Raw genomic sequence first — 137,609 nt, 5'->3', positions numbered from 1 at the left:
CAAACCCGGGGCACACGGGCCATGCTCTCGGGCTCTCTGGGCTGAGGCTCGGAGCGAGGCCCACGCCCACCTCCCACCGGCTTCCTGGCCGCGCGGCCCTGGAGGGCTGAGGTTTTGGCCCAGACTTTGCAAGAACAGGGGCACTTGGTGACATCGTCCTCTGCTTGGGGGGTCTGGGCGGGAGCGGGCGGCAGGGCTGAGGAGGCAGGGGTCCGAGTGGCATTTCCATTAGGGTCAGTTAGTCACCGGCGCGGTGACGGCCGGGAAGGGATGAGTCAGAGTCCAGGCGCAGGGTTCAGGCCCCTCAGAAGGCGGTGAGTCAGGCAGCCGGTGGGGGTGCCGGTTGGCGCGCCGGCTGGCAGTGGGAGGTCGGTTCTGAGCGTGCAGTTTGAGGCCATCCACGCAGGGGGAGCAGATGGCGAGGAGCAGGGACTTTGAAGTCCGGACGTTTGGGTTTCAATCCCAGCGTCACCACTTACCCACAGGGCCCCCCGGAGCCAGTGGCCCAGCCTCCGTCCCGGTTCTCCCGGCTGCCCCCCGGGAGGACTGATGCCACCGTCAAGCCAAGCCCTGGGTGCGGCTCAGAGCCTGGCGGGTGGGGCACGCAGTGGAGCAATCCCACGAGGACGGGACTGTCACCCTCATCCCCCATTGTACAGATGGGGAAACCGAGGCACGGCAGAGATAAACCATTTGCCCAGGCTCTCACACGGACAGACCGTCCGGCTCCAGGGACTGTGCCCTCGCCCACCGCGCCCTGCAGGGGGGACGTGGGCACGGTGGGGGTGACGGGATGGGGTCACACCTGCCTCTGCCCTGCAGGAGTGTTTGAGCCAGTGAGCTCCCTCTTCTGGGTCTCGGTCCTCTCATCTAGACATTGTGGGGCCTGCCCTCTCTGGCTGAGCGCTGAGTGAGCGAATCCTTGTAACGCGCACTCTGCACAGGCTGGCTATCCTTCCGAGGGTAATTCCGAGTTGGGAAGGGTCATCAGAGGAGGCCCTCTCTTCCATTTCACAGACGAGGATACAGAGGCCCAGAGAGGGTGGTGGGCTGGCCTGAGGTTACACAGCCGGCAGGTGCCTCCACTGTGTTTCCACTGAGCTGTCTCCCGGGAGGAAGGCACCGAGGATGGGTGCGCACAGCTGGGACACCCTGCCTGGGAGTTAGGGGAGCGGGCTGGATACTGGAAGAGGCCTCTCCTTACCCACTGCTGAGCTTGAGCTCCCTCCTCCCCCCCTTTCACAGCCAGCACCTTCAGCACCCCCCAAGCAGCCTGCCACCCGGCCCCCTTACTGCTAAGGCGCTCTGAGCCCCACATGGGCAAGTGACCCAGCAGCCTCAGACATGGCCCCCTGAACCCGGCCGGGGCCTCCTCTGGTGTCTGAGGTGGGACGGTAGGCACGCAGGTGGACGAGAAGTGGGGAGGGGTCAGGGCAGACAAGGCCAGCGAGCCTCCTGTAGGTCGCCCCTGCAGGGAAACTGAGCCCCAAGTGCCCACGGGGATTGCTGAGGGGACCTGTGAGAGGACGGTCATTTTAACGAGCCCCCGTGGGGGGCAGAGTCCACATTTGCCTGTTCCAGAGTGTGTCCCGTTTCCCGGCGCACAGATGAGAGCGTCAGTCCTCCCCAGAACCCCCTGAGACCGCCAGATCCGCCCAAGAGCGTGCTGCTCCTGCTGGGCCTTCAGACGGGCAGGCGAGGCCGGCAGGCGGAGGCCGGCAGGGTGCTCGCCTTTATGAGATCCGCTGCCACGGGCTCTGTCCCACTTTCCCCGGGGCCCCACCCCGTCTCTGCACGGACGCCTCCAGGCCCTCTGGCTCATAGAGGCGGAGGCCGGCGGCTGCCATTTAAACGGTGGCTCAGGTCTTTGTCATCCTTTGGAAAAGGCAGGAGAAACGGGCCTTTTGTTCTATTGAAGGTCACCCCCCTTGGAGGGACCGGAGGGAGATCTGTTCCCTTCGAGCTCCCGCTCTGATGTGCTGGGCGCCTCCGGGTGGCCGTCCATCGGCGTGTTCACATCCCTCCGGAGGCTTCAGAGGCTGGGGGGGGAGCGAGGTGCAGGGGAAAGAGGGGCCTGGGCTGCTGGAGGGTCTGCTCTTCAGTTATCCTTTTGTTTTTTGGGTTTTTAACTTAATTCTACACGATCCACAATACCAATGTCTTTTTAAAAAATATATATTTTATTGATTTTTTTTTTTTTTTACAGAGAGGAAGGGAGAGGGATAGAGAGCTAGGAACATCAATGAGAGAGAAACATCCATCAGCTCCTCCTGCACACGTCTTGCCGGGGATGTGCACGCCACCGAGGTACATGCCTTTGACTGGAATCGAACCCAGGACCCTTGAGTCTGCAGGCCGACGCTCTATCCACTGAGCCAAGCCAGTCAGGGTGATGCCAACTTCTTGAAATTTATTGGGACTTGCGTTTTGTCCTTCCACGTGACGTACATGATAAGTTTTGGACATCACCATGTGCTGGAGAATAACGAGACGGGGCAGGATGCTATAGATACTGTTCGTGGCTCAGCTGTTTGTGCCTTGAGGGTTTATGTTTTGGAATTTTAGACTGCGAGCTCATGCTTCCAAGAGTTTTATCGGTGAGAATCTCCTGTGGCCTTGACGGTGGGGCTGTCCCTCCAGAGAGACTTGCATTTGGTTCTGCCACATGCTCTATGGGTGCCTTTTTAAAAATATATATATATTTTATTGATTTTTTACAGAGAGGAAGGGAGAGGGATAGAGAATTAGAAACATCGATGAGAGAGAATCATTGATCAGCTGCCTCTTGCCCATCCCCTATATCGATTGTGTTACATCTGGAAATCTGACCATCACTCATGAGCATCTTTTTTTATTTTTATTTAAAGATATATTTTATTGATTTTTCACAGAGAGGAAGGGAGAGGGAATAGAGAGCTAGAAACATTGATGACAGAGAAACATTGACCAGCTGCCTCCTGCACACCCCCCAACGGGGATGTGCCCACAACCAAGGCACTTGCCCTTGGCCGGAATCGAACCTGGCCGACGCTCTACCCACTGAGCCACACTGGTTTCGGCATGTGGGTGCCTTTTATATTAATTTCCTGATTTGGGAGTCCTAAGACCATGTAGTTAATGAAAATTCAAACCTGAAACCTGTGTCAGGGTTTACACTTTCCTAAACGAGACTCTTCAGCTTTCCAACGGAGCTGAGAAATGACTGACAGCTTCTCCCTCTTTTTGTAAAAGGGCCATTTCCCATCGTTTGCTCTTTCAACGAGGACACGGGTTCCCCTTTATTCAGTGTCTTGGTTCCGAATCTCCTCTGGCAAGGGCCCAGGCCTGGTCTCCCACCCTGCAGAGGCATAAGAGCCGAACTCCTGGCCCTGGGGTCCGCAGAGACCACAGCACCCACGCTTGTCCCGGCGCTACCCCCACCCCACCCCCTCCCCCATTCCCACCCCACCCCCACCCCCCTCTCCCCCTCCCCATTCCCACCCCTCACCCCACTCCCTATCCACCCCTATTTCCACCCCCCTCCCCATCCCCATTCCACCACACCCCTACCCATCCCCATTCCCACTCCCCATTCCCACCCCCACCCCCACCCCCCTCCCCATTCCCACCCCAACCCCACCCCCACCCCACCCCCTCCCCTATTCCCACCCCATCCCCACCCCACCCCCTCCCCCATCCCCATCCCCTCCCCCATCCCCACCCCCACCACACCCCCTACCCCCACCCCCATCCCCATCCTCACCCCACCCCCACCCAGCCGGCATCAGCCTCTGGTGTCACTGGGTGTGGCCTCCCTGGGTGCTGGGTGCCGGGTGTCTGTCCTGTCTGGGAGCTCAGTGGTGTTGGGAGAGTCTGCCATCGTTTACCCCGTGTCCGAACCCGGCTCCACTCCTGCCTCCGAGACACCTCGGGCAGGTGAGCGGCCACCGTGCCCTTCTGACAGCAGCCAGGCCTCTTCCCCCTGCACCTCTCCCTCCCCAGCTTCTGAGTCTCCGGAACAATGGGCTTCCAGGAGGGATGTGAACACAATGGCTGGCGGACACAGGGAGGTGCCCAGCACACCAGGGCAGAAGCTCGACGGGAACAGATCTCCCGCCGGTGCCTCCTCAGGGGAGGTGACCTTCTGACACGGCTCCTACTCCGGCCTCACTGCTGCGGAGGGAGGAGCGGCCAGATGCTCCGCCTCAGAAGCCCCCAGTGAGGGTGTGGAGGACGCCGCCGGGCAGGGGGGCCGGGGGGGGGGGGGGCCGGGGAGGCAGGGGGCGGGGACCGGGGCAGGCGCCATAGGAGGGCTGGCCCTGACCTCACGGTGGGACTCAGCCCCTCGCCGCCTTCCCACCCGCCGGCTGGATCTCGGGCCTGAGTCCAGGACCAGTTGCAGACACGGGGCAGGGAGGGACCACAGGGCGGGGAGGGACACCCGAGAGCGCCTGGGGCAGGGAGGGGCAGGCACCCCGAGCGGCTGCCAGGCTGAGGGGGGCAGGACCTGAGGTGGGGGCTCTGAGGTTGAGGCAGGGCGGGTGCAGGAGGCTGGAGCTGGCAGACGAGGCTGAGGCAGGAGGGCGGGAGGGGAGAGATGGGGAAGCCAGAAGGGGGATGGTGGTGAGGGGGCACTGGACAGGACACCCAATCAAGGCCTGGCAAGCGGCTAGAGGGGCAGTCCTGGCAGAGCGCAGGCCTGGTGCTGCCTGTAAAGCAGGGGCACCTGCAGAGAAAGGGCTCCTCCAATTAGAGGCACACGAGGGCCGGAGACAGTCTCTCCCAGCCTCCTCGTTAGCGAAGCATCGTGCCAGCTGGAGCCGCTCCGGGCAGCCATGCCCCACGCTGGGTGCTCCCCGGGCTCTCGGGCGATAAGCTGGCCAGGGACCCAGCCCACAGCCCCTGTGGGTGATGCGATTCCAATGGGGGCAGGCCATGGCGGACCCTCCCCGTGCGGGCCTTGTTGGCATTCTCCAGGACCTGTCCGAGAAACGAGACAGACACCCCCGGGCCTCAGCTGGAATGTGACAATTTATTTGGGGAGCGAGAAGCTTTCCCCCCTTCCTGGCATCGATACAATATCAAAGAGCAGCAGAACAAAACGTACAAGACGAGTATCAGCACGACCCCCCCTCCCCGACCCAGAAACAACCGAATCCGAACAGAACCAAGCCCCACCCGAACCAGGCTGCCTTCTCCCGCAGCCTCGGGGCGGGGGCGGGGGCCGGGACCCCTCTCGCAGGGCCTGCTCCTCTCTAACCGCTGAGGCAAAGTTTAGCCAGCTGGGAGCTGGATGGTTGAACCACAGACAAAGGCAACAACACTTCATTTTTAAAACGAGAGAGAAGAGTGCCCTCCCCAAATATAGAGCTATATACGTATACTTTATATATATAGAATTCATCCGTGCACAACTCCTTAAATGAGCTTTTCAAAAATTAAAAAAAAAAATTAAAAGATACATTTCTTTAGGCCTTTGCGTTCTTAAATTAAAACCAAAGGTCTCCATCTCCGCTCTGGCCAAAGCCGGGGCGGCCCCAGGACCCTTCCTTCTCGCTGGCCTCTGGTGAGGGTCCCCCATTGCACCGTCACCCCCTTTGCCCGGCGGGAGCATTGCACACAGTAGGGGCACTCAGTGGAGTGAGGCGCTGACTCCTTGGGGGGTGGGGTTCTCAGTCCCCATCCAGCTGCCCCATCTGGCATCCTGGTGACTGCCAGCAAGCTGGGGCAGGCTGGGAACCTCCTGCAGTTTGAGGCCGTGATTCTGGGCTTTCTGAATCTGAGAGGAGATGCAGATAAAAAACAAAAACCTTTAAACACTTTCTTTAAAAGTGATTCCTAAACCATAGGAGCCCCCAGGGCCGCCGTGGGCTAGTGCATCGCGGGGCTGACAGGGGCTCCGCTCCGGGGGCCAAGTGCAAAACCAATCAATCCCTAAGCCACGATGCCCCGAGGGCGGGAGACAGGGTGCTCGCCTGGTTCCGGGCCGGAAGGCTGACGGCGGCCCACCCGCTCCTGCCCGAGCTAACGCTTTCTGCTCTGGACAACCCTCACGCAGGACCCTGGCTCAGGGGCAGCCTGCTGGCTCTGCGGCAGCTCCAGGGCCCAGCAAGTAAAGGGGCTTTACAAATGCCAGAGGCATCTCTGCCTCTAGGAGCCGTTTCCATAAACGGGGTGATCCCTCCAACCCGGCCCAGCGCACAGCGAGGCTGGGAGCTTGATCCTCCTCTCCAGAGCAGAAAAAGGATGGAACTCATGTGACCCTGACCCCTTGTAGGGTGAGAAAAGGGGCTGCGAGAGACAACCTCAACCACCCCTCACCTAATCCTCAGCTGCTGCCTGGCCACCAGCAGCGCCCCACAGAGGCCTGGCTCCCACACACCCATTTCACAGATGGGCAAATGAGGGTCAGAGGGGAGCACAGGATGGTCCCAACTTCCCATCTCAAACCGGAGACACCAGACCTCACCCGTTTCCTATGACATGGGGGTGGGAAGGGGTGGCATTAGGGGACATCTCACATGTAAAAATAAAGCAAACCAGGCTGCCACCTCTGCTTGGTAATCAGGCAAGTGGGAAGGCAGCAAGGGGGGAGGGCCCTGGGGGCTGAGCCGTGCGGGAGTGGGTGCTTTCGGGCCGGCTCCCACCACCTGGGAGAGGAAAGGGCCGTTTGCTCGTGATGCCGCCCACACAGGCCACCAGGGAGCCGTCATCCAGAGCAGCTGCATGCGTGCCTCTGCCAGGAGAGGGGCCAGGCAGCAACCGTCACCAGTGGACAGAGAAGGGGTACGCATTCTCTTCTCTCCATGGTAACCCAACCCCTGAGGGGCACCACCTACGTCACCCGTCGTGCTCAGCTCCCGTCTCCCTGAAGCGTATCCTCTCCCTGGCCAGGGAAGTGCAGGGGGGCCTGGTCTTTGGGTGATGGGGAGACGTCCCCATGGGGGGGGGGGTGGTAGGGACCAGATGGCCCAACAAGTGAAGGACAGAGGAGAGCAAGCAACCCTATTCACCAGCCTTCACCAACGCTGTCCTGGCATAGCCTGCCCACTCCCCACATCTCAGCTCCATGTGCTGGGCCCCTGCAGCTTAGAACCAGCCGTCACCCTTTCCCTGGAGGGTCAGGCCGGGGTGGAGGGCTCACTCTGCCCCACCTCGAAGGCAGGCGGTGGCCACGGCCGCCCTCCGTTCCTGCCCTCCATTGCCACTCACCTGTGCAATCACTGCGTTACCAGTTTTCCTTAAATATCTTTGTCCCCTCCCTCCCCATCCCCATAGGAATCCCACAATATTTTTTTCTATTTCTTTTTTTTCCTCTTTTTTGTTTTTTGCAAAACTAATTCTTTCACTTTCCCGTCATAAAATCACCTCTGAAAACACAACTTCTTTACAAAAAGTCACGAATGACAGACTCTCAGGAAAACACATTTCTATGGTCTCGGAGACACCTGGAACTGACGCCAGGTGGTTGCTCACCTGGGGTGAGGGGTCGGGGGTCACCTCCGAGGACAGAGGAGAAACCAGCCCTTATTTGGGGGGCAGCCCATTGGCACTTGGACAGCCATGGAGCCAACACCAAGGGCCGGTGGGAGGGTCCGGGAGTGCCAGCCCCCCAAACCCTCCGAGGCCCTCGCTCTGCACCCTGGGGTGGGGGGCCAGAGGCCTGGTTGCAGCCCCTGGTGGGGGATGCGAGTCCTCCCACACTTCCTGTTCCCCAATCAGATTCCCTTTCTGCCTCCTGCTCCGAGTGGACCCTGTCACCCATGTACCAGGGCTACACCGAGCCCTGGCAGGACCCAGGGCTGCTCCTCATGCCAACCTGGCAGCCAGTGGCCCAGGCTGCCTCCCCAGCGCACCAGACCCCGGCCCCTCTTCGCGCCCCCCCTCGGCCTGCCTGTCCTCCCAGGTCTGGACTGGAACGGGGCTTTGGTCTCTGCCGCTGGCACGGATGCCTCAGCTCCTGGCAGCAGAGGGAGCGCTGAGACAGCCTCCGCAGTCAGAAGCAGGCGAGGGGGGCGAGGAGCTGGAGCCCCGGAGCTCAGAGCCCGGCTTCCCCCTCCCCACAGCACCCAGGAGGAAGGGACGCTCGGACGGTCTCCCTTCACCGCCTCAGGCCCCCCCCCACCCCACCCCCCCGTGCCGTGTGCGCAGCCAGAGGCTCCGGTCAGGCTGCACGCCCAGCACACGGGCCAGGGGGTAGGCCTGGGGGCCCCACAGGCCCAGCCAACGGCAGGGGAAGGTCCAGGCCTCGGGCGGCCCCGTCCTGAGGAACCCTGGGGTGCCGCCCGTAAGCTGGACCAGGGCCGGTGCACACACGGCAGCACACGCACAGCAAGTGGCTGCACACGCACACACACAGGGCTGGAAGTGTCCGCGGCAGGTTCCGGAAGCACCTTTGGTCGTGAACTGAGGGGCCCTTAGCTGCTGGGAGCCCGACAGGTGAAGTCCTGCCAGCTCCCACCTGCCAGTCAGGGGTTAGAGAGGGGGGTGGGGCCGAAAGGAGTGCTCGAGTCTCCTCCAGAAGTGGGCAGACCCGTGCTCTGGGCACCGCCACCCTCACTGGGCTCCTCAACCTGGCTGGGCTCTGCCATCCCTGCCCTTCTGCCCTGGCACCCGGAGGAAGGAAAGGAAGGGTGCCCATGCTGGGAGGGGTCTCCTAAGGCCCCTCGGCTGCCGGGTAGCACCGAGAAATCAGATGCCGTGCGTGCGCGAGCTGGAAGCAAGCTGGGGAGACAGGGCAGGGCTGGAGGCGGCAGCTGAACCCCAGGTTCTGGGACTCCCTAGGAGTCGCCCAGTGGGCCTCCCGTGCATGGCGAGAGAGGGTGCCGAATGACAAGAGGACTTGCCAGTGCCTCTGCCCAACTCCAGCCCTAATCTGGTCCAGGTCGGACCCCCACTGGGCTGGAGGGGTTCCCACTGCCCATCCCATCCCGGGGTAACACTGAGCCACTGGAAAGAAGCAAAGCACAGGCAGGTGTCTGAGGGGGTGGGAGAAAGCGCGACCTTCGGCAGGAGGCCCCCCCAAAGCCTCCTCCTGGCTGGAGCCCCTCACTTGCTCAGCCCGCCGCTGCCGCCCCCACCGGCAGAGCCTGCCACCCCGGCAGCCACCTTCTCGAAATCCTCGGGGTTGCAGAACTCCTTGATGGTGACGGTCAGGAGGTTGCTAGTGACGTCGGTGACGACCACGTTGGAGCAGGGCGACATCTCGGGGCGCCAGTCCCCGGCCTCCGGCTCGGCGGCGCCCGCGGGCTCGGGGGCGGGGGGCGGCTCCTGGCCCGCGGACGGAGGGGCGCTGGGGGGTGCCCGCTTGCCGGCGGCCGCCGCCTCGGGAGAGATGGACAGGTCGAGCACCTCGGGCTCCTGCCAGTCGGGGGCAGATGGGCTCATGGTCTCGAGGAGCAGTTTGGGGGGCGCGTCGTCGGGGTCGGAGGAGGACTGTGGTGCGGGCGAGGGGCAGCCGGAGGAGCTGGAGCTGCGGGCATCGTAGGAGGCGGCGGGGGCCGCCAGGGGCAGCCCCGGGGCGGGGGCGGCCGGGTCGGCCTTGCCGGGCGGGGCGGGCAGGGCGCCGGGCGCGGGCGGCTTGTACAGCGCCAGGGCGCCCAGCTTCATGTGGCGGATCTGCGTGCGCAGGATGCTCTCACTGAACTTCTTGCTCTTGCCGATGACGCGGTTCCGGGAGGGGACCTTGGGGCGGGCCAGGTTGCCGGCCCCCTGCCCGGCGCCCCCCGCACCGGCGCCCTTGTCGATGACCTTCAGGTTCAGGATGATGCGGTTCCGCTTGGGCTCCCGCGGCTTCACCTTGCGGTTGATGATGCGCACGGTCTCGGAGAAGGGCGAGATGGGCGGGCGCAGGCCCGGGCTGCCGCCCTGGGGGTCGGGGCGGGCCAGCGGCCGGCGGGACATGCGGTGGCAGCGGCGGATGTCCTTCTTGAGCCGGTGCACGGCGGCGCTGGAGTGCAGCTTGGGCGAGGAGGCGCTGGCGCTCGGCTTGACGGGGAAGTGCACATCGCTGATGCGGAGGGCCTCGGCCTGGGCCCGCGCCTGTGGGTACAGGGCGGGTGGTGCGGGCTCAGCCCGAGTAGGGGCGCCCTGGTCCTGAGTCTGACTGGGCCCGGTGGTTGCAGCGGCCCCAGAGGCTGCTGAAGGGGCGCTGAGACAGTGGAGGCAGAGTGGCCAAGGGACTGAGCAATGGCTGCAGAGAGGGTGGAGGTGGCTGACTGGTCTGCATCCTACAGGCACCTACTTCCTGGTGGGGCAGGGGGCTCTTTCAGGGGTACACCCCAGCTCCAGTGGGACAGGGACTTTGGGGGTAACTGCATTCACCTGGGTGGGGGATGGTGATGGCCAAGAAAAGGCCACATTTCCATAGTCTGAGCTCCCTGGGAGCGGGATCTGTGGTCTGGGGTCCCTTCACCCCACCCCATACCACCACTGGATGCTTAACCAGTACCTGGAGGTAGCTGCACCGCCCTTACACAGACTAGGTCGTATCTGACCACAACCCCCAGAACAGGTGTTTTCTGACTCACTTGCTGAGTAAGTAAAGATGCTTTTCATTGAAATGTGGGCGTACACTTTAATGCCAGGCCCTCCCAGCATAGCCGCTTTCAGCCTCTAGGTGGCAGCCCGCGGAGCCTGGCCTGCCCTGCCAGGGCTCCCAGCAGTTTGCTCCCAGGCGGTACCTGGTTCCCTTCCAGCCTTTCCCAAAGGCAGGGGAAGGCAGGTAGGGCCTTTTGCAGGTTCAACCCCGCTGGCGCTTGGGGGACCCTGGTTCTGGCTGCTCCCCCAGGGCGGGGTGGTTCCCTCTGATGGCCTGGGCCCTTGGTCCTCTGTAACAATGGTTCTCAGAGTCCAGCAGGGATGGACAGCCCCTGGGGAGCGGCCAAGGGTGTGGGCAAACATCGGCTCCAGGATGAACTCCCAGCTCAGGGGGTCCCCGGGTCTCTTTCCCTATCTGTGCAGTCAGAGCAGGGCCCACCACCGCGGCTCCTGTGGCCATCACTTGTTACCTGCTTAGCACAGTGTGTGGCATGCAGCTAGCAATCAATACCAACTTATCTATGCTGATGGGCAGCAAGGTTTTTCTAAGGTATGGTGCCTAAACTTTCTGCGAGAAACGTTTCTTTCCTTTAATTCCTAAATACAGGATGGGGCAAAAGTGGGCTTAGAGTTGTGACTAATATGAAAATTTATTTCTGTATTATTTTCCATATGAACAACTATAAATCTACTTTTGCCCCACCAAGTACAATTTTCTTTTTTAAAAATGGCAACCACAGCCGACGGCCCGGGTTGATAGTATTCTGACCCGGTGACAGGCATGGCTCGGAGGAGCCCCCTCGCCTGTTTTTTAAGTGTAAACGGGGATAATGTGATCTATTTCCCGGCTCCTGTTCCCTTCAAAATAGTTCCCAGCGGAAGGTGCAGGCTTACTGTGCACATTGCCCCTCGGTGACTCACAGGGCATTGGGTTCAGATCAAGCTGATCTCTCCCACCCAGGCAAGGCCTTCTCACTTGCTTCTGCACCCCGTCCCTTCATGGTTTCCCGCGTGTGCTTCCCACCTTGTCCCTTCCTCGATGTGTACTCTCTGAAGGACAGGGTGAAGGGAAGGACAGGGTGAAGTTATGAAGTTGGGTGATGGGATCTCAGGTAAGTCAATTCCCCTGCGTGGGCCTTGACTTTCTCATCTGTGAAATGGAGATAATACTCCCCACTTCATAGAGTGTTGAGAGAATAATCCATATGGGGACTCAGCATTGCACTAGGCCCATAGCCAGCTCAGGAACTAAAACTATTAAAAAAAAAAAAAAAAAGGCATTTTGTGAATAAAAATTTTAGTCATTACTCGCTTCGCCGCTAGAGGGTGCTCCAGCAGCGCTGAGGGCGTCATACCAGCCCTTTAGCTGCTCTGCACAATTGCTCCTAAGAAGCATCAAGGGTTAAGGCTGCTTCATGGACCCCCTGAGACATGTGTAGATCAGGGCCCAGGGTTACAGGAACATGTCATGCTGGAAACCAACATTTCCTTCACTTCTGCTTTAACCCCAAAGCAAGTCCCCAAACAAGTCCTACTGGGTGGGGAGGTGAGGCTGGAGGCGCCCACCCAACTCGGGCTGGGCTGGGAGCCTTTCGGATGGATGGGCGATTCTGAGCTTCTGCACCCCGCACAGCCTCTTCTCTGCAGAGTCCTCACTGCCCTCTCTGTACCAATCGCCACGAAGGCGCAGGCTGTCGGGGTGGGAAGGGGCCCTGGGACAAGCTTGGCGCTAACACGGAGACCGTCACTTACAGCCTTGCCTGGTGCCATCTTGCCTTCCCCTTTCCAGACTCTGTTCTTTCTCACCAACAAAATGACATAAAATAAAATATCCCCGAACTAAGATGCCTTCCTCGGGAGCTAGGTCTCCCTCCCCTGCCAAGGCTTAAGGGCTCTGCTTGCCCTGCCCTCCTCTCAGTCCTCATTAGGGCCTCTGGAAACAGCCAGAGGCAGGAAGGAACTGAGGCTCAGGGCCCCGGAGCCAGCGGTCCGCCCTGGGTGATGAACTCAAAGTGAAGTGCCTTGAGGTCAAATTCAAGCGGAATCCCTCCGTGAGGGAGGAGGGAAGGCATGCAGAACAAATCCTGGGAGCGAGGGAAGCTGGGGCCAGGTGGCCTCTCCCTGCTCCCTGCCATGAGGCAGCCCACATCCATTCCCCCCCTGGGGTCTCATTCCAGGCGGATCACAACGAGATGGCTCAGGGCTGGGGAAGAGGAGGGCTTCCAGGTGCAGAAGCCACCTCCCTGCCACCCCCTTCCCGGCGCCCTGCTGGCCTCCCCAAACCTGATGTTGCCAGCGAGGATGACCCCCCTCGGGGCTCCCCACTTCCACACTCTCTCGCTGAAGCCAGAGAAGGCCGGGCTGCTGCCAGGGGCTCACAGCCACCCCCCTGCCCGGCTGGGGCCGCCTGGAGAGGCCCGCCCGCCTGGCGGCCGCCGACCCCTCCCTCCCTCCCCGCCTCCCCCCCTCGCAGGCCCCGCGCTGCGCCGCCGGCGCTGGAGGCCCGAGCAGGGGCCGCTGGGGCCGGGCCAGGTTACCTTCAGGAGGAAAGTTTTGGGCTTGGGTCCCCTCTTCTTGGGCCCGTACAGCTCACGCTCCCTCTCCCTGCGGCGGGGAAACGCGGAAGGTTAAGAAAGAGCCCCTTCCCCGGGCCCCCGCGGCGCTGCCCGCCCGCGCGGCTCCCCGCGCCCCCGCCGGCCTCCGGCCTCCCGAACTCACTTCTGCTCGAAGGCGGCGATGAGCCTCGCGTCCAGGATGTTCTCCTCGGGCTCCCAGGTGCTGTACCTGCCGGGCGCACAGGCGGGGCGTGCCCATGGGGACCGAGGCCGCGGCACCGGCCAGGGCGCAAACGTGGGCGCCGCCCCCGCCCCCCGCCCGTCCCCCCGGAAAAAAGGCCCGGCGCCCCCGGCCTCCCCTCCCCCGGCCCCCGCACCCCGCGGCACTCACTTGATGGCCCACCCCTTCCATTTCACCAGGTACTCGATGCGCCCCTGAAAAACAGAGGGGGGGGGGTAAGGAAAAAGGGGGGAGTGGGGGTGGGGAGGATGCGGGCACCCGCGGAGGCGCCGGCGTGGGGGTGGGCGCGGAGCCCGGGCGAGCGGGGCCGCAGCGCCGCGAGGCCCCCGCGGGCCGGCCAGCGGCGGGGGGACGCGGCGTCCCGCCCCGGGGAGGCGGCTCACCTTCCTGATCCGCCGCTTGATGATGGATTCGGCCGCGAAGACCCGCTCGCCCACGGCAGACAGCTCCATCTTGCTCCGCGGCGGCGCCCACAGCCCATAATACTCCCGGCTCCCGCGGCCGGTGCGGCACCGCTCGCTCGCGCACGCGCCGCAGCAGCGCTCAGGCCCCGGCGCGCGCCCGCGCTCCAGCTGCGCGCCGTCACGTGACCGCTCGCCGGGGGCGGGCGCGCCGTTGCCAGGACGTCCCCCTCCCCCGGGGCCGTTGCTATGGAAAGTGGGAGCACGCGGGGCGGGGGCGCGCGCCGGCTCTTAAAGGGGCCTCGCCGGCCGGCGGGGAGCCCCGGCGCAGAGGGAGGCGGGCGGATGCTGGCTGGGCTCGTGGGGAGCTGGGCTTTGGCAGTCTTTGCATCCCCCACTCCCCTCGCCATCTTCCCGGCCCCGGGGAGCTGACAACGCCTCCCTCCTCTGGACCCTACTCCCCCCGATGCAGGTCTCCGCGGGCCCCGAACAAACGGAGGCGGGCGGCCGAGGCTGCAGCCGCGGCGCATCCTCCCGGCACCGGTTTGCAAACGGTTAAATGTGATGCAGCAGAAATGCAGTTGCTGCTGCCGTGCCAGGCCCTGCGGGGTTTTCTTTAAAACATTGCCGTCCCCCTCACACACACACACACACACACACACACACACACACACACGCGCGCGCACACCTTATCCATTATGTATGCGTCCGTGGGAGTGTGGTTTTGTAAACGGCCCCGGTGAATTAAAACAAACACGCCGCTGCAGGGAAGGGGCGGGGCGGGTGGACCAGGCCCAGGCGGCCGGGTGGTCCTGGGCCTCGTCCGCCGCAGGCCCAGGTCCCCGGCGGCACCTGCCTCGCCCGTCCGGCCGGCGGAGACCGCGGGAGGGCGATGCGGCGCCCGGGGAGGGGCAGAGAGGGCTCCCACCCTCCACACGGAGCCCCACGCAGGCCATCCTCGGAAGGTTCGGTAGAAAGCACCCTGCTGACCATGTCTCCGTGCCTCCTGATGCCCAGGCCCCGGGCCACGCCATTCTCCCGCCTCCCGCAGTTTTCCTACCGAGCCCGCCGGGACTCAGGGGACCCAGCTTCCCACGGCGGGGGGGGGGGGGGGGGGGCAGAGAGACCTGGGTGCCCGGAAGGGGACTCGGAGTAGCCCCGCCACGCAAACGCTCCGTTTCTTTTATTTTGAATGATTTAAACTTTATTACATCAGCAGTCTTGTTCTTTGTAAATTAAATTAAAATAAGAAAAATAAAAACCAGCTGTCGCTAATCTCCGTCAAAATGTGTTCCCATCTTCCTGCATCTTCTTCTGGCCTCTGTTCTATGCCCGCGCGCGCGCGCGCGCGCGCACACACACACACACACACACACACACACACGTATATGTTTGACTTCGTTCTTTTTAACAAAACCACCCTGTCTGGCATCTGCTTCCCTCCCTCAATGTTATCTCTAAATGCAGATGTCACCGTTGCCTCGGTGGCTGAGAGGGGGCTGAGGTGGAGGTGGGAGGGATGAGGAAGTGGTGAGGATCAGGGCTGCCTCTGGCTGCCATTGCTTGTTTATCAGAGAAGATGGTTTTTACATTTCTGTGATGCAACCCCAGTTCTTATGATTTTTCAAATCAGCCATGTTAAAATGTCCGCTTCTCGTCCCTGCATCTCTGTGGATGTGTCCGATTATCACCTTGGAAGAGATTACCCTCCCCCCTGAATATCAACAGGGTGTGGATCGTGCGGTCCCATTTTGTTCAAAAGAACGAAGTTAAATATATACGTGTGTTTAGGCGGGCATAGAACAGAGGCCAGAAGAAGAGTCGTGAAATAGCTGTTTGCTGGGCAGCTTCATGTGGGCTCGGGTGTAAGATCAGAGCTGCCCTCCTGGGGGTTGGAGGGGGAGTGGTCAGATGAGCTGTGTAGGGGTGTGTGTGTGTGTAGCTGTGTGTGTAGCTGTGTGTGTGTAGCTGTGTGTGTGTGTATAGCGTGTGTAGCTGTGTGTGTAGCTCTGTGTGTGTGTGTGTAGCTGTGTGTGTGTGTAGCTGTGTGTGTGTGTGTGTGTGTAGCTGTGTGTGTGTATAGCGTGTGTATGTGTGTAGCTGTGTGTGTTAGCTGTGTGTGTGTGTAGCTTTGTGTAGCTGTGTGTGTAGCTGTGTGTGTGTGTGTGTGTAGCTGTGTGTGTGTAGCTGTGTGTGTGTAGCTGTGTGTGTGTGTATAGCGTGTGTAGCTCTGTGTGTAGCTCTGTGTGTGTGTGTGTAGCTGTGTGTGTGTGTAGCTGTGTGTGTGTGTGTGTAGCTGTGTGTGTGTGTGTTTTCAGGCTTGGGGGGGGTGGAGACAGGCAGCTGAATGAAGTGGATGAGCATTAATCCACTCGGCAGTTCATTCAGCGGCGTCTGTGAGCCCCTGTGAAGGCTCTGTGCTACGTCTTCGGAAACAGAGGGGCCCGGGCTTGAGGTCCTGGTGCTGGAATAAAGGTGCATTAATTCCCTACGACGACCGTAACACATCGCCACACATTCAGGGGCTTATCACAGCACAAACGTGCCACCTTCCAGAGGTCCCACGTCAGTGTCCCTGTGCTCACGTCAAGCTGCCCGAGGGCTGGGTCCTTCCGGAAGCTCTAAGGCAGCAGTTCTCAACCTTCCTAACGCCGTGGCCCTTTAATCCAGTTCCTCGTGTGGAGGTGACCCCAACCATAACCTTATTTTCCTTGCTACTTCATAACTGCAATTTTACTACTGTTAGTGAATCGTAATGTAAATGTCTGTGTTTTCCGATGGTCTTAGGCGACCCTGCTAGCGGTTCTCAACCTGTGGGTCCCAACTAAGTAGAGCCTAAGACCATCGGAAAACACAGATGTCTACATTATGATTCGTTAACAGCAAAATTACAGTTATGAAGTAGCAACGAAAATAATGTTATGGTTGGGAGTCACCACAATGTGAGGAACTGTATTAAAGGGTCGCGGCATCAGGAAGGTTGAGAACCGCTGCTCTAGGAGAACCTGCTCCTTGCCTCACCCAGCCTCTAAGCTGCAGGCACTCCTGGGCACGTGGCTGCAGCTCTCCCGTCCTTCTGCCGCCCCTGACAGACCTCCTGTGTGTGTGTTACAGGCTGTTTCATTAGGGAAGTCGAAATCCATCGCCTAGCTGGTCTTCCTCTTTTCCTGCTGCCTTCTATTTTTTTCCAGCATGATTATTCTTTCCAAAGAACCCTGCTTCTCAGGATGTGCCCGAAATAGGAGAGCTTCCGTCCTGCCATTTTTGCCTCCAGCGATGGTTCAGGCTTCATTTGCTCTGCAGTCCACTTGTTTGTCTTCTGGTGATCAAGGGTATCTGTAGAGCTCTTCTCCAGCAGCACGTTTCACATGCATCTCCTTGTTTCCATCAGCCTTCTTCACTGTGATATGGAAGTGTATGTGTGTATGCATATGTCCCCTGCAGCTCACAGCTAAAGAGAGGTAGACATACGCACACAGTATATATCTACATGTTTTTCTTCCACTAAAACTCTGGTTTAATTGTAGAAATGGAAAGTGGGTTGGTCAGCCCAGCCGGTGTGGCTCAGAGTGTTGACCCATGAACCAGGAGGCCAGGGTTTGATTCCCAGTCAAGGCACATGCCCGGGTTGTGGGCCCAATCCCCAGTGGAGGGTGTGCAGGAGGCAGCTAATGGATGTGTCTCTCTCATCATTGATATTTCTCTTTCTACTTCTCCCTTCCTCTCTCTGAAGTCAATAAAAATATATTTTTAAAAACAAGAAAAAGAAAGGCACAATTCCTTTTTTTTTTTTTTTTTTAAGAAAAAGCATTGGCCAAAAATAACACCCAACACTTTCATAGCACTCGTCATGTTTCTGAGTCTTCCAGGTGCTTTACAGACCACATTCACCAACGTAATCCTCAGAACAACCCTACAGGCGGCCCTATTATCCCCCTCCACTGCTGAGACACTGGGCTTCTACCCAAACATGGCAGACGCTGAGATGACCACACGTTCTCTGTCCATCGGACCCCCTTCGTCTCCTCCCGCTGCCCGGCGACACCCGCCATGTGATGTCATTGGACTTGGGAAGCTGTGGACGAGAAAGCTGAAGGCGTGCAGTCCGGTGACTGGAGTCCCAAAGACACAGACCAAGCGGTGCTCCTTCTGAACCGCCGTGCTCTGGAATCAGGCGCCCCCGAGGGAAGGCTGACTATTTTTAGAGGGAGGGCAGTAGAGTCTTTTGGAAATAGGCCCGAACAGGGTCATAATTGGGCAAGGGACATGGGCGCTCCGATTCTGGCCGAGGGATCTTTTGGAAAGGCCGTTCCACCAGGTCATTCCTCTGTGTAAGACTGCAACGCGGGAAGGAGCCGACGTGTCAGCAGGCGGCGGCGAAGTCCCCTCTCAAGTTCATCGATGTCTCTAGGAGGAAGCCCAAGCTCCTCTCCCGGGAGGAGGGCTTCCTCACCGTCTCACTCCCTTCCCGCAACCCTTTGCATAGGTTTTTATTGATTTCTGAGAGGAAGGGACGGGGCGAGAGAAAAACATCAATGAAAGAGAGAACCTTTGCTCGGCGGCCTCCTGCACGCCCCTCACCGGGGATGGAGCCCACAACCCGCGCCTGTGCTCTGACTGGGAATTGAATCATGACCTTCTGGTTCATAGGTCGATGCTCAAACGCTGAGCCACACGAGTCTCCCCCATCCCACCACTCCTTCCTTGGGTCTCATGGACATGCCTGCTGTTTCCTGAATGGTCCCTGCTTTTTTAAAAAATTTTTTATTAATATATTTTTTATTGATTTCTTACAGAGAGGAAGGGAGAGGGTTAGAGAGTTAGAAACATCAGTGAGAGAGAAATATCGATCAGCTGCCTCCAGCACACCCCCTACCGGGGATGTGCCTGCAACCAAGGTACATGCCCTTGACCGGAATCGAACCTGGGACCTTCCAGTCTGCAGGCTGACGCTCTATCCACTGAGCCAAACTGGTTTCGAGTGGTCCCTGCTTTTTCACACCCTTGCCCCTTTGGTTGCTCTGGGAAACACCTGCATGCATTTCAAATCTCAGCACTGGGATGTCCTTCTGCATGAAGCCATGCCTGGCGCCCCCGCAGGACCAACCAGCCTTTGCACCTGCTGCTCTCCTCCCAGATCAGGCGACTGACTCCCGTTTCCTGGTGCAGGTCTCAACTCAGATGTGGCTCCTCAAACGACCTGCCCTGACCCAGCTGAGCGCCCATCCACAAGTTATGGGCCCCCTGCGGTGTCTGCAGAGCTCAGGGACACGGAGCCGCTGGCTGGTCGCTGGCCTCGTCTCCTGTATCGGGAGCTCCCTGCAGGCAGGGCCTCCGGTGCCGCTCAGCTCCCTGCCACTGGGAGCCAATCAGCTAAGCCTTCCTGGGTGCCAGCGTGATTCCAGACGCTGGGGACACGGCAGAGAAAGACACCCCCACGGCAGAACGAAGACAGACCCCAGTCCTCAGGAAGCTCTGATTCTTATGAGGACGCAGACAGAGAATGAACACAAAACAAAACTATGATTTTCAGGCCGGATGCGTGTTACAGAAAGACTAACTAGGGTTTTAATAACCTGTGAATGGGCACTCAGCTAGGTCAGGGCAGGTCGTTTGAGGAGCCACATCTGAGTTGAGACCTGCACCAGGAAACGGGAGTCAGCCGCCTGATCTGGGAGGAGAGCAGCAGGTGCAAAGGCCCTGGGCGTGCTGGGCAGGTCTGAGGGAGATGGGGGGCTGGGATGGAGGGAGGGGAGCCGGAGGTCTGCCGGGAGGGCAGGGGCCATGTGCAGGGCCTCACAGGCCATGAAGGAGGGCGGGGGCTCTGTGCTCGGCCCAGAAACGAAGCTCTGGGCGAGAACTTGGTCCAGAGCCAAAGCAGTGGGATGGTGGCGAGGTCCTGAGTGCTGAGCGGTGGCCCCTTTTCAAGTCCGCCACGGCCAAACCTCATCCATGGATGCCCAGGAGGCAGAAAGCTGCAAAGAAGAGTGGAAAGAACCCGGCCAGTGTGGGTCAATGGTTGAGCATCAACCTATGAACCAGGAGGTTGCGGTTCGATTCCTGGTCAGGTGAGGGCATATTCCCGGGTTGCAGGCTCCATCCCCACTAGGGGGCATGTAGGAGGCAGCCAGTCGTTGATTCTGTCTCATCATGGATGTTTCTATCTCTCCCTTCCTCTCTGAAATCAATAAAAATATGTATTTTAAAAATGTGTTAAGATAGTAGGGGAACAAAGGGACATATGTAACACCCTCAAGAATAAAGTGTTTTTTGTTTGTTTGTTTGTTTGTTTGTTTTTAAGTTGAAAGAGCTGTGTCTAGAATCTCCACGCCTGGGCCCCTCTCACAGAGAGGTGAACAGGGAGGAGGAAGACACCCCCACGCTCTGCGAGTTAGTTTGGGCAAATGCTAAGCTTCTGTACAAAGACACCCCAAAACACAGTGACTGTTTGTCTCTGATACCCTCTGGCTATGGAGGCTGGTGGCCCCAGCGAGGCCGGCAGGACTGATGGCGGGGGCAAGGCCCGGGCTGGGAGCACTGCCTGCTGAGCGATCACAGATGAACCAGGGCCGGCTCTGGCTCCTGTGGGCCCCTGGGCCCCGAGCCCGCCCCCCCAGCGAATGTGAAACAGATGAGAAGACACGCAGAGTTCCCGGCTGTTTGCTTTCATCTCCCCGCAGAGCAGAGCCAGCTCTGTGCGAACTTGTCCCCTTCCGGCTCTTCCTGTTTTGCTGGGAAGCTTTTCTTCTTCTTTCCAAATACTTTTCAGTTGTTCAGGGAGGAGTGGAGAGTGTTGATTTCTCCAGTCTCCCTCTCTCTCTCTCTCTCTCTTTCTCTCTCTCTCTCTGTCTCTCTCTCTCTCTCTCAGTTGATTTTATAGAGAAAGGGAGAGGGAGAGAGAGACAGGAACACAAGGATGACAGAGAATCACTGATTCTGCCTCCTGCACGCCTCCTACTGAGGACTGAGCTTGCACCCGGGCCTGTGCCCTGACCCCTGGTTCATACACAGGTCAGTGCTCAGCCACTGAGCCACACTTTGCGGCTCGCCTGACTCTTTTCTGCGAGGACAGGTGAGGGCAACTGGCAGGTGGGTGTTGGGAGGCTGCATCGGAGGAAGGGTGAACCGTGACTAGTCCCCCTTTGGTTCCCTCTGTCAGGCCATGGGCCCCAGAGGGACAGAGCAGGCTGCTGCTGACTGTCTGCTCCCCCCAGCGTGGCCTTGGTCCCTGCTCCTGTCCACAGTGGGGGCCAGTGCGCCTGGCCTGCCCGGGGCCAGCTGTCCCTCTGAGAAGGAGACACTCTCACTGTCACATCACCTTCCTTTCCCTCCCCATCTCCTTCCTCTGCAGGGAGCCCCTTCAGGTGAGTGGGAGTAAAGACCCGCATCCTACGTGACCCAGCCGTTCTGGGATGGCTTTAAGACAGACACTTCCGGCCCAGCCAGTGTGGCTCAGTGGTTGACCATCCACCCATGAATCAGGAGGTCAGAATTCGATTCCCAGTAGTGGGGGTGGGTGCAGGAGGCAACCAATCGATGATTCTCTCATCATTGATGTCTCTCTCTCTCTCTCTCTCTCTCTCTCTCTCTCTCTCTCTCTCCTCTCCCCCCCCCCTCCTTTTGTGTGACAGCATGGATGGATCTGGAGAACATTTTGCTACGTGAAATAAACCAGTCAAAGAAAGACAAGTTCCATATAATTTCACTCATATGCGGAATTTAATGAACAAACTGAACTACCAAGCAAAACAGAGACAGACTCAAAGACAGAGAGCAGGCAGCTGACTGGGGGGTGGGAGGGAGGAGGGGATTGAGCAAAAAAGGAAAAGAGAAAAAGAACGCATGGACATGGACAGCGGTGTGGTGGTGCGGTAGCAGTGGCTGGAGGTGGAAGGGGACACAGAGGGGATAAACGGCGATGGGAAAAATAAAGTAAAATAAAACAAATAAATAAAGGGTATTTCCGGGATTGTGTGTGTGACTGCGCGTCCCCTCTCCCACGGCTCCACAGGGCTTTCCTCCAGGTGGACAGCCCTGCTCTCTGGCCCCGGGCCTCCCGGAGGTGCCGTGAGGGTTCCGCTGGAGAGAACCCATCCTGCTGTCTGTGCTCTGAGCCCCGGAGGAGCAGGGGTCCAGGGCAGCCCAGCCTCAGACTGTGGGGCCTGCGGGCACCCCACGGCCTCTCACGCGGAGACGGGACATCCCTCGGGCACACCGTGAGCCACAACGTCAGTCCCGTTTGTCCTCAGGGTCCCGTGTGACCCGCAGCCCGTGATGGGCACGTCGGGCAGGAGAGAGGTGACCCAGGCACTTCCCGTGTGAATTTAAAGGGGCCCTGCTGGGAATTTGTATGTTCTTGGCTCCACACACGCAGGACTACGAGGTGACAAGACTGTCTCAGATAACCTCAAACCCGTACACACAGAGACACATTAATGTGACTGGGTTTTGGTGCCCTTAAAAGTCATTTTTGTGTGTGTGTGTGTAGAAAAGACTATTCAGATGTTTGCTTAGGTTTTAATAATACCCAATTAACGGATGCATAAAAGTAAAATGCCTAGTTTATCCTAAAGCTCTTTACTGTCAGCTTAAATAACTGATTTTAATTCTAGGTCTAGGAAGTTTTAGCCAACACTTTTAAGTCGGCTTTGATTAATTTTGGTCTCATTTACCAATTTAAAGTCCTTTAAACATTTCATATTCCATTATCCATTCCATATAGATTTGCTTAATTTCCCAAGTATCATTGGCCGACAAGCCTTCTCAGGTACTTAAGCAATTCTTTTTTTTTTTTAAGTTGAAATATTGCCATTTTTTCTTTTGTTTTTTAATATATATTTTATTGATTTTTCTTACAGAGAGGAAGGGAGAGAGATAGAAACGTCGATGAGAGAGAAACATCGACCAGCTGCCTCTTGCACACCCCCTACCGGGGATGTGCCCACAACCAATGTACATGCCCTTGACTGGAATCGAACCTGGGACCTTTTAGACCGCAGACCGATGCTCTACCGCTGAACCAAACTGGTTTCGGCTTAAGCAATTCTTATAAACCAAACATATTTAGTTTACAAATATGGTGACTTTAAGCTTGATGAGCTGTGTTCTATGTATAAAAGAGGAAAGCCCTGGCTGTGTGGCTCAGTCGGTTGGGCATTATCCTGTGCACCGAAAGGTTGCTGGTTCAATTCCTGGTCAGGGTACATACCCTGGCTTTGGGCTTCATCCCCAGTAGGGGGCATGCGGAACCATGTTATGCTCTCACATCAATGTTTCTCTTTTTCTCTCCCTCTCCCTTTCTCTCTCTCTAAAAATCAATAACCCATTCTTTAAAATAAATAAACAAATAAATAAATAAAAGAAAATTGACCATCCCACCAAAAAAAGCAATCTTAGGTTAATGTTAAAGAGCTGGACTGAACAAATAACATTCTCTGACCACCATGTAATTCAAGAAGAAGTCAATAACCAAAAAATAGAAATTGAAAGACCCCTTTAAATAATTCATGGATAAGGAAGAAAGTGTAATGGACTTGAGGATATGCTTAGAAGTGAACAATAATAATTCCACATATCAGGATATATAAGAGGCTTATATGAGGTTAAAAGGCTGAAGATCGGTAAATCAAACATTCAGTACAAGAAGTTATCAAGAGAACGGCTGAATAAAGTCAAAGAAAGTAGGAAAAAGGAAACGCAAAAGATAACAGCAGAAATACACGGAATGGAAAACGACCACAACATAGAGGTGACTAACAGAGCCACCTTCTGGGTCTTTGAAAAGACCCGTAAATGACAGGCCTCGAGCAAGACTGGCAGGAAACAGGCAGGTGGAACCATTTACTGTCGTGACTTCAGATGAAGAATAAATATAAAACATAGGAAGGGGATTTACTATATGAGCAGTTTGTATGTGTATGGTTGTTTTTATTTTTTGGTGTTGTTTTTTTTTTTGTCAGTAATACAAGTAAGCACTTGCACTTTGCAGATATATTGGTTCCCGATGGCTACTGTAACAAATTACCACACATTTAATGAGTGAAAACAACGTGCATTGCCGAAACCAGTTTGGCTCAGTGGATAGAGCGTCGGCCTGCGGACTGAAAGTTCCCAGGTTCGATTCCGGTCAAGGGCATGTACCTTGGTTGCGGGCACATCCCCAGTAAGGGGTGTGCAAGAGGCAGCTGGTCGGTGTTTCTAGCTCCCTATCCCTCTTCCTTCCTCTCTGTAAAAATCAATAAAATATATTTTTTTTAAAAAAAGAAAAGAAAACAATGTGCATTGATTACCTAGAAGTTCTGGAGGTCAGAAATCAAAGGTCAGTTTCCCTGGGCTGAAGCCAGGGGTCAGTAGGGCTGGTCCCCACATCCCTTGGCCCATGGCCCCATCCCCCATCATCACAGCACGCCACTCTGACCTTGGGGACCATTGTCACCCGCCCTTCCCCTCACTCTGATCTTCCTGCCTCCCTCTCCTAAGGAGCCTGTGATGACATCGACTAACCCAGGATACCCTCCTCATCTTAAAGCCCTGCGTTTTCTCACATCTGCAAAGTGCCTTTCGCTGTATAAGGTAGCATACGCACAGGTGCTGGGATTAGGGCCTGGGGGTGGGGCCATTTTTCAGCCTACCAGCCTGCTGGGACTCAAAGCTGAGCCTTGGGATCTTCTCCAGGGCAGGGGTCCAGCGAGAAGATCAGCAGAGTCTCACACCGTGTGCCGTGGTTCCAGGGTGGGGTCTGTCCGCCCCCCCACCTCTGGGAGATCGAGCCAGTGCAGGCACCCGGACCCGTGGATGGTCTCAGTCTCCAGCGTTAAGGTCTCTGTCGTACGGTTCTACAAGATTCCTCAGTCTGCAGTGACTTCACGTGCTGGCTTTCTTGCTTCCTTTCTTAGCATTCAATTTCGAGGCAGGCTGTGGGAACTTGGGTTTGCAGACCTATTTGGAGAGGAAATGGCCTTGGTTCTGTTTCTGTCTCCCTCTCACCCCATTGCCCTCCCTGGTCCAAAGTTTTCAGTTGCTGGGACTTCGGGGCCCCTGATCTCGATCCCATTTCCCAGCGGAAGCTCAGGTGGTGTCTGTTCTGCTGTCCCCTGGGCTGTGCCTGATCTGAGTGGGAGGTTGGCATTGCCCCTGGTCCCAGGTTTGTGTGTGCCCTCGGCCCCCACGCCTGAGCTTCCAGATCTTTTCGCAAGCAGGGGACGTCACACAGTGCCCTGGGCCCTGTCCTTCATCTCATGAGCCGTCCTGGGGGCAAGCCAGCTCCTTCCTTGGTTGGAGCTCCTTCCGGGCTTACTCTCAGCAGCATCCCTGGCCTCGTCTCCCTCTGCTTCCAGCCTTTCAGATTACGCTCCTCCTGCTGATTTCATTTCCGTTCTCTTCTTAATTATGGGTTTATTCCCCTGTTACTCTTTACTGTCATCCTGGAGGGGTCTACCTCGGGGGATGGGCTGATGCCTGTGGTCACCTCGTCGACTTAAGCATGTAATTAAAAGACCTGTTCCGGTGGCAGCACGAGGGACCTGGAGGGTGTTCTGCTCAGTGAAGTAAGTCAGACAGAGACAGAAACCATATGCCTTCACTGATCTGTGGAATATTAAAAAAACACAACAAATGAAGAAACACAATAAAGCAAAACAGAAACAGACCAGTAGATACAGAGAACAAACTGACAGTTGCCCGAGGGGAGAGGGTGGGTGGTGGGTGAAAAAGGTGAAGGGGGATAAAAGAGAAAAGCAAACAAACTCACCTTAGAGTTCAGGAAGAATATTTTAGGAGAGCAAAACAAGTAAGTGGGTTTTGTCTGTTCGTTGTTGTTGTTTTTGCTTCTACTTATGTTTTAGTAACAGAAATAAAAACAAGGCCGAAGCCGGTTTGGCTCAGTGGATAGAGCGTCGGCCTGCAGACTGAAGGGTCCCCGATTCCGGTCAAGGGCATGTACCTTGGTTGCAGGCACATCCCCAGTGGGGTGTGTGCAGGAGGCAGCTGATCGATGTCTCTCTCTCATCGATGTTTCTAGCTCTCTATCCCTCTCTTTTCCTCTCCGTAAAAAATCAATAAAATATTAATAAATAAATAAATAAATACAAGAATACAGATTAAATAAAGGAAACACATGAAATACAACTATATAGCATTCAGTCATATGGCAGGCTTAGTTATATGAAAAAGATAAGGCCCTATTCTTCAGCCTACATATATTTTGGTTCAGAAAATATTGGGTAACTAGCTGATTTAGAGACTTTTTTCTAATGAAAGCATAAAAAGTTTCATTAGCAGACTAGAGGCTCAGTGAAGGAATTAGTGCACGGCTGGGGTCCCTCGCCGTGGCCTGCGGAGATTGGGGCCCCAGCTCGCACCCCCAACCTCTCAGCCCCAGCTTGTGGCCCCAGCTTGGCACCCCGCCTTGGCCTGGTGCCGCCCCCTCATTTGCTCCACCATCCGCCTCTGCAGGGTGATCAGGCCCCCACCCCCCTGCTCACACCTGCCTTGACCTCACACCTGCTGCCCACTCACCTGCTCCACCATCCCACCACATCCGCTCTCCTTGGGGCCCATTTCGCTGCAGGCTGTGGGAACTTGGGCTTGCAGATTTATTTGGAAAGGAAACGGCCTTGATTTCCTCTACTTCCTCCCACTGCCAGTGCCCTGTCGCTGATGCTTACCATGTTCTGCGTCGCCCCCTGGTGGTCAGGACATGTAATAGCGAGTGATTGAACTTGTCCAAAGACCACTGGAGGGGGCAATTTGCATATTAGACTTTAATTATATAGGATTTAAGAGGGGAGGAGGGTCAGGAAGAACCGAAGGTGACTCCACTTCGCTAGCTTTAAGGAACTGGAGTTTAAGAATCCAGAATGGTGAAGCGGATTTTGGAGGCAAAGACAGGGAAGTGAAACCTGAGGCTTGAGACAGGAAAGGAGGACACAGGGGGAGCTAAATCAGAGTGGTCCAGACTTTGTTGTTCAAGGCCTTCAGTGAGGGGGTGGGTAGAAGGGAGGACTGTCAGTCAAGGAGTTTTGAGGTGAGGAGAATCACTTTAAAAGTGGAGTGCTGAGGAGGGAAGGGTCAATCGCGCCAGGTGTCACAGGCAGGCCAGCAAGGGGGGGTCAGCCATGCTTTCAGCTCCGCTCCCACCTTCCCCTGTTAGGGCGGTCTTGTGCCTGAAAGTCATCTACTGGCGTGAATAGGAGGCTTGAAGCAGAAAAGTACCGTGACTTGGCTTAGAACTTGCTCTTAGAAAAACCCATAAATGCCCCGTCCCTTTCCATCTGCTTACCCCAGAAACGGACAGCCGAACCTCCTGTTTTCCCATGCACGGGTCCAAATGGAGAGTGTTTCTGGGTATTTTTTGGTTTTCAGACCCTTCTCTCACTCTGAGGGGAGGGCTGTAATAGTTCATAGCTCTGGTGTCGGTCCAGGTACTCCCGCAGCAAAAACCAAACCTATGAGAGGCAGGAAGACTTCCGTCAGACTGACTCCGGTATAGGGCAGTAAGGCCCAGGGCCAAGAGGACTCACCTGTTCGGGCCAGGAGGCGCCCGTCTGGCGCTGTCCATGGTCCTGAACCGCACTTGCTGGTCTCTGTTGCACTGCTATTCCATTTTCCGTGGGGTCAGTGGTGATTCCTGCTCACCCCCTCCCAGGAGCTGGGAACCAAATGAACCAGAATAGGGGAGATAGAGAGAGGAGAGGAGAACACACGGAGTTCTTTGGAGAGCCCACCGCGGAGACATTTTCAGAGAGAAGAAAACGGGACCTTTTCTTGTGATCATTGTTTACACAGTTTTACAGTCACCAAGACCTCTGGGGAGCTGGGAAGCACAGGATCCCACCATTTCCCTCTGATGATAAGCTTATGGATGATGATGAAGGTATAAGACTCTGAATTTCTTGCCAGTGTACATGGGAGTTGTCAATAAGTGTAGGTTGAATTGATATAAATGTTGATTTTGAGAGAAAGAGCCTGAACGAGGTACTTGGAATAAATTTTGTTTCCATCCCTGCCCTGACAGAGGACAAAGGGGCTAACATTTGAGATCCAATGGTGTCAGCTGTTTGTCTTTAGATCTTTAAATTTCATCCTTAGGGGATTTTTATTACAAATTCCCCGGTCAACACTCTGGCTCATCGAGGCAAACCTCTGGGGTGATACCCTATTGCTCTGTGTGCTGAGTCTAGGGCTCAAACTCAGGTTCTGAGGATCCCAAAGGCCGTGTTTCCCTCATACCGCCAGCTAATTCCTTCCTATTCAGGAAAAGAGACACATATTCCATAAGGGAAACACGATCTTGTACTAAACATGCATCTTGTTTAACATCTGGAGATCACGTAAAAAGGTTAAAGGAAGGAGAAGCCAATTTTGTGACAGCAACTACTGCTGATCAGGGTCTGGAGCAGGAAGCTTAGGTCTAGGGTTGAAGAGAGGAAGAGACATGGGCAGAAACCCCAGCAAGGCTATGGTTTCCTGCCATCTCAACACCTCGTACTAGCTAGTAGATGCTCCAGCTTTGGACAGCAATGTTTAACTTCCAACGGCGGAAGAAGGCAGTAGGGTCGCCAATAAAGACAACAGCTCTGGCAGAGGAATGAGACATCACGCAGGTGGTGGGGAATGAGATTTGGCCTGGGCCACAGCCAGGTCGGGATGAATCAGCTCCGGGATGAATCAGCTTGGCTGCCACCCAGACCTGAGTCAGGTACAGAGGAGCAGCCAGCTCTGGACCCACGTCAAGCCAGTTCTCTCCGAGGGTCGCCAGGGAATGGGGTTTTCCTGGTCTGCTGGGTGCTTATCTTGACTCCGCTTGGTCTACTTCAGTGGTCGGCTAACTCATTAGTCAACAGAGCCAAATATCAACAGTACAATGATTGAAATTTCTTTTGGGAGCCGAAAACCGACTTCTGCGCATGGGCCACGAAGTTTCAGTCACATTGTATGTGTGCACCCGCACGTGATATTTTGTGGAAGAGCCACACTCAAGGGGCCAAAGAGCCGCAATTTGCCAACCACTGGTCTCTTTGAGTGATGCTCTTCACTGACGGGACAGCATAGTCTGTTTGCTATGATGAACCGTCCCTGAAAGGTACACTTAGAGGAGGACATGAGGCATCTTCCAAAGGATTTGTAGACACAGCTTGAAATAGGTGTGTCCCATTGGCTGCCATATTCTCTCCTCCCCACACTGATGGCCCCTCAGGTGCCCATGGCTGATTGGACCAGGTGTGGACACCTGATGCAAAGAGGCACCACTGAGATGGTCTCTTCTAGAGATTTTGAGATTTTTTTTAAATTTTTTTTTATATATATATTTTTATTGATTTTGTACAGAGAGGAAGGGAGAGAGATAGAGAGTTAGAAACATCGATGAGAGAGAGAGTCATCGATCAGCTGCCTCTTGCACACCCCCTACTGGGGATATGCCCGCAACCAAGGTACATGCCCTGGACCGGAATCGAACCCGGGACCCTTCAGTTCCCAAGCCGGCGCTCTATCCATTGAGCCAAACCGGTCTAGGCAGAGATTTTGAGATTTTTAATATATTTTTTTTATTTTATTGATTTTTCACAGAGAGGAAGAGAGAGGGATTGAGAGTTAGAAACATTGATGAGAGAGAATCATCAATCAGCTGCCTCTTGCACACCCCCTACTGGGGATGTGCCGGTAACCAAGGTACATGCCCTTGACCAGAATCAAACCCGGGACCTTTCAGTTCACAAGCGGACGTTCTATCCACTGAGCCAAACCGGTCCCGGCTCTTCTGGAGATTTTTAAATCACATCCTTTAACCCCAAACCAAGCTCTGGAGGCATTTGTTGACCTGAGAGGCCGTGATTCTTCTAGATTAGCTTTGGCTTTGGACCTGGCAGGTCAGGAAGGCCTGTTTGGGGACATGCACGATAGTCCTGTGCAAACAGAGAAACCGGAATGATAAGGGATGGACCGAGGGAACTGCAGAAGGAGCAGCAGAAAGAGAGAGGACGAACAGAGAGAGGCGCTGCCTGGGGGAGGTCACTCTGCAGGGCACACTGACATCGGGGGGGGGGGGGGGGCTGGTGCCTGGTCAGCACAGAGTCAGGGGCACCACTGAGAGGCTGGCTGGATGCTTCCAGCTCCCTCCCTGCCATTCACCGACCCCATCCCCCAAGAAATGAGAGGAGGAAGAAGAGTTTTATGAGGAGGCATGTATAACTGTTTTAAGCATTTGCTACAGAAGAACATTGATTTGCAAGGGGTATGCTTCAGGTGTTCGATCCTCGCAGCATCTTCTTAAAGCTCAATTCCTCCAAGTCTTCATATCACAGATCACCAATTTTTAGCAAAAAGGAAAAAGAAAAGAAAAAGGCAGGGTTTCCTGAATGATTTTTAAATCGCAAGATAGCGTTTTCAATGTTTAAATGCTAAGAATAGTTTCATATCAGTGGGATGTCCCTGCACCTGCCCTCCCTGTCTGTTTTGCAGAGTTTTTTTTGTTTTTTGTTTTGTTTTTGGGGTTTTTTTTTGCCATTATGGGAGGGTCGGGGCAATCAGTGGCGACATGCATAAATGGTTACCCAAGAATCCCTCTGTCCTGGAGTATACAGCCTCATATTTCATAGTTACACTGGAGAACTGTTCGTTCGCTTTGCTTACGGTGCCTTCTGAGGAGCTATGATGCTATTTTCATCACCATGTTTTGACGAACCTAGTTGCCACAATTGATCCACGTTTGTGAACTGGAGACAATGCAACATCACAGGAACCACAGAGCTTTAAAAATAACAAACAAAAACAACTTGTAAGCTCTGTCCATGTGATTCCTGCTCCTTTCTAGGCAATATATCTCGTCTAACTGGTAGCTTTAAGATTTTACTTTTGCTCTTGATGTTGAAGCTGTAGAAAGACAGTTTTTGGTGAGACAGACAGATACGGGGGGAGAGGTAAGAAGCAGATGGGTAAGAGTGGGCAAATCTTTGAAAAAAAATATAGTAGGATCATGAGACCTTGTACACTTAAGTCTTTTCCCTTCAGTCTCACCTTTATAGGAGCTTTCTGCTTTTTCATTGGCCGCAGGAGGCTGGAGGGGTGCACAGACTCACACCTGAGTGAGTGCTGAGCTGGGGCACAGAGGCCAGCTCCCGCCGGGTGAGACGCCTACCTGCTTAGGTGGAGCAGGACAGAAAACACCCTGAAACACTGCCCCACATGGCCTCTTCCCAATGGCCGCACCTCTTCCCTTTCCCGGCCTCACTGACTGGCTCTGACCCATACATCCTCAGGCGGGGATGGGTGATGGAGGGCAGAGGGCTGCTGTGGAACATTCTGGTTCTCCGTCCCCGGGGCCATGGTGGAGCCCCGCTCCCCAGCAGCGCTGGGGTCAGCTTTGGCCAATGAGACTTGACACCTCCCTCAGGCAGAGCTCTAAAAGCCCAGCACCGGTCCGCCGAGCTGCTGGGCCTGGTCCAGTGCCGGCTCCGGCCAGACCGCCCCGGCCCCACAGGGACAGTGAGCGTCAGCAGGAGGAAGGAGCCGTGGACGGAAGCCACGGAGGCCGGGGGACTGCTGGTTCTGCCCAGGAATGAGGAATACGGACCCCGGGGCCGGTTTTGCTTCCTGACAGCCTTCCTGCTCAGACCCAGAGAACCCGTAGGCCTGCCTGTCCCCATCCCCAGGCCCTCCTTCACCCTGAGGGGCGGTGCATTTTCAAGCTCTCCTCACCCTAGTCGCCATTCTTTCATTTTTGTGTGTTTGTTTGCCAATCACACACCAAAAATCGGGAGTATTCACAGGAAGCCCTTTCTTGGTGCGGATTTTCAACAAAAACAATCCCCAAAAGTATTTAAAAAACAAAAACACCTGCTGAAGCTAGTGTTGGGCCTAAGCCTCCCGAGGTGACAACACAAGAGTCTGTAATGCCCCGGGATGGCCGGGGCGCGGCGCTGCGGTGCAGTCCCTGAGTCCCGGCATCGCCGTGCGCGGGGCGCGGGCCTTGCTCCGTGCGGGCGGCCTGGAGGGGCCGCGGGCGGAAGGGGGAGTCTGCGGGGAGGGGCGGGGGGCTGCGGGGCGGGGGGAGCGGATGCAGGGACCACGGCTCGATGGAGAGAGCGAACGCCCCTGGACCCGCCTGGCCGCTCTCTGCGCATCGCTCGCGCCACGACTCGCCACCGCCCCCCTCGGGTGGCGGCCGGAACAGCAGCGAGAGAAGGACGGACCCTGGCCTGGGGCTGTGCGGGGCGGGCTGTGCGGTGCGGCTGGAGGGAGGGTGGAGGGAGGATGGGGCCTGGCTGTGCCCCAGGGCAGGTTCACCAGGCGACTGGCATCCAGAGAAAACCGGGAGCCGCCTGCGCAGAGCTGAGCAGAACCCAGGCCTTTACAAAACACGATTACTGCCCTCGCTGGTGTGGCCCAGTGGATAGAGCGTTGACCTGCGGACGGAAGGGTCCCCGGGTCTTCTCCGGCAGGGCCCTCCCCCCCCCGGGCTCCATCCCATCCCTCCGGGCCCAGTGCCCACACCGCTGAGACCCCCCCAAACGTGCCTCTCTGCGCCCCAGCCCGCGGGCTCCTGGCCTGGGCCTCCCACCGCCGCCGGGCTCCACTCCGCATGGGCTGCCACACCCGCTGGCCTCGGCTCTGCAGACGCTCCCCGGCCTGCGGCATCCCCGCCACCACCACGCGGGAGTGTGTCCCCTGATTCTGCTCGCGGCTGTCAGACAGCCCTGGGTGCGTTCACCTTCCGGAGCTGACAGCGTGCCAACGTGGGTGCAAGAGTCCACAGAACACACAGAGTATCCTGAGTTCGGATCTTGCCCCGGGTGCCCCTGGACAGTGCCCAGCCCCCTCCTCATCGCCAGCACACCCCGACAGGCCTGGTGTTCGCCACATTGCCCTCCGTGGCCCCTGGCTCCCCCTCTCTGCGGCACCCTGTGCCCTGCGTCTCCCCACTCAGGGGCCAGGCCCGGGGTGGGGCCCAGCTCGGACAGGCTAATGTGGAAATGCTCCCCGGAGGCCAGGCTCCACGCTGGGCTCCCTGAAGAGTCTCGGCCGGGACAATGACACCCTGACTTGTGGTCATTTGGCTCCGTTTCCAGGGCCCGTCTCCCACCGCCTCCCGGACCCCTTGCCTGGTGCCGTTTGGCTTCTCCCTCAGCCCGGCCTGGGGCGAGGCTGACCGCGTCTGTCCCCGGGGGAGGCAATGCTTCGGTGGCCACGTTCCCACGTAGGGCTCCGAGCCCCGGCTCGGGTTTGATGCCCACCTGGGCGTTGGCGCTGGCAGCGGAGCCTGCCTCTCCCGCCTTTGTACACTGGAGACCTCTCCCGCAGGGACTGCATTCCGGTTCAGCGACTCAGGAAGTATTTGTTTAATGACAAGTCAACTAACACCGAGGTGTCTCCTGGGAAAGCTAGGGTCTCTCTCTCAGCACCTCCCCTGCCCCCTCCTCCTAATCTCTTCTTCTGCCGAAAGAAAACTTAGCACACAAGGCACTTCCCGTCTCTTTATCGGTTCAGTTCTTGACTAATAGTAGTTGACCACCTACTGTGCGGAGGTTGGCTGCCAGGCACTGGGGGCACACATCTGAGGGAGGTGCCCGGGCCTCCACACCTCCGGGGGACCATGTCATGGGGAGGGGGGACAGAAAGGAAATAAGAAACCATGGGGGTGGGTAAGAGAACTTCAGATGGAGGTGATTGCTGGGAGGGAATAAACAGGATGCCCTCATGGAGACTGGCTGACGGGTAGTGGCAGCTATTTTATTTATTTTATTTTTATTTATTTATTTATTTATTTTAGATATATTTTAATGATTTTTTTACAGAGAGGAAGAGAGAGGGATAGAGAGTTAGAAACATCGATTGAGAGAGAATCATCCATCAGCTGCCTCCTGCACACCCCCTACTGGGGATGCGCCCGCAACCAAGGTACATGCCCTTGACCGGAATCGAACCAGAGACCTTTCAGTCTGCAGGCTGACGCTCTATCCACTGAGCCAAAGCGGTTTCTGCAGCTATTTTAAATAGAGGGTTCGGCGCCGGTTACTTCTTTGCTGCTGAGACGGAGAGAATGCGAAAAGGTGAGCCTGGGAGAACCGTGGACAGAGCGGACCCAGTGCCGAGGCCCTGAGGCGGGAGGGAGGCGGGAAGAGGAGTGCAGGGTGGGTGCGGGGAGGGGTGGGGGCTTGGTCGTAGGCAGGAGCTTAGAGGTGAGGATAAGCACAGGACCCCGGCTGGACGTCGAATGAGGGAGGAAGAGTGGAAGCCGGAAGGTCCTCCCGTCCTCCAGCGGGAGGTGATGGGGAGGCAGCGGGGACGGAGGCTAATGCAGGGATGGGAGTGGGTTTGGAAGTAACATGGGCGGAAAGGACGTGGGTACGAGTTGGATATGATGAGAAAGAGGAACCAAGGTAAGTCTTTGGGTCTGGGCTCAGGGTAAGTGGCAGTGCCCCCTGTGCAGCCGGGGAGATCTGAGAGAAATATGGTTCTTGGGGAAAGCACCCCACAAGGAGTTCCATTCTGGAAGGGAGGCGTGTGGTGCCCAGGGGCCGTCTGAGGGCAGGTGTCTCCGAGGAAGCTGGCCTCCAAGCCCAGGGCTCAGGGGAGTGTGCCCGGGGGATGGCGGGAGGAAGGCAGGCTGCGTTTAGGGAGGTGGTGGGGGTCACAGGGGAGGACCCAGCCCCAGGAGGACAGGAGGAGCCGGGGGTGAGCAGAAGCAGGAGGAAAGCCAGTGGACGAATCACACTCGGCACAGAGGAGCTCAACGCGACTGTGTGTTGAATGAATGAATGAATGAATGAATGAACGAATGAATGAATGAATGAATGAGAAATGTCGCCAACAACCGGGAGAGGACAGCAGCTGCAGGAGGTGGCTGTGCTCAGTTGTGTCACTTGCCGCTGGGCGAGGGGCAGGGCGAGGCCTGACAAAGACCCTTTCCCCCCAGCACAGCAGCGCGGGGGTGGAAACCAGCGGGAGGCAGGAGAGGAGGGCGGGACACGCAGACAGTTTGTACAAGTCTCATGGTCCAGAAAGTGGGGCTCTGCCTTTCTGGGAAGAGGATGGAGGGAGGAGCTGCTGAAAGGAGAGTTTTTGTTTGTGAAATCCCAGAGCACAGACTGCACAGCACCTGAACGGCACTGGAATCGCACCCGGCACAGGGGAGCTCAATGTGAGGTATGATGAATGAATGAATGAATGAATGCATGAATGTGAGTCTAAAAGGAGGCAAGCGGAGCCGGTTTGGCTCGGTGGATGGAGCATCAGTCTGCAGATTCTCCAGGTTCAATTTCGGTCAAGGACAAGTACCTTGGTTGAGGGCACATCCCCAGTCGGAGGTGTGCAGGAGGCAGCTAATCAATGTTTCTTTCTCATCGATGTTTCTAACTCTCTCTCCCTCTCTCTGGAAAAAATCAATAAAATACATAAAAAAATAAAAAATGAAAGGCGGCAGGTTTCAGATGGAGAGGTGAGGGTGAGGGTCCTTCCTGCTGAGGGGGTCACTGGCTGGAGAGAGTCCGGAGGGAGCAGCGGAGCAGGAGAGGGCCGTCTCGCTTCCCACGGAGATGACACATCTCACCCCCCAGTGGCAGCTCCACCGCTGTCATCAGCGAGGCTCCCAAACACACTCCCTGGCGTGGCTCAGTCCTGGCTCACACGCACGCCGACGACACTGGCTGTGACAGCTCTTGTCGTTGTCGTCATGTTGCAAGGACGGCTTCACTTCCTCCTCTTCCTCACGGTTCCACTTTCGACCTCGTCTGACCGGGCGTTTGGATTTCAGTGGCTGAAAATCTTAAATGTCCTTTCTCACCAAAACAGCAACCAAGCCAAGAGCAATCCTGGTGCGTCTGCGTGGATCTGACAGGCCTTCTCACCTGGGAACCCGTTTGGGACAGGATGCCCTCTGCCCTTTGGGGAAAGGCGTTCCTTCTTGGAAATGTGAGCTCCGCAGCCTGCTCTGTCCGTTCTCTGTTTCCTGGGGTATAACTGACAGCTAAGTGCAGGTCCTGGGATTCCAGGTGGCATAACCATCACCCAGACTGGGGGGGGGGGGGCTCTGTCCAGTATCCCCGATGGGAGTCCCTCGTGTCCCCTCCCAGCTGTCCCTCCCAGGGAACCCGGGTTAGCACGTCTAGGGCCACAGGCTGGTTTTTGCCTGACTTGGGATTTCACAGAAATGGGGACAGGATGCAGCTGTGGCACAAAGACCTTAGCGCAGTCATGACCTCACGTTTCCGTCTGCTGCTGGCAGAACCCACAATGTACCAGCATCAGAGTTGGCCCCAGACAGACAGCACACAAAGGTCCATTTGCCACATCCTTCTTCTGGATGAGACTGCACAAGTTTCCAAAGTCAGTAAACACGATTGGGGGCAGGTTCTGTTGGGTGTAGTCTTCAAACATCTCCATTTGACTGAGCGTGACTATTTTGGTTTACACTTGGCTGATGATTCCACAGATAAGCCAACGTGGCTGGATCCAAGCAAACCCGTAGGAAAGCAGCTAAAGAGAGGATCTCCTTACCATCTGAACTTCTAGGAAAGAGCAGGAGGAAGCAGGGCCCGCCTCAGGAAGGGGCCACGGCTCCTCCTCTGCACCCCCAGCCGCAAGGAACCGGGGAAGAAGGGGGACACTTTGTGTTCCAGGCTCCAGTGTGACCTGAGCCCAGCTGGTAGAGGCGGTCCCTGAGGGGCTGCCCCTCTGTCCCGCTGACTGTGCCCGCGGCTCCTCTCAGACCAGCCTGTGCCGGCCCCGCGCTGCCTCCCAGGGGCCGTGCCCAGCTCGGGGCGTGGGGCCCAGGCCGCCCGCAGGAGGAACCAGGCCGCTCCCTCTCAGCCGGCTCCTCACATCCTTCACACGGAACCTGTGATAAGGGTCCCCCTCTTTCTGGGGTGGGGGCGCCCCTGAACGTGCACAAACAGGTGTCCTCTGGGGGAGACTCCTCCCACCTGCCGTGTCCTCTCGACCTTGGCTGCCTGGGCCAGCCGTGCCGCCCTGCGGAGGCGCCTGGAGCACAGACACCGGGTGTGCCTGTGGGTTCTGCTAGTGTTGCTACTGCCTTTGTCACGATCTCCCCCCGCGACACACCGTCCACACCCAGGAGTCTCCGGGGACCAGGCCTGGGTCCCTGAGCATCTCCTGGGCGCTGTCTGCCCCCAGATCTTGCCCCAGGGAGGGAGGGAGGCATTCAGATCCATCCAGCTCTCCCCCTGGACCCCAAGCCTCCTCCTGTCCGCAGCCCACAAGCACTTTTGAGCCCCCCCCCCCTGCAATGGGGCGCCAGAGGACGGTCTCCTGGCACAAACCCTGTGCCAGACAGAGAGTGTGAGGTCCTAATGAGCACGGCCCTGTGCCCTGGGGTCCCAGGCCTACCCCGCCCTGCCTGGGTGCCCTGCAGCCGGAGGGCAGCCGCCCTGGGCCCAGTGCCACTTCGCTTGCCCGCCTGAGCTCACGAGGTTCCTCTGGGGAGTCTATGGGACCAAGGAGGGGCCATCTCGCAGGGACAGCGCTGTGCCCCCCACCCCACCCCGTCCCCGAGGCAGGTCTCACCGCCAGGCTGGCTCCTCGGCCAGCAGCTCTGAGGTCTCTGTGGCCTGTTCCCCAGGTCCCTCTCCCTCCCCGCCCCCTGTCCCCAGCCGGGCGTCCCGAGCTGCTCCCTGCTGACGCCTGGCTGCCCCTCTGCAATGGGCCAGCCCTGCCCGCTGGTCTTCACACCGGAGCCTGCTCTGCAGTGAGCGGCGGGTGAGGCGCCAGGAGAGGCTGTGAGGACCAGGCCGCCAGGAACACGGAGCCTCGGACCTCCTCCCAGAGGCTTCCTGTCTGTTATTTGTCCGGGGCCAACCTGGGAGGGGCCGGAGGAGGGGAGATGCCTGGGCGCCCTCCCCTCTCCATTTTTGTGGACCGTTCAGGGGTAGTAAAGGAATCCATGGCCCTGTATGAGAAAGACTACAGAAACGCAAGTGAGAGAAGGACGATCCCAATCCTGGTATGAGTCCTTATTCAACTGGTCCCCATGGTTGACTACCCTTGTCTCTGCTCTTGTCGGGCCCCTTGCAATCCTGCTGCTACTGCTGACCTTTGGCCCCTGCATCATCAATAGGCTGGTTCGGTTTATCAAGGAACGAATGGGGATTGTTCAGATGATGGTCCTAAGTACCCAGTACGGGCCTCAAGCAGCAGGAGATAAAGTAGAAATACAGACGGTCCCATGATTGGGCCTGTAAGTTCCAAGGCAAGGGGGGAATGAGAGGACAGGACAGGGTTAACTCCTGACTCCACTTTGTACTGTGGGGCAGGGCGGGGCCAACTCCTGACTCCATTTTGTATAACCACATCACTGTGTAACTGGACCCTGGCCCTCACCCGACCAATCGGGGTCAGCCAAAGCAGTGACCTCTCCACCCACACCCAGACCCCTACAAATCCTTTGTTCTGTAGAAGCCCGCTCTCTCTCTCCCTCGCTGCTGTGTCATGTACGTGGGATTGAGCTCGAGCTAGCTCAAAAAAAAAAAAAAAAAAAAAGGTGCTTTGCTTTTGCGTCGGACTCGGCTCTTGGTGGTCTTTGGGGATCATGAAATCTGGGCGTAACACCGACTCTTCTGATACGTGACTTTTCACTCAGCATCGTCTTTGTGGGCTCAGCTGACGCTCCCTGGAGGCCGATGGTGCTGTGAGGAGGAGAAAAAGCACACACAAAACATCTCCAGCAGCCTGTCCACCCACAAGGACAGATGTTATCAGCCAACAGGCCGCCCTCCCCACATCTGCACCTGGCTGGGGGCCCTCATCGAAACCCTTGTTTCCGGTTTAAGAAAGAAAAGAGCCACATGCCAACCTGACAAGCTCAGGGGATGCTGTGTGGCAGTCTTGCAAACTTAGAGACCTAAAGTAACCACAGAGGATGGTTAGAAAATTAAATATCTAACTACAAACAGGTTATAGTGGGTAGTCATGTGCTAGGCCGATATTTTCCCTGACAAAGATCAACTTAGATCTTCTTTACGGAGCCCATTTGCCTTTTTGCCTCTAAGATAAGGTATCTGTGAGATGTCTGGGTAACTTGTAACTTCCCTTTTTCTGGAGCCCCTGGGGCACAACCAAATGTGGTGGGCGCCAGGACAGATGCCTCAACTTCCTTTGTTATCATGTTAATTGTTCCTGCACTCACTTGAGTACACGTCCATCATTTTATATTTTATCCAAACCCAGGAGTTTCCCACCGCTTTGCTTTCTCCCGCCTCCTTACTCCATCACCAATGAATTTCATGTAACCCACCTATGTCCCTCTTTTGATTTCAGTGTATAAACAGAGAAATGTAACCCCGCCATTCTCCGGAGCGTTATCTCATTCCATTGAGGTTCTGCTTCCCGGCAAATGTCAACAGTTTGGCTGAAATAAACTCACAAAAATTCTTTACAGGTTTCAATGTGTTTTTTTTTTTTCATTAACAAAGTTGAGGGTCGCCGAAACCGGTTTGGCTCAGTGGTAGAGCATCGGTCTGTGCACTGAAAGGTCCCAGGTTTGATTCCAGTCAAGGGCATGTACATTGGTTGCGGGCACATCCCCAGTAGGGGGTGTGCAGGAGGTGGTGGTCAATGTTTCTCTCTCATCGACATTTCTGGCTCTCTATCTCTCTCCCTTCCTCTCTGTAAAAAATCAATTAAAAAAATGTATTTAAAAAAAAAAAAGTTGAGGGTCATGTACATGCTTCTCCGAATGCATGGCCAATTCAAATTGTCCTTGCACTCCCAAGTTCGTGTTTGTGTAGAGTCTGGAACGACAGGGGAAGGCCCAGACTTACTGCTCAGTGACCCATAGTGTATGCTGGTTAGACTGCAGTTTTTACTCACCCGATCTCGCACGTTTTCCGCAGTGAGCAGGGGGCACGGTTAAAATCACAGTCTTGGAGTGCTGGCTTTGCGAAGCCGCCATATTTGATTGCTATGCTGTGGTCTGCGAGATGGAGTGTGCTTGAGGGAGGAAGAGGAGGAGGAGGGACCGAGCTCCTCTCACCTTCGCACACACCAGCGCAGCCCCAGAGTACCCACCCGCTCACGCACTTTTCTGCTCCTCACAGCCCCCCATTGTTCTCCCTGGACTCCTCTCTCAAATCAATAATAATAATAAAAAAATACCTTTAAAGGAAGAAAAAAACAATTCATATGCTTTAAACTGCGTGTCTTTCAGAGTTGCGTGATGAAGTCTTTGGCCTTCCCTGAGTGCCATGCCCAGGTCACAGGTCACCCCTTGGCCCAGTGCTTCTGCCCTGTGCAGGCAGCCAGCCCCAAGGTCAGCACCTTATACCCATCACACAGATGGGGAGGCCGAGGCTCCAGGGCAAGGCCTTGCCTGACAGACACCTCCCAGCTGGTGGTGGCAGAGCCAGGTGCCAGGAATCTCACCAGGCCTGTGATGCTGCCCATCTCTCTCCAGGGTCACAGCCACTTTGCTCCAGGCCGCACAGCACTGGGACCGGGAAGAGCTGTGGGACAGGGACCCTCGTCTTTAAAGGCAGGAGCAGTGAGAACTGGTCCTTGGAATGGGCAGCAGGAGACGTCCTGGGGGAGACTCGACAAGAAGGGGCCCGAGGGCAGAGAAAGGGCCTCCCATGTACAGTCGGGAGCCTGGCTCGGGCTGTTTCCCAGCTGGGAGGCTCCTGGACAAGCCCCCCAGCTCCTCAGAGCCTCAGTTTCCCCATCTGTCAGATGACCCTCAGGCCTGCCTCCGGAGGTGACCAGAGGGACGGGGTGAGGAGACGGTCCGCACCGAACAGGTCAGGGTTTGGGGGAGCTGCAGGATGCGGCTGCCTGCTGGCAGGAGCTCAGTGCCTCTGGCCTCTCACAGCAGCGGGAATGGCTGGTGCTGCTCACAGGGCCCCACGCCAGCAGGAGGACATGCTGCCCAGGCTCCCCACTGAGAGCCCTCCTCCTGGGTGTGGGAGGAGCTGCCCGTCACTAACACCCTGGAGCTGAGGGGAGTGCTGGCAGATGTGGGGGACGGAGCCCTGGTGGCTTTGCCCAGGCCAGCAGCTAGGAGGGGGCAGAGTGGGAAGGACCAGAACCAGCTTCCCTGACTCCAAAGCCACCCACCAGACCCAGCCTTTCTTCTTTTAAAATATCTTTTTACTAGAGGTCTGGTGCAAGGATTCGTGCACCAGGGTCCCTCAGCTGGCCCGGGCCCTCTAGCAATCCGGGAGGCACCCGGCCAGGAAGGAACCACGCTAGGTCTCCAGCTAGAGTCCGGCCTTCTTGACCAGTCCCTATTGGCCAGACCCCAGCTGCAAACTACCTACTGGTCAGAGCATCTCCCCCATAGTGGTTAGTTCATGTCATAGCAATTGGTCAAAGGGTGGAACAGTCGGACACTTAGCATATTAGGCTTTTATATGTATAGATTGATTTCAGAGAGGAAGGGAGAGAGAGATAGAAATATCAATGGTGAGAGAGAATCATTGATCAGCTGCCTCCTGCACACCCCACACTGGGGATTGAGCCCACAGCCTGGGCATGTGCCCTTACTGGGAACTGAACCCTGACTTTCTGGTTCATAGGTTGATGCTCAACCACCAAGTCACACTGGCCAGACCCTAGCCTTAACAAGTTACCTCAAACTGGTGCTCATATGCTAGGGGAGGATAGGTTACTCTGAGGACAAGGTTCTTGTTTTCCCCGTTTTCCCCTTGCTAGGTATTAGGGTTTTGGCTGGTGATAATGCAGGCTGTGAAAGAATTCACAACTGGGCGAAGGAGATAGATACTGAGAGAAAGAGAGTTTATTTAACTTTTCCTGAAGGGAAAAAAGAAATGGTGCATTGCTAATCAAAACAAGGGCAGGTAATAAGCATTTGCCTGCTCTTTTAAAAGGCAATGGCTGCTGTTGTAGGTGACAAGGAAGCAGGGGGTTGGGGCTGGATTTGGGGCTGGGACAGTCTGGCAGCTATCTTATTAGTATTTTCCCCAAACCTGTGAAACATGCCTAGAGTAAAAGTTAGGAAAAGCTAAAATGAGGCTTGTTTGAAGAGGACAGGGGAAGGGAACTTTCTACTAACTAGTGACTTCCTGGTGCAGATTATCCTGGAGTTGTAAAAACAGCAGGGAGGAGGGGTATGCAAGAATGTAGCTTTGAAAGTAGCTTGTCTTATAGTTTGAGCAGAGGGGCTGTTTGAATGAGAGGAGCTAACAATCTTGGGTTTTGGTTACCAGGTGCTTCTCATTAATTGTGGAAGGCCACAGCAAGGGCAAAGAGGCCTTTTTCTTGTCCTCATATGCACACTAGGCACCCAGGGCTTTCTTCCCTGGTGTTTCCATACCCGGACCGTCATCTCTGCTCTGCTCATGCCTGTCTAACACCATCCCTAGGTGGCAGCTCCTCCAGAGCTACCCCTCTGGAGCGATTTGGGAATGGATAAGGGAGGAGCAGAGCGAGGGTGGGGTGCGATGAGGACAGGGTGAGAGGGGCTCCTGGGGAAGCAGTCTGGAATGGAAGAGGTGAGTCAGGACATAACCTGGGAGACAGACACACAGGACAAGGCTCCTGCTTTTCCTGCACCATTCACTCAGAAAGGTCCTTGGTCATTGTATGGACTGAATTGTGTCTCCTCACCCCAAATTGACATGCTGAAGTCCTCAGAAGGTGGCTATCTTGGAGTCAAGGCCTTTACAGAGGTGATTCAGTTTAAATGAGACACTTAGGGTGGGCCCTGACCCAATCTGACTGATGTTCTTACAAGAAGAGAAGTTGGAACACGAGGGACCTGAGGGACTCACCAAGGTCATGCTCTAAGGAAAGACCATGTGAGGACAGAACAAGGAGGCAGCCATCTGCAAGCCAGGGAGAGAAGCCCCAGGGGCAAGCAACCTGCTGACACCTCCATCTTGGCCTTCCAGCCTCCGGAACTGTGAGGGTCTAAGTGTCTGTTGCTAAGACCCTCCCCTGTGGAGTTGCTACTGAATCACCTCCCAAAATCCAGGTTTGTGTGTCCGATGAGGTCATAGCCAAAACACAGAGACACCGGTGCTTGAAGACAGAGGAAGGTTTATTGGGTTTGGCCAAAGAAGAGGACAGCGAGATCTCTCAAATGTGTCCTCCCCAAAAAGCTAAAATCAAGGGTTTTTATGCAGCGAGGGGCCTGGGGGAGGGGAGCTTCAGAGAAGCTGGAGAGAAATCCATGCTTTTTCAGTGTTAGATAGGGCTTCTCCATTTCAGCTCCAGGAGCCAGCCGCTTGGAGACATCTTTCCGTCCCAAAAATAAAGCCATGGATTCTCCTCAGTCCCTGAGGAGACAAAAAGACAGACACGTTAGCAACTTGTGAGGACCTTCCAGAGAACAAAGGGAGTTGAGCAGGAAGAGTTTTGCCACGTGAAGAAAAGCTTCAGTAAGCATAGCTGCTCAGCCCACCTCGTGTGGTTCAGTGGTTGAGCAGTGGACTCTGAACCAGGAGGTCACGGTTTGATTCCCCCTTCAGGCTCAATCCCTAGTGTGGGGAGTGCAGGAGGCAGCTGATCAATGGTTCTCTTTCATCATTGATGTTTCCATCTCTCCCTTCCTCTCTAAAATCAAATATATATATATATATATATATATATATATATATATATATATATATATATATATATATATATAATATTTATTATTTTATTTTTTTAATAGCTGCTTAAAAGACTAGGGGCATTAACACCACAGGGGCTGGGCTACAGTTTGTTACTAAGGAAGCCTTAGCAACCGAATGCAGTCATTCTCTTCTCCTCAGTCTTCTGATGGCCACACTCATACACATCATGACCACTTGTGTTTGGTTTAGTAACATATGATTAATGTGGCGAGATGGGAGGCCCATGGAAGGGGGAGCACCTTTCTCGGGGGAGAGAGAGGCATTGAGGGGTGGAGGGAGGAAGGCTTGGGTGGGAGGCACCTGAAGGAGCAGAGAGGTTCAGAACCCAAGTGAAGGTCTTGGGAGGTAAGTGGTGTCTGTGTTGGGGGGGGGGGGGGGGGGGGCGGGGGACTGATGAAACCCCTACCAGAGGATTTCATCAAGCTTCTGCTGCAGACTATAATAATTTCGACGCACATTCTTCCAGTACTTAAAAGGCCTTCCCCCGTGGTACACAAAATTATCCCAGCAGTATTCAAAATCTGCAGTAAAGAGGGGAGAAAGCAGGCAGGTCAGCCTAGGAGCCTTTCTCTCCTGGGCCTCCCCTGGGCAACCCCACTCAGGGCCCAGTTTCCTCCTTGCCAGGTGTCATCACTCCTGCCTCAGTTTCCCAAGTTCCCCTGCCACTCACTCTCCCTGGGGACTTCTACCTGCCCCCCCCCCCCTACACTCCCATTCCTGCCCAGATCCCTCGGCTCTCACCCTCTGGGGCCATCATGGCCACCTTGGCCCCTGCATCCACCAGATCTCGAAGCCCCTGGTCATCTTCGTTCTCGTAGTAGAGGCGGGCGGCGGAGAGGCTCAGGTCCACGTTCACGTTCCTCTTCAGGAACTGAGCCACCTGCTCTGCACACTCCAAGCAGGGGCTCCAGGATATGAACCAGGTGACACGGTATTGCACATGAGGAGAACTACAGAACCAATCCAGGAAGCAGAGTTCTGCATGGTCATGAAACAGCTGGGAGAGATGAAGAGAGAGGACCCTCGTGACATTAGCAGGCATGTGACAGAGGAGACATGTGACAGAGCAGGCATGTGACAGAGGAGACATGTGACAGAACAGACATGTGACAGAGGAGACGTGACAGAGCAGGCATGTGACAGAGCAGGCATGCGACAGAGCATGCATGTGACAGAGGAGGCATGTGATAGAGCAGGCATGTGACAGAACATACATGTGACAGAACAGACATTTGATAGAGCAGGCATGTGACAAAACAGGCATGTGTCATGACTGGGGGCTGGGCACCAGGGGACAGGAAGCAATAGTCTCAGGGTCATGTTGTTGATTATCTGCATTTTATTCTTTAAAAATACGTTTTTAACGATTTTTATTTTTTAAATATTTTTTTATTGATTTCAGAAAGGAAAGGAGAGGTAGAGATGAGAGAGAATCATTATTGGCTATCTCCTGCATGCCCCACACTGGGGATCAAGTCCACAACCTGGGCACATGCCCTTGACTGAAATCAAACCCAGAACCCTTCAGTCCACAGGCCTCTATCCACTGAGAAAACCAGTGAGGGCTATTTTCTTTTTAAATATATATATTTAATTTATATATATATATAAATTAAATATATATTTATTATATATATCAAATTATATAATATAATTTTTTATATATCAAATTTTATATCTATAAAATTTATAATATATAAAATTATATATATAATTTTTAATTGATTATTTTTTACAAAGAGGAAGAGAGAGGAATAGAGAGTTAGAAACATTGATGAGAGAGAATCATTGATCAGTTGCCTCTTGCACATCCCCTACTGGGGATGTGCCCACAACCAAGGTACATGCCCTTGACCGGAATTGTACCTGGGACCTTTCAGTCTGCAGACCGATGCTCCATCCACTGAGCCAAACCGGTTTCAGCAACTGAGGGCTATTTTTATTGATTTTTAGAGAGAAGAATGGAAAAGGGGAGATAGAAACGTTGATGAGAGAGAAGCATTGAACAGCTGCCTCCTGCATGCCCCTCACTGGAGATCAAATTTGCAGCCTGGGATTGTGTCCTGAATGGAATCTAACGGTGACCTCTTGGTGCAGGGGTCGATGCTCAGCCACTGAGCATCCCCACAGAGCAATTCACCCCTTTGGAAACCCCTCCCCGCCCCAGTGTTTTACTGACTCATCCCTTCCCACCTCATCCATGAACTCCGACACCCGCCCTCCCATTCTCTCATTCTACAAGCTTTGGGGGTGTCTGCTCCAGGCCAGGCCGCTGGGGCCAGGCTTGTTCCCGGGTGCTGCCTGCCGGAAGGGCCCGGGGCCGTGCTGCCCACAGGCAGCCACTGGCACAGGGTCTCCTGTGCTCTTGATGTGCTCGCCTGCATGGATGTGTGCGACAAACACGGGACACACACCTCGTCTCCGTGACGTAGTACGAACGAAGAATGCAAGCTATCTCGTGAACTATTATATGAACTGCTGGAGGTCTGATGCATGAAAATCCGTGCAAGAATAGGCCTTCCTTTCCCTGGCTGCTGCCACGGGCTTCCTCAGGCACCCAGGACCCGGGCTTCCCTCCTCCTCCGGCTGCTGGCAGGCACCTGGGACCTGGGCCCCAGCTTCGTCCGGAAGGACTTCTAGTCTAATTAGCATATTATCCTTTTATATTATAGATATGTTGAAACACTATCTTCGATATATTACTAAGTACGTTATCAACATTAAATGGATCGATTTCCCTGAACGTTTGCACACCGGGTACTAGAAAACATTAAATGGATCGATTTCCCTGAACGTTTGCACACCGGGTACTAGAAAACATTAAATGGATCGATTTCCCTGAACGTTTGCACACCGGGTACTAGAAAACATTAAATGGATCGATTTCCCTGAACGTTTGCACACCGGGTACTAGAAAACATTAAATGGATCGATTTCCCTGAACGTTTGCACACCGGGTACTAGAAAACATTAAATGGATCGATTTCTCTGAACGTTTGCACACCGGGTACTAGAAAACATTAAATGGCCTAAGTGACCCGATTACCTCCCATGGAGAAGTACTGCCCCAGGGACACCCCTCCATCCCATAAGCGCTCTGAATAGTCCGCAGTCCGGGTGGAGGAGGGAGGGCTGTGTGGTGGGCATTTCACAGGAGACATTGCTGCTTGCTGAGCGGGCTGGGGCACACAGGATGTGGGTGTGGGTGCTGCCCTGGGGATCCACATCCTGGGCCTGGAGGCGGCAGAAAGTAGCTGGGGGGGGGTGGGGGGAGGGGGCACAGCCAGCAGAGCACTTCCGAGGCCCCATAAGGCTCTGGTGCACAGCGGGCCCTGACTGTCCTAGACCCTCTTTCCTCTCTTTTCTCTTCTTTCAATCAACATTTTAATAGCAAAGATACCATTTCTAACATGGTCAAGTATACTTGGCTAAGCCCGGATTTTTAAAAACACAAGTATCTAGTCAAAGAGTATGACCGCCTAGCTTTGTACAGAACATCCCATAGGTCAACAGAAAATACATTTGAGCACCAAAATATTTGGACTCTCTAAAGAGACTCTCTAAGCAGCATTTTATTTCTGCAGAACAAACATATACCTTGTACTGATTTAAAAAGCACTGGTAGATAAGTACATATAGTCTTAGCAGACTAAGTCATTAACAATAACCTGGTAACCTTTCACTCCGATTTGGATGATTCATAAGCTAAATCTTACGACCACAACAAGATTTTTTTTATTGGCATTAAGATATTACCATGTTTGACAAAACAAAAAAACCAAAACACAAACAACTTAAAATATTTTCTATTTCAAAGGAAAATCAGCAACGCAGCTGTGCACCGTACTCTACGGTGGTTTTGTCTCACGTGAGGGCTACTCTACCGAACAGGGATGCTCCCCGGGGCTGCCCCACGGAGGGCGCAGCAGGCCCGGCTCCCTCACGGGCGCGTGTCCTGGAACACAGCTTCATAAGGACACGTAGGCCCCCACCCCGTTCTAAAACTCACAGCAAGGAAAACCGACCCCAAACAACGTGAGGCTGGTCCCACTACATTTCCAACCCCTGCTCCACTGGACCGACGGTGGATAAATAATCTGTTTGCTAACTCTACTGTTGCCGAGAAACATGTAATTTTCAGTTGCACTCAATTCGTTTCTTAGTCCACGGAGCTCTGGAAGATGGAAGAATACCAGACCTTCTAGGTGTGAAGACAATGAACATTGGAGAGCATTGCTGAGCAACTCTCAGAGCTGGCTCCTAGGAAAAGGGGATGACAGACACACAGACACCTCTAAAAGAGCATTGAAAATTAAATTATTTATGTGTAATTTCATAACTTTCCTGAAAAGGAAGTGCGCAAGCATTTTAAGTGTCTGAAAGCGCAGTTAAAGACAAAGAAGAAAACACATGATAAGTGACAACCACATTTCCCTGGGAAGAGAGTCACTTTTCAGTTATTGGGGAAATGCCATTGCTGTAGGAAAGCAATGGTGAAACCCCTGTGATGCGTATTTAAGGACATTTTAACACGCTTTCAAGCTCATGTTTTTCCATCAAAACTCTGCTGAATTAGGTCTGGCAAGTCAACTTAGCATTGGTTGGTCATTTTGTGCTTTCAAAGGGTTCAGAATATTTTTCAACCCTTTATACGTCTGGTCTGGCAGACAAGCTATGTTCCTTAGTGTGTGTGTGTGTGTGTATCTTCATTTATAAGTAGAGGCCTGGTGCATGAAATCATGCACGGGTGGTATCCGGCTGGCCTGCCACCAGTGGGGCTGATTGGGGCGGGACCAGCTGGAGGGAGGGGCCAATGGAGGTTGGCCACCCACACCCTCATTCAGGGTAGTGGGGGCTGATCAGGGCCGCAGTGTGCATCAAAGCAACTAGTTGTTCGGTGTTCTAGTCGCTCGGCTTTTATATATATATAGCCTAGAGGCCTGGTGCACATATTCATGCACCGTTGGGGGGCATGGCCTGCAGGGATCTGCCCACTGTGGGAGCAATGCTCATCCTGGTCAGCCAAGCTGTGCTCTCACTGTGGGAGCGCACTGACCACCAGGGGGCATCTACTGTGTTAGGTGTTTGCCCCCTGGTGGTCATTGTGCGTCATAGTGACTGGTCGACCAGGCGTTTTGGCCATTCGGTTCAGTTGCTGGGCTTTTATATGAGAGATTGCTATAATTCACGTTTTTATGGTTCTAATCCAGTTATTTAACGTTACGGCAAACACATTCATTTTTGCAATTCTCCTACAACCAACATCTTGAGTATCAAGCTTAGCCTGTGGGAAATTTCTTATGATAAGCCACAGCACATAACAGAGGCTGCTATACGGCCTATCAGAGAGACGTCAGGATGTGAGCGTTACCGCTGAGGCAGCCCACAGCTTGAGCTCCCAAGGAGAATGGGGTGAGAAGAGTGATCCCTTTGTTGGATATATGATCTCAGTCTGAGACCCATTTTGCTAACGTGGCTTACTGGCGGAGTTCCAATAACAAAAGAGCAATCACTGAGAAGCAGGACAGGGAGATGAAACAGGCCTTTATAAAAATTTTGCTTTTGAATATGGAAAAAGCATTTATGCATGTGAGTCCAGTCGAATGTACACTTTTCTACACAATAAGCCTGGCAGAACTTTTACCGGAGCTTAGGTGCTCTTTCCTCCAGACAGCTCAAGACGAGGGAGCCCTGAAGGCCAGCAGGCTCGCTAGAGGACGCCTCGTGGGTAAGTCAAAGGCCATCGTCTATGGCAGCACCACCCACCTTCAGACCTCACCCCCCCCATGCTCCATGGACCACCGGCTGGCAACTGCTGGTCTATGGCGATCAGGAGGGTCAGGCAGGGCATCCGGGGCAAAACGCAGGACAGAGTTGTGGGAAGAAGCTCTGGCATTTTACATATTGTCATCTCCCACCTCCTTCCCTGGCTGAGCTCCTGCCTCTGATGGTCACATCGTGGGGCACATACCTGGTTTCGAAAGACACCCTTCAGAGAGTTAAGAAATGAGCCATTCTTCCATCTTTCCACCTCGAAGCAGAGGAAGGTAGACTTCCGCCCGTAGGAATTTATGTTTTGGAAGTTGAAGTCGAAGATCTTGGGATACAGTCTTCTCATTCGATTGCAGGGGGCAAGAAAGAAAACCGAAAATTCAGTGCTCCCTCCAGTTTCTCCATCTGGTGACTCCTGAACACCATGGAGAGCCTGGGCACCTGCCTCCCAATAACCCCTTCCCTCCAGCATTTCCTGCTGCCTCCAGGCAGGAAGCTGGGAGAGAAGAGGCAGGGACAGTGGGCAGGGGGATGGGGTAGAAGCGGGGGCTCCTGTCCTCTCCCTTAGGGCCGGCTCTGCTGCTTCCAACAGCACATCCCCCCTCCCTCCCGCCATCATTTCAATTCAGAAATGAGGAATAGAATGGCTTCCCCCCCCAAACACTGGGTTTTCATGCTGAGGTGGAGCTCATGCCTGACCTTCACTTCTGCACATTTCTGATTATTTTTTAATGTCAGGCTCACACCTACACTCCCAGGTCTGGCTCCTGCTCTGAGTCCTGGAATCTGAGCTCCTCTGCTCCTCCCCGAATCCAGGGGCCTCACCCCATTTCACAGAGGAGGACACGGGGCACAAGGCTCAGGGCTGCTAAGTGACAGAGCCGGTCCCTGCCCAGGCAAAGCCATGCCCAGCCCTGGCATGAGGCCAGCTGGCCGTGCTGGCTCTCCTGGGTGAGCGGCTCTTCCTCCCTCGTTGTCAACGGCATTCCCCCACGGGGGTGACTGCCAGCGCCCGGCGGGCGAGTCTCTGGGACAGTCTGACCTGGCTCTCCTGCTCCCGGAGCCGGCACCTGGGGAGACAGGTCTTCCTCCTGCTCAGCGAGCTCCTCTCCCTCCGTGTGGATAACGGGACAGTAGCACAGAGAGTGAGTGGATCCCCGTGCTCCAAACCCCATGCCCAGTGCTCCCCTCATCCTTCAGGCAGTTCTGATGGCCAAGAGGGCCCGGGAAAGGCCACAGACCAGGGGCCCCACAGGCAGGGGGAGAGGGAAAGGAGTGCAGAGTGAGAGGAGGGCCAAGGGGACAGCAGGCCTGGGGGAGGGCCGGGAGGGCCATTCAGAAGCACCGGTGGGGGCAGCCCCAGGAGAGGGCACGGCCCCGGGGAGTGGGACCTGCAGAGAAGGAGCCCAGAGAGGGCGAGAGGCCAGGCTGGAGCAGGGGGACAAGGGTGAGGACAGAGACCCCTCAGGGCGCCCACGCAGAAAGGGCTGCAGGAAGGGCGGGGCGCGGGCAGTACCTGGGCCAGGGCACCGGAGTGGAGTCTTGGTTCCAGTGTTGCTGCGGCATTTCTGCTCTCAGGCCCAGGTTTCAGGAAAGTCCCTGGTAAAGAACCTTCCCGCCTTCTCAGCTGAGGCCCCAGCTGCTTCCTGTTTTGGCAGCAGGGTGGGCGGGCCCTGCGGTGTGGGCCTCCTCCCCTGCTGCTCTGGGGCCGCCCTCTGCACAGCGCTGACCTCTGCTGGAGATGGAGCCTCTGGGCAGCAGGACCAGGCTGCCTGCAGAGGGAAAGGGAAAGGGATGGTGGAGAGAGGGGATGGGCCTGCACCTGAGGGGCAGATGTGCCTTGAGTTCCTCCTGGGCTTGGTCTCTGCTTAGGCCCCTCCGCCCTCACAGCGTGGGGAGGACCCCGCTGGCAGCCCCTGTCCCTCCTGCTTTAGCAGAGCTTTCAGGCAAGCTGGATAGGGACCCATGGCAGATACTTTGCAAATGCTTTCTTTCAATGAGTAGCTAGGTTCTGGATTCCTGAAGTCTTTCCATGTATAGATGCCTTAATTTTTAATGTTTTCAAATGTGTTCGTTTTGTTATATATGTACATGACATGGCAGACATGACATTTTTATTTTGTATTCGATAGCCATTGCAGGGACAATTAATGAGTTTCCTTTCTTTCCATGTCATTTAGTCCTACTGATGTGCAATGCCACAACCCTAGTGTGTGTGTGTGTGTGTGTGTGTGTGTGTATGTGTGTGTATGGTTGTCTCTGACTCTCTCATGTGCTCCTTTGCCTCACCTGCCCATGCCTTGGCGACTACCATACTGCACTGCCAGGGCTTCAGGTAGGTCCAATATCTGCTATGCCGATCCACCTTAGCTTCACCTTTGAGGTTGTATTGGCCTTGCGCAGTTCTCCATGAATTTATGGACAAAATTTCCTTAAAAGATGTTTTTAAAATTAATTTTACAAAGAGGAAGTAAGGGGGAGAGAGAGAAAGAAACATCAGTGATAAGAGAAGCATTGGTTGGCTGCCTCCTGCATGGCCCTACTGGGAAAAGAGCCCCCACCTCAGGCGTGTGCCCCTGCATGAACCGCCTGGTTTGTGGGTCCATGTTCAACCATTGGCCCAACCAGATGAGAGATGGACAAACTTCTTCCTGTTTCATAAGATACCCTATTATCAATGTGTAGCTCAATCTTAGCAGGCATAGACATGGCAGAGGCACTGAGAATCTCCTTCCATGAACATGGTATATATATCTCCATTTTTACAGGCATTCTTTTATGCTCTCAGCGAGTTGAAGTCAACTTAAAGGGGAACCAGGAAGGGAAGGAAAGAGGCAGCCGTGAGGGCAAAGAAAAGGAAAGGGAGCACGGGGAGGAAGGAACAGGATCAAAAAGGAAGATATACCATCTGGGCAGATGGAGAGAAGTGAAGCAGCGTGGAGAGAGGAAAGAATGGAGGGAGGAAAGGGGCAGAAAGAGAGGGTGTGAATGCGGGTTTCGTCTTGTCCACCTGCAACCTTGGGAAAAGGGTAAAAGAACTTGGCCTCAGGGCACTATGGTGTTCAGTCTTCATTCCCTGCTCTGAGAATTGCCGATAAAAGGGACTTTGCCCAGGTCCCGGGACACGGTGAGTCTGCACCAAAAGGCAGGGGTTAATTTAAAGCAACAGAAATGGAGGCCCTCTCAGTAGGTCCTGCTTACACGGGCATGGTGCTGACAGTTCTGGGACTGGCATTCTCCCTGGCACACCTGCAGAAGGGACGGGAAGAGACAGGGATGAGGGCTGCAGCCCACAGGGCATGCTGGGAGTCCTGGGGAGAGGAGACAGGAGGAACACCCAGGGCCCAAGGAGGAGCTGGCAGAGGATAGGGAGAGAGTCACATCAGGGAAGACAGGAGGAGGGCTCAGGAGCAGGGCCCAGCCCTGTCCGGTGTCTCAGCCTTGACCACTGCTGAGGCCCCCAATGCTGCTGGTCACCACGTCTTCCCAACACCTGGCTGCACCTGGTGTGAGCAGACAGGGCTGCAGGACTGAAGGGTTATTTGTAAACAGACTGATTTATGAAGCCAGAGACTTCCCTCTTCCTTACAATAACCCCCTCCTCTGTTAAAGACCAACTATCTCAGACATCATCCCAGATGCCCGAGCTTTAACTGTCACCGCAGCCCCGCGGTCAGTCGCTGTTCCTCTCTGAGTGTTACAGGTGGGGAACCAGGAGGCAGTCCTGTTCCCTCTGCCACACCCACAAGGTCCCCAAAGGAGGGAAAGGCCGCTGGAAACAGATTGATGGGCCGCCCATCGGCTGGCCTTCATGGCGGGTCCCCGCTGTTGCCCATCGAAAGGATGTACAGGCTGAAACGTTCTGTGGTTGGTCCAGTCCCCTCTCTGCCTGCCCCCAAGGAAGGAGGCATGATAGTGGAGGTGGCCGCCACCTTGGACAAGACCAGCAAGAGAAGAACACCCCCCAGAGCTGAGTTGGGGCCAGAGGCTGGGCCGAATTCCAATAGCATCCCTGAGTGGCTGAGCCTGACCCACAATGTCCTCCTCCTCCCACAGGTCTTGTCCTGGGAAACAAGCTGACTCTCAGCCCCTCAATGGCGGCCACAGTCCCCTGACAACCCAGCCTTCTGCCCTGGATCTCCTTCCTGCCCCTGGTCTCCCCTCATTGGCCTCAGGACTGCTTTGTCCAGCCCCTCAGACCCCCACCCTCCCTGTCCTTCCCTTCCATCTCTTCAGGTCGCTGTGTCTGTCAAGTCTTCCCTCTGGCTTGTGTCCTCCTGACTCAGTCCCTTCCTACTGCTTTGGCCACGAGCATCACCACTGTCCTTATCCTCTGTCCCTCCAACGTCTCTCACACTGAAGGGTTCAGTCCCAGCCCCTCACACCCTGCGGGAGGCTGAGGGGGGTGGTCCGGACAAGGGAGCAGAAGCCTGTGGTGAGAGTCCTGGGAGCCCTCGTTGCCTGTAAGGCCTTGTGCGGGAAGCCAGCTGGCAGGGCCTCGCTCAGCATGGTTCAGGCTCCACAGAGACACGGAGGACAGTCAGCTTCTGCCGGCCTGCATCCTACGTGGCCAGGTTCTGGCAAGGGCAGAGGGATCCTCTCTGCAGGGAAGCCCCTCCCTCCAGCATCCTCTCCAGGGAGTGGAGCGGGAAGGGCCTGAGGACTGCAGTCCTCCCCAGCCCTGCCTCAGCCAAGCATCCACTTCAGTTGCTCTTCCCAATAGCGACCCGGAGTCTCTCTCTGGCCTTATTGCGTGGGCCATCATTTCAAGGCAGCCCTCCTCTCAGCATGTCCTGGTGGATGCCTCCAGGCTTTGGACTCTGAGATTCGCTCCTGTCAGTATCACTGACTTCACCTGACCAGGGGCAGTTACTGTGAGCCTGCCCTCCCTGGGGCACCCACAGAGAGAAAGGCGTTTTCACGTTTGCAAGGGCTCATGGGACTGTTTGGACTTCACGGAACACTTACAGAGGAAGAGACATTTTGTGGACGGGTCTTGAGCTTTCATGTTATTGCTCTGGATTTAAAATCAATGTAAATAATTAATCTTATAAATATGATTCTGATGGTAAGGAATAAAATGTTAATGGTGTGTATTTTAAATGAAGAGGTATTTTGTGGAAGGTTCTTAATCTTTCATGTTATTGCTCTGGATTTAAAATCAATGTAAAAAAATTAATCCTCTAAATATGATTCTGTTGGTAAGGAATAGAATGTTAACGGTGTGTATTTTAAATGAAATCACTGGTCTTAAATGAAAAAAAAATTAATCCGATTTTTAAAAAATTCCTTAGGAGCTCATTCATTGCCTTTTGCTGGTGTCTTTTGATCAATTTGGAGATGGTGGCAAATGATGAATTTTTATTTTAATTTTTTATTGATTTCAGAGAGGAAGGGAGAGGGAGAGAGAGAGATAAAACATCAATGATGAGGGAGAATCATTGACCGGCTGCCTCCCGCTCAGGTGTCGTGCCTGCACCCAGGCACCCTTGACTAGAATCCAACCCGGGACCCTTCAGTCCAAAGGCCGACGCTCTATCCATTGAGCCCAACCAGCTAGGGCCATTTTCACTTCTTGAAGAAATTGTTTTATTCGTCGTTCAGCAGAAGACCCCCTGCTGCTTAGAGAGAAGGAAATACATGCTTCAGTTTTCCGGATTCTGGATGGAGAAGGAGGAGGTAGAGGAAGCAGGATTGAGGTAGGTGGGAAGGTGAACAGAGCACAGTTTGGGACAGTCACAAAGGGGGGTGGGGAGAAAAAGGGGAGCAGGAGGGGAGAAAGCAGAGGGGAGGGATGGAGCTGGGGCCTAGGAGGGAGCAGGTAACCCAGAGGGAAAGAGAGCCCAGGGAGAAAAGGGGAGAAGGTGGGACAGGGGAAGCAGGAGGGAGGGATCTCACCCCAAGAATGTCCTCCAAACTCTTAGCTAGGCTGCAACTGTTTATGTATATTCCTTTCCAGTACCAGAATCGCTTTTTGTGGTCATCCACAAACATTTCCCAGCAGGAGGCAAAGTCTGAAAGGGACAGGGAGACCATGGTGGGCTTCCGGAGCCCTGAGGGGACTCAGCGCCTACTCCGAGGGACACCCTCTTCCCATCATGACCCCACACCCCTTCCCCTCTCCTTCCCGACTGCAGGTCACTCCAGGTCCTTCTCCCCAGGGAGCCAGGCCCGCCTCTCGTCCTTCTGGAAGCCTCCTTCTTGTACGTGTCCTCCTCCTCCCTCCCCAGCCTGGACCACCTCTCTCCCCTGACCTTCTTGTCCAGGAGGCTCCCCACCTCCCCGCCTCCCCGCCTCCAGCACCACCGCCACCTCCGCAGGCAGCTCAGGGGCTTCTCCTTCCTGCTGGGGATGCTAGGTCCTTCCTGCCTGGTCCTAGTCCCCCCCACCCCCAGCCCCCCAGTTCCTGTCTGGGTGCCTGGGCTCTCACCAGCTGGAGTCATTACTGCCACGTGGGCCCCTGCGCCCTGCAGGCTGCGCAGCCCCTGCTGGTACTGGGGGCGCCTGGGGTAGTAGAGGCGGGCGGCGAGGATGCTCAGCTGCACGGACGTGTGGTCCCTCAGGAACTTGGCCACCTGCCTGGCGCACTGGAAGCAGGGGCTCCAGGACATGAACCACGTGACCTGGTATTTCTCCTCAGGGGCCAGGCGCTGGGCCTGGAAGGCTGGCTGGGCCTTGAACCAATTCAAGAAGCAGATTTCTGCGTGGACGGGCTCCTTGGGATAGAACTGGGGGAGACGGAGAGAGGAGGGGGCCCTCTGGGCTGGCAGAGCAGGCAGGGGCAGGGCTGGAGGCGGTGGGAGGGTAGTGGGGGGGGGGCTGGGGACAGGGAGCCAGAGACTCAGAAGCATGTGATTGGTTGGTTGGTTGATTGATTGATTGATTGACTTCTCTCTAAATATCTCCCCTTCAGGCTATTTTAAGTTTAGTCATGCCCTCCCCCCTCATCCATGAACTCCAACACCCGCCCTCCCATTCTCTCATTCTACAAGCTTTGGGGGTGTCTGCTCCAGGCCAGGCCGCTGGGCCCAGGCTTGTTCCCAGGTGCTGCCTGCCGGGAGGGCCCGGGGCTGTGCTGCCACAGGCAGCCACTGGCACAGGGTCTCTGCGCTCTTGATGTGCTCGCCTGCATGGATGCGGGCGACAAACACAGAACACACACCTCGTCTCCCTGGGTAGTACGAAAGAAGGCAAACTATCTCGTGAAGAACTTCTATATTAACGAAATGCTGAAACACCATCTTCGATATATTACAAAGTACATTATCAACATTAAATTGGTCCATTTGTCAGAAAGTTTGAACACTGGGTACTGGAGAAGGTTACATGACCTAATCAGTGTTTCCCAAACTTTCGATATATGTGTACCCCTTCTATAATTTTCATAACGCTGAGTACCCCTCGTACTCATGAGAACGTAGAATTAGGCGCAGCTAAGCCCGGTGCAGTGCATATCCCCACCAAACTCCGGTGCAACGCGTACCCCCGCCAAACTCTTCCCGTACCCCTGGGGGTACGTGTACACACGTTGGGAAACACTGACTCAGTCACACCCATTACGCTACCCCGGGTAGGATGCCACAGGGACGCCCCGTCCAGCCCACAGGGGCTCTGAGTAGCCTGCGGTCCGGGTGGAGAGGGAGCACTGGAGTGGAGCAGCCTTCACAGGAGCCTCAGTGCGTGGCTGAGGGCGGGGGCTGGCCCTGTGTCTCTGAGGCTGCGTCCTCGCCTGGGTGTGCACCTGGCGATCGGGAGGGTCAGGCAGGGGCATCCGGGGTAAAACGCAGGACAGAGTTGTGGGAAGAAGCCTCTGGCATTTTACATATTTCATCTCCCACCTCCTTCCCTGGCTGAGCTCCTGCTTCCGACGGCAGCATCGTGGGGCACATACCTCATTCTCAAACACCCCGGAGCCCACCTCCGAGGACAAGCCCCCCTGTGTCCTTTCCACTCGGAAGCAGAGGTAGCAGCCTTTTCGATCTTCGGGGTAAGGCTGGTTCGTAAAGTGAAAGTAGAAATAATGACGACTGAACCTGCTCACTGGGTTGCTGGGGGCAGGAGAGAGAAGAGAAAATGCAGGGTTCCCTGGAGTTTCTCCCACCTGGTGGCCTGGGAGCCCTGCCTCCCAGCAGCCCTTCCCTTCAGCAATTCCTGCGGCCCCCCGGGCAGGAAGCTGGGAGAGAAGGAGGGCAGGGGCTGCAGGGACAGCGGGAGGGGGGGAGTGAGGGGAGGGGACAGCCAGCCCCACAAGTGCAGACTGAGAGGAGGACCAAGGGGACAGCAGGCCTGGGGGAGGGCCGGGAGGGCCATTCAGAAGCACCGGTGGGGGCAGCCCCAGGAGAGGGCACGGCCCCGGGGAGTGGGACCTGCAGAGAAGGTGCCCAGAGAGGGGGACAGGCCAGGTGGCCCAGGGGGACAAGGCTGAGGACAGAGACCCCTCAGGGCGCCCAGTAGAAAGGGCTGCAGGAAGGGCGGGGCGCGGGCAGTACCTGGGCCAGGGCACCGGAGCGGAGTGTCTCCTGGGCCTGGCTCTCAGTCCCCGGCGCTGGCGCGGCATTTCTGACTCAGGCCCAGGTTTCAGGAAAGTCCCTCAATGATAAAGAACCTTCCCGCCTTCTCAGCTGAGGCCCCACCTGCTTCCTGCTTTGGCAGCAGGGTGGGCGGGCCCTGGGGTGTGACCTTCCTCAGCCTCAGACCCCTCTCTCCTCCTGCTCTGGGGCTGCCCAGACATGGCCTCTGGGCAGCAGGACCAGGCTGCCTGCAGAGGGAAAGGGAAAGGGATGGTGGAGAGAGGGGATGGGTCTCTCCCCAATGGCCACACCTCTTCCCTTTCCCCGGCTCACTGACTGGCTCTGACCCATACATCCGCAGGCGGGGATGGTGACGGAGGGCAGAGGGCTGCTGTGGAACATTCTGGTTCTCTGTCCCCGGGCCATGGTGGAGCCCCGCTCCCCAGCAGCGCTGGGGTCAGCTTTGGCCAATGAGACGTGACACCTCCCTCAGGCAGAGCTCTAAAAGCCCAGCACCGGCCGCCGAGCTGCTGGGCCTGGTCCAGTGCCGGCTCCGGCCAGACCGCCCGGCCCCACAGGGACAGTGAGCGTCAGCAGGAAGAAGGAGCCGTGGACGGAAGCCACGGAGGCCGGGGGACTGCTGGTTCTGCCCAGGAATGAGGAATACGGACCCCGGGGCCAGTTTCGCTTCCTGACAGCCTCCCTGCTCAGACCCAGAGAACCCGTAGGCCTGCCTGTCCCCATCCCCAGGCCCTCCTTCACCCTGAGGGGCGGTGCATTTTCAAATTCTCCTCACCCTAGTCATCGCCCCTCCTCTCCCCTCCCCTCCCCTCCCCTCCCCTCCCTTCCCCTCCCCTCCCCTCCTCTCCTCTCCCCTCCTCTCCCCTCCCCTCCTCTCCTCTCCTCTCCTCTCCTCTCTCTCTCTCCCTTTCTTTCTTTCTTTCTTTCTTTCTTTCTTTCTTTCTTTCTTTCTTTCTTTCTTTCTTTCTTTCTTTCTTCTTCTCTCTCTCTCTCTCTCTCTCTCTCTCTCTCTCTCTCTTTGTTTGACAATCACACATCAAAAGTCAGAAGTATTCTCAGTAAGCCCTTTATTGGTACAGATTTTCAACAAAAATAATCCCAAACGTATTAAAACAAAACAAAACAAAACAAAACAAAACAAAACAAAACAAAACACGCCAACTGAAGCTAGTGTTGGGCCTAAGCCTCCATGGTGACAACACAAGGGTCTGTAATGTCCCGGGATCGCCAGGCGTGGCGCTGCGGTCGCTGAGTCTCCCGCACAGAGGAGCTCAATAGGAAGTGTGTTGAATGAATGGACGAATGAATGAAGGGGAGTGTGGCCAACAACCAGCAGAGGAGAGCAGCTCCTGTGCTCAGTTGTGTCACTTGCTGCTGGGCGAGGGGCAGGGCGAGGCCTGACAAAGACCCTTTCCCCCCAGCACAGCAGCGCGGGGGTGGAAACCAGCGGGAGGCAGGAGAGGAGGGCGGGACACGCAGACAGTTTGTACAAGTCTCATGGTCCAGAAAGGGGGGCTCTGCCTTTCTGGGAAGAGGATGGAGGGAGGAGCGGCTGAAAGGAGAGTTTTTGTTTGTGAAATCCCAGAGCACAGACTGCACAGCACCTGAACGGCCCTGGAATCGCACCCGGCACAGGGGAGCTCAATGTGAGGTGTGATGAATGAATGAATGGATGAATGAATGCGGGTCTAAAAAGAAGCAGGTGGAACCGGATTGGCTCAGTGGAAGAGCATCGGCCTGCGGAATGGAAGGTCCCCGTTTCGATTCTGGTCAAGGGCATGTACCTTGGTTGTGGGCACATCCCCAGTCGGAGGTGTGCAGGCGGCAGCTGGTCGATGATTCTCTCTCATCGATATTTCTAACTCTCTATCCCTCTCCCTTCCTCTCTGTGAAAAATCAATAAAATACATAAAAAAATAAAAAATAAAAGGCGGCAGGTTTCAGATGGAGAGGCGAGGGTGAGGGGTCCTTCCTGCTGAGGGGGGTCACTGGCTGGAGAGAGTCCGGAGGGAGCAGTGGAGCAGGAGAGGGCCGTCTCGCTTCCCCCGGAGATGACACATCTCACCCCCCAGTGGCAGCTCCACCGCTGTCATCAGCGAGGCTCCCAAACACACTCCCTGGCGTGGCTCAGTCCCTGGCTCACACGCACGCCGACGACACTGGTTGTGACAGCTCTTGTCGTTGCTGTCATGTTGCAAGGACGGCTTCACTTCCTCCTTCTTCCTCACGGTTCCACTTTTGACCACGTCTGACCGGGCGTTCGGATTTCAGTGGCTGAAAATCTTAAATGTCCTTTCTCACCAAGAGCAATCCTGGTGCGTCTGCGTGGATCTGACTGGCCTTCTCACCTGGGAACCCGTTTGGGACAGGACGCCCTCTGCCCTTTGGGGAAAGGCGTTCCTTCTTGGAAATGTGAGCTCTGCAGCCTCCTCTGTCCGTTCTCTGTTTCCTGGGGTATAACTGACAGTTAAGTGCAGGTCCTGGGATTCCAGGTGGCATAACCATCACCCAGACTGAGGGGAGGGGGGGGCTCTGTCCAGTATCCCAGATGGGAGTCCCTCCTGTCCCCTCCCAGCTGTCCCCCTCACAGGGAACCCGGGTTAGCATGTCTAGGACCACAGGCTGGTTTTTGCCTGACTTGGGACTTCATAGAAATGGGGACAAACAACATGATGAGAGGACAGGACAGGGTTAACTCCTGATTCCACTTTGTATAACCATGTCACTGTGTAACTGGACCCTAGTCCTCACCCGACCAATCAGGGCCAGCCAAAGCAATGACCTCACCAAGCACCCCAAACCCCTACAAATCCTTTGTTCTGTAGAAGCCTGCTCTCTCCCCCTCGCCATTGCATTGTGTACATGGGATTGAGCTCGGGCTAGCTCGAAATAAAAAGGCTCTTTGCTTTTGCGTCGGACTCGGCTCCCTGGTGGTCTTGGGGATCACAAAATCTGGGCATAACAATGACTCTACTGATATGTGACTTTTCACTCAGCATCGTTTTTATGGGCTCAGCTGACGCTCCCCGGAGGCCGATGGTCCTGTGAGGAGGAGGAAAAGCACACACAAAACATCTCCAGCAGCCTGTCCGGCCTCAGCCAGCTGTCCACCCACGAGGACAGATGTCACCAGCTGACAGGCCGCCCTCCCCACATCTGCACGTGGCTGTGGGCCCTCATCGAAACCCTTGTTTCCGGTTTGAGTTGAGGGTCATGCACAGGCTTCTCCGAATGCATGGCCAGTTCAAATTGTCCTTGCATCCCAGGTTCGTGTTTGTGCAGAGTCTGGAACGACAGGGGCAGGGCCAAACTTAATGCTCAGTGACCCATAGTGCACGCTGGTTAGACGGCAGTTTTTACTTACCCGATCTCGCACGTTTTCCGCAGTGAGGAGGGGGCACGGTTAAAATCACAGTCTTGTTAGCTACATCGAACGGGAGTGAATTGGCGAGGCCCACCTCGTCCCCTGCCCGGTGACACCAGGTCTCAGACTCACGGGGATTCGTGGCCTCCAGGGCTCTCAGAGAAACTGAGCTGCCCAGCCCGTGTGGCTCAGTGGTTGATGGTCTACGTATGAACCAGGAGGTCACGGTTCGATTCCCAGTCCAGGCACATGCCCAGGTTCCGGCTCCATCCCCATGTGGCGCCTGCAGGAGGCAGCCTATCCATGACTCTCAGCGTTGGAGTTTCTATCTCCCTCTCCCCCTTCATCGCTCTCTGAAATCAATAAAAGTGTGTTTTCAAAACCACCACAGACAGAGCAGGACAAGGCCGCCCGCTAAACGACACTCACCATGTATTGTCCTGGGTGACGGACACCCAGGCCGGGCAGGGAGATGCAGGACTGGAGCCGTGGCCAGCGCTCACGTGCAGGTCTACGCCCTCCTCCGGCCCCTTGTGCCGCCCCTCGCCCTGTTCCTGCCCCCGGCCAGCCTCATCCCCTCCCTGGGCGGCGAGGACAGGAAATGCCTTTAATGTCTGCGTAAGGGCTTTGGCTTCATGTCCCTCCAGACTCTCCTGTCCCCGGGGCAGGCCCCCGGAGTCTCCACAGGAGCCCCCGTAGAAACAGTGAATTTGTGGGTTCCCACCAGCCATCCTATCAGGGGGAGGACAGCCGCCCGCTGAAAGGGGCACAGGCTCAGCAGCTCCGGCTTTCCCATTGCCGCCCCCTCCCCCGGGAGACATGGCACCGGAGGGGAGCAGGCGCCTGAGGAGACCACAGACAGCGAGGGAGGCTGAGACGGGGGAGCCCTGGCCGGGGACTCTGCACAGAGAAGGAAGCGGGTGCCGCCTCCCCCAGGTTCCCCTCTTCTTCTAGAAACATCCAGGCCAGGGGGGCTCTGCTCTAGAGGAAGGGCAGGCAGGACCCAGGTGAGCCCAGCTCTCCTCAGGAGCCACCCCGTAAGGGGAAGGGCCTGGGCTCGGAGCCTGTGTCCCCATCATCCAGAGGAGAACAGAGAGGCTCCCTCAGGGGCGGCCAGGGTGGCCTGGGAGCAGGAGGAAGCTGGGCCCGCCTCAGGAAGGGGCCACGGCTCCTCCTCTGCACCCCCAGCCGCGAGGAACCGGGGGAGAAGGGCGACACTTTGTGTTCCAGGCTCCAGTGTGACCGGAGCCCAGCTGGTAGAGGCGGTCCCCGAGGGGCTGCCCCTCTGTCCCGCTGACTGTGCCCGCGGCTCCTCTCAGACCAGCCTGTGCCGGCCCCGCGCTGCCTCCCGGGGACCGTGCCCAGCTCGGGGCGTGGGGCCCAGGCCGCCCGCAGCGGGAACCAGGTCGCTCCCTCTCAGGCGGCTCCTCAGGTCCCACCAACAGTGTGGAGGTGGTTGAGCAGCCGGAATTCCTGAGACCACTGCCCCCCCCAGGGGGACCCACAAAAGAGAGAGCCTTTGCACTTTGCTGGTGTTTATTGAACTGTTTGGACTTCCTGCTGTACTTACAGATGAACAGACATTTTGTGGAAGATTCTTAATCATTCATGTTATCGCTCTAGATTTAAAATCAATAGAAAATCATTATTTCCCTAAAAAGTGATTCAGACAGTATGAAATAGAATGTTACCAGTGTGTGTTTGGAACACATCACAGGTCTTAAATGACAAGTAAATGGATCAGATTTTTAAAAATTCCTCAGCAGCCCATTGGCTGCCTCTGCTGGTCTCTGTGGGTCCAGGTGGAGATGCGTCATGTGATGCTTTTTCATTTCTTGAAGAAAATGTTTTATTCCTCGTTCAGCAGAAGACCTCCGGCCGCTCAGAGAGACGGACGTCCGTGCTTCAGTTTTCCGGATTCTGGATGGAGGAGGAGGAGATGCAGGAAGCGGGAGTGAGGCAGGTGGGAAGGTGAACAGAGCGGAGTCTGGGCGGTCACAAAGGGGGGGTGGGGAGGAAAAGGGGGGCAGGAGGGGAGAAAGCAGAGGGACTTGCGAGGCCTGAGGGGAGGGATGGAGCTGGGGCCCAGGAGGGAGCAGGTGACCCAGAGGGGAGACAGCCCAGGGAGAGAAGGGGAGGAGGTGGGGGCGGGGGAAGCAGGAGGGAGGGATCTCACCCTGAGAATGGTCTGCAGCTGCTGAGATTGTTCTTGTATTTGTTCTTCCATGTTAGGCCAGGGCTCGAACGGCTGGCCCTGGCTGTCCACGAAGGTGTCCCAGCAGTGCTGGAGCTCTGATGGGAACAGGGAGGGGACGGTGAGCGCCTTCCAGAGTGCAGGGAGGGCCCAGGTCTCTGACTCTGGGTACACACCCTCCACACCAGAATCTCCCGCCCCCTTCCCCTCTCCTCCCCAGGCACTGAGCTCACCCTCACATCCTTTCTTCCCACTGGGACTGGAATCTGAGGCAGCCCCAACCCTTCTACCAGGAAGGACCTGGTCCTTATGGCACAGGAACCCCCCTCCTCTCCCCAGAACCACTCTCTCCCCTGAACTCTCTCCTCCAAGAGACTCTGTCCTCTCCAGACCCAGCACCGCCCCCTGCAGGCAGCTGACAGGGGTCCCCACCCAGATTGTCCTCCTGCCCCCTCTGTGCAGCCTTTCCCCAGCCTCTCTGTCCGCCCACCTCCCCTACTCCCTCCCTGTCAGGAGTCTCCTGCTGACCATTGCGGGTCATGATGGCCAGTTGAGCCCCAGCGTTCCGCAGGTCACGCAGCCCATGGATGTAGGTATAGACGTGAGCAGCGAAGATGCACAGGCTCACGTGGCTGTTCTTCTTCAGGAATTCAACCAGCTTCCGGACACAGTCAGGGCAGGGGCTCCAGGAGATGTACCAGGTGAGTCTGTACTGCTTCTCCTGATCCAGGGGCCAAGAAGGGAACAGATCCAGGAAGCACAACTCTGCATGACAGCGGGGTAACCAGGGTGTGTCCGCACCCTGAGCACAGAGGGGGGAGAAGAGGGATCTGTCACGTCCTGTGAACCGGGAGGGGACCAGCCAGAGGCAGGCGAGGCCCTGGCCTCCAGCACAGAAAGAGGGGCACGGCTCAGCGTCAGGAGGAATGCTGTTTGGACGCAGGATGTACACGGTCAAAGGCAAGGCACTCAGGAATCACACATCAGCGTTCACAACGGGCACAGGGCAGAGAGGCCTCGTTCTGCACCCGCACACCATGGCTCCCGGGCTCTGAGACTGACCAGTCCCCACTGAGCTTGTTGCCATTTCACTCACCATGGGATTGCAGTAGCTTTGATTTTTAAATAAGTAAATAAATAGTGGGGGACAGAGGGAAGAGGCCACTGAACCCCAGGTCCTGGGCCTGATGCCTCACAGGGGGGTGCTTCCTGCAGGCAGGGGGCTCTGCGTCTGCTCCCCGACCTCCAGCTCCCTCCTGTGCACCCGCTGGTCCACAAGCTTCTACTCTGGGCTCCCCTCCCCCTCCCTGCCCCCTGCTGAGCCCAAGGGTGAGACAACTGTGCGGGGAAGAGGGAGAGGCACCGAGGCAGATGTGAGGACACACGGGGAGCGTCCTGTGGGGCTCACAGGTTGTGGAGACCAGGGGCTCAGGGAAGAGGAGGCAGTCAGCCCTGAGGGTTGGAGGGGGGGGGTTGGGGCCCGGGAGGAGTCCTGGGCTGCTTGCAGCTGGCAGTGCTCTTGTGGGACCACAGCCTGCCGGCTCTCCCAGGAGGCACTGGGGGGCGCAACAGGGCAGCTCGGGCTCTCTGGCCATGGCTGCTGGGCGGGGCCAGGGTAGAGCCCACTCTTGTCCAGGTGTCTTTCCCTCTGCCTGCCCCTCCTCAGCGGCACAGCAGGAGGGACAGGCTGAGCCTGGAGGCCCTGGGACCCTGTGCCTGCCTCCTCAGGTGTGGGGCAAAGCTGCCCATCACAGCAGCTGGGGGCCCAAGGGACATTGCTCAGAGGACACCCCGAGGCCATGGCAGCCTTCCCCCCGCATCCCAGGGGTCTGCCTGCTGGGCCCTCACCTGGTTGCGCAGGTAGCCCCAGTGCTCCAGCATTGGGGTCTAGGCGTCCCACTCCCGGTCCTCCACCTTGTAGCACAGGTATGTTTTCCTCTTTTTGTCACGGAAGTTTTCCTCGAAGGTGTTTATGTCCATCAGACGTCTGTGGACACAGGCAGGAGGAACCCAAGTCATGGGGCCCCTCTGGGGATCACCCCGTTCTCCTCCCCTCGCCACCCACATCCCAGCTAGGCCCACAGGATGGCCGTCCACTCACTGAGCTGGAGCCACCTGACCTCCCTCTCTGACCACTGCACCTGGGATGTCAGCCCAACCCTGTGGTCAGGGTTTCCCGGGGAGCAGGGCAGGGGCTCAGAGCTGTGACGGGGCCTCTCCTGGCATCACCGTCCTGCCCTCCTCCCACTGACCCAGCCCTGCCCGCTGCCGACCATGGCGCTCTTTCCTCACGTCCTCTGGGCTAACCCGAGCCCCACGGAGCATCAGGGACAGGTGGCCCCATCGGGGAAGAGAGATGCCAAACTTGTCTCTCCCGGTGTTTCCCTTCTCGTCATGAAAACAGTCATGTCCTTACAAAACACATAACCCTGAACCTGACCTCCTAGGGCCCCGGTTCAGGGCAGAGAGAATAGATTTCATGGGAGACGGAGGGAGAGGAGAAACAGGAACTCACAAGGGTGACCCCCAGATTCTAGCCGGGGGCCTAGGGAAGGGGGTAGGACAGGTCAGCTGGGCATCAGCTGAGGGGTCCTGGCTGGACATAGAAGGGCCATCAGGAGGGATGGGAGAAGCAGGGGGCCCCGGGGAGAAGGCAAGTCCCCTCCAGGGAGCCAGGAGGAGGGCTCAGAGGCAGGGCTGCTCAGGGGCCGGTGGTACCTGGCTCTGGGTGCTGGGTTGTCCGCCATGTCTCAGGTCCTTCCCCTTCTCTGTGGCCACGGTCCGTCCTCCTCCTGTGATGCTCCAAGGACTGAGGTGCCTTATATGCCATCGGAGCAGCTGGAACCTGCTGAGCGGGCACCGCTGAGCCCCACCCCTTCTCAAAACTCAAGACTCATGCCACCCGATGGAGTCACAGATGAGGAAACTTTTCTCCCCAAATGTCTCATCAGTGCCCTCAGGGCAAGTTAGGTTTTCATTTCTCTGTTCTGACAATGGCCTTCCCTGGACTGACCTTGGGCCGGTGAGGTCCCAGGAGGCTGGGCCACTGTGGGCAGCGCGGCACAGCCAGGCAGGAGGCGAGAGCGCAGGTGAGAGCACAGTGCTCCTGCCTGAGGGAGGTCCTACCCGGACACACAGCCCCACAGGACAGGCCCCGGCCCACCCTGCCTCTCCCACGGCCCCAGTGCAGGGCCTGGCAGGGGGGCGGGGGTGCAGTGCAGGGCCCTGGGGGCTGAGCCAGGGGGGGCTCTGCTCTAGAGGAAGGGCAGGCGGGACCCAGGTGAGCGCAGCTCTCCTCAGGAGCCACCCAGTAAGGGAAGGGCCTGGGCTCGGAGCCTGTGTCCGCCATCACCCTGAGGAGAACAGAGAGGCTCCCTCAGGCGCGGCCAGGATGGCCTGGGAGCAGGAGGAAGCAGGGCCCGCCTCAGGAAGGGGCCACGGCTCCTCCTCTGCACCCCGAGCCCCGAGGAACTGGGGGAGAAGGGGGACACTTTGTGTTCCAGGCTCCAGTGTGACCTGAGCCCAGCTGGTAGAGGCGGTCCCCGAGGGGCTGCCCCTCTGTCCCGCTGACTGTGCCCGCGGCTCCTCTCAGACCAGCCTGTGCCGGCCCCACGCTGCCTCCCAGGGCCGGGCCCACCACAGCCCGGTCTGTCCCTAGCGCACTCCGCGCTGCATGCTGGCTCTGAGGCTGTGGCTGATGGCCTTGCCACCAGAGGTGGTCCCACTGCAGGTGCCACAGACACGACAGAGATCGGGCTTGGCACACAGCTGGGCCTGGGCATCGGGCCGAAGTCTGCCCTGACTCACCAAACACAGACACACACACACACACACACACACACACACGCAAGCGGATGACAAGCAGGAATCTCCTAGGCTCCCCAGACACACCCACAAGGCTCCGTCGGTGGGGCAGGAAGCAGACAGGTGTGCAAGAGCCTCATCATCCAATCGGAAGACACCTTGTGGCATGTTTCTTTCGAACATATTTTTATTGATGTCAGAGAGGATGGGAGAGGGAGAGAAACCTAGGAACATCATTGGTGAGAGAATCATGGATCGGCTGCCTCCTGCACCCCCTCCTGGGGGATCGAGGCCACAACCCCGGCCACGTGCCCAGACGGGGGAATTGAACATCGACCTTCTGCTTCATAGGTCGATGCTCAAGCACTGGGCCACGCTGGCCGGGCAAGAGGCTGCTCCGTATGAGGCCCAGGTCTGCCTTCCGGTGGGGGCCCTCCCGGCGGGAGGACAGGCTGGCGTGGCCATCCCAGGGCTCGGCCGTGACCTCAGGCTGTGAGCCCCCCTCTCCGAGGTCTCAGGCCCCAAGTCGTGGGCAAAGCTCTGAGCTCTGAGCCCGCGGGCCCGGGCGACGGGGACTGGGAGCTGGGGGTCAGGTCTGCCGGGACCTGCATGTGCAGCGCAGGGAGTGGGGGCCCTGCTCTCATGTCAGACCACGCGTCCTCTGCCCGCTCCTCCGCTTTCCCAGCGTGACTGCGTCCTGGTCAGTTGCCTCCAGGCAGAGTGGGGGCTCTTGCCAGAGTCCACGGATCGAAACCCAAGGAGCTGATTCGATGATGAGGCTCTTTTTCTTCTTCTTTTTAAAAAAATATATTTTATTGATTTTTTACAGAGAGGAAAAGAGAAGGATAGAGAGTTAGAAATTCGATGAGAGAGAATCATCCCTCAGCTGCTGGGTACCTGCCCTTGACCGGAATCTAACCTGGGACCTTTCAGTCTGCAGGCTGATGCTCTATCCATGAGCCAAACCGGTTTCGGCCGATGATGAGGCCCTTGCACACCCGTCTGGGGAGTGGTGACGTCAGCTGCCTCCTTCCCTCTGACGGAGGCCTGTGGGTGTGTCTGGGGAACCTAGGAGATTCCTGCTTGTCATCTACTTGTGTGTGTGTGTGTGTGTGTGTGTGTGTGTGTGTGTGTGTGTTTGGTGAGTCAGGGCAGACTTCGGCCCGGTGCCCAGGCCCAGCTGTGTGCCAAGCCCGATCTCTGTCGTGTCTGTGGCACCTGCAGTGGGACCACCTCTGGAAGGAAGGCCATCAGCCACAGCCTCAGAGCCAGCAGGCAGCGAGGACAGCCAGCCCTGACCCCTCGGGCCCAGGCGCCGAGGTCTGTCTGCTCCGGAGCCTCTGCTCCAGGGCGGCCCTCCTCGGAGACTGGGGACAGCTCTGCTTCCTGGTGGCTGCTCTGCCCCCGCCCCTCTGTCTGGACGCTGCCCTGGGCACCTTCCCTTCTCCGTTCCTTCCCAGGAGCCGGCCCTGCCCTGGGTCTCAGCACCGCTGCTCTGTGAGGCCGCCCCGGGGCCTGGCCGCACGGGGTGAGTGCTGGTGGGTCATCTGTGGGTTGAGGGGTTTCCCCCTTTTCCTAAAGGAAAAACCATCGTTCGTTGGGGGATAACTGTCTCAGACTCTGCCCTAAGCCCCTGACGCTCACGCTGTCACTTAGCTGCCACACAGCCCCGCGGTCCCTCGCTGTCATTGTCCCCGTGTTGGAGGGGAGGAGCCCAAGGCCCAGAGGTGAGGTCAGGCCCAGGGTCCCCGATCACGGAGGAGGTGTGTCCAGAGTCCAGGCCGCGTACTTTGGACCCTAGAGAATCCCGGTAGAGACACATCACAGGACAGACTGACGCGGCTTCAGACACGGGGGAGGCCGGGACCGCGGGAGGAGCGACTGTGGAAGGAGGACCCGCTCAGGAGACGGAGGTGAGGAGTCTGGATGGGGAGCAGCGAGGAGAGGGGGCAGGCCCAGATGCAGAGAGAAGGGCCTGCAGAGAGGGGCGGGGGTGGGGGACAGGGCTGGGGACGCCCAGACGGAGGGGCAGGAGGGCCTCAAGGAGGACAAATGGGGTCTCAAGCCCCAGTTGAAACTGTGAACTGTGGGCTCCCAGGCCTGGGGTGGGTCCGAGGTGCTTCCCTTTTGCTGGGACCAGGGTAATGCCCGCCGGTGGGCAGCCACTGGGAGCCCGAGGACTCCAGCGGGGAAGACAGGCACTGAGTCCCCAGGCATCTCTTGACTTGATAAAATGGAATGTTCTGCCCTGGCCGGTGCGGCTCAGTGGATAGTTCAGTTCTGGGTCAGTTCTGGGTCAAGGGCACATGCCTCGGTTGCAGGCTCCTCTCCAGCCGAGGTCCTGGTTCAGGGCTCGTGCGGGAGGCACCCAATCAATGTGTTTCTCTCACATCGGCATTTCTCTCTGTCTTTCCCTCTCTCTAAAGATCAATGTAAAAATATCCTCGGGTGAGGCTAAAGAAGAAAAAAAGAAGGAATTGTGGGTAAAGGTCAATAAGGGCGTGTGAGAGAACCGGGCACGGGAACGCCCAGGTGCTGTGGCTGCTGAGCTGAAACCCTGGGTGGAAGCCAGGCTCCTCCTTCCCCCAAGCCCTGCCATCTCCCCCAGAGTCTGCAGGTCGTTGAGTGTGCACACACTGAGCACCTACTGTATACACGGCCGAGGGAGCTGAGAGGGACCAGACAAGGATCCGGGGCTCAGCCTCCTGCGGCCTCTGTCTCACCCCCAGGAGGGGGCGTTGGAGAGGAGAGAGCCACCCCCTCCCTGGCCCAGAGCCAATGACGGGGACAGGGGCAGACAGCTCCCCGGGCTGTCAGACCTGAGGACCGGAGCCAGCCTCCAGCGCTGTCCTCACAGAGCTCCGGGGAGACGGGGCCCAGGGGCTCCGGGAGCAGAAACACGGCGCCCTCTGCCCGCCTGCGGCTCCCTGGGGCGGCGGAGGCTGGTGAGGTGAAGAACAGCAGTGACAGACTCCCGCGTGGATTCTGTGCAGGGGTGGTGGGGGTCCCCTCGCCGAAGGGCCGGCTCCTGGCGGGCAGGATGCAGACCCAGAGAGGAGGAGCCTGGGGCCCGGGGCTGAAGCCCGAGGACCCCCAGGGAGAAGGGCCCCCACGCCCTCTCCTCGGGGCTGTGGGAGGCCGCACACCTCCAGGCTGTGACCCTGGGGTGCCGATACCGGCCAGCTCCTCCTCAGTGTCCCCAGGACTTTAAAAGCCACAAATATGCCAAGAGCAGGCCTCACCCCACTTGTGCTGGGCAAACCGGCCCGGCCCATCCCCGGCCCAGACCAAGAGGCACAAGCTTGCTCACTCGTGACAAAAAGGAACCTCGTCAGGGACCCCGGACACACCCGTGCCTACCTCCTTTCGGGCCAAAACAGGAAATGTGGACACTGCCCCAGTGTGCTTTACGGGAGGACCTCAGCCTCGCCTCTGCTCCTTCCCTTTTGATTTCTGGGCTCTGACTAACACCCCATCTCTGTTTCTGGGAATAAATGACCAAAATATCCACAGGGTGCCTAGTCTGGGTGGAGGGCACCCCGAGCGGGGACAGACAGGTGGTCTTACTGTGCTGCCCCAACCCCATCTCCCGGGCCCTCTCAGAGCTCTGCCGGGGCCCAGGGCCAGAGGCCTGGAGGGGGCGGGACAGCCCGGGCACGCTGCTGAGGCCAGGCTGGGTTGGGTCTGGGGGGCTGGGCTGGGTCTGGGGGCTGGGATGGGTCTGGGGGCTGGGCTGGGTCTGGGGGCTGGGCTGGGTCTGGGGAGCTGGGCTGGGTCTGGGGGCTGAGATGGGTCTGGGGAGCTGGGCTGGGTCTGGGGGCTGGGTTGGATCTGGGGGCTGGGTTGGGTCTGGGGGCTGGGCTGGGTCTCAGAGGGTGTGCTGGGTCTCAGGGGGTGGGCTGGGTCTCGGACAGCAGGCCTGAGGCCTCCTACAGAGCAGCCTGGCCCTGACTGCAGACACACCCTGGTCACCCATCCCGGGCCCAGAGCGACGGGGCAGTGGGCCCGCCTGGCTCTCTGCCCTCAGCCTGGGCTTCCCGGGGCACCGCCCGGTCCCCAGTCTCCCCGACGAGGGGGCCGCACCCGTCCCAGCACGGCCGGCTCCTGCTCAGGGGCCGCTCCTCCGGGACCTGGATCCTTCGTCCTCTGTTCAGAACATTGCACATGTCGGTGGAAAACTCCAGAAGGATGTAGGAACATCTTTACATGTCTCACTCAACGTTCCGGAGACAGACGTGGGGAGGGACTGTGCTTCCCCAGAAAAGACAGGATTCCATTTCCTCCTCCTTCTCCCGGAGTCTCCGTGGGCCAGGCCGCTTTGAGCCACTCCAGCACGAGGCTCTCCCGGCCCCCGTACCGCACCGGCTGCCGGCCTGGCTGAGGGAGCCCGGGAGGAAGAGCAGCCGCCCCGTCGCCTGCCCCAGAGGGCCGCCCAAGGGGAGCCGGGAGAGGATGGGTGGATGGGGGCCCCGGGGAGCGCAGGGGACCAGAGACGGAGAGGGGAGGGCGCCCAGGCAGCTCCCCTCCTCCGGCCCCTCCCAGGTTGGCCTCGGACAAATAACAGACAGGAAGCCTCTGGGAGGAGGTCCGAGCCTCCGTGTTCCTGGCGGCCTGGTCCTCACAGCCTCTCCTGGCGCCTCTGCCCGCCGCTCACTGCAGAGCAGGCTCCGGTGTGAAGACCGCGGGCAGGGCTGGCCGGCTTTGGGGAGGGGCAGCCAGGCGTCAGCAGGGAGCAGCTCGGGACGCCCGGCTGGGGGACGGGGGGCGGGGAGGGAGGGGGACCTGGGGAACAGGCCACAGAGACCTCAGAGCTGCTGGCCGAGGAGCCAGCCTGGCGGTGAGACCTGCCTCGGGGACGGGGTGGGGTGGGGGGCACAGCGCTGTCCCTGCGAGATGGCCCCTCCTTGGTCCCATAGACTCCCCAGAGGAACCTCATGAGCTCAGGCGGGCAAGCGAAGTGGCACTGGGCTCAGGGCGGCTGCCCTCAGGCTGCAGGGCACCCGGGCAGGGCGGGGTAGGCCTGGGACCCCAGGGCACAGGGCTGTGCCCATTAGGACCTCACACTCTCTGTCTGGCACAGGGTTTGTGCCAGGAGACCGCCCTCTGGCGCCCCATTGCAGGGGGGGGGGCTCAGAAGTGCTTGTGGGCTGCGGACAGGAGGAGGCTTGGGGTCCAGGGGGAGAGCTGGATGGATCTGAATGCCTTCCTCCCTCCCTGGGGCAAGATCTGGGGGCAGACAGCGCCCGGGAGATGCTCAGGGACCCAGGCCTGGTCCCCGGAGACTCCTGGGTGTGGACGGTGTGTCGCGGGGGGAGATCGTGACCAAGGCAGTAGCAACACTAGCAGAACCCACAGGCACACCGGGTGTCTGTGCTCCAGGCCTGCAAACCCGGCGCCTCCGCAGGGCGGCACGGCTGGCCCAGGCAGCCGAGGTCGAGAGGACACGGCAGGTGGGAGGAGTCTCCCCCGAGGACACCTGTTTGTGCACGTGCAGGGGCGCCCCCACCCCAGAAAGAGGGGGACCCTTATCACAGGCTCCGTGTGAAGGATGTGAGGAGCCGGCTGAGAGGGAGCGGCCTGGTTCCCCCTGCGGGCGGCCTGGGCCCCACGCCCCGAGCTGGGCACGGCCCCTGGGAGGCAGCGTGGGGCCGGCACAGGCTGGTCTGAGAGGAGCCGCGGGCACAGTCAGCGGGACAGAGGGGCAGCCCCTCGGGGACCGCCTCTACCAGCTGGGCTCAGGTCACACTGGAGCCTGGAACACAAAGTGTCCTCCTTCTCCCCCGGTTCCTCGCGGCTGGGGGTGCAGAGGAGGAGCCGTGGCCCCTTCCTGAGGTGGGCCCTGCTTCCTCCTGCTCCCAGGCCATCCTGGCCACGCCTGAGGGAGCCTCTCTGTTCTCCTCTGGGTGATGGGGACACAGGCTCCGAGCCCAGGCCCTTCCCTTACGGGGTGGCTCCTGAGGAGAGCTGCGCTCACCTGGGTCCCGCCTGCCCTTCCTCTAGAGCAGAGCCCCCCCTGGCTCAGCCCCCAGGGCCCTGCACTGCCCCCCCACCCCCCTGCCAGGCCCTGCACTGGGGCCGTGGGAGAGGCAGGGTGGGCCGGGGCCTGTCCTGTGGGGCTGTGTGTCCGGGTAGGACCTCCCTCAGGCAGGAGCACTGTGCTCTCACCTGCGCTCTCGCCTCCTGCCTGGCTGTGCCGCGCTGCCCACAGTGGCCCAGCCTCCTGGGACCTCACCGGCCCAAGGTCAGTCCAGGGAAGGCCATTGTCAGAAAAGAGAAATGGAAACCTAACTTGCCCCTGAGGGCACTGATGAGACATTTGGGGAGAAAAGTTTCCTCATCTGTGACTCCATCGGGTGGCATGAGTCTTGAGTTTTGAGAAGGGGTGGGGCTCAGCGGTGCCCGCTCAGCAGGTTCCAGCTGCTCCGATGGCATATAAGGCACCTCAGTCCTTGGAGCATCACAGGAGGAGGACGGACCGTGGCCACAGAGAAGGGGAAGGACCTGAGACATGGCGGACAACCCAGCACCCAGAGCCAGGTACCACCGGCCCCTGAGCAGCCCTGCCTCTGAGCCCTCCTCCTGGCTCCCTGTTGGGGACTTGCCTTCTCCCCGGGGGCCCCCTGCTTCTCCCATCCCTCCTGATGGCCCTTCTATGTCCAGCCAGGACCCCTCAGCTGATGCCCAGCTGACCTGTACTACCCCCTCCCCTAGGCCCCCGGCTATAATCTGGGGGTCACCCTTGTGAGTTCCTGTTTCTCCTCTCCCTCCGTCTCCCATGAAATCTATTCTCTCTGCCCTGAACCGGGGCCCTAGGAGGTCAGGTTCAGGGTTATGTGTTTTGTAAGGACATGATTGTTTTCATGACGAGAAGGGAAACACCGGGAGAGACCAGTTTGGCATCTCTCTTCCCCGATGGGGCCACCTGTCCCTGATGCTCCGTGGGGCTCGGGTTAGCCCAGAGGACGGGAGGAAAGAGCGCCATGGCCGGCAGCAGGCAGGGCTGGGTCAGCGGGAGGAGGGCAGGACGGTGATGCCAGGAGAGGCCCCGTCACAGCTCTGAGCCCCTGCCCTGCTTCCTGGGAAACCCTGACCACAGGGCTGGGCTGACATCCCAGGAGCCCCCGCAGGGGTCAGAGAGGGAGGTCAGGTGGCTCCAGCTCAGTGAGTGGACGGCCATCCTGTGGGCCTAGCTGGGATGTGGGTGGCGAGGGGAGGTGAAGGGGGTGATCCCCAGGGGGGCCCCATGACTTGGGTTCCTCCTGCCTGTGCCCACAGACGTCTGATGGACATAAACACCTTCGAGGAAAACTTCCGTGACAAAAAGAGGAAAACATACCTGTGCTACAAGGTGGAGGTCCGGGAGGGCGACCCCTGGACCCCAGTGCTGGAGCACTGGGACTACCTGCGCAACCAGGTGAGGGCCCAGCAGGCAGGCCCCCGGGACGCGGGGGGAAGGCTGCCATGGCCTTGGGGTGTCCTCTGAGCAATGTCCCTTGGGCCCTCAGCTGCTGTGATGGGCAGCTTTGACCCACACCTGAGGAGACAGGCACTGGGTCCAAGGGCCTCCAGGCTCAGCCTGTCCCTCCTGTTGTGCCGCTGAGGAGGGGCAGGCAGAGGGAAAGACCCCTGGACCAGGGTCGGCTCTCCCCTGGCCCCGCCCGGCAGCCATGGCCAAAAAGCCAGAGCTGTCCCAGTGCGCCCCCCAGTGCCTCCTGGGAGAGCCGGCAGGCTGTGGTTGCACAAGAGCACTGCCAGCTGCAAGCAGCCCAGGACGCCTCCCTGGCCCCCACCCACGGCCCCCAGTACTGACTGCCTCCTCTTCCCTGAGCCCCTGGTCTCCACAACCTGTGAGCCCCACACGATGCTCCCCGTGTGTCCTCACCTCTACCTCGGTGCCTCCCCGTCTTCCCCGCACAGTTGTCTCACCCTTGGACTCAGCACGGGGCAGGGAGGGGGGAGGGGCAGGTGCACAGGAGGGAGCTGGAGGTCGGGGAGCAGACGCAGAGCCCCCTGCCTGCAGGAAGCACCCCCCTGTGAGGCATCAGGCCCAGGACCTGGGGCTCAGCGGCCTCCTCCCTCTGTCCCCCGCTATTTATTTACTTATTTATTTAAAAATCAAAGCTACTGCAATCCCAAGGTGAGTGAAATGGCAACAAGCTCAGTGGGGACTGGTCAGTCTCAGAGCCCGGGAGCCATGGTGTGCGGGTGCAGAACGAGGCGTCTCTGCCCTGTGCCCATTGTGAACGCTGATGATGTGTGATTCCTGAGTGCCTTGCCTTTGACCGTGTACATCCTGCGTCCAAACAGCATTCCTCCTGACGCTGAGCCGTGCCCCTCTTTCTGTGCTGGAGGCCAGGGCCTCGCCTGCCTCTGGCTGGTCCCCTCCCGGTTCACAGGACGTGACAGATCCCTCTTCTCCCCCCTCTGTGCTCAGGGTGCAGACACACCCTGGTTACCCCGCCATCATGCAGAGTTGTGCTTCCTGGATCTGTTCCCTTCTTGGCCCCTGGATCAGGAGAAGCAGTACAGACTCACCTGGTACATCTCCTGGAGCCCCTGCCCTGACTGTGTCCCAGAGCTGGTTGAATTCCTGAAGAAGAACAGCCACGTGAGCCTGCGCATCTTCGCTGCTCACGTCTATACCTACATCCATGGGCTGCGTGACCTGCGGGACGCTGGGGCTCAACTGGCCATCATGACCCGCAATGGTCAGCAGGAGACTCCTGACGGGGAGGGGAGGGGGGGAGGTGGGCGGACAGAGAGGCTGGGGAAAGACTGCACAGAGGGGGCTGGAGGACAATCTGGGTGGGGACGCCTGTCAGCTGCCTGCAGGGGGCGTGCTGGGTCTGGAGAGGACAGTCTCTTGGAGGAGAGAGTTCAGGGGAGAGAGGGGTCCTGGGAAGAGGAGGGGGGTCCCTGTGCCATAAGGACCAGGTCCTTCCTGGTAGAAGGGTTGGGGCTGCCTCAGATTCCAGTCCCAGTGGGAAGAAAGGATGTGAGGGTGAGCTCAGTGCCTGGGGAGGGGTGGGGAAGGGGGCGGGAGATTCTGGTGGGGAGGGTGTGTCCCCAGAGTCAGAGACCTGGGTCCTCCCTGCACTCTGGAAGGCGCTCACCGTCCCCTCCCTGTTCCCATCAGAGCTCCAGGACTGCTGGGACACCTTCGTGGACAGCCAGGGCCAGCCGTTCGAGCCCTGGCCTAACATGGACGAACACATACAAGAAGAATCTCAGCAGCTGCAGACCATTCTCAGGGTGAGATCCCTCCCTCCTGCTTCCCCCGCCCCCACCTCCTCCCCTTCTCTCCCTGGGCTGTCTCCCCTCTGGGTCACCTGCTTCCTCCTGGGCACAGCTCCATCTCTCCCTCAGGCCTCACAAGTCCCTCTGCTTTCTCCCCTCCTGCCCCCCTTTTCCTCCCCACCCCCCCTTTGTGACCGCCCAGACTCCGCTCTGTTCACCTTCCCACCTGCCTCACTCCCGCTTCCTGCACCTCCTTCTCCTCCATCCAGAATCCGGAAAACTGAAGCACGGACGTCGTCTCTCTAAGCATGAACTTCCATCTCTAAGTTCTTCTGCTGAACGAGGAATAAAACACTGTCTTCAGGAAGTGAAAACGCACCATGAGCCGCATCTCCACCTGGACCCACAGAGACCAGCAGAGGCAGCCAACGGGCTGCTGAGGAATTTTTAAAAATCTGATCCATTTACTTGTCATTTAAGACCAGTGACGTGTTCCGAACACACACCGGTAGCATTCTATTTCATACTGTCTGAATCACTTTTTAGGGAAATAATGATTTTTTTTATTGATTTTAAATCCAGAGCGATAACATGAATGATTAAGAATCTTCCAAAAAATGTCTGTTTCTCTGTAAGTACAGCAGGAAGTCCAAACGGTTCAATAAACACCGGCAAAGTGCAAAGGGCTGTCTCTTTTGTGGGTCCCCCTGGGGGGGGCAGTGGTCTCAGGAATTCCTGCTGCTCAGCCACCTCCACACTGTTGGTGAGACCTGAGGAGCCGCCTGAGAGGGAGCGGCCTGGTTCCCCCTGCGGGCGGCCTGGGCCCCACGCCCCGAGCTGGGCACGGCCCCCGGGAGGCAGCGTGGGGCCGGCACAGGCTGGTCTGAGAGGAGCCGCGGGCACAGTCAGCAGGACAGAGGGGCAGCCCCTCGGGGACCGCCTCTACCAGCTGGGCTCAGGTCACACTGGAGCCTGGAACACAAAGTGTCCCCCTTCTGCCCCCGGTTCCTCGCGGCTGGGGGTGCAGAGGAGGAGCCGTGGCCCCTTCCTGAGGCGGGCCCTGCTTCCTCCTGCTCTTTCCTAGAAGTTCAGATGGTAAGGAGATCCTCTCTTTAGCTGCTTTCCTACGGGTTTGCTTGGATCCAGCCACGTTGGCTTATCTGTGGAATCATCAGCCAAGTGTAAACCAAAACAGTCATGCTCAGGCAAATGGAGATGTTTGAAGACTACACCCAACAGAACCTGCCCCCGATCGCGTTTACTGACTGGACACTTGTGCAGCGTCATCCAGAAGAAGGATGTGGCAAATGGACCTTTGTGTGCTGTCTGTCTGGGGCCAACTCTGATGCTGGTACATTGTGGGTTCTGCCAGCAGCAGACGGAAACGTGAGGTCATGACTGCGCTAAGGTCTTTGTGCCACAGCTGCATCCTGTCCCCATTTCTGTGAAGTCCCAAGTCAGGCAAAAACCAGCCTGTGGCCCTAGACGTGCTAACCCGGGTTCCCTGTGGAGGGGGAACAGCTGGGAGGGGACACGAGGGACTCCCATCGGGGATACTGGACAGAGCCCCCCCTCCCGCCCCACTCAGTCTGGGTGATGGTTATGCCTCCTGGAATCCCAGGACCTGCACTTAGCTGTCAGTTATACCCCAGGAAACAGAGAACGGACAGAGGAGGCTGCGGAGCTCACATTTCCAAGAAGGAACGCCTTTCCCCAAAGGGCAGAGGGCATCCTGTCCCAAACGCGTTCCCAGGTGAGAAGGCCAGTCAGATCCATGCAGACGCACCAGGATTGCTCTTGGCCTGGTCGCTGTTTTGGTGAGAAAGGACATTTAAGATTTTCAGCCATTGAAATCTGAACGCCCGGTCAGACGTGGTCAAAAGTGAAACCGTGAGGAAGAAGGAGGAAGGGAAGCCGTCCTTGCAACATGACGACAACGACAAGAGCTGTCACAGCCAGTGTCGTCGGCGTGCGTGTGAGCCAGGGACTGAGCCACGCCAGGGAGTGTGTTTGGGAGCCTCGCTGATGACAGCGGTGGAGCTGCCATTGGGGGGTGAGATGTGTCATCCCCGGGGGAAGCGAGACGGCCCTCTCCTGCTCCGCTGCTCCCTCCGGACTCTCTCCAGCCAGTGACCCCTCAGCAGGAAGGACCCTCACCCTCGCCTCTCCATCTGAAACCTGCCGCCTTTCATTTTTTATTTTTTTATGTATTTTATTGATTTTTCACAGAGAGGAAGGGAGAGGGATAGAGAGATAGAAACATCGATGAGAGAGAAACATTGATTAGCTGCCTCCTGCACACCTCCGACTGGGGATGTGCCCTCAACCAAGGTACTTGTCCTTGACCAGAATCGAACCTGGAGATTCTGCAGACTGATGCTCCATCCACCGAGCCAAACCGGCTCCGCTTGCCTCCTTTTAGACTCGCATTCATGTATTCATTCATTCATTCATTCATTCATCACACCTCACATTGAGCTCCCCTGTGCCGGGTGCGATTCCAGGGCCGTTCAGGTGCTGTGCAGTCTGTGCTCTGGGATTTCACAAACAAAAACTCTCCTTTCAGTCGCTCCTCCCTCCATCCTCTTCCCAGAAAGGCAGAGCCCCCCTTTCTGGACCATGAGACTTGTACAAACTGTCTGCGTGTCCCGCCCTCCTCTCCTGCCTCCCGCTGGTTTCCACCCCCGCGCTGCTGTGCTGGGGGGAAAGGGTCTTTGTCAGGCCTCGCTCTGCCCCTCGCCCAGCGGCAAGTGACACAACTGAGCACAGCCTCCTCCTGGAGCTGCTGTCCTCTCCCGGTTGTTGGCGACACTCCCCTTCATTCATTCATTCATTCATTCATTCATTCAACACACGTCGCGTTGAGCTCCTCTGTGCCGAGTGTGATTCGTCCACTGGCTTTCCTCCTGCTTCTGCTCACCCCCGGCTCCTCCTGTCCTCCTGGGGCTGGGTCCTCCCCTGTGACCCCCACCACCTCCCTAAAGGCAGCCTGCCTTCCTCCCGCCATCCCCCGGGCACACTCCCCTGAGCCCTGGGCTTGGAGGCCAGCTTCCTCGGAGACACCTGCCCTCAGACAGCCCCTGGGCACCGCACGCCTCCCTTCCAGAATGGAACTCCTTGTGGGGTGCTTTCCCCAAGAACCGTATTTCTCTCAGATCTCCCCGGCTGCACAGAGGGCACTGCCACTTACCCTGAGCCCAGACCCAAAGACTTACCTTGGTTCCTCATTCTCATCATATCCAACTCGTACCCACGTCCTTCCCGCCCATGTTACTTCCAAACCCACTCCCATCCCTGCATTAGCCTCCGTCCCCGCTGCCTCCCCATCACCTCCCGCTGGAGGACGGGAGAACCTTCCGGCTTCCACTCTTCCTCCCTCATTCGACGTCCACCCGGGGTCCTGTGCTTATCCTCACCTCTAAGCTCCTGCCAACGACCAAGCCACCACCCCTCCCCGCACCCACCCTGCACTCCTCTTCCCGCCTCCCTCCCGCCTCAGGGCCTCGGCACTGGGTCCGCTCTGTCCACGGTTCTCCCAGGCTCACCTTTTCGCATTCTCTCCGTCTCAGCACAGAAGTAACCGGCGCCGAACCCTCTATTTAAAATAGCTGCCGAAACCGCTTTGGCTCAGTGGATAGAGCGTCAGCCTGCAGACTGAAAGGTCTCGGGTTCGATTCCGGTCAAGGGCATGTACCTTGGTTGCGGGCGCATCCCCAGTAGGGGGTGTGCAGGAGGCAGCTGATGGATGATTCTCTCTCAATTGATGTTTCTTTCTTTTTAAAAAAAAATATATTTTATTGATTTTTTACAGAGAGGAAGGGAGAAAGACAGAGAGCCAGAAACATCGATGAGAGAGAGTCATCGATCAGCTTCCCCCTGCACACCCTCTACTGGGGATATGCCCGCAACCAAGGTACATGCCCTTGACCGGAATCGAACCCAGGACCCTTCAGTCCCCAAGCCAACGCTCTATCCATTGAGCCAAACTGGTCCCAGCTCAATTGATGTTTCTAACTCTCTATCCCTCTCTCTTCCTCTCTGTAAAAAAATCATTAAAATATATCTAAAATAAATAAATAAATAAATAAATAAATAAATAAAAATAAAATAAATAAAATAGCTGCCACTACCCGTCAGCCAGTCTCCATGAGGGTCATCCTGTTTATTCCCTCCCAGCAATCACCTCCATCTGAAGTTCTCTTACCCACCCCCATGGTTTCTTATTTCCTTTCTGTCCCCCCTCCCCCATGCCATGGTCCCCCGGAGGTGTGGAGGCCCGGGCACCTCCCTCAGATGTGTGCCCCCAGTGCCTGGCAGCCAGCCTCCGCACTGTAGGTGGTCAACTACTATTAGTCAAGAACTGAACCGATAAAGAGATGGGAAGTGCCTTGTGTGCTAAGTTTTCTTTCGGCAGAAGAAGAGATTAGGAGGAGGGGGCAGGGGAGGTGCTGAGAGAGAGACCCTAGCTTTCCCAGGAGACACCTCGGTGTTAGTTGACTTGTCATTAAACAAATACTTCCTGAGTCGCTGAACCAGAATGCAGTCCCTGCGGGAGAGGTCTCCGGTGGACAAAGGCGGGAGAGGCAGGCTCCGGCTGCCAGCGCCAATGCCCAGGTGGGCATCAAACCCGATCCGGGGCTCGGAGCCCTACGTAGGAACATGGCCACCGAAGCATTGCCTCCCCCGGGGACAGACGCGGTCAGCCTCGCCCCAGGCCGGGCTGAGGGAGAAGCCAAACGGCACCAGGCAAGGGGTCCGGGAGGCGGTGGGAGACGGGCCCTGGAAACGGAGCCAAATGACCACAAGTCAGGCTGTCACCGTCCCGGCCGAGGATCTTCAGGGAGCCCAGCGTGGAGCCTGGCCTCCGGGGAGCATTTCCACATTAGCCTGTCCGAGCTGGGCCCCACCCCGGGCCTGGCCCCTGAGTGGGGAGAGGCAGGGCGCAGGGTGCCGCAGAGAGGGGGAGCCAGGGGCCACGGAGGGCGATGTGGCGAACACCAGGCCTGTCGGGGTGTGCTGGCGATGAGGAGGGGGCTGGGCACTGTCCAGGGGCACCCGGGGCAAGATCCGAACTCAGGATACTCCGTGTGTTCTGTGGACTCTTGCACCCACGTTGGCACGCTGTCAGCTCCGGAAGGTGAACGCACCCAGGGCTGTCTGACAGCCGCGAGCAGAATCAGGGGACACACTCCCGTGTGGCGGTGGCGGGGATGCCGCAGGCCGGGGAGCGTCTGCAGAGCCGAGGCCGGCGGGTGTGGCGGCCCCTGCGGAGTGGAGCCCGGCGGCGGCGGTGGGAGGCCAGGGCCAGGAGCCCGCGGGCTGGGGCGCAGAGAGGCACGTTTGGGGGGTCTCAGCGGTGTGGGCACTGGGCTCGGAGGGATGGAGCCCAGAGAGGGGTGGGGGGCAGGGCCCTGCCAGAGAAGACCCCGGGACCCTTCCGTCCGCAGGTCAACGCTCTATCCACTGGGCCACACCGGCGAGGGCAGTAATCGTGTTTTGTAAAGGCCTGGGTTCTGCTCAGCTCTGCGCGGGCGCCTCCTGGTTTTCTCTGGATGCCAGTCGCCTGGTAAACCTGCCCTGGGGCACAGCCAGGCCCCATCCACCCTCCACCCTCCCTCCAGCCGCACCGCACAGACCGCCCCGCACAGCCCCAGGCCAGGGTCCTTCCTTCTCTCGCTGCTGTTCCGGCCGCCACCCGAGGGGGGCGGTGGCGAGTCGGGGCGCGAGCGATGCGCAGAGAGCGGCCCGGCGTGTCCAGGTGGCGTTCGCTCTCTCCATCGAGCCGTGGTCCCTGCATCCGCTCCCCCCGCCCCGCAGCCCCCCGCCCCTCCCCGCAGCCCCGATCCCCGCAGCCCCCCGCCCCTCCCCGCAGACTCCCCCTTCCGCCCGCGGCCCCTCCAGGCAGCCCGCACGGAGCAAGGCCCGCGCCCCGCGCACGGCGATGCCGGGACTCAGGGACTGCACCGCAGCGCCGCGCCCCGGCCATCCCGGGGCATTACAGACCCTTGTGTTGTCACCTCGGGAGGCTTAGGCCCAACACTAGCTTCAGCAGGTGTTTTTGTTTTTTAAATACTTTTGGGGATTGTTTTTGTTGAAAATCCGCACCAAGAAAGGGCTTCCTGTGATATGAAGACTTGGAGGAATTGTGCTTTAAGAAGATGCTGCGAGGATCGAACATCTGAAGCATACCCCTTGCAAATCAATGTTCTTCTGTAGCAAATGCTTAAAACAGTTATACATGCCTCCTCATAAAACTCTTCTTCCTCCTCTCATTTCTTGGGGGATGGGGTCGGTGAACGGCAGGGAGGGAGCTGGAAGCATCCAGCCAACCTCTCAGGGGTGCCCCTGACTCTGTGCTGACCAGGCACCAGCCCCCCAATGTCAGTGTGCCCTGCAGGCTGACCTCCCCCAGGCAGTGCCTCTCTCTGTTCGTCCTCTCTCTTTCTGCTGCTCCTTCTGAAGTTCCTTCGGTCCATCCCTCATCAATCCAGTTTCTCTGTTTGCACAGGACTATCGTGCATGTCCCCAAACAGGCCTTCCTGACCTGCCAGGTCCGAAGTCAACGCTAATCTAGAAGAACCACAGCCTCTCAGGTCAACAAATGCCTCCAGAGCTTGGTTTGGGGTTAAAGGACGTGATTTAAAAATCTCCAGAAGAGACCATCTCATTGGTGCCTCTTGCATCAGGTGTCCACACCTGGTCCAATCAGCCATGGGCGCCTGAGGGGCCATCAGTGTCGGGAGGAGAGAATATGGCAGCCAATGGGACACACCTATTTCAAGGTGTGTCTACAAATCCTTTGGAAGATGCCTCATGTCCTCCTCTAAGTGTACCTTTCAGGGACGGTTCATCATAGCAAACAGACTATGCTGTCCCGTCAGTGAAGAGCATCACTCCAGTAGGCCAAGTGGAGTCAGGATAAGTACCCAGGCGACCAGGAAAACCCCATTCCCTGGCGACCCTCGGAGAGAGCTGGCTTGACGTGGGTCCAGAGCTGGCTGCTCCTCTGTACCTGACTCAGGTCTGGGTGGCAGCCAAGCTGATTCATCCCGGAGCTGGAGGAGCAGACCTGGCTGTGGCCCAGGCCAAATCTCATTCCCCACCACCTGCGTGGTGTCTCATTCCTCTGCCAGAGCTGTTGTCTTTATTGGCGACCCTACTGCCTTCTTCCGCCGTTGGAAGTTAAACATTGCTGTCCAAAGCTGGAGCATCTACTAGCTAGTACGAGGTGTTGAGATGGCAGGAAACCATAGCCTTGCTGGGGTTTCTGCCCATGTCTCTTCCTCTCTTCAACCCTAGACCTAAGCTTCCGGCTCCAGACCCTGATCAGCAGTAGTTGCTGTCACAAAATTGGCTTCTCCTTCTTTCTAACCTTTTTACGTGATCTCCAGACGTTAAACAAGATGCATGTTTAGTACAAGATCGTGTTTCCCTTATGGAATATGTGTCTCTTTTCCTGAATAGGAAGGAATTAGCTGGCGGTATGAGGGAAACACGGCCTTTGGGATCCTCAGAACCTGAGTTTGAGCCCTAGACTCAGCACACAGAGCAATAGGGTATCACCCCAGAGGTTTGCCTTGATGAGCCAGAGTGTTGACCGGGGAATTTGTGATAAAAATCCCCTAAGGATGAAATTTAAAGATCTAAAGACAAACAGCTGACACCATTGGATCTCAAATGTTAGCCCCTTTGTCCTCTGTCAGGGCAGGGATGGAAACAAAATTTATTCCAAGTACCTCGTTCAAGCTCTTTCTCTCAAAATCAACATTTTTATCAATTCAACCCACACTTATTGACAACTCCCATGTACACTGGCAAGAAATTCAGAGTCTTATGCCTTCATCATCATCCATAAGCTTATCATCAGAGGGAAATGGTGGGATCCTGTGCTTCCCAGCTCCCCAGAGGTTTTGGTGACTGTAAAACTGTGTAAACAACGTTCACAAGAAAAGGTCCCGTTTTCTTCTCTCTGAAAATGTCTCCGCGGTGGGCTCTCCAAAGAACTCCGTGTGTTCTCCTCTCCTCTCTCTATCTCCCCTATTCTGGTTCATTTGGTTCCCAGCTCCTGGGAGGGGGTGAGCAGGAATCACCACTGACCCCACGGAAAATGGAATAGCAGTGCAACAGAGACCAGCAAGTGCGGTTCAGGACCATGGACAGCGCCAGACGGGCGCCTCCTGGTCCTAACAGGTGAGTCCTCTTGGCCCTGGGCCTTACTGCCCTATACCGGAGTCAGTCTGACGGAAGTCTTCCTGCCTCTCATAGGTTTGGTTTTTGCTGCGGGAGTACCTGGACCGACACCAGAGCTATGAACTATTACAGCCCTCCCCTCAGAGAGAAGGGTCTGAAAACCAAAAAATACCCAGGAACCCTCTCCATTTGGACCCGTGCATGGGAAAACAGGAGGTTCGGCTGTCCGTTTCTGGGGTAAGCAGATGGAAAGGGACGGGGCATTTATGGGTTTTTCTAAGAGCAAGTTCTAAGTCAAGTCACGATACTTTTCTGCTTCAAGCCTCCTATTCACGCCAGTAGATGACTTTCAGGCACAAGACCGCCCTAACAGGGGAATGTGGGAGCTGAGCAGAAAGCATGGCTGGCCCCTCCCTGCTGGCCTGCCTGACACCTGGCGCGATTGACCCTTCCCTCCTCAGCACTCCACTTTTAAAGTGATTCTCCTCACTTCGGAACTCCTTGACTGACAGTCCTCCCTTCTACCCACCCCCTCATTGAAGGCCTTGAACAGCAAAGTCTGGACCACTCTGATTTCGCTCCTCCTCTGTCCTCCTTTCCTGTCTCAAGCCTCAGGTTTCACTTCCCTGTCTTTGCCTCCAAAATCCGCTTCAGCGTTCTGGATTCTTAAACTCCAGTTCCTTAAAGCTAGCGAAGTGGAGTCACCTTCGGTTCTTCCTGGCCCTCCTCCCCTCTTAAATCCTATATAATTAAAGTCTAATATGCAAATTGCCCCCTCCAGTGGTCCTTGGACAAGGAGTTCAATCACTCGCTATGACATGTCCTGACCACCAGGGGGCGACGCAGAACATGGTGAGCATCAGCCACGCCGCACTGGCAGTGGGAGGCAGTAGAGGAAACCAAGGCCATTTCCTTTCCAAATAAATCTGCAAGCCCAAGTTCCCACAGCCTGCAGCGAAATGGGCCCCGAGGAGAGCGGATGTGGTGGGATGGTGGAGCAGGTGAGTGAGCAGCGGGTGTGAGGTCAAGGCAGGTGTGAGCAGGGGGGTGGGGCCTGATCACCCTGCAGAGGCGGATGGTGGAGCAAATGAGGGGGCGGCACCAGGCCAAGGCGGGGTGCCAAGCTGGGGCCACAAGCTGGGGCTGAGAGGTTGGGGGTGCGAGCTGGGGCCCCAATCTCCGCAGGCCACGCCGAGGGACCCCAGCCGTGCACTAATTCGTTCACTGAGCCTCTAGTCTGCTAATGAAACTTTTTATGCTTTCATTAGAAAAAAGTCTCTAAATCAGCTAGTTACCCAATATTTTCTGAACCAAAATATATGTAGGCTGAAGAATAGGGCCTTATCTTTTTCATATAACTAAGCCTGCCATACGACTGAATGCTGTATAGTGGTATTTCATGTGTTTCCTTTATTTAATCTGTATTCTTGTATTTAATTATTTATTTATTTATTTTTAAATATTTTATTGATTTTTTTACGGAGAGGAAGAGAGAGGGATAGAGAGCTAGAAACATCGATGAGAGAGAGACATCGATCAGCTGCCTCCTGCACACACCCCACTGGGGATGTGCCTGCAACCAAGGTACATGCCCTTGACCAGAATCGGGGACCCTTCAGTCTGCAGGCCGACGCTCTATCCACTGAGCCAAATTGGCTTCGGCCTTGTTTTTATTTTTCTTACTAAAGCATAAGTAGAAGCAAAAACAACAACGAACAGACAAAACCCACTTACTTGTTTTGCTCTCCTGAAATATTCTTCCCGAACTCTAAGGTGAGTTTGTTTGCTTTTCTCTTTTATCCCCCTTCACCTTTTTCACCCACCACCCACCCTCTCCCCTCGGGCAACTGTCAGTTTGTTCTCTGTATCTACTGGTCTGTTTCTATTTTGCTTTATTGTGTTTCTTCATTTGTTGTGTTTTTTAAATATTCCACAGATCAGTGAAGGCATATGGTTTCTGTCTCTGTCTGACTTACTTCGCTCAGCAGAACACCCTCCAGGTCCCTCGTGCTGCCACCAGAACAGGGTTTTAAATTACATGCTTAAGTCGGCGAGGTGACCACAGGCATCAGCCCATCCCCCGAGGTAGACCCCTCCAGGATGACAGTAAAGAGTAACAGGGGAATAAACCCATAATTAAGAAGAGAACGGAAATGAAATCAGCAGGAGGAACATAATCTGAAAGGCTGGAGGCAGAGGGAGACGAGGCCAGGGATACTGCTGAGAGTAAGCACGGAAGGAGCTCCAACCAAGGAAGGAGCTGGCTTGCCCCCAGGACGGCTCATGAGATGAAGGACAGGGCCCAGGGCACTGTGTGACGTCCCCTGCTTGCGAAAAGATCTGGAAGCTCAGGCGTGGGGCCGAGGGCACACACAAACCTGGGACCAGGGGCAATGCCAACCTCCCACTCAGATCAGGCACAGCCCAGGGGACAGCAGAACAGACACCACCTGAGCTTCCGCTGGGAAATGGGATCGAGATCAGGGGCCCCGAAGTCCCAGCAACTGAAAACTTTGGACCAGGGAGGGCAATGGGGTGAGAGGGAGACAGAAACAGAACCAAGGCCATTTCCTGTCCAAATAGGTCTGCAAGCCCAAGTTCCCACAGCCTGCCTCGAAATCCAATGCTAAGAAAGGAAGCAAGAAAGCCAGCACGTGAAGTCACTGCAGACTGAGGAATCTTGTAGAACCGTACGACAGAGACCTTAACGCTGGAGACTGAGACCATCCACGGGTCCGGGTGCCTGCACTGGCTCGATCTCCCAGAGCTGGGGGGGCGGACAGACCCCACCCTGGAACCACGGCGCACGGTGTGAGACTCTGCTGATCTTCTCGCTGGACCCCTGCCCTGGAGAAGATCCCAAGGCTCAGCTTTGAGTCCCAGCAGGCTGGTAGGCTGAAAAATGGCCCCACCCCCACGCCCTAATCCCAGCACCTGTGCGTATGCTACCTTATACAGCGAAAGGCACTTTGCAGATGTGAGAAAACGCAGGGCTTTAAGATGAGGAGGGTATCCTGGGTTAGTCGATGTCATCACAGGCTCCTTAGGAGAGGGAGGCAGGAAGATCAGAGTGAGGGGAAGGGCGGGTGACAATGGTCCCGAAGGTCGGAGTGGCGTGCTGTGATGATGGGGGATGGGGCCACGGGCCAAGGGATGCGGGGACCAGCCCTACTGACCCATGGCTTCAGCCCAGGGAAACTGACCTTTGACTTCTGACCTCCAGAACTGCAAGGTAATCAATGCACGTTGTTTTCACTCATTAAATGTGTGGTAATTTGTTACTGTAGCCATCGGGAACCAATATATCTGCAAAGTGCAAGTGCTTACTTGTATTATTGGGAACACACACACACACACACACACACAAACCAACTGCTCATATAGTAAACCCCCTTCCTATGTTTTAAACTTATTCTTCATCTGAAATCACATTTCCTTTCGATAGTATATGGTTCCACCTCCCTGTTTCCTGACAGTCTAGCTCGAGGCCTGTCAGTTTTACGGGTCTTTTCAAAGACCCAGAAGGTGGCTCTATGTTGTGGTCGTTTTCCATTCCGTGTATTTCTGCTGTTATCTTTTGCGTTTCCTTTTCCCTACTTTCTTTGACTTTATTCAGCCGTTCTCTTGATAACTTCTTGTACTGAATGTTTGATTTACCGATCTTCAGCCTTTTAACCTCATATAAGCCTCTTATATATCCTGATATGTGGAATTATTATTGTTCACTTCTAAGCATATCCTCAAGTCCATTACGCTTTCTTCCTTATCCATGAATTATTTAAAGGGGTCTTTTAGTTTCTAATTTTTGGTTATTGACTTCTTCTTGAATTACATGGTGGTCAGAGAATGTTAATTATTCAGTCCAACTCTTTAACGTTAACCTAAGATTGCTTTTTTTGGTGGGATGGTCAATTTTCTTTTATTTATTTATTTGTTTATTTATTTTAAAGAATGGGTTATTGATTTTTAGAGAGAGAGAAAGGGAGAGGGAGAGAAAAAGAGAAACATTGATGTGAGAGCATAACATGGGTCCGCATGCCCCCTACTGGGGATGAAGCCCAAAGCCAGGGTATGTACCCTGACCAGGAATTGAACCAGCAACCTTTCGGTGCCCAGGATAATGCCCAACCGACTGAGTTACACAGCCAGGGCTTTCCTCTTTTATACATAGAACACAGCTCAGCAAGCTTAAAGTCACCATATTTGTAAACTAAATATGTTTGGTTTATAAGAATTGCTTAAGCCGAAATTGGCTCAGTGGTAGAGCGTCTGTCTGCGGACTAAAAGGTCCCAGGTTTGATTCCAGTCAAGGGCATGTACATTGGTTGTGGGCACATCCCCGGTAGGGGGTGTGCAAGAGGCAGCTGGTTGATATTTCTCTCTCATCGACGTTTCTAGCTCTCTATCTCTCTCCCTTCCTCTCTGTAAAAAAAATCAATAATATATATATATATATATATGTATATATATATATATATATATATATATATATATTTAAAAAAATAAAAAAGGCAATATTTCAACTTAAAAAAAAAAAAAAGAATTGCTTAATTACCTGAGAAGGCTTTTCAGCCAATTATACTTGGGAAATTAAGCAAATCTATATGGAATGGATAATGGAATATGAAATGTTTAAAGGACTTTAAATTGGTAAATGAGACCAAAATTAATCAAAGCCGGCTTAAAAGTGTTGGCTAAAACTTCCTAGACCTAGAATTAAAATCAGTTATTTAAGCTGACAGTAAAGAGCTTTAGGATAAACTAGGCATTTTTACTTTTATGCATCCGTTAATTGGGTATTATTAAAACCTAAGCAAACATCTGAATAGTCTTTTCTACACACAAAAAAAATGACTTTTAAGGGCACCAAAACCCAGTCACATTAATGTTTCTCTGTGTGTACGGGTTTGAGGTTATCTGAGACAGTCTTGTCACCTCGTAGACCTGCGTGTGTGGAGCCAAGAACATACAAATTCCCAGCAGGGCCCCTTTAAATTCACACGGGAAGTGCCTGGGTCACCTCTCTCCTGCCCGACGTGCCCATCACGGGCTGCGGGTCACACGGGACCCTGAGGACAAACGGGACTGACGTTGTGGCTCACGGTGTGCCCGAGGGATGTCCCGTCTCCGCGTGAGAGGCCGTGGGGTGCCCGCAGGCCCCACAGTCTGAGGCTGGGCTGCCCTGGACCCCTGCTCCTCCGGGGCTCAGAGCACAGACAGCAGGATGGGTTCTCTCCAGCGGAACCCTCACGGCACCTCCGGGAGGATCGGGGCCAGAGAGCAGGGCTGTCCACCTGGAGGAAAGCCCTGTGGAGCCGTGGGAGAGGGGACGCGCAGTCACACACACAATCCCGGAAATACCCATTGTTTATTTTATTTTACTTTATTTTTCCCATCGCCGTTTATCCCCTCTGCGTCCCCTTCCACCTCCAGCCACCGCTACCGCAGAGCTGTCCATGTCCATGCGTTCTCTTTCTCTTTTTTCCTTTTTTGCTCAATCCCCTCTTCCCTCCCACCCCCCAGTCAGCTGCCTGCTCTCTGTCTTTGAGTCTGTCTCTGTTCTGCTTGGTAGTTCAGTTTGTTCATTAAATTCCACATATGAGTGAAATTATATAGAACCTGTCTTTCTTTGACTGGCTTATTTCACATAGCAAAATGTTCTCCAGATCCATCCATGCTGTCACACAAAAGGAGAGTGGGGGGGGAGAGAGGGGGGGGGAGAGAGAGAGAGAGAGAGAGAGAGAGAGAGAGAGAGAGAGAGAGAGAGAGAGAGACATCAATGATGAGAGAATCATCGATTGGTTGCCTCCTGCACCCACCCCCACTACTGGGAATCGAATTCTGACCTCCTGATTCATGGGTGGATGGTCAACCACTGAGCCACACTGGCTGGGCCGGAAGTGTCTGTCTTAAAGCCATCCCAGAACGGCTGGGTCACGTAGGATGTGGGTCTTTGCTCCCACTCACCTGAAGGGGCTCCCTGCAGTGGAAGGAGATGGGGAGGGAAAGGAAGGTGATGTGACAGTGAGAGTGTCTCCTTCTCAGAGGGACAGCTGGCCCCGGGCAGGCCAGGCGCACTGGCCCCCACTGTGGACAGGAGCAGGGACCAAGGCCACGCTGGGGGGAGCAGACAGTCAGCAGCAGCCTGCTCTGTCCCTCTGGGGCCCATGGCCTGACAGAGGGGACCAAAGGGGCACTAGTCACGGTTCACCCTTCCTCCGATGCAGCCTCCCAACACCCACCTGCCAGTTGCCCTCACCTGTCCTCGCAGAAAAGAGTCAGGCGAGCCGCAAAGTGTGGCTCAGTGGCTGAGCACTGACCTGTGTATGAACCAGGGGTCAGGGCACAGGCCCGGGTGCAAGCTCAGTCCTCAGTAGGAGGCATGCAGGAGGCAGAATCAGTGATTCTCTGTCATCCTTGTGTTCCTGTCTCTCTCTCCCTCTCCCTTTCTCTATGAAATCAACTGAGAGAGAGAGAGAGACAGAGAGAGAGAGAGAGAGACAGAGAGAGAGAGAGAGAGGGAGACTGGAGAAATCAACACTCTCCACTCCTCCCTGAACAACTGAAAAGTATTTGGAAAGAAGAAGAAAAGCTTCCCAGCAAAACAGGAAGAGCCGGAAGGGGACAAGTTTGCACAGAGCTGGCTCCGCGCTGCGGGGAGATGAAAGCAAACAGCCAGGAACTCTGCGTGTCTTCTCATCTGTTTCACATTCGCTGGGGGGGCGGGCTCGGGGCCCAGGGGCCCACAGGAGCCAGAGCCGGCCCTGGTTCATCTGTGATCGCTCAGCAGGCAGTGCTCCCAGCCCGGGCCTTGCCCCCGCCATCAGTCCTGCCGGCCTCGCTGGGGCCACCAGCCTCCATAGCCAGGGGGTATCAGAGACAAACAGTCACTGTGTTTTGGGGTGTCTTTGTACAGAAGCTTAACATTTGCCCAAACTAACTCGCAGAGCGTGGGGGTGTCTTCCTCCTCCCTGTTCACCTCTCTGTGAGAGAGGCCCAGGCGTGGAGATTCTAGACACAGCTCTTTCAACTTAAAAAAAACAAAAACAAAAACAAAAACTTTATTGTTGAGAGTGTTACATATGTCCCCTTGTTCCCCTACTATCTTAACACATTTTTAAAATACATATTTTTATTGATTTCAGAGAGGAAGGGAGAGATAGAAACATCCATGATGAGACAGAATCATCGACTGGCTGCCTCCTACAAGCCCCCTACAACCCGTGAATATGCCCTCACCTGACCAGGAATCGAACCGCAACCTCCTGGTTTATAGGTCGATGCATGTGATTGGTTGGTTGGTTGTTTGATTGATTGATTGATTGATTCCTCTCTAAGCATCTCCCCTCCAGGCTATTTTAAGTTTAGTCATGCCTTCCCCCCTCATCCATGAACTCCAACACCCGCCCTCCCATTCTCTCACTCCACAAGCTTTGGGGGTGTCTGCTCCAGGCCAGGCCGCTGGGTCCAGGCTTGTTCCCGGGTGCTGCCTGCCGGGAGGGACCGGGGCTGTGCTGCCACAGGCAGCCACTGGCACAGGGTCTCTGCGTTCTTGCATGTGGCTCGCCTGCATGGATGCGGGTGACAAACACGGGACACACACCTTGTCTCCATGGGTAGTACGAAAGAAGGCAAACTATCTCGTGAAGAACTTCTATATTAACGAAAGGTTGAAACAATTTCTTGGATATATTACAAAGTACGTTATGAACATTAAATTGGTCCATTTGTCAGAAAGTTTGAGCGCTGGGTACTGGAGAAGGTTAAGTGACCTCAGTGACACCCATCACGCTACCCCGGGTAGGATGCCACAGGGAGGCCCCGCGTCCAGCCCACAGGGAGCACTGGCATGGAGCAGCCTTCACAGGAGCCTCGGTGCGTGGCTGAGGGCGGGGGCTGGCCCTGTGTCTATGAGGCTGCGTCCTCGCCCGGGTGTGCACCTGGAGATCGGGAGGGTCAGGCAGGGGCATCCGGGGTAAAACACAGGACAGAGTTGTGGGAAGAAGCCTCTGGCATTTTACATATTTCATCTCCAACCTCCTTCCTTTGGCTGAGCTCCTGCCTCCGACGGCAGCATCGTGGGGCACATACCTCATTCTCAAACACCCCGGAGCCCACCTCCGAGGACAAGCCCCCCTGTGTCCTTTCCACTCGGAAGCAGAGGTAGCAGCCTTTTCGATCTTCGGGGTAAGGCTGGTTCGTAAAGTGAAAGTAGAAATAATGACGATTGAACCTGCTCACTGGGTTGCTGGGGGCAGGAGAGAGAAGAGAAAATGCAGGGTTCCCTGGAGTTTCTCCCACCTGGTGGCCTGGGAGCCCTGCCTCCCAGCAGCCCTTCCCTTCAGCAATTCCTGCTGCCTCTGGGCAGGAAGCTGGGAGAGAAGGAGGGCAGGGGCTGCAGGGACAGCGGGAGGGGGGGAGTGAGGGGAGGGGACAGCCAGCCCCACAAGTGCAGACTGAGAGGAGGACCAAGGGGACAGCAGGCCTGGGGGAGGGCCGGGAGGGCCATTCAGAAGCACCGGTGGGGGCAGCCCCAGGAGAGGGCACGGCCCCGGGGAGTGGGACCTGCAGAGAAGGTGCCCAGAGAGGGGGAGAGGCCAGGTGGCCCAGGGGGACAAGGCTGAGGACAGAGACCCCTCAGGGCGCCCACGTAGAAAGGGCTGCAGGTGTGACCTTGCTTAGCCTTAGACCCCCCTTCCCTCCTCCTCTGGGGCTGCCCTCTGCACAGCGCTGACCTGCTGGAGACAGGCCCTCTGGGCAGCAGGACCAGGCTGCCTGCAGAGGGAAAGGGAAAGGGATGGTGGAGAGAGGGGATGGGTCTCTCCCCAATGGCCACACCTCTTCCCTTTCCCCGGCTCACTGACTGGCTCTGACCCATACATCCGCAGGCGGGGATGGTGACGGAGGGCAGAGGGCTGCTGTGGAACATTCTGGTTCTCCGTCCCCGGGCCATGGTGGAGCCCCGCCCCCCAGCAGCGCTGGGGTCAGCTTTGGCCAATGAGACGTGACACCTCCCTCAGGCAGAGCTCTAAAAGCCCAGCACCGGCCGCCGAGCTGCTGGGCCTGGTCCAGTGCCGGCTCCGGGCAGACCGCCCCGGCCCCACAGGGACAGTGAGCGTCAGCAGGAGGAAGGAGCCGTGGACGGAAGCCACGGAGGCCGGGGGACTGCTGGTTCTGCCCAGGAATGAGGAATACGAACCCAGGGGCCGGTTTTGCTTCCTGACAGCCTTCCTGCTCAGACCCAGCCTTCCTGCTCAGACCCAGAGAACCCTGCCTGTCCCCATCCCCAGGGCCACTTCCACCCTGAGGGGCGGTGTATTTTCAAGCTTTCCTCACCCTAGTCATCTCCCCTCCCCTCCCTTCCCCTCCCCTATCCTCTCCTCCCCTCCTCTTTCTTTCTTTCTTTCTTTCTTTCTTTCTTTCTTTCTTTCTTTCTTTCTTTCTTTCTTTCTTGCTTTCTTGTTTGACAATCACACATCAAAAGTCAGAAGTATTCTCAGTAAGCCCTTTATTGCTACGGATTTTCAACAAAAATAATCAAAAACGTATTAAAACAAAAACAATTCAATAACACCCACTGAAGCTAGTGTTGGGCCTAAGCCTCTGTGGTGACAACACAAGGGTCTGTAATGCCCCGGGATCGCCAGGCGCGGCGCTGCGGTGCAGTCCGCTGAGCTGCTGAGTCTCCTACACAGAGGAGCTCATTAGGAAGTGTGTTGAATGAATGAATGAACGAATGAAGAAATGAATGAAGGGGAGTGTCGCCAACAACCAGCAGAGGAGAGCAGCTGCAGGAGGAGGCTGTGCTCAGTTGTGTCACTTGCCGCTGGGCGAGGGGCAGGGCGAGGCCTGACAAAGACCCTTTCCCCCCAGCACAGCAGCGCGGGGGGTGGAAACCAGCGGGAGGCAGGACAGGAGGGCGGGACACGCAGACAGTTTGTACAAGTCTCATGTTCCAGAAAGGGGGGCTCTGCTTTTCTGGGAAGAGGATGGAGGGAGGAGCGGCTGAAAGGAGAGTTTTTGTTTGTGAAATCCCAGAGCACAGACTGCACAGCACCTGAACGACCCTGGAATCGCACCTGGCACAGGGGAGCTCAATGTGAGGTGTGATGAATGAATGAATGGATGAATGTGAGTCTAAAAGGAGAAAGGCAGAACCGGATTGGCTCGGTGGATAGAGCGTCTGTCTGTGGACTGGAAGGTCCCAGGTTAGATTCCAGTGAAGAAAATGTACCGTGGTTCTGGGCACATTCCCAGTAGGGGGTGTGCAGGAGGCAGCTAATCAATGTTTCTCTCTCATCGATGTTTCTATCTCTCTATCCCTCTCCCTTCCTCTCTGTGAAAAATCAATAAAATACATTAAAAAAATAAAAGGCGGCAGGTTTCAGATGGAGAGGCGAGGGTGAGGGTCCTTCCTGCTGAGGGGTCACTGGCTGGAGAGAGTCCGGAGGGAGCAGCGGAGCAGGAGAGGGCCGTCTCGCTTCCCACGGGGATGACACATCTCACCCCCCAGTGGCAGCTCCACCGCTGTCATCAGCGAGGCTCCCAAACACACTCCCTGGCGTGGCTCAGTCCCTGGTCACACCGCACGCCGACGACACTGGCTGTGACAGCTCTTGTCGTTGTCGTCATGTTGCAAGGACGGCTTCCCTTCCTCCTCTTCCTCACGGTTCCACTTTCGACCACGTCTGACCAGGCATTCAGATTTCAATGGCTGAAAATCTTAAATGTCCTTTCTCACCAAAACAGCGACCAGGCCAAGAGCAATCCTGGTGCGTCTGCGTGGATCTGACTGGCCTTCTCACCTGGGAACCCGTTTGGGACAGGACGCCCTCTGCCCTTTGGGGAAAGGCGTTCCTTCTTGGAAATGTGAGCTCCGCAGCCTCCTCTGTCCGTTCTCTGTTTCCTGGGGTATAACTGACAGCTAAGTGCAGGACCTGGGCTTCCAGGTGGCATAACCATCACCCAGACAGGGGGGGGGAGGGGCTCTGTCCAGTATCCCAGATGGGAGTCCCTCGTGTCCCCTCCCAGCTGTCCCTCCCAGGGAACCCGGGTTAGCACGTCTAGGACCACAGGCTGGTTTTTGCTTGACTTTGGACTTCACAGAAATGGGGACAGTATGCAGCTGTGGAACGAAGACCTTAGCGCAGTCATGGCCTCACATTTCTGTCTGCTGCTGGCAGAACCCACAATGTACCAGCATCAGAGTTGGCCCCAGACAGACAGCACACAAAGGTCCATTTGCCACATCCTTCTTCTGGATGACACTGCACAAGTGTCCAGTCAGTAAACGTGATCAGGGGCAGGTTCTGTTGGGTGTAGTCTTCAAACATCTCCATTTGACTGAGCGTGACTATTTTGGTTTACACTTGGCTGATGATTCCACAGATAAGCCAAGGTGGCTGGATCCAAGCAAACCCGTAGGAATGCAGCTAAAGAGAGGATCTCCTTACCATCTGAACTTCTAGGAAAGAGCAGGAGGAAGCAGGGCCCGCCTCAGGAAGGGGCCACGGCTCCTCCTCTGCACCCCCAGCCGCGAGGAACCGGGGGCAGAAGGGGGACACTTTGTGTTCCAGGCTCCAGTGTGACCTGAGCCCAGCTGGTAGAGGCGGTCTCCGAGGGGCTGCCCCTCTGTCCCGCTGACTGTGCCCGCGGCTCCTCTCAGACCAGCCTGTGCCGGCCCCACGCTGCCTCCCAGGGGCCGTGCCCAGCTCGGGGTGTGGGGCCCAGGCCGCCCGCAGGGGGAACCAGGCTGCTCCTTCTCAGGCGGCTCCTCAGGTCCCACCAACAGTGTGGAGGTGGTTGAGCAGCAGGAATTCCTGAGACCACTGCCCCCCACAGGGGGACCCACAAAAGAGAGAGCCCTTTGCACTTTGCCGGTGTTTATTGAACCGTTTGGACTTCCTGCTACACTTACAGATGAACAGACATTTTGTGGAAGATTCTTAATCATTTATGTTATCGCTCTAGATCACATGTGTCAAACACAAGGCCCGCAGGCCAAATCCGTCCCGCCAGGCCTTGCAATGTGGCCCGCACCGCGCTGTCATCACTGCACTCCGCTGCGTTTCCATCACAATGACAGTTTATGACTGTTCAGTAAACAATTCGGCCCGAGATTTAGGCTGGATTTTAGATTTTGGCCCCTTCTCTGATTGAGTTCGACACCCCTACTCTAGATTAAAAAACAATAGAAAAATCATTATTTCCCTAAAAAGTGATTCAGACAGTATGAAATAGAATGCTACCGGTGTGTGTTTGGAACACATCACTGCTCTTAAATGACAAGTAAATGGATCAGATTTTTAAAAATTCCTCAGCAGCCCGTTGGCTGCCTCTGCTGGTCTCTGTGGGTCCAGGTGGAGATGCGTCATGTGATGCTTTTTCATTTCTTGAAGAAAATGTTTTATTCCTCGTTCAGCAGAAGACCCCCGGCCGCTCAGAGAGACGGATGTCCGTGCTTCAGTTTTCCGGATTCTGGATGGAGGAGGAGGAGGTACAGGAAGCAGGAGTGAGGCAGGTGGGAAGGTGAACAGAGCGGAGTCTGGGCGGTCACAAAGGGGGGGTGGGGAGGAAAAGGGGGGCAGGAGGGGAGAAAGCAGAGGGACTTGTGAGGCCTGAGGGGGGGATGGAGCTGGGCCCAGGAGGGAGCAGGTGACCCAGAGGGGAGACAGCCCAGGGAGAGAAGGGCAGGAGGTGGGGGCGGGGGAAGCAGGAGGGAGGGATCTCACCCTGAGAATGGTCTGCAGCTGCTGAGATTGTTCTTGTATTTGTTCTTCCATGTTAGGCCAGGGCTCGAACGGCTGGCCCTGGCTGTCCATGAAGGTGTCCCAGCAGTGCTGGTGCTCTGATGGGAACAGGGAGGGGACGGTGAGCACCTTCCAGAGTGCAGGGAGGGCCCAGGTCTCTGACTCTGGGGACACACCCTCCCCACCAGAATCTCCCGCCCCCTTCCCTCTCCTCCCCAGGCACTGAGCTCACCCTCACATCCTTTCTTCCCACTGGGACTGGAATCTGAGGCAGCCCCAACCCTTCTACCAGGAAGGACCTGGTCCTTATGGCACAGGAACCCCCCTCCTCTCCCCAGGACCCCTCTCTTCCTTGATCTCTCCTCCAAGAGACTCTGTCCTCTCCAGACCCAGCACCGCCCCCTGCAGGCAGCTGACAGGCGTCCCCACCCAGATTGTCCTCCTGCCCCCTCTGTGCAGCCTTTCCCCAGCCTCTCTGCCCGCCCACCTCCCCTCCTCCCCTCCCCGTCAGGAGTCTCCTGCTGACCATTGTGTGTCATGATGGCAAGTTGGGCCCCAGCGTCCCGCAGGTCACACAGCCCACGTTCATATCCCAGGAAGTAGGTATAGACGCGAGCAGCGAAGATGTACAGTTTCACGTGGCTGTTCTTCTTCAGGAATTCAACCAGCTCCGGGACACAGTCAGGGCAGGGGCTCCAGGAGATGTACCAGGTGAGTCTGTACTGCTTCTCCTGATCCAGGGGCCAAGAAGGGAACAGATCCAGGAAGCACAACTCTGCATGACGGCGGGGTAACCAGGGTGTGTCCGCACCCTGAGCACAGAGGGGGGAGAAGAGGGATCTGTCACGTCCTGTGAACCGGGAGGGGGCCAGCCTGAGGCAGGCGAGGCCCTGGCCTCCAGCACAGAAAGAGGGGCACGGCTCAGCGTCAGGAGGAATGCTGTTTGGACGCAGGATCTACACGGTCAAAGGCAAGGCACTCAGGAATCACACATCAGCGTTCACAACGGGCACAGGGCAGAGAGGCCTCGTTCTGCACCCGCACACCATGGCTCCCGGGCTCTGAGACTGACCAGTCCCCACTGAGCTTGTTGCCATTTCACTCACCATGGGATTGCAGTAGCTTTGATTTTTAAATAATTAAATAAATAGTGGGGGACAGAGGGAAGAGGCCACTGAGCCCCAGGTCCTGGGCCTGATGCCACACAGGGGGGTGCTTCCTGCAGGCAGGGGGCTCTGAGTCTGCTCCCCGACCTCCAGCTCCCTCCTGTGCACCCGCTGGTCCACAAGCTTCTACTCTGGGCCCCCCCTCCCCCCGCCCTTGTGCTGAGCCCAAGGGTGAGACAACTGTGCGGGGAAGAGGGGGAGGCACCGAGGCAGAGGTGAGAACACACAGGGGAGCGTTGTGTGGGGCTCACAGGTTGTGGAGACCAGGGGCTCAGGGAAGAGGAGGCAGTCAGCACTGGGGGTGGGGGGTGGGGGCCTGGGAAGCATCTTGGGCTGCGTGCAGCTGGCAGTGCTCTTGTGGGACCACAGCCTGCCGGCTCTCCCTGGAGGCACTGGGGGGCGCACTGGGACAGCTCGGGCTCTCTGGCCATGGCTGCTGGGCGGGGCCAGGGTAGAGCCCACCCTTGTCCAGGTGTCTTTCCCTCTGCCTGCCCCTCCTCAGCGGCACAGCAGGAGGGACAGGCTGAGCCTGGAGGCCCTGGGACCCTGTGCCTGCCTCCTCAGGTGTGGGGCAAAGCTGCCCATCACAGCAGCTGAGGGCCCAAGGGACATTGCTCAGAGGACACCCCAAGGCCATGGCAGCCTTCCCCCTGCGTCCCTGGGGCCTGCCTGCTGGGCCCTCACCTGGTTGCGCAGGTAGTCCCAGTGCTCCAGCACTGGGGTCCAGGCGTCCCCCTCCCGGACCTCCACCTTGTAGCACAGGTATGTTTTGTTCGCCCTGACGTCACAGAAGTTTTCCTCGAAGGTGTTTATGTCCATCAGGCGTCTGTGGGCACAGGCAGGAGGAACCCAAGGGGATCACCCTGTTCTCCTCCCCTCGCCACCCAGATCCCAGCTAGGCCCACAGGATGGCCATCCACTCACTGAGCTGGAGCCCCTAACCTCCCTCTCTGACCCCTGTGGGGGCTCCTGGGATGTCAGCCCAGCCCTGTGGTCAGGGTTTCCCGGGGAGCAGGGCAGGGGCTCAGAGCTGTGACGGGGCCTCTCCTGGCATCACCATCCTGCCCTCCTTCCACTGAACCAGCCCTGCCCGCTGCCGACCATGGCGCTCTTTCCTCACGTCCTCTGGGCTAACCCGAGCCCCAGGGAGCATCAGGGACAGGTGGCCCCATCGGGGAAGAACAATGCCAAACTGGTCTCTCCCGGTGTTTCCCTTCTCGTCATGAAAACAATCATGTCCTTACAAAACAAAGACATAACCCTGAACGTGACCTCCTAGGGCCCCAGTTCAGGGCAGAGAAAATAGATTTTATGGGAGACGGAGGGAGAAGAGAAACAGGAACTCACAAGGGTGATCCCCAGATTCTATCCGGGGGCCTAGGGAAGGGGGTAGGACAGGTCAGCTGGGCATCAGCTGAGGGGTCCTGGCTGGACATAGAAGGGCCATCAGGAGGGATGGGAGAAGCAGGGGGCCCTCGGGGAGAAGGCAAGTCCCCTCCAGGGAGCCAGGAGGAGGGCTCAGAGGCAGGGCTGCTCAGGGGCCGGTGGTACCTGGCTCTGGGTGCTGGGTTGTCCGCCATGTCTCAGGTCCTTCCCCTTCTCTGTGGCCATGGCCTGTCCTTCTCCTGTGTTGCACCGCTGAGCCCCACCCCTTCTCAAAACTCAAGACTCATGCCACCCAATGGAGTCAAAGATAAGGAAACTCCCCAAATGTCTCATCAGTGCCCTCAGGGCAAGTTAGATTTTCATTTCTCTGTTCTGACAATGGCCTTCCCTGGACTGACCTTGGGCCGGTGAGGTCCCAGGAGGTTGGGCCACTGTGGGCAGCGCGGCACAGCCAGGCAGGAGGTGAGAGCGCAGGTGAGAGCACAGTGCTCCTGACTGAGGGAGGTCCGGCCCGGACACACAGCCCCACAGGACAGGCCCCAGTGCAGGGCCTGGCTGGTTGGGAGGCCAGTGTAGGGCCCTCGTGGCTGAGCCAGGGGGGCTCTGCTCTAGAGAAAGGGCAGGCGGGACCCAGGTGAGCGCAGCTCTCCTCAGGAGCCACCCCGTAAGGGAAGGGCCTGGGCTCGGAGCCTGTGTCCGCCATCACCCAGAGGAGAACAGAGAGGCTCCCTCAGGCGCGTCCAGGATGGCCTGGGAGCAGGAGGAAGCAGGGCCCTCCTCAGGAAGGGGCCACGGCTCCTCCTCTGCACCCCCAGCCGCGAGGAACCGGGGGCAGAAGGAGGACACTTTGTGTTCCAGGCTCCAGTGTGACCTGAGCCCAGCTGGTAGAGGCGGTCCCCGAGGGGCTGCCCCTCTGTCCCGCTGACTGTGCCCGCGGCTCCTCTCAGACCAGCCTGTGCCGGCCCCACGCTGCCTCCCAGGGGCTGTGCCCAGCTCGGGGTGTGGGGCCCAGGCCGCCCGCAGGGGGAACCAGGCCGCTCCCTCTCAGCCGGCTCCTCACATCCTTCACACGGAGCCTGTGATAAGGGTCCCCCTCTTTCTGGGGTGGGGGCGCCCCTGCACGTGCACAAACAGGTGTCCTCGGGGGAGACTCCTCCCACCTGCCGTGTCCTCTCGACCTCGGCTGCCTGGGCCAGCCGTGCCGCCCTGCGGAGGCGCCGGGTTTGCAGGCCTGGAGCACAGACACCCGGTGTGCCTGTGGGTTCTGCTAGTGTTGCTACTGCCTTGGTCACGATCTCCCCCCGCGACACACCGTCCACACCCAGGATTCTCCGGGGACCAGGCCTGGGTCCCTGAGCATCTCCCGGGCGCTGTCTGCCCCCAGATCTTGCCCCAGGGAGGAAGGCATTCAGATCCATCCAGCTCTCCCCCTGGACCCCAAGCCTCCTCCTGTCCGCAGCCCACAAGCACTTCTGAGCCCCCCCCCCCCCTGCAATGGGGCGCCAGAGGACGGTCTCCTGGCACAAACCCTGTGCCAGACAGAGAGTGTGAGGTCCTAATGAGCACGGCCCTGTGCCCTGGGGTCCCAGGCCTACCCCGCCCTGCCCGGGTGCCCTGCAGCTGGAGGGCAGCCGCCCTGGGCCCAGTGCCACTTCGCTTGCCCGCCTGAGCTCACGAGGTTCCTCTGGGGAGTCTATGGGACCAAGGAGGGGCCATCTCGCAGGGACAGCGCTGTGCCCCCCACCCCACCCCGTCCCCGAGGCAGGTCTCACCGCCAGGCTGGCTCCTCGGCCAGCAGCTCTGAGGTCTCTGTGGCCTGTTCCCCAGGTCCCCCTCCCTCCCCGCCCCCTGTCCCCAGCCGGGCGTCCCGAGCTGCTCCCTGCTGACGCCTGGCTGCCCCTCCCCAAAGCCGGCCAGCCCTGCCCGCTGTCTTCACACCGGAGCCTGCTCTGCAGTGAGCGGCGGGTGAGGCGCCAGGAGAGGCTGTGAGGACCAGGCCGCCAGGAACACGGAGGCTCGGACCTCCTCCCAGAGGCTTCCTGTCTGTTATTTGTCCGGGGCCAACCTGGGAGGGGCCGGAGGAGGGGAGATGCCTGGGCGCCCTCCCCTCTCCGTCTCTGCTCCCCTGCGCTCCCCGGGGCCCCCATCCACCCATCCTCTCCCCGGCTCCCTGAGGCCGGCCCTCTGGGGCAGGCGACGGGGCGGCTGCTCTTCCTCCCGGGCTCCCTCAGCCAGGCCGGCAGCCGGTGCGGTACGGGGGCCGGGAGAGCCTCGTGATGGAGTGGCTCAAAGCGGCCTGGCCCACGGAGACTCCGTGAGAAGGAGGAGGAAAGGGAATCCTGTCTTTTCTGGGGAAGCACAGTCCCTCCCCACGTCTGTCTCCGGAACGTTGAGTGAGACATGTAAAGCTGTTCCTACATCCTTCTGGAGTTTTCCACCGACATGTGCAATGTTCTGAACAGAGGACGAAGGATCCAGGCCCCGGGGGAGCGGCCCCTGAGCAGGAGCCGGCCGTGCTGGGACGGGTGCAGCCCCCTCGTCAGGGAGACTGGGGACCGGGCGGTGCCCCAGGAAGCCCAGGCTGAGGGCAGAGAGCCAGGCGGGCCCACTGCCCCGTCGCTCTGGGCCCAGGATGGGTGACCAGGGTGTGTCTGCAGTCAGGGCCAGGCTGCTCTGTAGGAGGCCTCAGGCCTGCTGTCCGACACCCAGCCCAGCCCCCGAGACCCAGCCCAGCCCCCAGACCAAGCCCAGCTCCCCAGACCCAGCCCAGCCCCCAGACCCAGCACAGCCCCCCAGACCCAGCCCAGCCCCCAGACCCAGCCCAGCCCCCAGACCCAGCCCAGCCCCCCAGACCCAGCCCAGCCCCCAGACCCAGCCCAGCCCCCCAGACCCAGCCCAGCCGGGCCTCAGCAGCGTGCCCGGGCTGTCCCGCCCCCTCCAGGCCTCTGGCCCTGGGCCCCGGCAGAGCTCTGAGAGGGCCCGGGAGATGGGGTTGGGGCAGCACAGTAAGACCACCTGTCTGTCCCCTGCTCGGGGTGCCCTCCACCCAGACTAGGCACCCTGTGGATATTTTGGTCATTTATTCCCAGAAACAGAGATGGGGTGTTAGTCAGAGCCCAGAAATCAAAAGGGAAGGAGCAGAGGCGAGGCTGAGGTCCTCCCGTAAAGCACACTGGGGCAGTGTCCACATTTCCTGTTTTGGCCCGAGAGGAGGTAGGCACGGGTGTGTCCGGGGTCCCTGACGAGGTTCCTTTTTGTCACGAGTGAGCAAGCTTGTGCCTCTTGGTCTGGGCCGGGGATGGGCCGGGCCGGTTTGCCCAGCACAAGTGGGGTGAGGCCTGCTCTTGGCATATTTGTGGCTTTTAAAGTCCTGGGGACACTGAGGAGGAGCTGGCCGGTATCGGCACCCCAGGGTCACAGCCTGGAGGTGTGCGGCCTCCCACAGCCCCGAGGAGAGGGCGTGGGGGCCCTTCTCCCTGGGGGTCCTCGGGCTTCAGCCCCGGGCCCCAGGCTCCTCCTCTCTGGGTCTGCATCCTGCCCGCCAGGAGCCAGCCCGTCGGCGAGGGGACCCCCCCCACCCCCGCACAGAATCCACGCGGGAGTCTGTCACTGCTGTTCTTCACCTCACCAGCCTCCGCCGCCCCAGGGAGCCGCAGGCGGGCAGAGGGCGCCGTGTTTCTGCTCCCGGAGCCCCTGGGCCCCGTCTCCCCGGAGCTCTGTGAGGACAGCGCTGGAGGCTGGCTCCGGTCCTCAGGTCTGACAGCCCGGGGAGCTGTCTGCCCCTGTCCCTGTCATTGGCTCTGGGCCAGGGAGGGGGTGGCTCTCTCCTCTCCGACGCCCCCTCCTGGGGGTGAGACAGAGGCCGCAGGAGGCTGAGCCCCGGATCCTTGTCTGGTCCCTCTCAGCTCCCTCGGCCGTGTATACAGTAGGTGCTCAGTGTGTGCACACTCAACGACCTGCAGACTCTGGGGTTATGGCAGGGCTTGGGGGAAAGGGGAGCCTGGCTTCCACCCAGGGTTTCAGCTCAGCAGCCATAGCACCTGGGCGTTCCCGTGCCCGGTTCTCTCACACGCCCTTATTGACAATTCCTTTTTTTTTCTTCTTCTTCTTTATCCTCACCCGAGGATATTTTTACATTGATCTTTAGAGAGAAGGAAAGACAGAGAGAAATGCCGATGTGAGAGAAACACATTGATTGGGTGCCTCCCGCACGAGCCCTGAACCAGGAACTCGGCTGGAGAGGAGCCTGCAACCGAGGCATGTGCCCTTGACCCAGAACTGACCCAGAACTAAACTATCCACTGAGCCGCACCGGCCAGGGCAGAACATTCCATTTTATCAAGTCAAGAGATGCCTGGGGACTCAGTGCCTGTCTTCCCCGCTGGAGTCCTCGGGCTCCCAGTGGCTGCCCACCGGCGGGCATTGCCTCCTCCCAGCAAAAGGGAAGCACCTCGGACCCACCCCAGGCCTGGGAGCCCACAGTTCACAGTTTCAACTGGGGCTTGAGACCCCATTTGTCCTCCTTGAGGCCCTCCTGCCCCTCCGTCTGGGCGTCCCCAGCCCTGTCCCCGCCCGCCCCCCCCCCCCCGCCCCTCTCTGCAGGCCCTTCTCTCGGCATCTGGGCCTGCCCCCTCTCCTCGCTGCTCCCCATCCAGACTCCTCACCTCCGTCTCCTGAGCGGGTCCTCCTTCCACAGTCACTCCTCCCGCGGTCCCGGCCTCCCCCGTGTCTGAAGCCGCGTCAGTCTGTCCTGTGACGCGTCTCTACTGGGATTCTCTAGGGTCCGAAGGACGCGGCCTGGACTCTGGACACACCTCCTCCGTGATCGGGGACCCTGGGCCTGACCTCACCTCTGGGCCTTGGGCTCCTCCCCTCCAACACGGGGACAATGACAGCGAGGGACCGCGGGGCTGTGTGGCAGCTAAGTGACAGCGTGAGCGTCAGGGGCTTAGGGCAGAGTCTGAGACAGTTATCCCCCAACGAACGATGGTTTTTCCTTTAGGAAAAGGGGGAAACCCCTCAACCCACAGATGACCCACCAGCGCTCACCCCGTGCGGCCAGGCCCCGGGGCGGCCTCACAGAGCAGTGGTGCTGAGACCCAGGGCAGGGCCGGCTCCTGGGAAGGAACGGAGAAGGGAAGGTGCCCAGGGCAGCGTCCAGACAGAGGGGCGGGGCGGAGCAGCCACCAGGAAGCAGAGCTGTCCCCAGTCTCCGAGGAGGGCCCCCCTGGAGCAGAGGCTCCGGAGCAGACAGACCTCGGCGCCTGGGCCCGAGGGGTCAGGGCTGGCTGTCCGCGCTGCCTGCTGGCTCTGTGGCTGTGGCTGATGGCCTTCCTTCCAGAGGTGGTCCCACTGCAGGTGCCACAGACACGACAGAGATCGGGCTTGGCACATAGCTGGGCCTGGGCACCGGGCCGAAGTCTGCCTGACTTACCAAACACACACACACACACACACACACACACACACACACACACGCAAGCAGATGACAACCAGGAATCTCCTAGGCTCCCCAGACACACCCACAAGCCTCCGTCGGAGGGAAGGAGGCAGCTGACGTCACCACTCCCCAGACAGGTGTGCAAGGGCCTCATCATCGGCCGAAACCGGTTTGGCTCATGGATAGAGCATCAGCCTGCAGACTGAAAGGTCCCAGGTTAGATTCCGGTCAACAGCATGTACCTAGCAGCTGATGGATGATTCTCTCTCATCAAAGTTTCTAACTCTCTATCCTCTTTTCCTCTCTGTAAAAAATCAATAAAATATATTAAAAAGAAGAAGAAGAAGAAGAAGAAGAAGAAGAAGAAGAAGAAGAAGAAGAAGAAGGAGAAGGAGAAGGAGAAGGAGAAGGAGAAGGAGAAGGAGAAGGAGAAGGAGAAGGAGAAGGAGAAGGAGAAGAAGAAGGAGGAGGAGGAGGAGGAGGAGGAGGAGGAGGAGAGAAGAAGGAGAAGAGGAGGAGGAGGAGGAGGAGGAGGAGGAGGAGGAGGAGGAGGAGGGAGAGGAGGAGGAGAAGGAGGAGGGAGAAGGAGAAGGAGGAGAAGCGGGGAGAAGGAGAAGAAGAAGAAGAAGAAGAAGAAGAAAAAGAGCCTCATCATCAAATCAGCTCCTTGGGTTTTGATCCGTGGACTCTGGCAAGAGCCCCCACTCTGCCTGGAGGCAACTGACCAGGACGCAGTCACACTGGGAAAGCGGAGGAGCGGGCAGAGGACACGTGGTCTGACATGAGAGCAGGGTCCCCACTCCCTGCGCTGCACATGCAGGTCCCGGCAGACCTGACCCCCAGCTCCCAGTCCCCGTCGCCCGGGCCCGCGGGCTCAGAGCTCAGAGCTTTGCCCACGACTTGGGGCCTGAGACCTCGGAGAGGGGGGCTCACAGCCTGAGGTCACGGCCGAGCCCTGGGCTGGCCACGCCAGCCTGTCCTGCCGGGAGGGCCCCCACCGGAAGGCAGACCTGGGCCTCATACGGAGCAGCCTCTTGCCCGGCCAGCGTGGCCCAGTGCTTGAGCATCGACCTATGAAGCAGAAGGTCAAGGTTCAATTCCCCCGTCTGGGCACGTGGCCGGGGTTGTGGCCTCGATCCCCCATGAGGGGGTGCAGGAGGCAGCCGATCCATGATTCTCTCACCAATGATGTTCCTAGGTTTCTCTCCCTCTCCCATCCTCTCTGACATCAATAAAAATATGTTCGAAAGAAACATGCCACAAGGTGTCTTCCGATTGGATGATGAGGCTCTTGCACACCTGTCTGCTTCCTGCCCCACCGACGGAGGCTTGTGGGTGTGTCTGGGGAGCCTAGGAGATTCCTGCTTGTCATCCGCTTATGTGTGTGTGTGTGTGTGTGTGTGTGTGTGTGTCTGTGTTTGGTGAGTCAGGGCAGACTTCGGCCAGGTGCCCAGGCCCAGCTGTGTGCCAAGCCCGATCTCTGTCGTGTCTGTGGCACCTGCAGTGGGACCACCTCTGGAGGCAAGGCCATCAGCCACAGCCGCAGAGCCAGCATGCAGCGAGGAGCGCACTGGGTACAGACCAGGCTGTGGTGGGCCCGGCCCTGGGAGGCAGCGTGGGGCCGGCACAGGCTGGTCTGAGAGGAGCCGCGGGCACAGTCAGCGGGACAGAGGGGCAGCCCCTCGGGGACCGCCTCTACCAGCTGGGCTCAGGTCACACTGGAGCCTGGAACACAAAGTGTCCTCCTTCTCCCCCCGGTTCCTCGCGGCTGGGGGTGCAGAGGAGGAGCCGTGGCCCCTTCCTGAGGCAGGCCTAGCTTCCTCCTGCTCCCAGGCCTGAGGGAGCCTCTCTGTTCTCCTCTGGGTGATGGCGGACACAGGCTCCGAGCCCAGGCCCTTCCCTTACGGGGTGGCTCCTGAGGAGAGCTGTGCTCACCTGGGTCCCGCCCTGCCCTTCCTCTAGAGCAGAGCCCCTCCTGGCTCAGCCCTCAGGGCCCTACACTGGCCTCCCAACCAGCCAGGCCCTGCACTGGGGCCGTGGGAGAGGCAGGGTGGGCCGGGGCCTGTCCTGTGGGGCTGTGTGTCCGGGCCGGACCTCCCTCATCAGGAGCACTGTCCTCTCACCTGTGCTCTCGCCTCCTGCCTGGCTGTGCCGCGCTGCCCACAGTGGCCCAGCCTCCTGGGACCTCACCGGCCCAAGGTCAGTCCAGGGAATCCCGTTGTCAACAGAGAAATCAAGACCAAACTTGCCCTGAGGGCACTGATGAGACATTTGGGGAGAAAAGTTCCCTCTTCCCTGACTCCATCGGGTGGCATGAGTGTCTTGAGTTTTGAGGAGGGGTGGGGCTCAGCGGTGCCAGCTCAGTAGGTTCCAGCTGCTCTGATGGCATATAAGGCACCTCAGTCCTTGGAGCATCACAGGAGGAGGACGGACCGTGGCCACAGAGAAGGGGAAGGACCTGAGACATGGCGGACAACCCAGCACCCAGAGCCAGGTACCACCGGCCCCTGAGCAGCCCTGCCTCTGAGCCCTCCTCCTGGCTCCCTGGAGGGGACTTGCCTTCTCCCCGGGGGCCCCCTGCTTCTCCCATCCCTCCTGATGGCCCTTCTATGTCCAGCCAGGACCCCTCAGCTGATGCCCAGCTGACCTGTCCTACCCCTCCCCTAGGCTCCCGGCTAGAATCTGGGGGTCACCCTTGTGAGTTCCTGTTTCTCCTCTCCCTCCGTCTCCCATGAAATCTATTCTCTCTGCCCTGAACCGGGGCCCTAGGAGGTCAGGTTCAGGGTTATGTGTTTTGTAAGGACATGATTGTTTTCATGACGAGAAGAGAAACACCGGGAGAGACCAGTTTGGCATCTCTCTTCCCCGATGGGGCCACCTGTCCCTGATGCTCCGTGGGGCTCGGGTTAGCCCAGAGGACGGGAGGAAAGAGCGCCATGGCCGGCTGCAGGCAGGGCTGGGTCAGTGGGAGGAGGAAAGGATGGTGATGCCAGGAGAAGCCCCGTCACAGCTCTGAGCCCCTGCCCTGCTTCCCGGGAAACCCTGACCACAGGGCTGGTCTGACTTCGCAGAAGCCCCCGCAGGGGTCAGAGAGGGAGGTCAGGTGGCTCCAGCTCAGTGAGTGGACGGCCATCCTGTGGGCCTAGCTGGGATGTGGGTGGCGAGGGGAGGAGAACGGGGTGATTCCAGAGTAGCCCCATGACTTGGGTTTCTCCTGCCTGTGTCCACAGACCCCTGATCATCAGAAGTACCTACATGGACAACTTCAGAAACATACGTGAGAACCAAACTTACCTGTGCTACGAGGTGGAGGTCTGGCAGGATGACGCCTGGACCCTAATGGAGCAGTACCAGGGAATCGTGAGCACCCTGGTGAGCGGGCACAGCAGGCAGGGGTGGCCCTCACCCCCTTCCCCGCACAGTTGTCTCACCCTTGGGCTCAGCACGGGGCAGGGAGGGGGAGGGGCTGGTGCACAGGAGAGAGCTGGAGGTCGGGGAGCAGACGCAGAGCCCCCTGCCTGCAGGAAGCATCCCCCTGTGAGGCATCAGGCCCAGGACCTGGGGCTCAGCGGCCTCTTCCCTCTGTCCCCCACTATTTATTTAATTATTTAAAAATCAAAGCTACTGCAATCCCATGGTGAGTGAAATGGCAACAAGCTCAGTGGAGACTGGTCAGTCTCAGAGCCCGGGGGCCATGGTGTGCGGGTGCAGAACGAGGCCTCTCTGCCCTGTGCCCGTTGTGAACGCTGATGATGTGTGATTCCTGAGTGCCTTGCCTTTGACCGTGTAGATCCTGCGTCCAAACAGCATTCCTCCTGACGCTGAGCCGTGCCCCTCTTTCTGTGCTGGAGGCCAGGGCCTCGCCTGCCTCAGGCTGGCCCCCTCCCGGTTCACAGGACGTGACAGATCCCTCTTCTCCCCCCTCTGCTTAGGGACGCTTCCGGGATCATAACAATCAAACGAAAGTCCATGCAGAGTTGTGCCTCTTGGATCGGGTATCTTCTTGGCACCTGCTTCGGGGGATGCACTACAGACTCACCTGGTACATCTCCTGGAGCCCCTGCTTTGACTGTGCTCTGAAGCTGGTTGAATTCCTGCGGGAGAACAGCCACGTGAGCCTGCGCATCTTCATTGCTCACATCCGTATCCGTGGATGTAATGATAGGCTGCGTGACCTGCGGGATGCTGGAGCCCAACTCGCCATCATGACTTGCAATGGTCAGCAGGAGACTCCTGACGGGGAGGGGAGGAGGGGAGGTGGGCAGGCAGAGAGGCTGGGGAAAGGCTGCACAGAGGGGGCAGGAGGACAATCAGGGTGGGGACCCCTGTCAGCTGCCTGCAGGGGGCGATGCTGGGTCTGGAGATGACAGAGCCTCTTGGAGGAGAGAGTTCAGGGGAGAGAGGGGTCCTGGGGAGAGGAGGGGGGTCCCTGTGCCATAAGGACCAGTTCCTTCCTGGTAGAAGGGTTGGGGCTGCCTCAGATTCTAGTCCCAGTGGGAAGAAAGGATGTGAGGGTGAGCTCAGTGCCTGGGGAGGAGAGGGGAAGGGGGCGGGAGATTCTGGTGGGGAGGGTGTGTCCCCAGAGTCAGAGACCTGGGCCTCCCTGCACTCTGGAAGGTGCTCACCCTTCCCTCCCTGTTCCCATCAGAGCACCAGCACTGCTGGGACACCTTCGTGGACAGCCAGGGCCAGCCGTTCGGGCCCTGGCCTAACATGGAAGAACACATAGCAGATCAGTGTGATGAGCTGGAGAACATTCTCTGGGTGAGATTCCTCCCGTCTGCCCCCCTCTCCCCTGTGTTCCCCCCTCCCGCTTCACCCCCCGGGCCTGTCTCCCCTCTGGGTCACCTGCTCCCTAATTGGCCCCAGCTCCATCCCTCCCCTCAGGCCTCACAAGTCCCTCTGCTTTCTCCCCTCCTGCCCCCCTTTTCCTTCCCACCCCCCCTTTGTGACTGCCCCAGACTCCGCTCTGTTCACCTTCCCACCTGCCTCACCCCCGCTTTCTACACCTCCTCCTCCTCCTTTCAGAATCGGGAAAACTGAAGCATGGACGTCTAACTCTCTAAGCATCGACTTCCATCTCTAAATTCTGCTGAACGAGGAATAAAACACTGTCTTCAGGAAATGAAAACGCACCACAAGCCGCATCTCCACCTGGACCCACAGAGACCAGCAGAGTCAGCCAATGGGCTGCTGAGGAATTTTTAAAAATCTGATCCATTTACTTGTCATTTAAGACCAGTGATGTGTTCCAAACACACACCGGTACCACTCGATTTCATACCATCAGAATCATATGTAGGGGATTAATCATTTACATTGATTTTAAATAGAAAACAATAACATGAAAGATTAAGAACCTTCCAAAAACGGCCTATCCTGCAGAAACCGTTTTTGGCTCAGTGGATAGGGCGTCGGCCTGAGGACTGAAAGTCCTAGGTTTGATTGTGGTGAAGGGCATGTACCTGTATTGCGGGCACGTACCCAGTAGGGGGTGTGCAAGAGGCAGTTGATTGATGATTCTCTCTCATCGACATTTCTAGCTCTCTATCTCTCTCCCTTCCTCTCTGTAAAAAAATCAATAAAATATATTTTTTAAAAACAAAAAAAAAATTTCATTAATATGGAAGTTCTTCACAAGATAGTTTGCATTCTTCTTTCGTACTACGTCACAGAGACGAGGTGTGTGTCCCGTGTTTGTCGCACACATCCATGCAGGCGAGCACATCAAGAGCACAGGAGACCCTGTGCCAGTGGCTGCCTGTGGCAGCACAGCTCCGGTTCCTCCCGGCAGGCAGCACCCGGGAACAAGCCTGGACCCAGCGGCCTGGCCTGGAGCAGACACCCCCAAAGCTTGTAGAATGAGAGAATGGGAGGGCGGATGTTGGAGTTCATGGATGAGGGTGGGAAGGCATGACTAAACTTAAAATAGCCTGGAGGGGAGCCATTTAGAGGGGAGTCAATCAATCAATCAATCAACCAACCAACCAATCACATGCTTCTGAGTCTCTGACTCCCTGTCTCCCCCGCACCCCAACCCACCACCCCCGCCTCCAGCCCTGCCCCTGCCTGCTCTGCCAGCCCAGAGGGCCCCCTCCTCTCTCCGTCTCCCCCAGTTCTATCCCAAGGAGCCCGTCCACGCAGAAATCTGCTTCTTGAATTGGTTCAAGGCCCAGCCAGCCTTCCTGGCCCAGCGCCTGGCCCCTGAGGAGAAATACCAGGTCACGTGGTTCATGTCCTGGAGCCCCTGCTTCCAGGGACCACACGTCCGTGCAGCTGAGCATCCTGGCCGCCCGCCTCTACTACCCCAGGCGCCCCCAGTACCAGCAGGGGCTGCGCAGCCTGCAGGGCGCAGGGGCCCATGTGGCAGTAATGACTCCAGCTGGTGAGAGCCTGGGCACCCAGGCAGGAACTGGGGGGCTGGGGGTGGGGGGGACTAGGACCAGGCAGGAAGGACCTAGCATCCCCAGCAGGAAGGAGAAGCCCCTGAGCTGCCTGCGGAGGTGGCGGTGGTGCTGGAGGCGGGGAGGCGGGGAGACCGGGAGCCTCCTGGACAAGAAGGTCAGGGGAGAGAGGTGGTCCAGGCTGGGGAGGGAGGAGGAGGACACGTACAAGAAGGAGGCTTCCAGAAGGGCGAGAGGCGTGCCTGGTTTCCTCGGGGAGAAGGACCTGGAGTGACTGTGCAGTCGGGAAGGAGAGGGGAAGGGGTGTGGGGTCATGATGGGAAGAGGGTGTCCCTCGGAGTCAGGCACTGAGTCCCCTCAGGGCTCCGGAAGCCCACCATGGTCTCCCCGTCCCTTTTAGACTTTGTCTTCTGCTGGGACGTGTTTGTGCGTGGCCCCGAAAAGCGATTCCGGCACTGGAAAGGAATATACATAAACAGTTACAGCCTAGCTAAGAGTTTGGAGGACATTCTCAGGGTGAGATCCCTCCCTCCTGCTTCCCCTGTCCCACCTCCTCCCCTTCTCTCCCTGGGCTGTCTCCCCTCTGGGTCACCTGCTCCCTCCTGGGCCCCAGCTCCGTCCCCCCGCTCAGGCCTCACAAGTCCCTCTGCTTTCTCCCCTCCTGCCCCCCTTTTTCTCCCCACCCCCCTTTTGACTGTCCCAGAATCTGCTCTGTTCACCTTCCCACCTGCCCCACACCCGCTCCTCTACCTCCTCCTTCTCCATCCAGAATCCGGAAAACTGAAGCATGGACTTCTGTCTGTGTAAGCAGTAGGGGGTCTTCTGCTGAACGACGAATAAAACAGTTTCTTAAAGAAGTGAAAACGGCCCTAGCTGGTTGGGCTTAATGGATAGAGCGTCGGCCTGTGGACTGAAGGGTCCCTGGTTGGATTCTAGTCAAGGGAACATGCCTGGGTGCAGGCTCGACACCTGAGTGGGAGGCAGCCGGTCAATGGTTCTCCCTCATCATTGGTGTTTTATCTCTCTCTCTCCCTCTCCCTTCCTCTCTGAAATCAATAAAAACTTAACATAAAAACTCATCATTTGCCACCACCTCCAAATTGATCAAAAGACACCAGTAAAAGGCAATGAATGAGCTCCTAACGAATTTTTAAAAAAACGATTGATTTACTTTTCATTTAAAATCAGTGATTTAATTTAAAATACACATCATTAACATTCTATTCCTTACCATCAGAATCATATTTAGAGGATTAATTATTTACATTGATTTTAAATCCAGAGCAATAATATGAAAGGTTAAGACCCGTCCACAAAATGTCTCTTCCTCTGTAAGTGTTCGGTGAAGTCCAAACAGTCCCATGAGCCCTTGCAAACGTGAAAACGCCTTTCTCTCTGTGGGTGCCCCAGGGAGGGCAGGCTCACGGTAACTGCCCCTGGTCAGGTGAAGTCAGTGATACTGACAGGAGCGAATCTCAGAGTCCAAAGCCTGGAGGCATCCCCCAGGACATGCTGAGAGGAGGGCTGCCTTGAAATGATGGCCCACGCAATAAGGCCAGAGAGAGACTCCGGGTCGCTATTGGGAAGAGCAACTGAAGTGGATGCTTGGCTGAGGCAGGGCTGGGGAGGACTGCAGTCCTCAGGCCCTTCCCGCTCCACTCCCTGGAGAGGACGCTGGAGGGAGGGGCTTCCCTGCAGAGAGGATCCCTCTGCCCTTGCCAGGACCTGACCACGCAGGATGCAGGCCGGCAGCAGCTGACTGTCCTCCGTGTCTCTGTGGAGCCTGGACCATGCTGAGCGAGGCCCTGCCAGCTGGCTTCCCGCACAAGGCCGTACAGGCAACGAGGGCTCCCCGGTCTCTCACCACAGGCTTCTGCTCCCTTGTCCGGACCACCCCCCTCAGCCTCCCGCAGGGTGTGAGGGGCTGGGACTGAACCCTTCAGTGTGAGAGACGTTGGAGGGACAGAGGATAAGGACAGTGGTGATGCTCGTGGCCAAAGCAGTAGGAAGGGACTGAGTCAGGAGGACACAAGCCAGAGGGAAGACTTGACAGACACAGCGACCTGAAGAGATGGAAGGAAAGGACAGGGATGGGTGGGGGTGGGTTGGGTGGGGCAAAGCAGGGCTGAGGCCAATGGGGGGAGACCAGGGGAAGGAAGGAGATCCAGGGCAGAAGGCTGGGTTGTCAGGGGACTGTGGCCGCCATTGAGGGGCTGAGAGTCAGCTTGTTTCCCAGGACAAGACCTGTGGGAGGAGGAGGACATTGTGGGCCAGGTTCAGCCACTCAGGGATGCTATTGGAATTCGGCCCAGCCCCTGGCCCCAACTCAGCTCTGGGGGGTGTTCTTCTCCTGCTGGTCTCGTCCAAGGTGGCGGCCACCTCCACTATCATGCCTCCTTCCTTGGGGGCAGGCAGAGAGGGGACTGGACCAACCACAGAATGTTTCAGCCTGTACATCCTTTCGATGGGCAACAGCGGGGACCCGCCATGAAGGCCAGCCGATGGGCGGCTCATCAATCTGTTTCCAGCGGCCTTTCCCTCCTTTGGGGACCCTGAGGGTGTGGCAGAGGGAACAGGACTGCCTTCTGGTTCCCCACCTGTAACACTCAGAGAGGAACAGCGACTGACCGTGGGGCTACGGTGACAGTTAAAGGTCAGGCATGTGGGACAATGTCTGAGAAAGTTGGTCTTCAACAAAGGAGGAGGTTATTGTAAGGAAGAGGGAAGACTCTGGCCCCATAAATCAGTCTGTTTACAAACAACCCTTCCATTCTGCAGCCCTGTCTGCTCACACCAGGTGCAGCCAGGTGTTGGGAAGACGTGGTGAGCAGCAGCATTGGGGGCCTTAGCAGTGATCAAGGCTGAGACCCCAGACAGGGCTGGGCCCTGCTCCTGAGCCCTCCTCCTGCCATCCCTGATGGGATTCCCTCCCTATACTCTGCCAGCTCCTCCTCTGCCCCGGATGTTTCTCCTGTGTCCTGACCCTGTGCCTCCTGGCCTATCCCCAGGACTCCCAGCATGCCCTGTGGGCTGCTGCCCTCATTCCTGTCTCCTCCCGTCCCTTCTGTAGCTGTGCCAGGGAGAATGCCAGACCCAGAACTGATGGCACCATGCCCGTGTGAGCAGGACCTACTGAGAGGGCCTCCATTCCCTTTGCTTTAAAGTAACCCCTGCCTTTTGGTGCAGACTCACCATGTCTCAGGACCTGGGCAAAGTCCCTTTTATCCGCAATTCTCAGAGCAGGGAATGACTACCTAACACCATAGTGCCCTGAGGCCAAGTTCTTTTTCCCTTTTCCCAAGGTTGCCTGTGGACAAGGTGAAACCCCGATCCACACCCTCTCTCTCTGCCCCTTTCCTCCCTCCATTCTTCCCTCTCTCCACGCTGCTTCACTTCTCTCCATCTTCCCAGATGGTATACCTTCCTTTTTGATCCTGTTCCTTCCTCCCCGTGCTCCCTTTCCTCTTCTTTGCCCTCACGGCTGCCTCTTTCCTTCCCTTCCTGGTTCCCGTTTAAGTTGACTTCAACTCACTGAGAACATAAAAGAATGCCCGTAAAAATGGATATATATATATATATATATATATATATATATATATATATATATAATATATATATATATATACCATGTTCATGGAAGGAGATTCTCAGTGCCTCTGCCATGTCTATGCTTGCTAAGATTGAGCTACACATTGATAATAGGGTATCTTATGAAACAGGAAGAAGCTTGTCCATCTCTCATCTGGTTGGGCCAATGGTTGAACATGGACCCACAAACCAGCGGTTCATGCAGGGGCACACGCCTGAGGTGGGGGCTCTTTTCCCAGTAGGGCCATGCAGGAGGCAGCCAACCAATGATTCTCTCATCAATGATGTCTCTCTCTCTCTCTCTCTCTCTCTCTCTCTCTCTCTCTCTCTCTCTCTCTCTCTCTCCCCGTTCGTCCCTCTCTGTGAAATTAATAAAATTAAAAAACAAAACAAAACAAAAAATACATCTTTTAAGGAAATTTTGACCATAAATTCATGGAGAACTGTACAAGGCCAATACAATCTCAAAAGTGAAGCTAAGGTGGATCGGCATAGCAGATATTGGACCTACCTGAAGCCCTGGCAGTGCAGCATGACAGTCAGGTGAGGCAATTGAGCAAATGAGAGTCAGAGACAACTACACACACACACACACACACACACACACACACACACACACGCAAGCAAGCAGATGACAAGCAGGAATCTCCAGGTTTCCCAGACACACCCACAGGCCTCCAGCGGAGGAGCAGGAAGCAGCTGACATCACCACTCCCCAGACGGGTGTGCAAGGGCCTCATCATCGAATCAGTTCTTGGGTTTCGATCCGTGGACTCTGGCAAGAGCCCCCACTCTGCCTGGAGGCAACTGACCAGGACGCAGTCACGCTGGGAAAGTGGAGGAGCGGGCTGAGATATGTGGACTGTCATGACGGCAGAGTCCCCACTCCCTGCGCTGCACATGCAGGTCCCGGCAGACCTGACCCCCAGCTCCCAGTCCCCGTCGCCCGGGCCCGCGGGCTCAGAGCTCAGAGCTTTGCCCACGACTTGGGGCCTGAGACCTCGGAGAGGGGGGCTCACAGCCTGAGGTCACGGCCCAGCCCTGGGCTGGCCACGCCAGCCTGTCCTGCCGGGAGGGCCCCTACCGGAAGGCAGACCTGGGCCTCATACGGAGCAGCCTCTTGCCCGGCCAGCGTGGCCCAGTGCTTGAGCATCGACCTATGAAGCAGAAGGTCGATGTTCAATTCCCCCATCTGGGCATGTGGCCGGATTGTGGCCTCGATCCCCCATGAGGGGGTGCAGGAGGCAGCCGATCCATGATTCTCTCTCACCATTGATGTTCTGAAGTTTCTCTCCCTCTCCCATCCTCTCTGACATCAATAAAAATATGTTAAAAAGAAACATGCAGAGAGGATCCAAGATGGCTGCTCAGGTAGACACCTAACCGCAGCAGCACACAACAATTTCAATGGAATACAACTAAAATGTAGAGTGGACATTGCCCAGAGTTACAGGTAGTCGACTGACTGAAAATTCTACAACAAGAAGGAAAGAGAAAACCAGAAGGAAAATCAGAGGAGCTGTAAGCCTAAGGTACGGAGACATGCTGCGCACCCGCACACACACGTGCGGGGAGAGGTCGCAGCCGGAGAGGAGGAGAGGGCTGGGTGCTGCCTGGCGTTCCCTAGCAGGAAGGAAATAAAACCCCCAGCCTGGACTGAACCCCCGAACCGGCAGCGCTGAGCCCCAAGTTATGGGCCAGACCCTGGGGACCCAGGCTCGGGCAGGGGGAGACGGGGCTGTGAGGTGGAATCCCAGGGGAGCGGCGAAAAGCAGGGCCCCCTGGAGTTACGCACATTGCTCGCAGAGGATGGAATGTTGACTCTGATGCTGGATTGCCCTAGCGGGAAGAAACAAAGCCTCCGGCGGTGCTGAGCCCCACTCCCCACCGCCCCGAACTCCAGTTCTGGGCCAATCCCTGGGGACCCAAGCTCAAGCAGAGGGAGACGGGGCTGTGAGGTGGAGTCCTGGGAGAGCAGCGAAAGGCCGAGCACATTGCTTGCAAGGGAAGGAATGTTGACTCTGATGCGGGATTGCACTGGAGGGAAGGAAACAGGAGCCCCGGCCGGCTCAGGCAGGGGGAGATGGGGCTGTGAGGCGGAATTCCAGGGGAGCAGTGAAAAGCGGAGCCCCCAGAGTCGCGCACACTATGCGCAGAAGCACACATTGCCCGCAGAGGACAGAATGTTGACTCTGATGCTGTATTGCCCTGACGGGAAGAAACAAAATCTCCGGCGGTGCTGAGCCCCACTTCCGACTGCCCTGAACTCCAGCGCTAGGCCAATCCCTGGGGACCCAGGCTCAAGCAGAGGGAGACGGGGCTGTGAGGTGGAGTCCTGGGGGAGTGGCGAAAAGCGGAGCCCCCGGAGTAGTGCACATTGCGTGCAGAGGACAGTCTGTTGACTCTGATGCTAGACTTCTCTAGCGGGAGGGAGAAAAAAAGCTCCAGACTGGAGGAACGCGACGAGGAGCAGGAGCCCCTGCCAGACACCGGCCAGCCAGGCGCCAGCAAGGAACCGGGCGATGGGGCCCCCAGGGGGGTGGGGTTGCCCCCGAGCCTTCGACCGCTGAGTGCGGGCTATGGAGCCGAGGCTGGGGGCTGCTTCCTGGGTGGCGGTGCCAACCCTGGCAACAGGCTGAAGCAGTGCATGAGCCTGCGGAGAACAAAGGGGTGCCACAGGCCAACCTGCTGAGCTTCCAGGACAAGGAGGAAGAAACCGAAGAAGTTCTCCATGTGAAGAAATCAAGGGAGAGCAAAAGATAGTAAAATTACTTAAGAAAGAACACAAAGAAGATCTTGAAAAATCAAAGACTAAGTCAGAACTCAACTCAGCAGCCAACATTGTAACATAAATGCGTTTTTAAAATAAAAAAATAAAAATAAAGACAGAATGTTGGAATGGCGGCGGCCAGGCCTAGAGTGGCCAGGCACAAGGCAGTGGCATTCGGGCCTGGAGCAGCAACAGCCAGGCCCCAGAGCAGCAGCAGCCAGGCCTGGAGCAGCCAGACCTGGGGCAGTGGCAGCCAGGCCTGAGGCGGAGGCGGCCAAGCCCAGGGTGGCCAGTCCAGGAACACCCAGACCCGGAGTGGCTGGGCCTGGAGAAGCAGGGCCCAGAGCAGCCAGGTCAGGTGCGGCCAGGCCCCCAGCAGCAACTGCCAGGCTGGGAGCGGCCAGACCCGGAGCGGGTGAGCCCGGAGCAGTGGCTGCCAGGCTGGGAGCCGCCAGGCCCGGAGTTGCCAGGCCCAGAGTAGCCGGGTTGGGTGTGGCCAGGCCCAGAGCAGCAGCAACCAAGTCCGGAGCAACCAGGTTGGGAGCAGTGGTGGCCAGACCCGGAACAGCTGGTTGTGGAATGGACCAGAGCATCAGAGGCCAGGCCCGAAGCAGCCAGGCCTGGAACAGCTCGCTCCTCACCTGCCCCTGCCCCACGGCTGCCTCTCAGACATGGCTGGAAACTTTTGCGGGAACTTGAGGGTCTGCTGAATCAAGTGATGAAGGCTTAGATCTGGATGTGTTGAGTTAGTATAGCGCTGGGGTGTTGATCTGTGAGTGCCTGGATGAGGTTGCTTGATCTATTTGGAAATGTCTTTTGTGTGAAGTGTATCATTGGGCATGTGGAGGTATTATTGATATAAGAAAATGCTAAGTAACTGATTTACTATCTGAAAAGGGATTTACTATCAGGGAAAGGGAGGGAGGAAGAGACTGAACATAAACTGTGCACCTATGGATGAGAACAATGGGGGATGGGGAGGGGGCGGAGAGTGGGGTGGGAACCTGGTGGAGGGGGGAAGAAATGAGCAACCTTTGTAATAATATGAACAATAAAGATTGATTTAAAAAAAGAAAAAAAAGAAACATGCAACAACGTGTCTTTGGATTTGATGATGATGAGGCTCTTGCACACCTGTCTGCTTCCTGCCCCACCGACGGAGGCTGTGGGTGTGTCTGGGGAGCCTAGGAGATTCCTGCTTGTCATCAGCATACACACGTGTGTGTGTGTGTGTGTTTGTGTGTGTGTGTGTGTGTGTGTCTGTTTTGGTGAGTCAGGGCAGACTTCGGCCCGGTGCCCAGGCCCAGCTGTGTGCCAAGCCCGATCTCTGTCGTGTCTGTGGCACCTGCAGTGGGACCACCTCTGGAGGCAAGGCCATCAGCCACAGCCGCAGAGCCAGCATGCAGCGCGGAGTGCGCTAGGGACAGACCGGGCTGCGGTGGGCATGGCCCCTGGGAGCAGTGGCGTAGCGAGGGGGGTGCCGAGGGGGCCATGGCCCCGGGCGGCGTATCAAAAGGGGTGGCGGCAATCACCATGATATTTAAATTTTAAAAAATATAGGTATATGTAAAACTGCAAATCGCGTCCGGCTCTCTGAGTTTATTAAAATATATTATTGAGTCCAAACTTGAAGATGGTTTACCAAACATTGTCATAATGTTGAGAATTTTTTTAACATCTGCCATCAGTAATGCTAGTTGCGAGAGAAGCTTCTCTAAGCTCAAATTAATCAAAAATTATCTCAGATCAACTATGTCCACGTTAAGGCTAACAAATTTAGCTATTCTGGCAATTGAACATGACATACATATTGATATTGACAATTGTATAGAAGATTTTGCTATTAAAAAATACGAAGAGTAAATTTTTAATCAATAAAAAAATTTAATGCTGCTTTTTTTATTTTGTCTGTTTTTTTAGAATAACTAAATGGGGGGCGGCAAATTTCCGGTCGGCCCCAGGCGACGAAAGCCCACGCTACGCCACTGCCTGGGAGGCAGCTTGAGGCCGGCACAGGCTGGTCTGAGAGGAGCCGCGGGCACAGTCAGCAGGACAGCTGGTTGTGGAACGGACCAGAGCATCAGAGGACCGCCTCTACCAGCTGGGCTCAGGTCACACTGGAGCCTGGAATACAAAGTGTCCCCCTTCTCCCCACGGTTCCTCGCGGCTGAGGGTGCAGAGGAGGAGCCGTGGCCCCTTCCTGAGATGGGGACCTGCTTCCTCCTGCTCCCAGGCCATCCTGGACGCGCCTGAGGGAGCCTCTCTGTTCTCCTCTGGGTGATGGCGGACACAGGCTCCGAGCCCAGGCCCTTCCCTTACGGGGTGGCTCCTGAGGAGAGCTGCGCTCACCTGGGTCCCCCCTGCCCTTCCTCTAGAGCAGAGCCCCCCCTGGCTCAGCCCCGAGGGCCCTGCACTGCACCCCCGCCCCCCTGCCAGGCCCTGCACTGGGGCGGAGGGAGAGGCAGGGTAGGCCGGGGCCTGTCCTGTGGGGCTGTGTCCGGGCAGGACCTCCCTCAGGCAGGAGCACTGTCCTCTCACCTGTGCTCTCGCCTCCTGCCTGGTTAGGATTAGGGTTAGGGTTAGGGTTAGGGTTAGGGTCCAGGGAGGGCCGTTGCCAGAACAGAGAAATCAAAACCTAACTTGCCCCTGAGGGCATTGATGAATCATTTGTTCCCTCTTCCATCAGGTGGCACAATGTCTTGAGTTTAGGGAAGGGTGGGGCTCAGCGGTGCCAGCTCATCAGGTTCCAGTTGTTCTGTTGGCATATAAGGCACCTCAGTCCTTGGGAGCATCACAAGACGAAGGACCTGAGACATGGAGGACAACCCAGCACCCAGATCCAGGTACCACCGGCCCCTGAGCAGCCCTGCCTCTGAGCCCTCCTCCTGGCTCCCTGGAGGGGACTTGCCTTCTCCCCGGGGGCCCCCTGCTTCTCTCATCCCTCCTGATGGCCCTTCTATGTCCAGCCAGGACCCCTCAGCTGATGCCCAGCTGACCTGTACTACCCCTCCCCTAGGCCCCCGGCTAGAATCTGGGGATCACCCTTGTGAGTTCCTGTTTCTCCTCTCCCTCAGTCTCCCATGAAATCTATTTTTTCTGCCCTGAACCGGGGCCCTAGGAGGTCAGATTCCCGGTTATGTGTTTTGTAAGGACATGATTGTTTTCATGACGAGAAGGGAAACACCGGGAGAGACCAGTTTGGCATCTCTCTTCCCCGATGGGGCCACCTGTCCCTGATGCTCCGTGGGGCTCGGGTTAGCCCAGAGGACGGGAGGAAAGAGCGCCATGGCCGGCTGCAGGCAGGGCTGGGTCAGCGGGAGGAGGGCAGGACGATGATGCCAGGAGAGGCCCTATCACAGCTCTGAGCCCCTGCCCTGCTTCCTGGGAAACCCTGACCACAGGGCTGGTCTGACTTCGCAGGAGCCCCCGCAGGGGTCAGAGAGGGAGGTCAGGTGGCTCCAGCTCAGTGAGTGGACGGCCATCCTGTGGGCCTAGCTGGGATGTGGGTGGCGAGGGGAGGAGAACGGGGTGATCCCCAGAGGAGCCCCATGACTTGGGTTTCTCCTGCCTGTGTCCACAGACCCCTGATCATCAGAAGTACCTACATGGACAACTTCAGAAACAGACGTGAGAACCAAACTTACCTGTGCTACGAGGTGGAGGTCTGGCAGGATGACGCCTGGACCCTAATGGAGCAGTACCAGGGAATCGTGAGCACCCTGGTGAGCGGGCACAGCAGGCAGGGGTGCCCCTCACCCCCTTCCCCGCACAGTTGTCTCACCCTTGGGCTCAGCACGGGGCAGGGAGGGGGGAGGGGCTGGTGCACAGGAGGGAGCTGGAGGTCGGGGAGCAGATGCAGAGCCCCCTGCCTGCAGGAAGCACCCCCCTGTGAGGCATCAGGCCCAGGACCTGGGGCTCAGAGGCCTCCTCCCTCTGTCCCCCGCTATTTATTTACTTATTTATTTAAAAATCAAAGCTACTGCAATCCCATGGTGAGTGAAATGGCAACAAGCTCAGTGGAGACTGGTCAGTCTCAAAGCCCGGGGGCCATGGTGTGCGGGTGCAGAACGAGGCGTCTCTGCCCTGTGCCCGTTGTGAACGCTGATGTGTGATTCCTGAGTGCCTTGCCTTTGACCGTGTACATCCTGCGTCCAAACAGCATTCCTCCTGACGCTGAGCCGTGCCCCTCTTTCTGTGCTGGAGGCCAGGGCCTCGCCTGCCTCAGGCTGGCCCCCTCCCGGTTCACAGGACGTGACAGATCCCTCTTCTCCCCCCTCTGCTTAGGGACGCTTACGGGATCATTTCCCGGATCATAGAAATCAAACGAAACCCCATGCAGAGTTGTGCTTCTTGGATCGGGTATCTTCTTGGCACCTGGATCAGGAGAAGCAGTACAGACTCACCTGGTACATCTCCTGGAGCCCCTGCTTTGACTGTGCTCTGAAGCTGGTTGAATTCCTGCGGGATAACAGCCACGTGAGACTGCGCATCTTCATTGCCCACATCCGTATCCATGGATGTAATGATAGACTGCGTGACCTGTGGGACGCTGGGGCCCAACTGGCCATCATGACCCGCAATGGTCAGCAGGAGACTCCTGACGGGGAGGGGAGGAGGGGAGGTAGGCAGGCAGAGAGGCTGGGGAAAGGCTGCACAGAGGGGGCAGGAGGACAATCAGGGTGGGGACCCCTGTCAGCAGCCTGCAGGGGGTGGTGCTGGGTCTGGAGAGGACAGTCTCTTGGAGGAGAGATTAGGGAAGAGAGGGGTCCTGGGGAGAGGAGGGGGGTCCCTGTGCCATAAGGACCAGGTCCTTCCTGGTAGAAGGGTTGGGGCTGCCTCAGATTCTAGTCCCAGTGGGAAGAAAGGATGTGAGGGTGAGCTCAGTGCCTGGGGAGGAGAGGGGAAGGGGGTGGGAGATTCTGGTGGGGAGGGTGTGTCCCCAGAGTCAGAGACCTGGGTCCTCCCTGCACTCTGGAAGGTGCTCACCCTTCCCTCCCTGTTCCCATCAGAGCACCAGCACTGCTGGGACACCTTCGTGGACAACCAGGGCAAGCGATTCAAGGCCAGGACTAAACTGAAACGATACGTAGCAGATCAGTGTCATAAGCTGGGGGACATTCTCGCGGTGAGATTCCTCCCTTCTGCTCCCTGCCCTGTCTTCCCCCCTCCCCTTCACCCCCCGGGCCTGTCTCTCCCGCTGGGTCACCTGCTCTCTCCTGGGCCCCAGCTCCATGCCTCCCCTCAGGCCTCACATGTCCCTCTGCTTTCTCTCCCCGCCCCCCACCCCGGCCCCCTTTTCCTCCACACCCCCCCTTTGTGACCGCCCCAGACTCTGCTCTGTTCACCTTCCCACCTGCCTCACTCCTGCTTCCTGCATCTCCTCCTCCTCCATCCAGAATCGTAAAACTGAAGCATGGACGTCCATCTCTCTAAGCAGCTGGTTGTCTTCTGCTGAACCAGGAATAAAACACTTTCTTCAAGAAGTGAAAACGCACCTGGAGCCGCTTCTCTACCTGAACCCACAGAGACCAGCAGAGGCAGCCAATGGGCTGCTGAGGAATTTTTATTTTATTTTAATTATAATTTTAATTTTACTTTTAATTTTAAATTTTAATTTTTTATTTTATTTTAAATAAATTTTTATTGTTTGTATTATTACAAATGTTTCTTCCTCCCCCCCTCCATTGCTCTCCTCCATCAGGTTCCCACCCCACCCTTGCCCTTTCCCCACTCCCCATTGTCCTCATCCATAGGTGCACAGTTTATGTTCAATCTCTTCCCACATCCCCCTCACCCCTTTTCCCCAAGAATCGTCAGTTCACTCCCCTTCCATACCTCTGATTCTACTATATTATATTCAACAGTAAATATTGCTCATCAGATTTTTTTAAATTTCCTTGGTTTTTAGAATCACTTGTTGATAGTTACGTATTTGTTTTTTATAATTTTTATTTTTATTTACTTTCTCTTCTGAAAGAATCCCCTTCAGCAATTCATATAATTCTGGTTTGGTGGTGATGAACTCCTTTAGCTTTTTTTTATTAGTGAAGCTCTTTATCTGACCTTCGATTCTGAGTGATAGCTTTGCTGGATAGATTATCTTTGGCTGTAGGTTCTTAGTATTCATCACCTTGAATATTTCTTGCCATTCCCGTCTGGCCTGCATGGTTTCTGTTGAGAAATCAGCTGACAATCGTATAGGTGCTCCTTTATAGGTAACTACCTGCTTTGCCCTTGCTGCTTTTAATATTCTCTCTTTGTCTTTTGCTCTTGGAATTTTAATTATGATTTGTCTTGGTGTGGTCCTCTTTGGATTCCTTTTGTTTGGAGTTCTGTGAGCTTCCTGGACTTGTAAGTCATATTCTTTCACCAGGTGGGAGAAGTTTTCTGTCACTATTTCTTTCAGTATGTTTTCCATATCTTGCTCTCTCTCATCTTCTGGGACCCCCATAATTCTGATGTTGGTTTGCTTAAAGTTGTCCCAGAGGTTTCTTACATTATCTTCAATTTTCTGGATTCTCTTGCCTTCTAGCTTCTGCGGAGGAGTGTCTTCTGGCTCTTTATGTTCCAACTCTTTGACTTGATTCTTGCGATCTTCTATTCTGTTTTTAGGACTCTGTATAATATTTTTTATTTCAGTCAATGTATTCTTTATTTTTTGTTGATCCCTTATCATTTCTTGTTGATTCCTTATTAATTCTAATTGATCCCTTTTCATATCCTCATAGGTCTTATCCATCTTTTCTAGGAAATTCTTGAAAAACCTTATAAGCATAGATTTGAACTCTATATCCACTTGCTTTTTGTCCTCCATTTCTTTCGTTTGTGATCTATTTTGTCTCAGCATTTTTGCAGCTTCCCTGAGTTGGTAGCCTAAAAGTCTCTGTGTTCTGCTTGGATGGGGCGGGATTTCAGGGTGGAGCCTACAGCTTTGGCTTCTGTCAGCCCCGCCCTATGCGGGTCCTTCAGTACTCATTGCAAGCGCCTCTGAGAGAAAGGTGCCCTCCATTTTCGCCTGCTGCCAAACAGTCTAGGCTCTCCCCCAATGAGCCCGGTATTGGGGTTCAGTTCAGTTGGAAGTGGAGTTGGAGGTGGCGTTCAAAGCAGTCTGGAGCCCCTGTCTCCTTCCCCCAGGGCAATCCCATGGCACAGCTGACCGTCCCTTCTCTGTCCGCAATGTGCACGCCTCTGGGTCCTCCTTTTGCCGTTCCCCCGGGGTTCCGCCTTACAGCCCAGCTCCCTCTGTTTGAACCTGGGTCCTCAGGGTCTGGCCTAGTACTGGGGTTCAGAACAGTCGGAACTGGGGCCCAGCACAGTCGGAGCTTTTATCTCCTTCCCACTAGGGAACGCCAGCCAGGTAATCAGCCCCCCTCCTCTCCGGCTCTGTCCTCTCCATGCGCGCTGCGTGTCTCTGTACCTTAGGCTCTTACAGCTCGTACCTTAGGCTCTTACAGCTCCTCCACACTTCCTTCTGGCTTTCTCCTTGCTTCTCGTTGTAGAATTTCCAGTCAGTCGACTTTCCTGTAGTTCTGGGTAATGTCCATTTTATATTTTAGTTGTATTTTATTGAAATTGTTGTGTGCGGCTGCGGCTAGGTGTTTACCTGTCAGCCATCTTGGAACAACTCCACTGAGGAATTTTTAAAAATCGGATCCATTTACTTGTTATTTAAGACCAGTGATGTGTTCCAAACACACACCGGTACCATTCGATTTCTTAGCATCAGAATCATATCTAGGGGATTAATCATTTACATTGATTTTAAATAGAAAACAATAACATGAAAGATTAAGAACCTTCCACAAAATATCTTTTCCTGCCAAAACCATTTAGGCTCAGTGGATAGAGCGTCAGCCTGTGGACTGAAAGGTTCCATGTTCGATTCAGGTCAAAGGCATGTACCTTGGTGTGGGATCCCTTAACAGGACCCGCGTGGTTCAGGGCCCACTCAGGGTCCGGCTTCTGGAGAAGGCCGCACACTAAAATGAAGAGAGAGACTGGAAAAGAGTTAGTTAATTTGGGAAAATGGGGGCCAGGCGGGAAGTCCACCGCTAGTGGGAAGACTAACCACTCTCTGGCCTTTTACCATTCCTTTTACTGAGATTCTGAAACAAAGACATCTCTTAGGCGGGAAGTTCCAACAGCAGAAAATCAACTTACATTTACATATGATTAACAAATTAAAGTTGCCTCAAGCACCACTATCTCAACTAGACAATGAGTTAATAGCTCTGACCATTCAGAGCCATCAAGGTTGGCTAACTCTTTTTACATTTTATCTCCAGTGACAATGCTAGGTTTAGGTTCCTGGCACCTTGGTTGTGGGCACATCCCTATTAGAGGGTGTGCAGGAGGCAGCTGATCGATAATTCTCTCTAATCAATGTTTCTAAATCTCTATTCCTCTATCTTCCTCTCTATAAAAAATCCCAGGTAGGGGGTGTGCAGGAGGCAGCTCATCAATGATTCTCTCTAATTGATGTTTCTAACTCTCTATTCCTCCCTGTAAAAAATTAACAAAATATATATTTTTAAATGTCTTTTCCTCTGTAAGTGTTTCATGAAGTCCAAACAGTTCAATGAGCCCTTGCAAACGTGAACTCAATGCACATCTGCCCCTGATGTGCAGGCCCATCCCCTCTCTCCACCATCCCTTTCCCTTCCCCTCTGCAGGCAGCCTGGTCCTGTTGCCCAGAGGCCCTGTCTCCAGCAGGTCAGCACTGTGCAGAGGGCGGCCCCAGAGGAGGAGGGGAGGGGGGTATGAGGCTGAGCAAGGTCACACCCCAGGGCCCGCCCACCCTGCTGCCAAAGCAGGAAGCAGGTGGGGCCTCAGCTGAGAAGGCAGAAGGTTCTCCATCAAGGGGCTTTCCTAACACCTGGGCCTGAGTCAGAAATGCTGTGTCAGCACCGGGACCCAGAGCCAGGCCCAGGAGACACTCCGCTCCCATGCCCTGGCCCAGGTACTGCCCGCGCCCTGCCCTTCCTGCAGCCCTTTCTACGTGGGCGCCCTGAGGGGTCTCTGTCCTCAGCCTTGTCCCCCTGAGCCACCTGGCCTCTCCCCCTCTCTGGGCTCCTTCTCTGCAGGTCCTGTTACGCCCAGACTTCGTGATCCCAAAGGACCACCAGGGAGCCGAGTCCGACGCAATAAACAAAAGAGCCTGTTCCATGCCAGCATGGGCCCCTCCCACCCACGCCTGCAGCATGGCGGAAGAGAGAGCGAACTTCTCCCAGTCCAGGGGTTTTACTCCGGTCGGTGGGGATGTCACTGCCTCGGCTAACCCTGATTGGTTGGTTGAGGGCTAGGGATAACCCCGCCCTGCGGGGCAGAGTTGGGAGCTCATCCTCGCCCCGCCCTGCCCTCTCAGTCCCACTCCCCGGGGCCATGCCCTCTCCTGGGGCTGCCCCCACCGGTGCTTCTGAATGGCCCTCCCGGCCCTCCCCCAGGCCTGCTGTCCCCTTGGCCCTCCTCTCACTCTGCACTTGTGGGGCTGGCTGTTCACACACACACACACACACACACACCCGCCTGTGGGGTCCCTGGTCTGTGGCCTTTCCCGGGCCCTCTTGGCCATCAGAACTGCTTGAAGGATGAGGGGAGCACTGGGCATGGGGTTTGGAGCACAGGATCCACTCTCTGTGAGACTGCCCCGTTATCCACACGGAGGGAGAGGAGCTCGCTGAGCAGGAGGAAGACCTGTCTCCCCAGCTGCCGGCTCCGGGAGCAGGAGAGCCAGGTCAGACTGTCCCAGAGACTCGCCCGCCGGGCGCTGGCAGTCACCCCCGGGGGGAATGCCGTTGACAACGAGGGAGGAAGAGCCGCTCACCCAGGAGGGCCAGCGCGGCCAGCTGGCCTCATGCCGGGGCTGGGCATGGCTTTGCCTGGGCAGGGACCGGCTCTGTCACTTAGCAGCCCTGAGCCTCGTGCCCCGTGTCCTCCTCTGTGAAATGGGGTGAGGCCCCTGGATTCGGGGAGGAGCAGAGGAGCTCAGATTCCAGGACTCAGAGCAGGAGCCAGACCTGGGAGTGTAGGTGTGAGCCTGACATTAAAAAATAATCAGAAACGTGCAGAGGTGAAGGTCAGGCATGAGCTCCACCTCAGCATGAAAACCCAGTGTTTGGGGGTGGAAGCCGTTCTATTCCTCATTTCTGAATTGAAATGATGGCGGGAGGGAGGGGGGATGTGCTGTTGGAAGCAGCAGAGCCGGCCCTAAGGGAGAGGACAGGAGCCCCCGCTTCTACCCCATCCCCCTGCCCACTGTCCCTGCCTCTTCTCTCCCAGCTTCCTGCCTGGAGGCAGCAGGAAATGCTGGAGGGAAGGGGTTATTGGGAGGCAGGTGCCCAGGCTCTCCATGGTGTTCTGGAGTCACCAGATGGAGAAACTGGAGGGAGCACTGAATTTTCGGTTTTCTTTCTTGCCCCCTGCAATCGAATGAGAAGACTGTATCCCAAGATCTTCGACTTCAACTTCCAAAACATAAATTCCTACGGGCGGAAGTCTACCTTCCTCTGCTTCGAGGTGGAAAGATGGAAGAATGGCTCATTTCTTAACTCTCTGAAGGGTGTCTTTCGAAACCAGGTATGTGCCCCACGATGTGACCATCAGAGGCAGGAGCTCAGCCAGGGAAGGAGGTGGGAGATGACAATATGTAAAATGCCAGAGCTTCTTCCCACAACTCTGTCCTGCGTTTTACCCCGGATGCCCTGCCTGACCCTCCCGATCGCCGTAGACCAGCAGTTGCCAGCCGGTGGTCCATGGAGCTGGGGGTGTGAGGTCTGAAGGTGGGTGGTGCTGCCATAGACGATGGCCTTTGACTTACCCACGAGGCGTCCTCTAGCGAGCCTGCTGGCCTTCAGGGCTCCCTCGTCTTGAGCTGTCTGGAGGAAAGAGCACCTAAGCTCCGGTAAAAGTGCTGCCAGGCTTATTGTGTAGAAAAGTGTACATTCGACTGGACTCACATGCATAAATGCTTTTTCCATATTCAAAAGCAAAATTTTTATAAAGGCCTGTTTCATCTCCCTGTCCTGCTTCTCAGTGATTGCTCTTTTGTTATTGGAACTCCACCAGTAAGCCACGTTAACAAAATGGGTCTCAGATTGAGATTATTAACGGAAACAAAACAAAACATTGAAACCTGTATTTTTTTATGCGTTTATTTGAGCCAAAACTGTCGACATATGCCGGGAAGCAGAACCTCAACGGATTGAAATAATGCTCCAAAGAATGGCGGGTTACATTTCTCTATTTATACACTGAAATCAAAGGAGGGACATAGGTGGGTTACATGAAATTCATTGGTGATGGAGTAAGGAGGCGGGAGAAAGCAAAGCGGTGGGAAACTCCTGGGATTGGATAAAAAGTAAAATGATGGAGGTGTACTCAGGTGAGTGCAGGAACAATTAACATGATAAAGAAGGAATTTGAGGCATCTGTCCTGGCGCCCACCACATTTGGTTGTGCCCCAGGGGCTCCAGAAAAAGGGAAGTTACAAGTTACCCAGACATCTCACAGATATGTTATCTTAGAGGCAAAAAGGCAAATGGGCTCAGTAAAAAGATTGAAGTTGATCTTTATCTGGGAAAATATCTGGGACATGACTACCTACTATAACCTGTTAGATATTTAATTTCCAAACCATCTTTTGTGGTTATCTTAGGTCTCTGAGTTTGCAAGACTGCCACCCAGGCCTTCCCTGAGCTTGTCAGGTTAGCATGTGGCTTTTTTCTTTCACAAGATCATACATACAACAAAGTGAGAACTCTTCTTACCCCATTCTCCTTGGGAGCTCAAGCTGTGGGCTGCCTCAGCGGTAACGCTCACATCCTGACGTCTCTCTGATAGGCCGTATAGCAGCCTCTGTTATGTGCTGTGGCTTATCATAAGAAATTTCCCACAGGCTAAGCTTGATACTCAAGATGTTGGTTGTAGGAGAATTGCAAAAATGAATGTGTTTACCATAACGTTAAATAACTGGATTAGAACCATAAAAACGTGAAATGCTATCCCTCATATGAAAGCCCAGCAACTGAATGGAATGACCAAGACGCCTGGTCGACCAGTCACTATGACACACAATGACCACCAGGGGGCAAACGCCTAACACAGTAGATGCCCCCTGGTGGTCAGTGCGCTCCCAGAGTGGGAGCACAGCTTGGCTGACCAGGATGAGTATCACTTCTACAGTAGGCCCATCCCTGCAGGCCACAAACCCACAACAGTGCATGAATACATGCACTAGGCCTCTAGGCTATATATATATATAAAAGCCGAGCGACTAGAACACAGAACAACTAGTTGCTTTGATGCACGCTGCGGCCCTGATCAGCCCCCACTACCCTAAAGGAGGGTGTGGGTGGCCAACCTCCATTGGCCCCTCCCTCCAGCTGGTCCCACCCCAATCAGCCCCAATGGTGGCAGGCCAACCGGATCCCAACCATGCATGATTTCATGCACCAGGCCTCTACTTATAAATGAAGATACACATACACAAACACACACACACACACACACACACACACACACACACACACAAACACACAAACTAAGGAACATAGCTTGTCTGCCAGACCGGGCATATAAAGGGTTGAAAAATATTCTGAACCCTTTGAAAGCACAAAATGACCAACCAATGCTGGGTTGACTTGCCAGACCTAATTCAGCAGAGTTTTGATGGAAAAACATGAGCTTGAAAGCTCATTAAAATATACTTAAATACACATCACAGAGGTTTCACTATTGCTCTCCTACAGCAATGGCATTTCCCCAATAACTGAAAAGTGACTCTCTTCCCAGGGAAATGTGGTTGTCACTTATCATGTGTTTTCTTCTTTGTCTTTTACTGCGCTTAAAATGCTTGCGCACTTCCTTTCCAGGAAAGTTATGAAATTACACATAAATAATTTAATTTTCAATGCTCTTTTAGAGGTGTCTGTGTGTCTGTCATCCCCTTTTCCTAGGAGCCAGCTCTGAGAGTTGCTCAGCAATGCTCTCCAATGTTCATTGTCTTCACACCTAGAAGGTCTGGTATTCTTCCAACTTCCAGGGCTCCGTGGACTAAGAAATGATTTGAGTGCAACTGAAAATTACATGTTTCTCGGCAACAGTAGAGTTAGCAAACAGATTATTTATCCACCGTCGGTCCAGTGGAGCAGGGGTTGGAAATGTAGTGGGACCAGCCTCACGTTGTTTGGGGTCAGTTTTCCTTGCTGTGAGTTTTAGAACGGGGTGGGGGCCTACGTGTCCTTATGAAGCTGTGGTCCAGGACACGCGCCCGTGAGGGAGCCGGGCCTGCTGTGCCCTCCGTGGGGCAGCCCCGGGGAGCATCCCTGTTCGGTAGAGTAGCCCTCACATGAGACAAAACCACCGTAGAGTACGGTGCACAGCTGCGTTGCTGATTTTCCTTTGAAATAGAAAATATTTTAAGTTGTTTGTGTTTTGGATTTTTTGTTTTGTCAAACGTGGTAACATCTTAATGCCAATAAAAAATCTTGTTGTGGTTGTAAGATTTAGCTTATGAATCATCCAAATCGGAGTGAAAGGTTACCAGGTTATTGTTAATGACTTAGTCTGCTAAGACTATATGTACTTATCTACCAGTGCTTTTTAAATCAGTATAAGGTATATGTCTGTTCTGCAGAAATAAAATGCTGCTTAGAGAGTCTCTTTAGAGAGTCCAAATATTTTGGTGCTCAGATGTATTTTCTGTTGACCTATGGGATGTTCTGTACAAAGCTAGGCGGTCATACTCTTTGACTAGATACTTGTGTTTTTAAAAATCCGGGCTTAGCCAAGTATACTTGACCATGTTAGAAATGGTATCTTTGCTATTAAAATGTTGATTGAAAGAAGAGAAAAGAGAGGAAAGAGGGTCTAGGACAGTAGGGCCCGCTGTGCGCCAGAGCCTTATGGGGCCTCGGAAGTGCTCTGCTGGCTGTGCCCCCTCCCCCCACCCCCCCAGCTACTTTCTGCCGCCTCCAGGCCCAGGATGTGGATCCCCAGGGCAGCACCCACACCCGCATCCTGTGTGCCCCAGCCCGCTCTGAGCAAGCAGCAATGTCTCCTGTGAAATGCCCACCACACAGCCGTCCCTCCTCCACCCGGACTGCAGACTATTCAGAGCGCTTATGGGATGGAGGGGTGTCCCTGGGGCAGTACTTCTCCATGGGAGGTAATCGGGTCACTTAGGCCATTTAATGTTTCTAGTACCCGGTGTGCAAACGTTCGGAGAAATCGATCCATTTAATGTTTTCTAGTACCCGGTGTGCAAACGTTCAGAGAAATCGATCCATTTAATGTTGATAACGTACTTAGTAATATATCGAAGATAGTGTTTCAACATATCTATAATATAAAAGGATAATATGCTACAATAATTAGACTAGAAGTCCTTCCGGACGAAGCTGGGGCCCAGGTCCCAGGTGCCTGCCAGCAGCCGGAGGAGGAGGGAAGCCCGGGTCCTGGGTGCCTGAGGAAGCCCGTGGCAGCAGCCAGGGAAAGGAAGGCCTATTCTTGCACGGATTTTCATGCATCAGACCTCCAGCAGTTCATATAATAGTTCACGAGATAGCTTGCATTCTTCATTCATACTATGTCACGGAGACGAGGTGTGTGTTCCGTGTTTGTCGCACACATCCATGCAGGCGAGCACATCAAGAGCGCAGGAGACCCTGTGCCAGTGGCTGCCTGTGGCAGCACGGCCCTGGGCCCTCCCGGCAGGCAGCACCCGGGAACAAGCCTGGCCCCAGCGGCCTGGCCTGGAGCAGACACCCCCAAAGCTTGTAGAATGAGAGAATGGGAGGGCGGGTGTCGGAGTTCATGGATGAGGTGGGAAGGGATGAGTCAGTAAAACACTGGGGCGGGGAGGGGTTTCCAAAGGGGTGAATTGCTCTGTGGGGATGCTCAGTGGCTGAACATCCTGTACCAAGAGGTCACCGTTAGATTCCATTCAGGGCACAATCCCAGGCTGCAAATTTGATCTCCAGTGAGGGGCATGCAGGAGGCAGCTGTTCAATGCTTCTCTCTCATCAATGTTTCTATCTCCCCTTTTCCATTCTTCTCTCTAAAAATCAATAAAAATAGCCCTCACCTGCTGAAACGGGTTTGGCTCAGTTGATGGAGCGTCGGTCTGCGGACTGAAAGGTCCCAGGTTCGATTCCGGTCCAGGGCATGTGCCTTGGTTGTGGGCACATCCCCAGTAGGGGGAGTGCAAGAGGCAACTGATCGATGATTCTCTCTCATCGATGTTTCTAACTCTCTATCCCTCTCTCTTCGTCTCTGTAAAAAAATCAATAATATATATATATATATATATATATATATATATATATATATATATATATTTTTTTTAATAGCTCTCACTGGTTTGCTCAGTGGATAGAGGCCTGCGGACTGAAGGGTTCTGGGTTTGATTTCAGTCAAGGGCACGTGCCCAGGTTGTGGGCTTGATCCCCAGTGTGGGGCATGCAGGAAATAGCCAATAATGATCTCTCTCATCTCTACCTCTCCTTTCCTTTCTGAAATCAATAAAAAAAAAATTAAAAAATAAAAATCATTAAAAACATATTTTTAAAAAATAAATTGGGATAATCAACAACATGACCCTAAGACTATTGCTCCCTGTCCCCTGGTACCCAGCCCCCAGTCATGACACATGCCTGTTTTGTCAGATGTCTGCTCTGTCACATGCCTGCTCTGTCACATGTATGTTCTGTCACATGCCTCCTCTGTCACATACATGCTCTGTCACATGCCTTCTGTCACATGCCTCCCATCACATGCCTCCTCTGTCACATGTCTCCTCTGTCACATGCCTGCTCTGTCACATGTCTCCTCTGTCACATGTCTCCTCTGTCACATGCCTGCTAATGTCACGAGGGTCCTCTCTCTTCATCTCTCCCAGCTGAATCCTGGCCACGCAGAACTCTGCTTCCTGGATTGGTTCTGTGACGTGGTTCTGTCTCCTCATGTGCAATACCGTGTCACCTAGTTCATATCCTGGAGCCCCTGCTTGGAGTGTGCAGAGCAGGTGGCTCAGTTCCTGGAGAGGAACATGAACGTGGACCTGAGCCTCTCCGCCGCCCGCCTCTACTATGAGAACGAAGATGACCAGGGGCTTCGAGATCTGGTGGATGCAGGGGCCCAGGTGGCCATGATGGCCCCAGAGGGTGAGAGCCGAGGGATCTGGGCAGGAATGGGAGTGTAGGGGGGGGGGGCAGGTAGAAGTCCCCAGGGAGAGTGAGTGGCAGGGGAACTTGGGAAACTGAGGCAGGAGTGATGACACCTGGCAAGGAGGAACCTGGGCCCTGAGTGGGGTTGCCCAGGGGAGGCTCAGGAGAGAAAGCCTCCTAGGCTGACCTGCCTGCTTTCTCCCCTCTTTACTGCAGATTTTAAATACTGCTGGGATAACTTTGTGTACCACGGGGGAAGGCCTTTTAAGTACTGGAAGAATGTGCATCGAAATTATTATAGTCTGCAGCAGAAGCTTGATGAAATCCTCTGGTAGGGGTTTCCTCAGTCCCCCGCCACCCCCCCCCCCAACACAGACACCACTTACCTCCCAAGACCTTCACTTGGGTTCTGAACCTCTCTGCTCCTTCAGGTGCCTCCCCCCCAAGCCTTCCTCCCTCCACCCCTGAGCGCCTCTCTCTCCCCCGGCAAAGGTGCTCCCCCTTCCATGGGCCTCCCATCTCGCCACATTAATCATATGTTACTAAACCGAACACAAGTGGTCATGATGTGTATGAGTGTGGCCATCAGAAGACTGAGGAGAAGAGAATGACTGCATTCGGTTGCTAAGGCTTCCTTAGTAACAAACTGTAGCCCAGCCCCTGTGGTGTTAATGCCCCTAGTCTTTTAAGCAGGTATTTAAAAAAATAAAATTATATATATATATATATATATATATATATATATATATATATATATATATATATATATATATATTATTGATTTTAGAGAGGAAGGGAGAGATGGAAACATCAATGATGAAAGAGAACCATTGATCAGCTGCCTCCTGCACTCCCCACACTAGGGATTGAGCCTGAAGGGGGAATCAAACCGTGACCTCCTGGTTCAGAGTCCACTGCTCAACCACTGAACCACACAGGGTGGGCTGAGCAGCTATGCTTACTGAAGCTTTTCTTCATGTGGCAAAACTCTTCCTGCTCAACTCCCTTTGTTCTCAGGAAGGTCCTCACAAGTTGCTAACGTGTCTGTCTTTTTGTCTCCTCAGGGACTGAGGAGAATCCATGGCTTTATTTTTGGGACGGAAAGATGTCTCCAAGCGGCTGGCTCCTGGAGCTGAAATGGAGAAGCCCTATCTAACACTGAAGAAGCACGGATTTCTCTTCAGCTTCTCTGAAGCTCCCCTCCCCAGGCCCCTCGCTGCATAAAAACCCTTGACTTTAGCTTTTCGGGGAGGACACATTTGAGAGATCTCGCTGTCCTCTTCTTTGGCCAAACCCAATAAACCTTCCTCTGTCTTCAAGCACCGGTGTCTCTGTGTTTTGGCTATGACCTCATCGGACACACAAACCTGGATTTTGGGAGGTGATTCAGTAGCAACTCCACAGGGGAGGGTCTTAGCAACAGACACTTAGACCCTCACAGTTCCGGAGGCTTGAAGGCCAAGATAGAGGTGTCGGCAGGTTGCTTGCCCCTGGGGCCTCTCTCTCTGGCTTGCAGATGGCTGCCTCCTTGTTCTGTCTTCCCATGCTCTTTCCTTAGAGTATGACCCTTGGTGAGTCCCTCATGTTTCTCTACCCTGTTTCCCCAAAAATAAGACAGTATCTTATATTAATATTTTCTCCCAAAGTTGCACTAAGTCTTATTTTCAGGGGATGTCTTATCTTTCCATGCACTTAGTCTTATTTTTGGAGGATGTCTTATATTCGGGGAAACACGGTAAGTGTCCAAATTTCTCTTCTTGTAAGAACATCAGTCAGATTTGGTCAGGGCCCACCCTAAGTGTCTCATTTAAACTGAATCCCTTTACAGGCTTTGACTCAAAGATAGTCACCTTCTGAGGACTTCAGCATGTCAATTTGGGGTGAGGAGACACAATTCAGCCCATACAATGACGGAGGACCTTTCTGAGTGAATGGTGCAGGAAAAGCAGGAGCCTTGTCGTGTGTGTCTGTCTCCCAGGTTATGTCCAAGCTGACCCTGACTCACCTGCTTCCATTCCAGACTGCTTCCCCAGGAGCCCCTCTCACCCTGTCCTCATCGCACCCCACCCTCGCTCTGCTCCTCCCTTATCCATTCCCAAATCGCTGCCAGAAGGGTAGCTCTGGAGGAGCTGCCACCTAGGGATGGTGTTAGACAGGCATGAGCAGAGCAGAGATGACGGTCTGGGTATGGAAACACCAGGGAAGAAAGCCCTGGGTGCCTAGTGTGCATATGAGGACAAGAAAAAGGCCTCTTTGCCCTTGCTGTGGCCTTCCACAATTAATGAGAAGCACCTGGTAACCAAAACCCAAGATTGTTAGCTCCTCTCATTCAAACAGCCCCTCTGCTCAAACTATAAGACAAGCTACTTTCAAAGCTACATTCTTGCATACCCCTCCTCCCTGCTGATTTTACAACTCCAGGATAATCTGCACCAGCAAGTCACTAGTTAGTAGAAAGTTCCCTTCCCCTGTCCTCTTCAAACAAGCCTCATTTTAGCTTTTCCTAACTTTTACTCTAGGCATGTTTCACAGGTTTGGGAAAAATACTAATAAGATAGCTGCCAGACTGTCCCAGCCCCAAATCCACCCCCCACCCCCTGATTCCTTGTCACCTACAACAGCAGCCATTGCCTTTTAAAAGAGCAGGCCAGTGCTTATTACTTGCCCTTGTTTTGATTAGCAATGCACCGTTTCTTTCCCTTCAGGAAAAGTTAAATAAACTCTCTTTCTCTCAGTATCTATCTCCTTCACCCAGTTGTGAATTCTTTCACAGCCTGCATTATCACCAGCCAAAACCCTAATACCTAGCAAGGGGAAAACGGGGAAAACAAGAACCTTGTCCTCAGAGTAACCTATCCTCCCCTAGCATATGAGCACCAGTTTGAGGTAATCTGTTAAGACTAGGGCCTGGGCAGTGTGGCTTTGTAATTGAGCTTCAACCTATGAGGCAGAAGGTCAGGGTTCAGTTCCCAGTAGAGGCACATGCCCAGGCTGTGGGCTCATTTTCCAATGTGGGGTGTGCACGAGGCAGCTGATCAATGATTCTCTCTCACCATTGATATTTCCATCTCTCTCTCCCTTCCTCTCTGAAATCAATCTATACATATAAAAGCCTAATATACTAAGTGTCCGACTGTTCCACCCTTTGACCAATTGCTATGACATGAACTAACCACTAAGGGGGAGATGCTCTGACCAGTAGGTTGCTTATAGCTGGGGTCTGTCCAACTGGGGACTGGGCCAGAAGCCTGGCCACCCATTGGAGACCTAGCGTGATCCCTTCCTGGCCGGGTGCCTCCCGGATTGCTAGAGGGCCTGGGCCAGCTGAGGGACCCCTGTGCACTAATCCTTGCACCAGACCTCTAGTAAAAAGATATTTTAAAAAAAGAAAGGCCAGGTCTGATGGGTGGCTTTGGAGTCAGGGAAGCTGGTTCTGGTCCTCCCCACTCTACCCCTCCTAGCTGCTGGCCTGGGCAAAGCCACCAGGGCTCCGTCCCCCACATCTGCCAGCGCTCCGCTCAGCTCCAGGGTGTTAGTGACGGGCAGCTCCTCCCACA

General features: G+C 56.3%; 6 protein-coding genes across 8 annotated transcripts; 3 read left to right on the top strand and 3 right to left on the bottom strand.

Moving 5' to 3' along the window:
• Nucleotides 1-7,362: 7,362 nt before the first annotated feature.
• CBX6 (chromobox 6) lies at nucleotides 7,363-14,084 on the bottom strand. Its single transcript, XM_036457401.2, has 5 exons — nucleotides 13,698-14,084; nucleotides 13,465-13,508; nucleotides 13,237-13,302; nucleotides 13,056-13,122; nucleotides 7,363-10,020 (listed from the first exon to the last, which is right to left on the bottom strand). Exons 1-5 carry the CDS (start codon nucleotides 13,764-13,766, stop codon nucleotides 9,028-9,030), a joined length of 1,239 nt encoding a protein of 412 aa, XP_036313294.1. The 5' UTR covers nucleotides 13,767-14,084; the 3' UTR covers nucleotides 7,363-9,027.
• Nucleotides 14,085-43,696: 29,612 nt separating this feature from the next.
• Nucleotides 43,697-57,771, bottom strand: LOC118728855 (DNA dC->dU-editing enzyme APOBEC-3F). Its single transcript, XM_045587414.1, has 8 exons — nucleotides 57,556-57,771; nucleotides 56,958-57,114; nucleotides 55,497-55,794; nucleotides 54,965-55,080; nucleotides 50,583-50,653; nucleotides 49,266-49,407; nucleotides 44,036-44,291; nucleotides 43,697-43,815 (listed from the first exon to the last, which is right to left on the bottom strand). Exons 1-8 carry the CDS (start codon nucleotides 57,621-57,623, stop codon nucleotides 43,697-43,699), a joined length of 1,227 nt encoding a protein of 408 aa, XP_045443370.1. The 5' UTR covers nucleotides 57,624-57,771.
• Nucleotides 57,772-62,483: 4,712 nt separating this feature from the next.
• Nucleotides 62,484-99,910, bottom strand: APOBEC3A (apolipoprotein B mRNA editing enzyme catalytic subunit 3A). Of its 2 annotated transcripts, none has more exons than XM_036455789.2 (5): nucleotides 99,853-99,910; nucleotides 98,986-99,127; nucleotides 97,662-97,947; nucleotides 63,138-63,253; nucleotides 62,484-62,881 (listed from the first exon to the last, which is right to left on the bottom strand). In XM_036455789.2, exons 1-5 carry the CDS (start codon nucleotides 99,879-99,881, stop codon nucleotides 62,867-62,869), a joined length of 588 nt encoding a protein of 195 aa, XP_036311682.2. In that variant the 5' UTR covers nucleotides 99,882-99,910; the 3' UTR covers nucleotides 62,484-62,866. The 2 variants fall into 2 exon arrangements, with proteins under 2 accessions (XP_036311682.2, XP_036311683.2); XM_036455790.2 differs by lacking the exons at nucleotides 62,484-62,881; nucleotides 63,138-63,253 and adding exons at nucleotides 96,712-96,863; nucleotides 97,118-97,233.
• On the top strand, nucleotides 73,824-123,409 carry LOC118728856 (DNA dC->dU-editing enzyme APOBEC-3G). Of its 2 annotated transcripts, XM_036455781.2 has the most exons (5): nucleotides 73,824-74,373; nucleotides 75,394-75,667; nucleotides 109,776-109,891; nucleotides 110,156-110,171; nucleotides 123,302-123,409. In XM_036455781.2, exons 1-4 carry the CDS (start codon nucleotides 74,155-74,157, stop codon nucleotides 110,168-110,170), a joined length of 624 nt encoding a protein of 207 aa, XP_036311674.1. In that variant the 5' UTR covers nucleotides 73,824-74,154; the 3' UTR covers nucleotide 110,171; nucleotides 123,302-123,409. The 2 variants fall into 2 exon arrangements, with proteins under 2 accessions (XP_036311674.1, XP_036311673.1); XM_036455780.2 differs by lacking the exons at nucleotides 109,776-109,891; nucleotides 110,156-110,171; nucleotides 123,302-123,409 and adding exons at nucleotides 76,096-76,211; nucleotides 76,466-76,594 and having other exon boundaries at nucleotides 73,825-74,373.
• Nucleotides 111,009-123,409, top strand: LOC118728374 (DNA dC->dU-editing enzyme APOBEC-3C-like). The gene is given in 6 exon segments (XM_045587413.1): nucleotides 111,009-111,030; nucleotides 111,134-111,386; nucleotides 111,388-111,512; nucleotides 111,932-112,047; nucleotides 112,301-112,365; nucleotides 123,350-123,409. Coding segments are annotated over 5 exon segments (531 nt in total). The 3' UTR covers nucleotides 112,316-112,365; nucleotides 123,350-123,409.
• On the top strand, nucleotides 120,704-135,376 carry LOC118728567 (DNA dC->dU-editing enzyme APOBEC-3F-like). The gene is given in 9 exon segments (XM_045587412.1): nucleotides 120,704-120,732; nucleotides 121,470-121,611; nucleotides 122,174-122,471; nucleotides 122,899-123,072; nucleotides 126,794-126,848; nucleotides 128,326-128,464; nucleotides 133,785-134,049; nucleotides 134,269-134,385; nucleotides 135,117-135,376. Coding segments are annotated over 9 exon segments (1,311 nt in total). The 3' UTR covers nucleotides 135,209-135,376.
• Nucleotides 135,377-137,609: the final 2,233 nt, after the last annotated feature.

Source organism: Pipistrellus kuhlii, unplaced genomic scaffold (genome assembly GCF_014108245.1).
Source record: "Pipistrellus kuhlii isolate mPipKuh1 unplaced genomic scaffold, mPipKuh1.p scaffold_m20_p_3, whole genome shotgun sequence".
Lineage (NCBI taxonomy): Eukaryota > Metazoa > Chordata > Mammalia > Chiroptera > Vespertilionidae > Pipistrellus > Pipistrellus kuhlii.
This window is presented reverse-complemented; position numbering and strand designations above follow the sequence as displayed.

Bases quoted from the DNA above. Each gene is read 5' to 3' on its own strand.
- CBX6 (XM_036457401.2), bottom strand. From the start codon at position 13,766: ATGGAGCTGTCTGCCGTGGGCGAGCGGGTCTTCGCGGCCGAATCCATC. The intron at 13,303-13,464 runs GTGAGTGCCGCG...TGCGCCCGGCAG, and splicing joins TGGAAGGGGTGGGCCATCAA to GTACAGCACCTGGGAGCCCG. The intron at 10,021-13,055 runs GTAACCTGGCCC...CTGTACCCACAG, and splicing joins CCAAAACTTTCCTCCTGAAG to GCGCGGGCCCAGGCCGAGGC.
- LOC118728855 (XM_045587414.1), bottom strand. From the start codon at position 57,623: ATGCCGCGCCAGCGCCGGGGACTGAGAGCCAGGCCCAGGAGACACTCC. The intron at 57,115-57,555 runs GTACTGCCCGCG...TCCTGCCCCCAG, and splicing joins GCTCCGGTGCCCTGGCCCAG to CAACCCAGTGAGCAGGTTCA. The intron at 55,081-55,496 runs GTGAGAGCCCAG...TGTCCCTTTCAG, and splicing joins GGCAGTAATGACTCCAGCTG to ACTTTGCCTCCTGCTGGGAA.
- LOC118728856 (XM_036455781.2), top strand. From the start codon at position 74,155: ATGTGGGTGGCGAGGGGAGGTGAAGGGGGTGATCCCCAGGGGGGCCCC. The intron at 74,374-75,393 runs GTGAGGGCCCAG...CTCTGTGCTCAG, and splicing joins GGGACTACCTGCGCAACCAG to GGTGCAGACACACCCTGGTT. The intron at 75,668-109,775 runs GTCAGCAGGAGA...TGTTCCCATCAG, and splicing joins GGCCATCATGACCCGCAATG to AGCACCAGCACTGCTGGGAC.
- APOBEC3A (XM_036455789.2), bottom strand. From the start codon at position 99,881: ATGGCGGACAACCCAGCACCCAGAGCCAG. The intron at 99,128-99,852 runs GTACCACCGGCC...CTGTGCCCACAG, and splicing joins AACCCAGCACCCAGAGCCAG to ACGCCTGATGGACATAAACA. The intron at 63,254-97,661 runs GTCAGCAGGAGA...TGTTCCCATCAG, and splicing joins TGCCATCATGACACACAATG to AGCTCCAGCACTGCTGGGAC.